This window comes from Pithys albifrons, chromosome 1 (assembly GCF_047495875.1).
Source record: "Pithys albifrons albifrons isolate INPA30051 chromosome 1, PitAlb_v1, whole genome shotgun sequence".
In the NCBI taxonomy this organism is placed as follows: domain Eukaryota; kingdom Metazoa; phylum Chordata; class Aves; order Passeriformes; family Thamnophilidae; genus Pithys; species Pithys albifrons.
In genome coordinates, this window is record NC_092458.1 from 7,792,033 (window position 1) to 7,936,211 (window position 144,179).

The 144,179-nt window shown below is 41.7% G+C and overlaps 2 protein-coding genes across 3 annotated transcripts; one reads left to right on the forward strand and one right to left on the reverse strand.

Moving 5' to 3' along the window:
* The first annotated feature begins 2,960 nt into the window (after positions 1 to 2,960).
* MAP3K15 (mitogen-activated protein kinase kinase kinase 15) lies at positions 2,961 to 91,282 on the forward strand. The gene is made up of 29 exons (XM_071574147.1): positions 2,961 to 3,234; positions 27,131 to 27,270; positions 36,849 to 36,872; positions 44,641 to 44,834; positions 47,374 to 47,542; positions 48,846 to 48,952; positions 58,034 to 58,204; positions 59,254 to 59,366; positions 60,658 to 60,817; positions 61,429 to 61,579; positions 61,986 to 62,093; positions 63,426 to 63,475; positions 66,450 to 66,545; positions 67,949 to 68,036; positions 71,763 to 71,896; positions 72,504 to 72,631; positions 74,358 to 74,488; positions 74,781 to 74,886; positions 77,428 to 77,585; positions 81,298 to 81,481; positions 83,783 to 83,960; positions 84,631 to 84,805; positions 86,513 to 86,698; positions 87,104 to 87,209; positions 88,371 to 88,581; positions 89,354 to 89,466; positions 89,620 to 89,717; positions 89,830 to 89,906; positions 90,773 to 91,282. Exons 1-29 carry the CDS (start codon positions 2,961 to 2,963, stop codon positions 90,888 to 90,890), a joined length of 3,948 nt encoding a protein of 1,315 aa, XP_071430248.1. The 3' UTR covers positions 90,891 to 91,282.
* Positions 91,283 to 91,416: 134 nt separating this feature from the next.
* Positions 91,417 to 107,378, reverse strand: PDHA1 (pyruvate dehydrogenase E1 subunit alpha 1). Of its 2 annotated transcripts, XM_071554851.1 has the most exons (12): positions 107,209 to 107,378; positions 105,697 to 105,711; positions 104,263 to 104,331; positions 101,468 to 101,641; positions 98,800 to 98,926; positions 96,675 to 96,766; positions 96,216 to 96,308; positions 94,424 to 94,579; positions 94,158 to 94,229; positions 93,327 to 93,394; positions 92,430 to 92,538; positions 91,417 to 91,872 (listed from the first exon to the last, which is right to left on the reverse strand). In XM_071554851.1, the coding sequence occupies exons 1-12, from the start codon at positions 107,272 to 107,274 to the stop codon at positions 91,708 to 91,710; spliced, it is 1,206 nt and encodes a 401-aa protein (XP_071410952.1). In that variant the 5' UTR covers positions 107,275 to 107,378; the 3' UTR covers positions 91,417 to 91,707. The 2 variants fall into 2 exon arrangements, with proteins under 2 accessions (XP_071410952.1, XP_071411042.1); XM_071554941.1 differs by lacking the exon at positions 105,697 to 105,711.
* Positions 107,379 to 144,179: the final 36,801 nt, after the last annotated feature.

The following is a 144,179-nucleotide window of genomic DNA, read 5'->3' on the forward strand; positions in this document are numbered from 1 at the left end:
ATCCCAAAGCATGAATCTCCTGTTTATTCTCACTCAGGTGACTTGCAAGATCTGAAGATACTGTTGCTTGGTGGAAGCGTCAGGCATACCAGATTGAACCACAGTTTCTGAAGACACAGTCACAGTCTATAAAATGAAGCTTCTTCATTTAAAAGTGCTCCTTGTTTCCAGCTTCAAAGAAAGTATACAAACTCTGAACAAGTTGCACCAAGTTAAACTACTAAAAATAAATGATAACTTGTTAGGGAAAATGCCCATATAGTGAGAATACTGTTTGGAAGAAGAGTGAATAGAATTAAGGAAAGGGGAAAATGTAATTTTCTTAATTATGATCATGTAAAATATCTAGCAAGAGACTATCACTGTTTCAAGATGAAGATACAGATCTCTCAGCAAGCAATTTAGAACAGTACCAAATTATAAAAACTGAAAAATGAAGCCTGAAGACATGTCTTAGATGTATAATAAACTAATTTTTTATAACTTCTAGAAGGCACAAAAGGCCTATTATGTCTCAATGGCATTGTGCTAAGCAATGCCAATCTACGTTTCTGAACCACTTAAACAATTTTCACAATTACAGAAAGCACCACACCATACATCTATTATTCTGAACACATTACATTGCAATGGGGGTTTTTACAAGTTTGTTGCTACAAGCCCAAGAATGTTCTTGAGAAAGATACACTTTTCTGTGCAAATAATCCCTTAGCTTCACCAGCACTGTACTTTTCATTTCAGTTTTTAATACCAGCTGTTCAACTGAACTTTCTTATAATTCACAAAATACAAAGTAGGATTTTCATTGGAGAGAATCATAAACTTAAATGCTATTGCATTTTGTTGGTTGAAGGCTCAATATGCACTCTGGGTACCTTCTAAATGCAGATTTTGGTTTTTCTACTGTTACATCAGCTAATTGGTGTATTACTGGATCAAGACTAATAGAGTTGACATATAAAAAGCCTTACTGCTGCCTAAAGAGGAGAGCTGTCAGAAAAAAGGAGGATCTCTGGTGGCCATATAATTCCTCCAAAAGTCTCATGTACTAGTTTTTTTGTCAAAAAAGCCCATACACACCTGCAACCTGTGGACGAAATCCAAAGGTTTATTTTCCCCCGGGCACTCCAAAATGAGAAAGAGGTTTGCCTGTGAAATTATTTATCCACATTCTCTCTAAAATCCTGCAAACATGAAGACTGCACAGCGCTGTGCTATCCTCACGCTGGAGAGATCTCAGGAAGACTGGCTACTACAATCCTTATTACAGTTACCAAACCCTGGTGTCACAGACCTTGGGTTCTGATTTAGAGTCAGGGTATCACAGCTGGGTGCTTCTGAGAGGGACCCTGAACAGAGAAATCCCCAGGTCTTTGAACCCCCATGGTCTGTGCACAAGATCTCCATGTGCCCCATGGGCGCCTCTTGGTCCAACAGCAATTTACGGTCTGGGGTCTGCCAACACCTCCCTGTCCCGTGGGCAGCCCATTGACTGCTCTTTATCTCCCAGCTTGGGGCAGCCTTGGGGGCGTCCAGGGTCTCAGCACTTCTCTGCAGGTATCCAGTCTGTCTCTGCTCCCCAGCTGAGCCAGTCATGCTGACAAAGGGAGCTCATATAAAGCTCACCTATGCCAAGCTTTGAGCAGGGCCCATTCGTGCTAAGCTGTAAGCAACTTACAACTAATTTTAAGCCTACTCAATTAATTTCTCATAGTCTGTAAGTAAATTTATTTTAGTCCCAAACAGCCAGACACCCAGAGAGAAAATATTGTGCTGTAAACCTTTGGTTTTTGCTTCTGTTATGTTACTTCTTTGAAAGGATGGTCAGGCACTGGGATAGGCTGCCCACAGGAGCGCTTGAATCACCATCCCTGGAGGTGTTCAAGTGTGGATGTGGCACTTGGGGGTATGGTTTAGTGGTGAGCACGGCAGTCCTGGGTTAACAGTTGGACTCCATGATTTTAGAGGTCTTCTCTAACTTGAAATTCTGTTTCTGTGATTACAGCACATGGTAAAATTACTATCTCAGATGACCACAGGGAGGAGAAGGTGAAGATGCTGTTTGTTTAAAACCTGTTCTGTCACTGCGAGTGAAAAATGAGATGGCAAAGCTTTCCAGACAGGTTTACTACTTCAAGTACAGATTTGCTGGAGGACTGCACTTCTCCACTGTTCCTTTGATCGCCAGTAGTCCGTGGTCTCCATGAGGTGTATCGGTGTCTTTTTGACGGCAGAGGCACGAAGCTATCCAGGCGCATCCTTCCCTTTCTCCCACCACGCGCATCCGTGCCTGGCCCAGCCGCACTGCCAAACCCCAGGCTGCTGCAGCTAATAAGAAAAATGTGTTGGGAAATTAGTACTCATTCTGGTCTTATAAATAAGCCAGGAGTTGCCACGGAGTTACTACGAGGCGATTTTTGTCAAGATCCTGGGAGATAATAAAGGGAAGGGATTTAAGGACGAACTATTACCGAAACTTCTGACATTGTCTGTGGCCGAAGTCGTGTAGACAACTGGGCAGGACAATCAGATAAACAAAGAGCGATCTGCGGTGGGTCGGGCTGGTGCCGGAGCGGGGCAGCGCTGCGGGCAGCGGAGGCAGCGGAGCCGCGGGCGGTGCGCGGGCGAGGGGCGGGGAGGGAAGCCAAGTCATAAGCGAGTGGCGATCGCCCCGACGGCGCTGCCGCCTCCAGAGCCACTGTGGCCGGGAGGGGAGCGGGGCGCTTGTCCCGGCAGCTGGGGCCAGGCCGGGCTGGGCAGGACTGGGCTGTCCTGTCCCGTCCCGGCCGGGGAGGGCAGCCCGCGGCCGCCTCGTCCCTGCTCGCCCCGTGCCCCGGGCCGGCAGGAGGAGGCACAGAGGGAGCCGCCGCGCCCGGAGTGTGCCCAGCTGCTGGCGATGGGACGCGGCCCATCCTGAGCACCTGCCGCAGACCCCGCCGCCCCCGGCCCTCGACGCCGCCATGGAGAGCCCCGCGGAGCCGGCGCCCTGCGCGGAGCCGCCGCCAGAGCCGGGCGAGGCGGAGGCCGAGGCGGCCCCGCGGCCGCGCTGTCTCCGCGCCGTGTATGTGCTGAACGAGCCGCCCAAGGCGGGCGCCGGGGCGCGCAGCCCCGAGGCCGGGGCGCGGCTCTGCCTCCTGCGAGCCTGCGAGGCCGAGGGCGCCCAGCTCAGCACTGTCAACTTCGGCGAGCTGGACTTCGGCGAGACGGCGGTGCTGGACGCCTTCTACGACGCGGGTGAGCGGGCTGGGCTGCGGCGGGAGTGGGGCCGCCTGCCCGGCGGTGGGCAGGGACACGGCCCGCCCGGCGGGGAGGGCTCGGTGCGGGTGGTGCAGGAGCCAGAGACGATGGGGAATGAGGCGAATATGAGACTGTGAGAGGGGCTCCTAGCAACGGGTGTGAAGACAGGGATATGTGTGCGAAGGGATCCTCGTGTAATGTGTCCAGCACATGGAGGAGGAGGAGGAGGTGTGAGGAATAAATTCAGGTGCTTAGGGCAGCTCTTGGAGTCCGCACGGTGCATAGCCCCAGCAGGACTGTGGATCCTGCAGCACCCACCGAGCCATAAGGAGTAGTAGAGCTCTTGCTGGTGTGGTTTGCCAAGGACCCTCTTCCAGCTCCCAGCCTGGCTGAGAGATTGGAGCAGGGCATCCCACGAAGACAGGCCAGACCCTGGGCTGGCTTGGCCAGAGGCTTCATTCATGGTCACCACCATCACTCCAGACCGGACGGTGAAATTGTCTGTGTGTGTCCAGGAGCAGAGTGATCCAGCATAGCTCTGAACAAGGGCCCTGAGGAAGGAAGACTTGTGGGTATTGTCCGTCTGGTTCAGGCTCCAGCTGGTGACTGAGGTCTGATGGTTCAGAAGAAAGCTGCTTTCACTTCTGCACTCCAAAAGCCACTTGGCTGGTTGGGCACTATGTCAGAGAACTGTGAGCTTTTTGAGCAATCAGAGGAAGCCTCTGAGTCAGTAGGTAGCATTAAAATTAATCAAGGTATGTGCACATGTTGCTGACATGCAGACTTACTTTTTCTCCTCCCTATATGAGCAGGCATTAGGAAATGGGGGAATTCACAGACTTAAAAGAGGGAAAGTACTGTAAAGTCCATGTTGATATCCATCTTTTGCAAGAACAACTTTGTTTTGCTCATGTGTTAAAGAATACTTCTTAAAACTTTGGTCTTATTTTAAACTCTCATGGGATTATGAGTCCATTTCATCCCAATAAGTCACCCAAATATTGAGCAACCTCATATGCTTTGTTGTCACTGTTTTTTAACTTCCCAGTCAAGGTGTTCTATATGGTAGCAAGGTTGACTAGTGTATTATGCATTCTTTGTGTGTCTTACTATGCAAACATGAACTATCAATTTCATTGTACATCTCCAATATTCTTGTAGCCCTTCTGAAGGTAAGCATACACTGTAGTGTACTCACCAATGCAGTGTTAGTTCACTGTTTCTACTAATAGTCCTATTAGTGTATTGTGCACACACCTGCTCTGCATCATACTGAGAGCTTGAGACAGTTCTTTAAAATGTTTTCTTGCTGCATTTTGGAGTGCCTGTTTTTTGGGGAATGTGGCCTAACTTTGCAGACTTTTGCTTTCAAGTCATCTTGTAGGACCAAGATCATGTTATCAGTCATTAATATCACTTTGTAATAGTGAAGTGCTTTGTTACTGGATACTCCTGCAACACATATCCAGGTTTGATCAGCAACTGCTTTATATAATTTTCAGTGTCCATTAAAAGCTAATTGAATAGTCCCAAGTCAGGAGTTGTTCCAAGGAAGACAATTCAAAGTAGTCTTTGTCTGGATTTCTTTCTAGTAGCAACTGATTTGGAGATCAGCCAGGGGTACAGCATTTTAATTTGTGTAATTTATGCTTTTATTTGTCAAACTCTTTGGTCAAAGCATCCTTTAATGATAAGTATTAAGAGAAATTGAAGTGTATTATCATGAGTCACCTTTATTAACCAGACCTTCAAGCTGTCAAAAGCAGAGAGATTTATTTGACTGTTCATACCTTTTTGAAAACCACGCTGGATATGTTAGTAGTATTTTAGCATTACTGAATTGTCAGGGGTCCCAATTACCTGCCATTAAGTGCAAGGTTGCCTTGAAAATGCAAGCATTCTTAATGTAAAGAAAATGCTGTTAAAGTATAAATTATCATTTTAATAGAATATTTATTTATTTTGTGGCCGTTGGCATCTATTCAGTTCTTAAAGAACAGCATTAAGAATGAGTTTTAATATGAGCACTCCTGTGGCTTATGATGAACTTTGTGTTAGGAAATTGCTGTGTGTTTACTTTAAAAATAAAAACCTAAGGAAGTTTTATTATTGCCTGTGCAAGATATGGAGCAGGTGTTTGCTATACTGAAGATATCTATTATAATGTATGTTTACTTTCTGTGCATTAGGGGCAGAACCTTGAGAAGCATTTCCTTGTGCTTTGTAAGGAGAGTGGGGTGTCTCTAAAAGATGCTTGCTGTAGCCATCTCTTAGTTTACTGGTGGAACCTTAACCATCTAATGCTTAAAGACTGAGCAACAAGGACTGTCTCATTGAGAGTTGTAAGGACAGGTCTTGGTTAAAAATGCTGTCCCTGACAGCCTTTATCCCTGACTCTGCCTGAAATTGTAGCCATTTACTTAGTCATAAGACAACACCCTCCAAAGCCAGATTATCTGCTTTATTTAGTATGATTCCATAACATAATCAGTCTTGGAACTGGAGATGACAAAATCAGCAAAGTTTAAGTGACAAAGATCAACACAAACTCTTTTCCTGTCTGTGGGCAGATTTTGTATTAGATGATTTTTCAGTAAAACACTGGGAAGAGTCCTGCAAAGCCACACGTATTCCATAAGAAGGGAATAAGTCTCTTTTCTCCTTGAGTGTACTCATTACTGACTTCCATCATGTGAAATCTTACCATGAATGCAAGTGTGACTTTTGCCATTAGTTGGTATTGCAGCTAATGCAGGATGACTCTGACCTTGAGAATTCACCCAGTATTCTCAGTTGCTTTGCTGAAGGGGAACTGCAGCACTTGCAAGAGCAAACTTACAACAAACTGGGAAATAAGAGCATGATAGCAGAAAGATGAGATTTCTTTGTTTAATATGTGCTAGATAGAAACAAGCTGTCAGCAAAATAGTTTGTGTTATGCAGAAATAGGTGCTGGTACCTGCCGAATAGAGGAGCAGCAAGAATGCTTGCACACATTGGCTGTACCTCTGGGATGAAAGAGTGGCAGTGTTTTTAGACTGAACACAGATACTGGGCATTAGTGTGAAGCTTTTTTGCACAAAAAAGAGGTATTCTCCTTAGGAACAGGGAGCCTAGGGGCTAACTGAGGATTTAAAAATTCTTCAGAATTGTCCCATGCAGAAAATCAAATTCAGGCCATATAGTGCATTCATAAAGAGCTTAAGAAACAGTGAAAAGGTGAGTCTGACTTGGTCAGTGATGTTGCCAGTAGAGTAATTCATACTTCGAGGGGTCTTCCTCTTCTGGATGTACTAAGACAGCAAACATGATGTCCAAGTCAAACGTCTGACCTGTACCTCTGCAAAGGTGATACTAGATGGAAAGAGGTGTGGCTTTTCCTTGTCTACCTGAAACTTTATCTAGGGTTACTGCCTGAAGTGCCTCAGGATTTGGCCACAGTGTTAAGTGATGGAGCATACGAAGTGGTTATACCAGTTTTGGATGTTCCCCTTTTGGATTGTGAAATCCTGTTTCTGTAGCTGATCATCTTTGTTCCTCATGAGGGATGTACAGCACTGTGTTTTGATGCTTGGAATGTTTCTTTGACCATTTGACCAGAGCATTTAGAGAAGACTGCAGTCACTAAAGTCTTCAGGATGAAAATCAGCTGAAAGGAAGACAAGCCAGAGAGCGTGGTGTACTGAGGAATAAAGCTAAATGTTCACCTGAGAAAAATAAGTGTTCCTCTGACAGTCCAGGAAACTATGTCAGTACTTTGTGAGTACAGTGGAATCTTTTGAAGTGGTTTTTTGTTGTTTTGCTATATATGAACTTTTCTAACCAATATCCTGCATAATAAGACAGCCTTAAAATTAATTGGTATCTGTCTCTGCAGCCCCATCCTCACTCGGAACCAATGTTAGATTTGGGAGGGAGCCCAAACAGAGAATGAAATGTGGGTCCTCCTTACTTCTGTACTGTCGTTGAACTACTCATAACTCTAATTTCTTGTCCCTGAAACTCTTTTTCTTCATGTTATATTGTGAAGTGGGAAGGAAGGAATGTATGTGCTGGATCCTAATTTTCACATTCTGGGCCAGTCATTGTTGCCTGTACCCAGCTGCCTGCCTTGAAGCTCTGCCCTCAGAAGGGCAGTGTCCCCACTTCAGAATTGGCAGGGACACTCATCTCCTTCAGCCTGAAGGCTTAGTGTGTTAGGGTGCAGTAAACACTTGTCACTAGTTCAGGGTAATATACAGCAGGGTAATATACAGCATGGTGACCAGTGTAGCTCAGCTGGAGGCAGGTGCTTCTCTCTCTGGCTGTGCCACAGGGATTGTAACCTCTGACAGGAAGATGAGAATGACAGCTGAGGGCAATAACTTCTTAAGCAAACTTCAACAGACCTTCCTGCTGCAATTTATCTTTGCCCCTGGGTGTGACAGTGAGCAGTGGGGAAGGGGTTAAGGGTTAGCTCTCTGTTGCTTACCTCAGCAGGCGGGGGGTTTTTGTTTTTCTGAGGAATACTTAAAATTTTTTCTTTCCTCTCTTTTCCCCTGCAACTGGCTCAGTGGGTAGGAGTGTATTTGCCTTAAATCTCAAGAGATGTGTGTACCACAAAATACAGAAATATGAAAAGAAGCAAACCAGCCACCTTCTGGTGGCTGAGAGTTTACAGCTGACTGGGTTGGATATTGTGCTGCTTTAGTACAACAGCAGAGCCATCGGGACCTGACCTTTATCTCTCTGTGGTGCTGCACATCTAGAGCGACTTACAGGTGTCTGCAGCAAAGCTCTGCACTGTGCCATCGAACCAAATGTTCTGATAACAAGACCTTGTAATATACCAGTATTGTAATCCTTTTATATCCAAGTGTGTGAGGCCAGTTTTATATGAGAGTAAAGAGCCTGGTGCAATCCATCAAATCTGAATGTTACTGTCATAGAAACATGGAATGGCTTGGATTGGAAGGGACTTTAAAGATCATCTCACAGAATCACAGAATAGCCAAGTTGGAAGAGGACCCACAAGGATCATCAAGTCTAGCTCCTGGACCTGCACAGGACATTGCCAAGAGTCACACACATGCCTGAGAGTACTGTCCAGACACTTCATGAACTCAGACTTGGTTCTGTGACCCCTTCCGTGGGGAACCTGTTGCAGTGCCCAACCACCCTCTGGGTGAAGAACCTTTTTCTAATATCCAACCTAAACTTTCCCTCACACAACTTCAGGCCATTCCCTCGGATTGTGTCACTGGTCACCACAGAGAAGAGATCAGTGCTTGCCCCTCTTTTCTCCTTGCAAAGAAGTTGTAACTGCAGTGAGGTCTTCCCTCAGTCTCCTCTTCTCCAGCTGAACACACCAAGTGCCCTCAGCTGCTCCTCATACGGTTCCCCTCAAGGCCCTTCACCATCCTCATTGATCTCCTTTGTACACTCTCCAATAGCTTAATATCTTTTTTACATTGTGGTGCCCCAAACTGCACACAACATTCAAGGTGAGGCTGTCTCAGTGCAGAGCAGAGCAGGACAATCTCCTCCCTTGACTGGTGATGCTGTGCCTGATGCCCCCAGGACACGGTTGTCCCTCCTGCCTGCCAGGGCACTGCTGACTCATATTCAGCTTGCCATTGACCAGGACCCTTGAGTCCCTTTCTGTGGCACTGCTTTCCAGCATCTCATTCCTGAGTCTGTATGTACAATGCAGGGTTGCCCCAGCCCAGATGCAGAATCCAGCACTTTCCTTTGTTGAACTTTGTTTCAACCCCTTTGCCATGGGCAGGGCCACCCTCCACTAGACCAGGTTGCCCAAAGGCCCACCCGGCCTAGCTTTGAATGCTTCCAGGGATGGGGCATCCACAGCTTCTCTGGGCAAACTGTTTCAGTGCCTCACCCCTCTTGCAGTAAAGAATTTCTTCCTTCTATCTAATCTAAACCTCCTTTCTCAGTTTAAAGCCATTCTTACTTGTCCTATCACTAGAGGCCCTTGTAAAATGTCTCTCTCCAGCTCTCCTGCAGTCCTCCTTTAGGTCCTGGAAGGCTGCTAGGAGGTCACCCTGCAGCCTTCTCTTCTCCAGGCTGAACAGCCCCACCTCTCTCAGCCTGTCTTCATGGGAGAGGCTCCAGCCTTCTCATCATCTTCATGGTTCCCCTCTTGATCTTTCTTATGTTGGGAGCCCCAGAGCTGAACACAGTACTCCTGATGGAGTCTTGTGAGAGTGGAGTAGGGGTGGACAATGCCCTCTTGACCTGCTGACCACCCTGCTTTTGATGTGGCCTAGGATATGGTCGGCTTTGTGGGCTGCAAGCACATGTTGCTTGGGTCATATCGGACTTCTCATCAAACAACACCCTGAAGTCCTCCTCCTTCCTCAGGGGTGTTCTCAATCCTTTCTCTGTCCAGTCTGTATTTGGGAAGAAGAAATACACATCTTGATTCTCTAACGGAGAGAGACTCTGTTGTGTTACTTCTGGTTTTGGAACGAACATCTCCTTTTACTTGTGGTAGACCATATGAAAAGATTTATCATCAATCCAAACCCAGTATGAGTCCTACCTTTTAATGAAGCTGTGAATGCAGTTGTTCACATCTCTAAAAAGCTGGTGCTAGCCATGCCAATTTGAACTTCTGTTTTTCCAAGCTGAGATTATGAACGTGTGCATGAATTGTTTATATGAAGTGACTGATTTCAGTGTCATGACTTTTGGGTAAAGGAAAAAGAATGCAGTTATTTTTTATTTTTTCTTTCCTGTGCATTTAACTTGCTTGCATGAAAAAACCCTCAATAAAAAAATAACTCAGCCTACAATTGTCTGCTTTCTCTGCTTGTCTTTCTCTTCTCCTGAGCTAAAATACTAAACCTGAGAAAACTTTCCAGAATCTGACTACGACATCTGTGTCACTGGGTTTTGTAGCTGGGAACATGTCAGGTGTTTTCTGGGTGTTGAATTGTCTAAGAAGGAATCTTCTCTCTGAAAACAATAGAAATTGCGTGTTTCTGTTTTAACTTACTCTGCAAGTAATATTTTTCTCTGTATGATTAAAAGTCTTACTGATTCTCACTAAATAGTTTTTACACCCATTACAGCCATTTAAAATTATTTCAAAAATTTGAACATTTAGGGTTATTCCGAAGAGTGGAACTGCCTTTGCTTTGAGGACCAATTATTGTCATAATTATGGCCTTTGAAAACACTGCAATTAAAGTGAGTTTGGGTTTTTTTAAAATATTGTTTAAATGTGTTTTGGGAAGTTAAACTTGCAGCATTTTCTGAATTCTTCATATCAGTAAATGTTCTGAAAATGTTCAGTCTTGCTGTGCTGTTTGTAGCATAATCTTCATACTTTTAAGAATTGTCTTAGACTTGAAGTCACAAAATTAGGTTAAAGAAAAGTAACTGTTTACTTGTGTGTGTTAATTACATTGCTTTAATTTCCATTCTCCCATAAAATAGACTAGTTCTGGTAGATGTGTGGCAGTTCATATTACATTTTGCAGTTACAGTCTGCTTTTATCAGTGTAATTATGCATTGATTTTTTTAATTGTCAGATTACTCTTGCATGTGCTCTCTAGTTAAAAAGTAACTAATGTTCATTGTTTGCCAAGGTAGGAGCTTGAGATAAAGCTCTACTCATGTTTCAGGACTTGGTGTAAACTTGGTTGAGAACTCAAGGCTTTTTGGCTTTCTCAAGATGGACTTGGGGCAGACTAGTTGAGAGAAGCCTCTTGGCCAGGTGGCAGCAGTAGGATACAGTGATCATGTGGATGACTATTACAAGCTTTGTTGCTAATTCAGTATTTGAATATTGCCAGTGCAGGGTGGTCCCGTGGTGTAAAGGAGAGCACTCTGGACTCTGAATCCCAAGGACCTGAGTTCGAGTCTCAGTGGGGACCGTCCCCGGGCAGTTCAAAGCCTCCCTGCCATCCCATCCCGTCAGATCTCGGATGCTCAGCAGGGTCAGCCCCGGTTAGTACCGGGTGCTGTGACAGTCCAAGGACTTCCCTGTCACTGTCCAAGCTCGCTCGGCCGTGGCAGATGGACCTCAGGACTTAAATGGTGGGGCCAGTTCTGTGCATGCTGTGCCTCACCTAAAAAATCCACTGCACAGGCTGGAAGGGCACGTGGGGAGAGCCCTTCCCAAATCTGTGTTCACCAAGTCTGGCCATACATACATACATTGCCAGTGCAGTTCCTGAGTAACTGCTCTCATCTATTCTAACAGATTCTGGTATAACCAGGTCAGGGTCCCTCTGGTTGAGTCATGAGCTTCAGTGAGACTGCCTTGCTTTCCATACTTTTCAGAGAATTCCAGGTGTGGCTAGGTGCCCTTAGTCTCAGATTTAGTCAAGAGTTTCTATCTAAAGACTTACAATAGAAGCAGGTTTGGCTAGAAAAGTACAGGTTTGCACAAGTCTTCGGCCTTGCTGAATTCACAATTTCAAAGCAACAAAGCACCTGTGTAGCTGTTTTTGGATTTTTATCTCCATTTGTGATGGAATCTTAGTGCTTTTTACTCACCTGTCACAAAATTCCTATCTTCAGGCTGGACCGGGAAGGGGCTCTGCCTGGAAGCTCCTTGCAGCATTGGATATTGGGGTCCCTTTATCCCGAGTAATGAGGCAGCGTGAATGACAGCCAGAAGAGCTCAGGCACAGCAGGCATCAGAAGGCTTTGATCAGAAGGCTTACAACTTAGAGAGTTTCCAAGAGAGTTTATTCAAGATAATTTCACAGTTTCCTCATCACACATAGATCATAGTAGTAGTTAGTAGTAGTAGTTCGTTGTAGTAGTTCTAGTAGTTGTAGTCATAGTAGTTCTATTCTCAGTAACATCCACACCTTTTATATCCTCTCACATTCACCTCACATTCACCAAAGCATCTCATTGGTCACAGGACACCCCCACACACAGAGTACAGGTAACTCTCTTCTCTTTAAGGGAGAACTCTAAACTGCTTTCCTTAAGGGGTGCACTCACTATCACCCCTACGATTGGGAGACCAGTTGGCTGTCTCCAACATTTTATACCCTTATGCAGGCCAGTGTGCACCAAAGTCAATCCCAAACATCTGCACTCCCCCATCTCTGCATCCAGACAGTTCTCCTGCAATACTCACATGGTGTTCTTATCCCAGGACAAATCTCATTGCCATCAGGGAGTGCAGAAAGAGAGAGGAGTGTGTTGGGCTGTGAGTGGAGGATGCATGTTTAGGTTATCCTTTGTCACCATCACAGGCCTCCGGTTTGAACTCGCTGGCTGCAAACCTGTGTTCATGTGGTACTCAGGCCGTGCTGCTGCTTCGAGGTATGTGGAGGAGCAGCTGCAGTGGTGGTTGTTTGGCCAAGCTGCTGCCTCATCTCAAGCTGCAGTGATGTTACGTGGCTGAAATTTAGCAGCTGAGGTAGGTGTAGGGTCTTTCTTAGAAGGACCTCAGTGTTTGGTGCTGGCAGGTGAAATCTGTGAACATGGCAGGCTCTGTTTGCCGTGCACTTCAGCAGGGATGTGAATTGCCTGAGCCTCAGGCTACCTTTGAACAGCGATGTGAGTGGCTGAGGCTGAGCCAAGAGAGGGAGTGCAGCTGTTGCTTTATCCTGCTCCCTGGCACGGGCTTGCTGTAAACAGCGTAGTTGGTCTGCTGATGTCAGTGTGATTCAGCTGGCAGCCGAGGGGGCAAACGTGTCTCACAGTCTGATTTCACCCAACCTGTCTTTATTTCAGGAGTGCTGCAAGTACCCTCACCTTTTCCTGGGAGGTTTGTCTGGCTGTAGAGGCATGCCAGGAGCAAAAGTTGCATCACTGGAGTCAAGGAGGAACTCAAAGCTGGAACAGGAATTCTGACACTTAAATAGATTGGATTCCTGTGTCATGATAAACCATGCTTGCTTTTTTTATCCTTCATAGTATTCAGTCCAAAAAGGTAAATGACTGCTGTGGTGTTCAAGGTGGTAGAACTGTAACTTTTCAGATATTATTTGGTAACACTTCGGAGCATTTAAGCTTCTGTCTAAGTCAGTAGTTCAACAACAGTTGCGCCTTGGAGCTCAAAGCCAAATGGAATTCACAACTTTAAAAAATGTACACCAGCTTTTATTACATTGAAAGTATGTGATCCCTGCCTTGATTAGCATAATCTTCCTTTGACTGGAGCAGACTCTGATGACAGACACAAATCCAAAACAGTAATGACACTGTTCAGACTATGTCCTTAGCTTTCTGCTGCTGATGTGGCTGAGTCCAGTAGTAAGGGAAGTACTCCAGTTTATCACAGCTGAACTTGTACACAAACAGTTGTGTCTACTGTAGTATGTACTGCTTTTATGCTTAAGTTACATTTAAAATATCTTCAATATCTCTTTAAGGTAAAACACAAAGAGAATAATTTTGAAGTGTTTTTTAAACCCTATTTCAGTATAATCTTTTTTGTTTCATTTTGTATCAATTTGTGGAAGGAAGTGTTCTCTGCCTTTTATGTGTTTTCTCCTGTTTGGGAAAACATGCCTTTGTGTAGAGAACTGTAGCTGAAGTACTGATGGTCATGGACCTCTGAACAGTTTGAAATGTGGTTGTTGACATGGTACGTAAAGCTTTTGAAGTCTATGCAAAAATGTGTTAGTTCTGGAAAACAAACAAACTCCCATGTAAATCAGCATGACAATGAACTTTCTCTAAAATTCTGCAGTTTACTACTGGTGCCAGCAGTGCTTTCCATGAATTGTGGTACTCAGATGCCTCCAGGTCTGTCGAAAACAGTGCTAGATTCTATGAAACTGATTGTGGGGAAAACAACAGGGAGTTACTTTGTAAACTTGGGATAGTGAATTATTTGCCACTTGATTGCTGTCCCCTCTCCTGACCCCCTTTAAATTTCCAACTATTTAGTAGCTAGCTCAGCCATAAGAAATTGTACTGAATTGAAGTATCTTGGCCTTAGCAGTCACAGAAAGGCTGTATGTTTTTTCTATTGCAGAAGAATATCTGCCCATAATAATTTCACTGAGGTGAGACTGTCTGCATTAACTCTCCTGTTGCTGTCTTTCACACAGCAGTTGAAAGAAGTTTGTTTTTTTTTTAATTGTGCCAATTTGTGTGTGTGTTGAGGGGAACCATTTATTTTTAGTTTTGCCATTGCACTGACAGTGACAAGATTAAACTGGAGTTGGGAACTGCTAAATGAAAACAGTGCAAGGCTGCATTCTGTCTGTGTGTTGCTTTCTGGCAGTGCTAGACCAGTCATCTCTGTTGCACTAATCTTAGTCAATAATAAAAATTTGCAGGAGAAAAGCTAATGTTTACAATGGCATTAGTGTTTGGCACTAGGCTGCCTTACTTAGCAGAGCTTGTGTGTGCTCAGTCCTGTTTCACACAGTAGCTGTCGGCTTTTATCAACATCAGCTCTGCCTTTTGTGCAGCTGAGATACTTATTTCAGATATTTTCTTTGTAAATGGATGCTTGACATGCTTTGGTCTTTTTAAACTCCATTGGGGAAGAGGACATGATTACCCTCCTCAAAGCCAGACTTTGTGTCTGTTCCTACTACTGGTGTTTGTGTTGCATTAGAGAACTGGCAAGTTGCCAGTTGCTGTCAGGTGGAGGAAGTATCCTAGTCTGAATGGAAGTCTGAAAATGGTTGAGATTGATTTTTGTTTTGTGGTAATTCAGAATCATAGAATCGATTGGGTTGGAAAAGACCTCCGAGATCATCAAGTCCAACCCTTGGTCCAACTCCAGTCCCTTTACCAGATCATGGCACTCAGCGCCACGTCCAATCTCAGTTTAAAAACCTCCAGGGATGGTGAATCCACCACCTCTCTGGGCAGCCCATTCCACTGCCTGATTACTCCCTCTGGAAAGAATGTTTTTCTGATCTCCAACTTCAATTTCCCCTGGCAGAGCTTGAGCCCATCGTGCCCCCTTGTCCTGTTGCTGAGTGCCTGGGAGAAGAGACCAACCCCCACCTGGCTAGAACTTCCCTTCAGGTAGTTCTAGACAGTGATGAGGTCACCTCTGAGCCTCCTCTTTACTGTGAGTGTAGTGAGATAGAGAAACAGGTTATCCAGAGAAGTTGTTGATGCCCCATCCCTGGAAGTGTTCAAAGCCAGGTTGGATGGGACTTGGAGCAATCTGGTCTAGTGTCAAGTGCCTGCCCAGGGCAGAGGGTTTGAAAGTAGTTGATCCTTAAGGTCCTTTCCAACCCAAACCATTCTATGGTTTTGTGGTGAAGCCTCCTACTAAATGCTGGAGACTCTGCTTGGAGGCTTGTTGTAAAATCAGGTATCATGTTTGGTGAATCACCATTTGGAAGTGCAGATACTCCTTTGACTCTGCAGAGATCCTGGGGAAATCTGATCAATCCTCTGTGATAACAGACAAGCTGTGTTCATGCTTAATGCTCTCTGTCTACATGCACATGAAAGTAATAATGTCAGCTGTATTTATAGGATAGTTTAAGTAGATAATAGTTATGGCTTGCTTTGGAAAGACCAGCTTCTACTAAAATTCTAGATTTTATTGATCTCTAGTAGGGCCTTGAAATAGATTTTTCTCATGTTTTAATTAAGGCTGCCCATTTCTTAAGAAATTACAGTCTTCAGTGGTACTTGTTGTGTTTTAGTCTGCAACTTAAAGCTTGTACTGTTTACAGTGCAGTTAAAAATAGCGGATTAAATCCATATCTGTCCAGCATCCAGAATAATTAATCAGGAACTCTGTATCTGTATGTGAGTGCAAGTTTCTTGGCTCACAGGGGATGCTGTGGATTTATGTAAACTTTGCTAATAGACATTTGCACTTCAATAATACTGCCTTTTGTCAATTAACATTTTCTCTGTGCATGACTTATTGTGCTTTTATTTGGGTCCTAAATGACAGTCTGGGTGTGTGTCAACATAAAGAGGAAATCTATAATCTAGTTATGAGTTGAGATGCCTCAGTTTGGTACATACACGTTCTGAGTGCTAATGATGAAGATGTCTCTTGATGTTTGTTTCTAAAAAAAAAACATGGGGAAAAAGTAACAGATTCATAGTAGGAAAGTCTCATTTATTTGCGTATGCTGTGTTTTTAATTCTTAAAGAAAGGAATAAAGGTCTGAGTTACTCAGACTTACAAGCTTTAGTGTTTTGAAATATTTTTCTTTCCATTTCAGTTCCTTTTATTTTGATTATTGTTATGTTTTACATTTCTTTGAGAAGAAGCATAATTGTATTTTTCCCAATTTTTTGTATATGTTGTTGACCCGTGTGTGACCTGTGGGAGATGGGCAGATTTGGCAGGTTTTTTTCTGTTCCTTAGCCAAGGTATTCAGCGTTAAATGATGGATGACTCTCAAGTGGTTTAGTTTGGACAAATGTCTAAAAATTTAAACCTTATCTAAATCTCCTTGGCCCAAAAATTGATTTGCATGCCATTGGGGAGGAAGGGACGACCTTTCTTGTTGAATTTCATACTCTTCCTAATTCCACTTAGGTTGAGTTATCGCATTATACAACCTTTTTTCTGTACTTCATTCCCTTTTGTTGCCTTTTATGACCCAGTGTAGGAAGTGCAGAGGTGCAGGAAAAGTTAAGTAAAGTTCATCTTTCTCATTCTCCCCCCCCACCAGTGTCAGAGAAGGTTCAAATTGGGTTCAGGCTTGGGTGATTTTCCTGTGTGCCCTCAGCTGGCTGTTCCCACTCTGCTGCATTCCATGGAACAGTCCTGTAGGAGGCTTGGCACACTGTGAGTGCAACAGGCAAGTGTGAGGTGCCTGTTCTTAATTTACTCTGCTGTTCCTTTTCTTCTCTGATACTAAATGGGGCAGAAAAGTGTCAGGTTCTGTAGAATTAGTAGGCTCTTTGACTTGCAGGAAAGTTTCAGGAAATAGTGTTATCTTTAATGACTTGGCATAGTGAACTGTATGTGTGTGAGACATCTACTCATTATGGCTGTCTGGCATCTCTGTAAAAATATTAAATATAACTAGAGGATATAAACAAGGAAAATTATTGAACAGGTGTTTTTCTTCTTTGATTGGCTGTGATGAGTAAGTTTTTTTGTAGTGTCCTGAATACATTGATGTTGGGAGCCTTTCAGTAATAATGAGTTTGGGAAACAGTGAGAAGTGAGTGACTTCTGGAATCTTCATTTGCCTAAGTCATGGAAGGCTTTTCCTCCAGTGATTTGTATTATAGCAATTGCTATAGCATACAACTCGAGTCATGGTTGCAACAATTTAAAGGTATATCCATTACCATCTCCACCCCTTCTCCCTTTGGACCACACCAAAAGGGTTAAAATTGCAATTTAAAAAAAAAAAAAGAACATGGAACTCTATTTCAGCCAAACTCAGCACAGCTGGTTTTAAAAAAGTTTATTGGAATGTTAAGATTCTTCAGGATATTTTAACAATTGTTAGGTAGTCAGTATCACTGTCTGTCTGTCTATCTGTCTGTCTGTCTGTCTGTCTGTCTGTCTATCTGTCTGTCTATCTGTCTGTCTGTCTATCTGTCTGTCTGTCTGTCTATCTATCTCTGTGATAGAGTATTTCACTCTAGGAAGGATTGTTTATCCTGAAACTTGCAGTGCTTGCTACTGCTTTTTACACTATATATAGCCAAATGATGAATGTCAACATGCAACAGCAAATTGCTTTAAATTGTCTTGTTTTTTTCTGTTTTAATTCTGTTGGGTACCTGCTTACAAGGTTTAAATAACAGTCATTGTAACTGCAAGTACTTTGTTTTGACACTCATGATTATAATACAGTGGGGGTGACTGTAAGAGGTGTTTGTGTGTGTGCTATGTCAGCCTAGAGTCCTTTTTTCCTACTTACAGAATTGGATTTTTTTAGTTACAGATGCAAAAATGTTTTGTTGTGTGATATGTAAAAAGTGAGTTTTCATGAAATGAAGTTTTTAGCCTTTATTTCTTTCAATTGTTGCAAAGTTTAACAGTTTCTTAAGGTACTTTTCCAAAAGGGTGATGTGGAGCTGGTAGCTGATACCTCTCACAGGACTGAGAAACTGCAGTGACAGAGCTTTTGTCTGCTGTTGTGCTATCTCTGAGTTAGGCAGAAATTGCCAAGTTAAATACTGGTTGAGGGATAAGAACAGAATCATGAGAGAAAGCACCAGAGACTGTGGGTCATGGGAAGGAGGTGAGAGTTACAGGCAGGCATGAGCATTCATAGCCTGAGCCATAGAATCACTGGAATGGCCAAGGTCCGAGTTCCTACCCCGGGAGCTTCAAGGGTGTCAATTTACAAAGAAATGGTATAACTACTGATCTCTTGTTCATGTCACAACTTTCATGGTTCATTGGCAATGTGTAGATACTGGCATGACCCATCTGATATGTCCATGCTTGGTAACTGAAGATCTGTGACTGTGGTCCCAGAGTGGGTAAATTTTTACAACCCTTGGCAAAGGGAGGCTGTGCAAAGGGGTGGGTGCTGGATGAGTTTGCAGTGACAGTGTGAGTGGATATTCTCCTTTTTACTGTGATCTCTCACACTACCATGAGTTAACTCCCTCAAGATTTGAGGTTGTGTTTTTCTGGGACCTCACAATCTATGATATGAATGGAAAAAACTAAAAACTAAAACCAAACCAAGCCAAAACATGTAAAGTGTGTTATTAGCTTTAGTATGAATGTCATTGACTTAGATGGAAATGTAATGCTTGTATTTGTCTTCAAAGTAATTTCACTGAGAATTTGTGTGTAAACTTCATCCATAGGGCAGGAGATTATAGTCAATGTTTTAATATCACTAAACAATTAGATTATGTAAGTTGGCAGAAAAGACTCTGGGCTGTAATAGTAGATGCAAAACCACCTCTTATTTAAGTTATCCCTGCAGCTATACAGTTACTGAGTGCCAAAATATTGTAAGTTGGAATTCACAAATCAACTTGCAATTCATGGAAATCTTGAGCAAGAGAGAGGTGTTTCAGAGACTTCTTTGGAGATCTTAGGTGAGGGTTTGAATTGTGACAGTCCTTCCTTTTCATTCTCACAGGCAGAGAGACTGAATAAAGTACAGATGAGAAAGCTCTGTAGTCCTTCTCCATTAGCCACCATTTGGTTAGTGGGAACATCTCCAGGGAAATACTTGCTGAGATTATATCCTTCTTGACTGAAATGCCTTAATGATTTATGACATGGTTCAAAGCAGAGCTGTGAGGCTCTGTACAAGGGGTGTCATAGCACTGAACACCTTCCCTGAGGGTGTCTGCAGGTGCCTGGACTGGTGGGAAGAAACAGGCACTTCTGGGCTGCAGTTCATCTCATCCTGAAGCAGGATCTGACAGGTCAGAGGGGTGGTGCTCTGAAGTGCTTTCCCTCTCTCTGCACTGACAGGGAAGGCACTGAGGATTGGCTCCTCCAGGACCAAACATCTCCCTGGTGACTGTGACCAACTCACTGCTGGTAGTTCTGCTTTGCAACGAGCAGCATTTCACGAGGCTACACGAGTACTTCCAAACAGCCTGACCTACCTGACAAATTTCTGGTTTGCTGCTTAGAAGCACTAAGGCTTCTTAATTTGGCATGAGAGGATGTTTAATATAGGCCAGAAGAATAAGTTCTCCGATATAGTCTCAAAATAACAGAGTTGGTTTCAATTAAATCTTGTACAAAGAAGAAAACAAAAACAATCTGAAGCAAAGACTGGCAAAGTTAAAAAGGAACTGAAAGCAGAGCTTTGTCAGGGAAAACATTAAGCAACTTCTAAGCTTAGGCATACACTGTTGACAGTGAATTGTGTATTTCCTAACTTCTGCAATTCAATTTTGCAGGAAGAGTTCTTTGAGAATTTGTTCTTTGTTTCATTCTTCCCCTGAACTGCCAGCAGAAAAAAATGAAAAAAGTTTTAATACTCTCTTCGAAATGACAGGTTACTTTCAGATGTTTTGCTATTCCAATCATACAGTATTTTTCTCCTTTACATGTGTGCAAAAGCACTAAAAAGATATTCTAATTTTGGATGACCTGTGTATTACATTGGCTGCATTACTCCTTTTCCCACACCAGTTCTTGTGAGTGCTGATTGTGTTCGGATTTGGCAGAGTCTGAGACTCGCTTTAAAGGTAAGTTAGAGAAACAATAAACACAGACATGCTCTTGACACAACTTTTGCTTTTCTGGATCAGTAAAATTTCCTTCTTATTTAAATGTAACATATTGCCTTGTTTGAAACTTAGTCTTGCTGTGAGTTTAACTGTATGTTAGAAATATCTAAAATGTAGAACTTCTGGTGTAGAAGGTTTTTGGAAGAACCCTTGCTTCCATTTAAACAAGTAGTTCCTAGTGTGCCAGTGCAGGGGAAAGAATTGAAAAGCTTCAGGTGGTGTATATAATGAGTAAGGAAACCCCAAAACATAAAAATAAATGAGAACTTGGATTACAGATCAACCCCTAGAACTGGAAGTGTTGCTCACCTGCTGTAATTTGTTCTGTTCCTTTTAACTAAAGCACAGTTGGGTGATCCAATTTTTGAACAGATATTTTGATATTGAGGAATATGTGTCAATTATAGATATGGCACAAATTCTTTGTCATGGTTTAGAAAAATGAGAAGTTTTAGTTACTGGTTTCTCCTAAGTTCCAATAAGTGCCACTGAAGCATGAAAAATATGTTCTAGTTCTATTCTTAGTGTGTTTCCATGTGCCAGAGGGCAGATGAAAGATGCCCTATCTGAGTACAGCTGTAAAGTAACACCACAGCACTAACATGAGTAATATCTGTAATGTTGTGGAGCTTTTTGTCTGAAATGGGTTTTGGTGCAAATTTATGAAAGCCAGAAAGGAGCATTGGCCCCTCAGTCTTGCCTGTCCTGTTGGTTTGGATGGTTGCCTGATTTTCACTGTATTGAGGGTTGATTTTGCTGGGTGGGGTTTGCCAGTGAATGTTATAATGTCATACCTTACTGAGAGAGCCTAAGACTAAAACTGCCCAGGCACTCAGCAACAGGACAAGGGGGCACGATGGGCTCAAGCTCTGCCAGGGGAAATTTAAGTTGGAGACCAGAAAAAAAATCATTTACAGAAGAGAGTAATCAGGCATTGGAATGGGCTGCCCAGAGAGGTGGTGGATTCACCATCCCTGGAGGTTTTTAAACTGAGATTGGACGTGGCACTGAGTGCCATGATCTGGTAAAGGGACTGGAGTTGGACCAAGGGTTGGACTTGATGATCTCAGAGGTCTTTTCCAACCCAACTGATTCTATGATTCTATGATTCCACAAGTTGCCAAAGCTAATATTTGAAATCAAAAGGACAAAAGGTTACAGGTGGGAACCAATCTCACAAACCAGAAGTTTCTTTCTGGTTGTGACTCAAGTAAATATTTAAAATAAATACATTTTTTTGTGTGCCTTATATAGCTTGAAATGCTGTCAGGCTCTGTGTACACCTTGCTGTGCTGGTTGCATTCATTATTGGTTTCACTCCAGCTGGTTGAGCCTCTAGTAAACTGGATTATTCTGTTGGCTGCTTCTTTGGCCTTGGTGTTTCCTCACTGCAGATTGGCTGTCCAGAAAGTGCTCCTTGCTGTGCCATTTCAGGCCACTGGGGTTTCTTCCAGTGGTTTGAATGGAAGCAGTTTGAAGTATTTTTGTGATCTATATGTGAAAGACAAGTATATCAGCCTTCTTACCTTCAGGCTACAACTTTGCTTGGTAAATTAACAACTTTGCTTGGTAGCTTAAAACCTGCTTTATTTCAGAGGATTGAGTGCGCCAGACTTTTTTGGTGCATAGGAAAGAGGAGCTGCCTCACTGGGCCACATGAAAGGACTTTCTAACATGCACTCAAATTCTATAGGTAGAAACAGGTTTGGGTGTCCCCTGTTCTCCTCCTCCTCTACATGGATATGTCTTCTCTCCACACAAAGGCCAGTTGGACCACTTTGCTTTGCTGTTCCCAGATTTGTCTCTGGAGGTGGGACACTGTCACTTTGAATGTGTCATGTGTTAAGTGGAGCAAAGCAGTCATTCAGATTGCTGCTGTTAATCCCTCTGGATGGTGAAAAGGCTCATCTGAAAAATTAGTTTTTCAGCTTGCTAGTAATAGCAGGGCCCTGGATTTGCCTGGTCCTTTCAAGGAAGTTATTTAACAGCCAACTTTCTTAGCCAAAAATGCTGCTTCTGCTCAGTTAATGCTGTGACAGAGAAGGATGTGAAACTGCTTCCCAGAGCAAGATTTGACACACAGGACGGAGGAAATGCAAAGGGAAGGTCTGACTTTCCCCCTTGTGTTCGCAGTTCTACGAATGTTGGCTTTTATCAGGCCCCAAGTTGTTAAGCACTTTTTTGTTTGCCATCCACTTTGCTGGATGAGAGAGGAGCAGAGTCAATACCTGTCAGTGTGTGGTGGCCTTTCCACCAAGAGATCATTTTGTAACACAAAACCTGTGGCAGAGAAAGGTGAGATTGATTAAAGCCACAACTCAGTAAAAGATAAATGACAAACTCAGTCTGAGGACACGAATGAGGAATTTTTGGTGAAACAGCACAAGTCTGAAATTACCACTTTGCAACAGTTCTTTTGTTTTCCTGAGCAAACAGACAAACCCTGGAAAAGCACATTTCAGAATTTTTGACATTTGATGCCCAGGTTTTCAGAATTCCTAAAGCACTTGACATTGGACATGTCAAAAGTGAGATATATCTAAGTTTAGATTTTTACTTCATTTTTATAGTCTGAGTGTGTGTGTATGGATAATATACTAGAGTTGGAATCAAATTCTCTCTGTTGTCTTCTTAAGATAATAAAAAATTTAAAATAGTGATTTAAAAATAATTTGGCCAGTATTAAAGTTGCCTTCTTTCTCCAGTTTGTGATTGATGTAATTAATAAAATCTGGAAATATAACCCTTTTTTTTCTTCAGTGCTTATTATATGTGAACAGAAAGAAATCTCTTTTCCCAGATTAATATGATGATTCGTACCTAATTTAATTCTTAAATTTCCTGTTGAGTCGCTTCCTTTGGCCTGTGAACTAAACACTCTTTCCAAAGGAAGTGCCCTCACTGCATCAAAAAGTCTCAGACACCCAGTTTGCAGCTTGTTTCCTTTTCTGAAGTAGGGAGTGGGCTGAAACCTGTAGTCAAACTCCAGCCACAGCTGAATTCTTCTGCAAAAGTTGATTACAGCTTGTAAGAACAACCTTCCTTCTTGGTGCTTTGTGAGCAATTTCTAAACTATAACAGTTAATTTTTGTATTTATGCAAAAGTGCAGTGCTTGGTTTTAATCTACAAGAAGTTAAACTTATTCTGAAATAGACAAAATGGTTTTCAAAATGCTGTTTGATGTGATTATAATGTACACAATCTGTATTGCAGGATAAATAATTCCTGCCTGCTTGGTTTTTATATTTCTGACCAATTCTGGCCCTGTAGCAAACCAGTGAAGTTGGCTGGCTTGTCTCCCACATATTTCTCACCTGTTCTTTCCCCTCCCACGGGACAAAGGAGAATATGAGACAGGGAGATAGGAAATTTTTTTCCTCTGTTTCTGGCGAGGGTTGGGGGCAGTGAGTTTTTTGGTGCTCTCGGTCCCTTATGAGAGCCACGCAGATTGGAGAAAAGGCGTGAGTGTAGGGATGTGAGAGAGGGGCTGGGGCTTTCTTCTCAGAGTGCTTGGTGGGATTGTGTTGTACTGGTTTACTTGGAGGGTGGGTGGGAATGTTTTGGTGTCAATTTTGTTTTGTCTCTTTGTTGCCCATTTCCCCCTTCCCTTTCCGGTTTCCTACTGTGGGTGCAGATTGTATACATATTTGTGGACATTTGGAGAATATACATCTATCTGTCTGTGTGTCTGTCTCTGTCTTTGTCTGTCTATCTATCTATCTATCTATCTATCTATCTATCTATCTATCTATCTATCTATCTATCTATCTCCTGACGTAACTCAGTCTCTTTCAAGTTTTTTTCCCCTTTTTTCCTTTTCCCTGCTTTGAGGAGCAGGGGGAGATGGGGGGGGCGGCTCAGGGCTGGGAGGCCAGAACAAAACCAAGACAGGTTTCAGTTGTATGTGGTTGTGGTACAGGGCCCCATGTCTGTGTTTAAAGAACTGTAAATGAAAAATTTTAGTATAAATCTTGAGAAAAATAAAAGACAATTGAAACAGAAATATTTGGGGTGTCACTTACTAGCTTTGTTCATTGAACTATTCACAAAACTGCCTTACACCAAGGAGAGAGATGTGCCCCTGAGAGCAGTGGGACTGGGGAGTGTGCTGAGACCCAGCAACCAGTGACCTTGAGCACTGTACTCTGGCACTCTGTGCACTGGATGCTTCTCAGGGTTCTGCTTCTTTAATAAGTGTTTCATGTTCATCAGCTCTTGTCCATCCAAATTTGCATTATTTTGGGGCCCACTGAACTCAAGCTGCACTTCATTAGCACATTAGTAAAGCTAGTTTTTAAGAGGTCTCTCCTCCCTGCTCCAAGCCTGCTGCTGTTACTGCTGGAGGAGGGCTTGGAGTGCAGCTTCTCATCTCTGCTCCAGCCCACAGCCACAAGCACTCCTGATGCTCTGCTTCTGTCTGCTGTCATCTCCTTCTGTGTCATCCCTTGGTTCCCATGATCAGAAGGAATACACTCAATTATCTTCCTGGGAGCTTTTTTCACTTGCATATTTTTGGGATACCATCTTCATCTCTGCTAGTCTTCAGTTTGTTTTATTTTTCTTGTTTTTTATCATATTCACATCTGTGTTTGTGAGGTGTGAATAAGCAAGAAAAATTTGTTCTCATACATCTTCTTTTATCAGTGTGAATTAATATATCCAAGTGATGAATAATCATCCTTTTTAATGCAGGTGCTCACTTCTGTTCTTATGTCTATTTGAGGTGGATTTGACACCACTTTGTTACGGAGCAGCAACCAACAGAAGACAAATTTCATTGTAGACCGGATGTGGCAGTGAACTGTGTACAGCCTTGTGTCAATGAACTCTGTTACAAACCATTGTACACATTGTATTGTAAAATGCAATGTCTGTACACTGGATGAACCTGTTGTCTGAATTCTCTTAGCAGGATGGTGATTTTGATTTCACAGCACTCTGGTTCCACAAGAGCAGTTCATACAAGCACTGCAAACCATCCAAGCTCTTAATTTTTTGCCCTAGGTGGAATTTGATTCTCTGACTGCTTGTTAGTTTCTCTTAAAACTTTTGTTTTCCAAATCGTTTATGTTTTCCAAATGATTTTGTAATATTGGGGTGATCTGGATTTGGTTGTTTATGGAGCTGAGGTTTTACTTCTTCAGGCTCACTCAGTTTGTGTGACCCTACAGTGTGCAAGACACTAAGAATTTTGTCCATGCTGTAGAGAGGTGGCTGAACAGAAACTAAAAAGATCAGTAGACGGTGCAGGATTTGAGGTTCTGTAAGAATGAGAGGATTTTTTCATGCCAGGACTTTGTGTTGGGATTTTGTTTCTTTGGTAGGGGTTTTTGTGTGTTTGGGGGTTTTTGTGTGTTTGGGTTCTTTTGTGTTTTTTGTGTTAATTTTTGGTTTGGTTTTTTTTTTAATTTTGTTTTGGGTTTGTTTGGTTTTTGGTTGGTTGGTTGGGTTTTTTTTGCTCTTGAATGGTGATATTTTGGTCTTAAAGCAGGTTTTGGACTCCAAATGTTCATTGTGCTCTAACAGGAGTCTCACAGGAACCAGAAGGACTGGCTGACCCCAGTCTGGTATGTTAGGGATGGAATTGTCCAGGAGTGTGCAGTCATTGCAGATTTTTCCAAGAACTTGCATACTAAGTATGGAGTATTGATTCTTGTGATGTGTAACCTTGGAGATGCCGAGGTCAGCTGCTGCTGCATTTGGGTCTGAGCCATCAGACCTGCTTTTAGATTTCTTGTTTACTTGCAACTCACCCTTCTCTGTCTTTCCCCATAGGTACAGGCAGTGTCTGTACCCTGTCAGAGATGCCCAACTGCACTGAGTCTCTGCAGTCTGTTTTGAACCTCGGACTACCCTGTGGTTTCAATGTCAAGGCTCTAGTCTTGTGAATATTTGGATTTAAATTCATCTGTCTGTCCCATAGTGGTGAAAGCAGACAGACCTACAGATACAGACCTTTACAAAGCTTTAAAGTTTTCTGAGGTAGCATATAGTATATAAGGGTCAAGGAATAAAAACTCTGCATTAGGTATCCTCCAGTTGCCCCTTCTCTCTCTATTGGCCTTTTCGTTTATAGGAGAACAAAATGATGAATTCAGAATCTTTTACCTGTATCTCAGCTGTTCTGCATAATATTGGGTATTTCTCTTTTACTCTTTATGTAGCTCACCTTCCACTGAGGTAAACTTTTTTACTTCCTTTTCTGACTAGAACACTAACCAAGAGCAGTAGAAGTCTTGCTCCGGATATTTGTGGATTAATTCCTTCTGTCCTGTACCCTCCATCTTCAACATCTTGCCTGTAGCTTTTAAGAGTCAACTTTCACAGTCTTTTTTTTTTTCCTACTGTTTAGGAGATTTCCCATTGTCCACACCTCAACCTCTCAAGATAAACTTGGTCTGACAGTTTTCCCTAATTTTCTGCTACATTATTAATATTCCTGGTGGTTCCTCCTGAACATTTGAAGCTTTCAGTCTTATTGGATGTTCAGACTGTCAGACCTCCTGAGCCATTCCTGATGCAGGAATTTGAAAACCTCAAGCAGGATTCATAAACTGTGCCTCCCAGTTACTATAACACTGTGATAATTTAATGAGTAGGTTCATGTCTTTTATAGGAATTGTAAAATTTACTTCTCTTGCGTTACCATGAGAAAATGATCCTTACTTGAATATTTTGATTTGGTCTTTCCAAATGTATGTGTAATTTCAGGATTTCTTTTTAATCTTGCATAAGAATAAAATTGGTTTTAAGATGATTATTGTTTAGCATGTTCTTTTCCACTTCTCTCATTTCAGATGTTGCAGTTGTGGACATGAGTGACATTTCCAAGCAGCCATCATTGTTCTACCACCTTGGCGTGCGTGAAAGTTTTGACATGGCTAATAATGTTATACTCTACCATGACACTGATGCTGACACTGCTCAGTCTCTCAAAGTAAGGTTTTCTCTTCAAAATCTGCTTCATTTCAGAAATATCTTTAAATAACCTGAATCTGCAAATGTTTGTGTTTTTCTGAACCTTCCATGGAATGTGATTTCCTGATGGCTACTTAACAAAATCATGCTGAGAAGAACCAGTTGCTTGCAAAAATAGTAATAATTAGAACAATATAAAAGCCTTTTTATAAAAAACGGTCCATAGTGTGACACTGGGCTTGGAAGTGAGAGTACAGGTCTGAATTTTTCCTTTTTTCCCCTATTTTAGTTAGAGTACTTGTATGGTCTGTAGAATAAGGGCTGTATTGCAACTCACTCTTACTGTTGAAGCGCTTCAGTCAGATGAGGTTTGTATTCCCTGGGTGAGGTTTGTATTCCCTGGGTGAGGTTTGTATTCCCTGGGTGAGGTTTGTATTCCCGAGGTGCTGAGCAGCTGAAACTACAGGAATCTGCTTTTTATTGCTTTCTGCAGATAAAAAAGCAAGTCATATATTGTGGATGTTTCTGCCATTCTCAATGCAGGTTCTCATTATTTTAAATCACATTTAGACTTTTATCCTCTGTATCACCTGTTGCTGCTTTTAATATCATCCATCATCTTGCTGCCTTCGCTGAGGGCGGCATTGTCATTGTTCATGCTTTGTTGTTTTTTTCCTTAATTTGAATTATTAACCCTTTATACTTGGCTTTTTTCACACCATGAATGTTCAAAAAATCGTTTTTGGAATTCTCCAACCTCTCTCAATCCTATAAGAATATTTTCACCTTAATTTCATATAAATCTCCTCCTTTTTCCCCCAGAAAAGCTCTGTTTTGTTATGGCTTCTCATTCATCTTTTCTGCTCTCAGTGTCATTGATTTTACTCTCATGTGTTTAGTATCCCATACTTGCTTTCTTCACGTTCACATCCCATGTGACCTGGAGTCACAAGAGCTTATAGTCAGAGCCTCTCACACTCCTTACTCCAAGAGGTGATCCATGTGGATATGTGCTCGGGTATCCTGTCATGTCCTCCTTTCCTCCCTGCTAATCCAGGTGGGTAGGCACACAGCTTTTCATCCTGTACTGGTCATAACCTGACTGCAATGAAATACTTCATTTTTCATCAACACATTTTTATCTTTCTTTTATGCTGTCACCCACATGTTCTGGTCAGCCTGGTTCTCCCAGGGATGTGCCAAAGTTTGGGAAGCACGGGGTAGTCATCTTCTATTTGTCACTGCCCAGTGAGGGCAGCTTTAATTTCTGCACTTTGTGCCAAGCACATACTGGAGCACCTGCTCCATGACTGGAGTGCTGAATGATCCCCAGGATTACATCCAGCCATAGCTGGATTTTCAGATTGATTGCTGTCAGAACTTGCAAGTCTTTGCACAGTCATTTGTAAGGCTTTTTTTTTCTAAGGATGTAAAGCCCAAGTCTGGTGTCCTGGGAACACTGGAACATGACTGGGCTGCTTAAGGCTGGAAAAGCTGTTGTGTGCCTTCATCTCTATTCCTCAAGGAACTCTGTCAGTGGCACTGACATCTTCCTCATCTCCCAGTTGTTTGCATGACCCCTTTGGCCCACATAGGGCCCTGGCATATTTTACTGTGGGATCATAAGGCTTGATTTAAGCTGCTGGAACCCAGTAGCAGAGATCCTCTGTATCAAGTGTTGGAGTAGTTTAAGCAGGGCACTGGCTCAGGGTTCAGTCCCACCCCATTGTCCCTGGTATCTCTTCTGCAACTGAGCCCCAGTTCAGCATCGGATGGCATTCAAATACACACCTTTCTTAGGAATACTTCAGAAGGTGGTGTCTCGGTTTGAGGGGAAAAACCAAAATGTTTTACCCACAAGCAGGGGAGGGGCCTCCTCCACAATAATCACACCACTCTTTATCAAATTTAAGAAAAGGAATTTTAATGCAAGAAGGATAACTGCTATATATATATATATATATATATGTAAACAGACTAGTGCAACCCACTTCCCCAACACCATAAGAGAAAAAAAAACAACAAAACCCAGCAGGTTTTCCTCCGGGAGAAAAGGTTATACTTAAGTGTCCTTGTCACAGCTCGGCTGGCTGCAGAGTGAGTTTCAGTCCCTCTCCAGCGAAACAGACGAGCAGTGGGCTTTCAGATGGACTCAGTCTCTTCCCCCTGTGTTCCCCGTCCAAGAAGCAGCAAATCCAAGGCAGGCAGCAGCACGGCAGGAAAAGGTGGTCCGAAGTAGGCAGCGGCAAGACAGCCAGGGAAAAACCCCAGCAATAACCAGCAGGGCAGCCTGCCTCCTTGGAGTCCCCACTCCCCCCTTCCGCCGAGCCAAGACTGAGCAGAATATCCAAAAAAAAAACCAAAAGAGACAAACCTGCCCCCACCCCAGCGATCGCAGTTAACTGCTTCTTTTGTTAACCGCTGGCCTGGGCAGTTAAGTGGCAGGGGAGAGAATTTACATAATAATCCCAAACTACAACATTATCCACCCCTAAATTCTCTTCCATGCCGATACTCTACATTAAACTTAAATTTTCTTTCAAATAATTAAGTGTTTACAAATACAGTAATATGAGTCGTTTACCCAGAGATAAGTTCCCCTTGAGGTATACATCGTGTCTCTCCATCTTCCTGCATCACCCACCAGGTGGAACCAGATCCTTGAGCAAAGACAACCCCACAAATGGGTTTGCCTTTGCCTGAGGCAGGGTTGATCCAGACTGTTTTCCCTAGCATACCTCTCAGGTGTATTACAGGGACTTTGTCTCCATCTACAGTGTGAAGGGGTTCTGATTGGGCAGGGCCGGCTCGATTGACAGAGCCTCTAGTGTTGACTAGCCATGTAGCCTTTGCTAAGTGTTGATCCCAGTGTTTGAAAGTCCCTCCACCCAACGCCTTCAAAGTGGTTTTCAACAGTCCATTACACCGCTCAACTTTCCCGGCAGCTGGTGCATGGTAGGGGATATGATACACCCACTCAATGCCATGTTCTCTCGCCCAGGTAGCAACTAAGCTGTTTTTGAAATGAGTTCCATTATCTGACTCAATTCGTTCTGGGGTGCCATGTCGCCACAGCACTTGTTTTTCCAGGCCTAGGATGGTGTTCCGAGCAGTGGCGTGAGGCACTGGGTGTGTCTCCAGCCACCCTGTGGTTGCTTCCACCATGGTGAGCACATAGCGCTTGCCTTGGCGGGTCTGTGGCAGTGTGATGTAGTCAACCTGCCAGGCCTCCCCGTACTTATACTTATCCCAGCGCCCACCATACCACAGGGGCTTCACTCTCTTAGCCTGCTTAATGGCAGCACATGTCTCGCAGTCGTGGATAACCTGAGAGATAATGTCCATGGTTAAATCCACCCCTCGGTCTCGTGCCCATTTATAAGTGGCATCTCTGCCCTGATGGCCCGAGGCATCATGGGCCCATCGAGCCAAGAACAGCTCTCCCTTGTGCTGCCAGTCCAGATCTGTCTGTGATACTTTCACTTGCGCAGCTCGGTCTGCCTGTTGGTTGTTGAGATGTTCCTCATTGGCCCGATTTTTGGGCACGTGTGCGTCTACGTGGCGGACTCTCACAATCAGCTTCTCTACTCGGGTGGCAATATCTTGCCATATATCGGCAGCCCAGATGGGTTTCCCTCTGCGTTTCCAATTGGTTTTCTTCCATCGGTCTAACCATCCCCAGAGAGCATTGGCCACCATCCATGAGTCGGTGTAGAGGTAAAGCTTTGGCCATTTCTCTCGTTCAGCAATGTCCAGGGCCAACTGCACGGCTTTAAGCTCTGCAAACTGACTCGACCCACCTTCTCCTTCAGTAGCTTCTGCAACTTGTCGTGTGGGACTCCATACAGCTGCTTTCCATTTGCGATTAGTCCCTACAATGCGACAGGAGCCATCGGTGAAGAGGGCGTAGCGTATTTCCTCTTTTGGCAATTGATTGTATGGTGGAGCTTCTTCCGCACGTGTCACCTGCTCTTCCTCTTCATCTGCTAGACCAAAATTTTCACCTTCAGGCCAGTTTGTGATGATTTCCAGGATCCCAGGGCGATTTGATTTTCCTATACGGGCGCGCTGCGTAATCAGGGCAATCCACTTGCTCCAGGTAGCATCAGTGGCGTGATGTGTAGAGGCAGCCTGTCCTGACAACATCCACTTCAGCACTGGTAGTCGAGGTGCCAGAAACAGCTGTGCTTCTGTGCCAATCACCTCTGAGGCGGCTTGAACTCCTTCATAGGCGGCTAGGATCTCTTTCTCTGTGGGGGTATAGTTGGCTTCAGATCCTCTGTAGCCTCGGCTCCAGAATCCAAGTGGTCGGCCTCGAGTCTCACCAGGCACCTTCTGCCAAAGGCTCCAAGACAGGCCATTATTCCCGGCGGCGGAGTAGAGCATGTTCTGTATGTCTGGTCCTGTCCTGACTGGTCCAAGGGCTACAGCCTGAGCAATCTCATGCTTAATCTGGTCAAAGGCTTGTTGCTGCTCAGGGCCCCAGTGGAAATCATTCTTCTTACGGGTTACCAAGTAGAGAGGGCTTACGATCTGACTGTATGCTGGGATATGCATCCTCCAGAACCCTATGGCACCCAGGAAGGCTTGTGTTTCCTTTTTGCTGGTGGGTGGAGACATTGCTGTGATCTTATTGATGACTTCTGTTGGAATCTGACGGCGTCCATCCTGCCACTTCACTCCCAGGAACTGGATCTCTTGGGCTGGTCCCTTAACCTTACTCCGTTTGATGGCAAAGCCAGCTCCCAAAAGGATCTGGATGATTTTCTCTCCTTTCTGAAAAACCTCTTCTGCTGTGTCCCCCCACACAATGATGTCATCAATGTATTGCAGGTGTTCTGGAGCCTCACCCTTCTCCAGTGCAGTCTGGATCAGTCCATGACAGATGGTGGGACTGTGTTTCCACCCCTGGGGTAGTCGGTTCCAGGTGTACTGCACGCCCCTCCAGGTAAAAGCAAACTGTGGCCTGCACTCTGGTGCCAGAGGAATGGAGAAGAACGCATTAGCAATGTCAATAGTGGCATACCACTTTGCTGCCCTGGACTCCAGTTCATACTGGAGCTCCAGCATGTCCGGCACAGCGGCACTCAGCGGTGGGGTAACTTCATTCAAGCCACGATAGTCCACAGTCAATCTCCATTCTCCATCAGACTTATGCACAGGCCAGATGGGGCTGTTGAAGGGTGAGTGGGTTTTGCTGACCACCCCTTGGCTCTCCAGTTCACGGATCATCTTATGGATGGGGATCACAGCATCACGGTTCGTTCGGTATTGCCGACGGTGCACTGTCGTGGTGGCAATTGGCACTTGCTGTTCCTCAACTTTCAACAGTCCAACAGCAGAAGGACTTTCTGAGAGACCTGGCAATGAGTTCAATTGTTCAATCCCTTCTGTCTGTACAGTGGCTATTCCAAAAGCCCATCTATGCCCCTTTGGGTCCTTAAAATATCCATTCCTGAGGTAGTCAATGCCCAGGATACATGGGGCGGCTGGACCAGTCACAATGGGGTGTTTCTGCCAATCTCTCCCTGTCAAGCTCACTTCAGCTTCTAGCACAGTCAACTCTTGAGATCCCCCTGTCACCCCAGAAATAGAAATAGTTTCTGAGCCCACATGTCCTGATGGCATTAATGTGCATTGAGCGCCAGTATCAACCAAAGCCTTATACTTTTGTGGGTCTGATGTACCAGGCCATCGAATCCACACAGTCCAATAGACACGGTTGTCCCGTGCCTCTACCTGGCTAGAGGCAGGGCCCCTCTAACACTGATCCTGGTCATAGCGGTCAGAACCTTTTCTCGATGAGTACACCTGGGAGGTGCCCTCCTGTGGGTCAGATTCTTGCCCGTGGGAAACTGGGACTGCACTTACTCTCACTGACCTTCTTCCATTCTCCTTCAGTTCTTGTACTCGGGCTGCAAGGGCACGGGTGGGTTTCCCATCCCACCGTCCCATGTCTTCTCCATGTTTGGCCAGGAAGTACCACATCTCAGTTCGTGAGGTCTGTCCACTTCCTCTGGCTGGGGGGCGTCTGGCTCTGACTTCAGAGGTTCTCATTCGCACTGGTGCCACTTGGAGACTTTCCCTAATTTCCTCTCTGATCGCTTTTACCTCTGCAGGCAGCGTCTTGAGACTCTCAACCAATGTCTCTACAGCAGAAATACGGGCCTGCATTGGGCTGTGGGTCATGCTTTCATATATCCGGAGCTTATTTGCTACTGCGCCCACTGTTTCATGGTTCTCTTCCCTATACATGGATGCCAGGAAATCGGTGTATTCAGCTGGCCCCGAGCGTGAAAGGTCCCACCACATATGTGGTGTGCATCTGACCTTGTCAGGGTCATTATTGGCTTGCCCACCTCTTCCAAAAAGCACGTCCATCATTGCCATCTCCCTCAGACGTAAAATTCCTTCTTCCATCGTCTTCCAAGTCTTCCTAATATGATGTTCCTGCAGGATTTCTCTATAAACAAACTTCTCTCTTACACTCGTTAGAAGTCGTGCCCAGAGTGAAAGGGGCTTTGATTCCCTCACGAACACCTGTTCAATAGCCACGTCCTGGGCCAGAGCCCCCAAAAACCTGGCTTCAGCACCATCCAGTTGTAAGGTTTCACCCATAAGGTCCCAAACTCGGATCAACCAAGTCAGGATGGGCTCACCCGGGTGTCGAGCAATGTCTTTCCGCAAACTACGGAGATTATCAAATGGCAATGACTCAGTGATGATCTCAGGCTCTGGGTCTGCTTGCTGTGGAGGTGCAGCAGCCCCCTCATCGTCTGCTGGATGGTCTAATTTGGTCTTATATTTCCTTTTCTGAATAGGGGCAACTTCCATAGGCTTGACCTGTCCTCCTGGTTTAGCCTCATCCTTTTCTCCCTTCACTGTGGCATCAGGGGTTTTATTCTCTCGCTTTTCCCCCTTCACTGGGCTAGGTTTCTGAATGCATTCTGGAAAAAACCCTGGCCCTACCTTCAAACATTCTGTAAGCTGCAGGGATACAACCCTGCAGAAAAACCATAAAGAGCAAGATATCTCTGGCATCCAGGGAGAATTTAAACATCTCAAAAGCTGTTGTAGCAGACTTGAATGGGGAATGGACAAAGGGTTGGGAGAAGAGATTCCCCTTTGTTCCTTCCCAAGGGTCCGTACTATTATCACTGAATCCCCAGAGGTAGCAGCTTAGGTTGCGGCAGGAAAACAGCCTGGAGAGCACCACCCACATGACATCCAAAGGCATCGAATTCATGGCACCATAAATCCAGAGTAAGAACTCAATAATAATTGCGGCTATTTGAGTTTTGCTCATTGATTTGTTGATAAGACTTAAACCTGCCGCTCCTTTTGGCATGAATTTGTACCAACAAAAAGCCAATATATTATACAGGATGGTCCTGATGAACCCTAAGCTCAAGACCCACATGGTGCCACAAAATAGCAGTTATCCTTCTTTGTTTACAAGCCCCACACGTTGGGCGCCAAGAAATGTCTCGGTTTGAGGGGAAAAACCAAAATGTTTTACCCACAAGCAGGGGAGGGGCCTCCTCCACAATAATCACACCACTCTTTATCAAATTTAAGAAAAGGAATTTTAATGCAAGAAGGATAACTGCTATATATATATATATATATATGTAAACAGACTAGTGCAACCCACTTCCCCAACACCATAAGAGAAAAAAAAACAACAAAACCCAGCAGGTTTTCCTCCGGGAGAAAAGGTTATACTTAAGTGTCCTTGTCACAGCTCGGCTGGCTGCAGAGTGAGTTTCAGTCCCTCTCCAGCGAAACAGACGAGCAGTGGGCTTTCAGATGGACTCAGTCTCTTCCCCCTGTGTTCCCCGTCCAAGAAGCAGCAAATCCAAGGCAGGCAGCAGCACGGCAGGAAAAGGTGGTCCGAAGTAGGCAGCGGCAAGACAGCCAGGGAGAAACCCCAGCAATAACCAGCAGGGCAGCCTGCCTCCTTGGAGTCCCCACTCCCCCCTTCCGCCGAGCCAAGACTGAGCAGAATATCCAAAAAAAAAACCAAAAGAGACAAACCTGCCCCCACCCCAGCGATCGCAGTTAACTGCTTCTTTTGTTAACCGCTGGCCTGGGCAGTTAAGTGGCAGGGGAGAGAATTTACATAATAATCCCAAACTACAACAGGTGGGCAGGGATTGTTCTTGAGGTATTTCAGCAAAGAACAACTGACACATGTCACAGCAAAGGTGCTGGATAACTTCAGGAGAGAGAATTTCTCCCTGCTGGGGAAGGTCTTTAACTACAGTAGGTAAAGCCCCATTGGAGATATTTGCTTAGCTAGCTAGACATTAATTTTCAGATATGTGATATTTCAGATGTCTAAGCCTTCTATCACTTTTCTTCTGAAGTATTTTATTGGATTTAAGGAGTTTAAGTTAATGAGTAATTTTGTATTTTTGCCCATCTGCTGATGTTTCTTTATTCTGAAGTTTATGGGTAATTTGATCAGGATTTTTTTGCTTCCCTTCAGGAGTGTATTACTTTACTTGGATCCAGATTGCTGTGCACACCTCTTAGGAGTGGCTAGCCTAAGTGTTATAAAGGTAGTGCTCATGTCTGCTGTTACTTCTGCTGGAGATCTGTGAAGTTCAGGCAGCTTGACTTACGTAGCTTATCTCTTACAACCCATCCTGAAATTGTCCCAGGAGTTCTCTCCAGTTTCACCAATGTTCTTTCCAAAACAACCTAGTTCTGAGGACATAAAAGAGTATGTAGTCTGGGTGTCAAGAAAGTTGTATTTGCAGGACTGAATCTCTTAGAGAGCCCCTGATATTTTGTGTGTTGTTGAGGAAAAGGATGCATGGACATGATGATCTCTGTGCAGTGGTTGTCCAAGGGAATTTCAGGCTTTCAGATGTGAAGTTGCTATGCAGAACCATCTTAGGTTTTCAGAACACATTCAATTAAATTGTATTGATAAGCTTGCTTAGAAACAAGTCTCTGTCTAATATTTGTAGCCTTACTTACCCGGTGATCTCTCTAGTTTGACCAAGCAGTGCTCACTGCACACGTAATCCAGCACTGAAAGGAAGCAAAGGGTACTTACCAGCAACTGGAAATCGTGAGGTCTCGTTTACAGGCCCATATGTTTATCATCTGCTTCACAGTTTCAATATCTCTCTTTAGATTTTAGGGTGAGAAGAATCAGAGTACAGGAGAAATATGTTGGTCTGTGCCCATCTGGGTAGGAAAGGGGCTTAGGTATCTGAAGGATGTGCTTTCACAGAGAAAAACTCTCCAGTTCCTAATGCTTTTGTCTCACAAATGCCCAGAGTGTGTCTGGGTGTGCCCAGTCTGGGAAACTGCAGTTACTGGCAAGTACAACTTTCTCTGTCTTCTGAGCACTTCTTTAAATAGGTTTCTTTGCTGTTTTTTTATTTTTTTCCCTAGCTTGAACTATTAAAACTTTTCTTGATGTTATTCTGTCCCTTTACTGGAAATTTGCTGTGGCAGGAAACCTGGATTATGCTGTGAAGAGCAAATCTGTGTGTATATATTTGTATAGTAGTGATTTTTAATGGAAATAATTCCCAGTTAAAAAAAAATCTATTATCTCTTTTTTTTTTTCCTCCACAGGATATGGTGTCTCAGAAAAACACAGTAAGTATTAAATCCACATTCATTTTAAAACACAAAATGAAGATACTACATTTGAAGCAACTCAACAAAGCTGCCAAATGTGTATGTGGTCTGCATGATTGAAGGAAGTTGTTTTACCTCTGTAAAGTTCAAACTATTGGAAATTTTGTTGACTTCCTTTCCCAAGTAAAGCTAGATTTAAAAATTCCTTTTCTTTACCAGTTTCTTTTTAAGTTCTAGAAAGGTGCGAGTAGATGTCTGTTTTATATTGTAGGTTGACAGATCAAAATACAAACTCAGAAATTCAAAGTATCTTTATTGCTGTACCACTTTCTTCCATTTGTGCAAATGTGTGTGTGATGTCTTAGTGGGGCTTACTCTTGTATCTCAAACCACTCTGACTACTGCATAGCCATCCACTTCCTTACAAATTCACAGATTTACTTAGAAATGCAAAAGCTTATTTCCCAAAGTAAAAATATTGTTACACCTGATGCAAGTAACCCCAAACAAGTAAGGCTGAAATAAGATAAAATGTAGGTGTTACTTCAGGCTTTTTCAAATATGTCATAATATCTTATACAGTTGTGTATTTTATCATACTTGACATGTCTGGGGTTATTTTCTTTAAATCATCTGCACTGTTTATTTTTGAGGACTGTTGAATTTGCAAAACTCTTTAACTTAATTTTATCCTTTCAATTTCCCTCCCTTCACCATATACTTTTATTTTCTTCTAATCAACATTGAGCAGGACTAAAATAATAAAGTGATCTTAGAGTTTGATAATAATTTAAAAGAGAACTAGAAGAAATAATGCATTAGTCACAGCAGTTTATTTTGAGCTGCTTGTTTATACTTGGCACTGGGTGTAGGCTAAAGATAGATCAGTTTAGCACATGTAAATGCAGGTCATCCTTCCTGGCTGTCTGGTGATCTTTGAACTAGTTTGACCTGTGTGGTGGGAACTGCATTTACTGGCCTTGTAGCTCTGTGAAGGGAGCTCAGAATGAGACAGATTTGCTTGTGAATGCTATTGTCCATCAGCTGTAGGCAACCAGAATTTCACAGGTATGTGTTTTCCCCTCCAGAGCAAGAGGGAGAACTGTGCCTGAGCCATGTGGGGGGTAATTCCAGAAAGGGAGTAAAGGCACAGGGGAACGGTGGCAAGTTCAGCCTAGTGCAGTCAGATTTGCAGCCTGCAGTCTTTTATTTTGGCAGATTATTTCTCCACAAAGGGAGGTATTTACCTTCACAGTGAAGAGAAGAAAATATAGACTCACAGAATATGCTGAGTTGGAAGGGACCCATAAGGATCATCGAGTCCAACTCCTGGTCCTCTGCAGGACATTCCCAAGAGTCACACCATGTGCCCAAGAGTGTTGTCCAAATACTTCTTGAACTCTGTCAGGGTTGGTGCTGTAACCACTTCCCTGGGGAGCCTGTTCAGTGCCCAAACACCCTCTGGGTGAAAAACTTTTTCCTGATATCCAACCTAAACTCCCCTTTCTCAGCTCTGTGCAGTTGGTTCTGGTGACATGGTTTCTACAGCAGGGCCCTGTATTGGACCTGTAAACACCATGTGGCTAGGAAAAGGGACAGGGAGACATCCCTAAAGTAGGATCCTGATCCCTCCTTTAAAAAGGAGGGATTGACTAACCTACTTTCTTCAAGTGCTTATATTAAGAAAACAACTCTGAGTAAAATACAATGAGGAAAAAAATGAATGACTTTTAATACCACATATGGATTCTTGACCCTTTTGTGTTATTTGAAGTTGCTTATATTCTCTTTTATTAAATTGTTTTATCAATTTTTTTAAATCCGAAATTAGAACAAACTCATTAGCAAGCTAAATAGTTAATAGGTTTAAACTATGTCTTTCTAAGCTGAAGTTGGCTTCAAATAAAAAATTGCTTTCCCCTCCATTCAGATCCACTGATTTGTCTTGAGAGGTTTGCAGTTTACCACTGACCCAATATGATGCCACTGCTTCATTGCTTGGTCAAATATTTTACAACTGTATGGGCAACATCTTGTTTGAAGTTAATTGCTAATGGGGGTTGCTGTGCTCATGAAGTAGGTACAGAATTGGCCTGCATTTATTGTGCCCAGTCAAGTATTTAGTTAGATAACCATTTCAGTTTAATTGCTGACTATTGGAGGTGATATTTAATACCCCTGTACTAGGGCTTTGTGTTTTCCTGTAATTTTTCCTGATTGAAAAGTGTGGCTATGCCTCTGCCATAATTAATGCACTGTTCACCAGGGACTGTTGGCATGCTGGAAAGAGCACAGATACTCAGCCTGCTAAGCTTTGCTTCAACCCGGTGGTAGCCACAGGAATGTAATTGCTAGAGAAGTCCTCTCTGTGTTTTACAAGCTGTGTCTGTGCATCTACATGGTTTGGAAGGAATGGGGAACAACCGATACTCTTATGATGCACAGCACATCTTTGTTCCAGCAGCAAGAGGAACAGTTTCTGTGCTGGCTTATGTAGCCTGGAGCTTTCTCTGAGGTTTGCCTGCCCTTACCTTTGCTATTTGTCCTGCAAATCTCAAGGCATTTACAAGGGTGCAAAAAATCCAGGCATAGAACAGATGTGGATCCGTGCTAAAGATGCAGAGAAGGTGAATGTCTAGTGTGTCATCTGGGCTGATTTGCTTTGGTGTATTACAAGTAAGCCTTGAAGAGAATGGATGCTTTCCATGTAAAGAAAACATTAATTCATCATTGAGGAGGCAAGAGCAAGGAAACTGTATGTAAGGCTGAAAACAATGCATAGAAAAAAATGTCAACAATTCATTTGAGATTTTGCCTGAGTACAGCTGACCTGACAGTGAAAATTATGCAGCAGCAGTGGTATGAGTCTGAGCTTACTGTCTGAAAAAAGTGTGACAGGAGGAGTGCCTGCCTATCCCTGCCTGCCTATCCCTGCCTGCCTATCCCTGCCTGCCTATCCCTGCCTGCCTATCCCTGCCTGCCTATCCCTGCCTGCCTATCCCTGCCTGCCTATCCCTGCCTGCCTATCCCTGCCTGCCTCCCTCCCTCCCTGCCTCCCTCCCTCCCTGCCTCAACCATCCAGGAATGAAGATTTCAAGGACAAGATAAGATGGGGAATATTACTCAGTTCTACTTGACTCCTCCGAGCAAGCAATTAAAATTTTGTACGGATAATTTATTGCATGCTTGGATGCAAAAGGAAAGAATTATTGACTATGGGAGTTCATTTCCCAAGAAAGAACTCCCTGGCATGAAATTCAAGGTCAAGATTCTGCAGTTAGATTTCCTTCTGTAGAGTTCATCTGAGCTTTGAGGAATGTTTTCTGTTAATTTTGCTAAGGATTACACAGCCTCCTATTTTCTGTCCACAGGAAAGATGTTCTATTTTGATGAAACATTTTGTTGCCATACTTGATATTTTACTTTCTTTTTTATAAAGAAAATTTCATCTCCTTCCACAGGATTTTTAGGAATGATGAATATAAAAAGTTCTAGAGGGTCTTTTAAAAAACTGCAGGAGTCGGGAAGCAAAACTTGCAATCCTTCTGGCAACATCCCTGGCATTGATTGCACATAGTTTGAGATGCATATTCTGATCCATTGTTTGTTTGACTGAGGCATTGAAAACACAAACTAGAACTTTCCACTCTGGAAAAATTATTATATCAAGCACAGAACATAAGAAGAAATACTTAATTTTTCTTTAGTTAATAGTATGCCTGAAGAAATTTGAATAATGCTCTTAATTTTGTTCAGGGAAGGTATTTAAAGGAAAGTAGGTTGGCTATTAAACCAAAAGGTTTATTATAATATACTTGGGCCTGTGGGCCTGATGAAGTATTTTCAGAGACTTGATGGTTATTTTTCATTAAATCCTGTAGCAGCTCTTACAACAAGCAGAGAATAATGTCTGGGTCGTGGAGGAGTCATTAGTAAAATCCTCCTTGATCTAAAGGGAACTGGATTGCAATTTATACTTGCCACAAGGAATTTTTGTGTTGAAAAACCACTTTTTATTGTAATTGGCAGAAAGTCTCTTCAGAGTTTCAGTAGCTGTATACATTAAACTGTATATACTGTTTCAAGGCAATGAACATTTAAGAAAACCAAATAGAAAAATTTTGGCACTTGGATTCATATTCTCCAGTTAAGTAGCCCCAGTGGATTGAAGTGAGAGCCAATAATCTGAAGTATTATTACATCATATGAATTTAATAATCCAAAGATGTATTATTGCCGAGTAGCTTTCTGTTTTTTATTTTCTGATTATTTTTACAATATGTAAAAGTTTATAAGATATGATCTTTTAATGATATATTTCTAAAATGGCCTGAGGCAGCAGAAGTGTTAAGAGATTGTAGAAGGTCACAGAATGAAAGATGAGGAACATTTTAAATATGATCATTTTACCTTTTTGAATGTAAAATAGTACAAAGGCAATGGGTAACCCAGTACACGTTAATGCTTCTAATCACATAATATCCCACTGTTACTTTTGATAATAAAACAAAGGCTTTTAAAAGTTATTTGTGAAAGTCAGATTTTATGGAAATATTACTATGTCAAGCAATCCGTAGTGGCTGGAATATAGTTAGTTAATCAGGTAATGAATCTGACAGCTTCATAAAGGTAATACTTGAAAGCATCTTAATGATGACACAAAGAGGTGTTTAGATATATCATGTTATATAGATAGGAGAAATCTTCTGGGTGGCAAAGTATTGGTTTGTTTTCTAGGCCTTGTAAATACAGTATTGCTGTAAGTATCTGTATTCATTTTCTATTGTTTCTTTCTTTAATCATTTCTTTATTCATGTGTCATGTCTGTCCTTTTGATTCTTACGGTGTTTTGTGGTGGTGTTTTCCTGTGTGTTGTTCTGTTTCAATTTGGAGTAGGTTGCCAACCTCAAAGCTTTTCTTCGGGTTCAAGTCCCTCCTGAGTACCACAGTGGTAATCTAATAGGCAAAGTATGTATCACTTTAAATCTGCTTTCTCTTCAATAGATATGCCATAGTTTTACTGTGTTACTTGTAGAAATGTATAAGGGTAATTCAGGGATAGTGCTTAACAGGATCTTTCCTTCCTTGGTCCTTGCAAGCCAAATCCCAGGCATTTAGAATGTTTTTCTTGAGAGAATCTCTCTTCACAGTCTTTACGTTAAAATAGCACATATATTCAACTTAGAAGAGGAAATACTTTTTATAAGTTTATATTAGTCACCTGTATTGCAAGACAGATAGGAATGTGATGTCCCAGAAAACAATGTTGAAAACCATAATACTTGAGACAGCATTGAATTAAACTCCCTGAACACGCAGGAGTTTGTGGCTTATTTGAGTGAGTGCAGTTCATTTTCTGTTACCCTGTGTTTTCTTTCTAACTATTTTGTAAGGTAGGGTAAGGCACTCATTCCTGATACTTGAGTGAGTGGCAAAATTAATAGCATGGCTCAAGTAAAATAATTGGTTCTATTAGCTATGCTCTGAGAATGCAGACATTTTACTCAACATAATTGTATTTGGAAAAAAACACCTTTAATTCTGGTGTAGCATCTCTGTCACAAAGTGACAGTTGCACTGAAATAACTGTAGCAGTACAATTAAAACAACTGTTTCTGCTATTAAGGTCAACACTTCTAACAGTATTAGCAAAGTGTTTAGAAGAGTAATTTAAAACAAAAAACACTCTGTATTTGGATTGTGTTGGCCAGAGTCTAAAAATGGCCTCTGTGTGCCCCACTCTTTCAGCCCTTCAGCAAAGGCATGGCTCTGCTTAATTGCTTTAACCATTTTTCCTGAAGAACAGGTCACTCTCTCAGCTTACTTGCTATTGTTTCCTGGGTTGTTTTTTTAATGTTCTTAAACTTCTGTCTCTCTTTGTAGTAGATTTTAGAATGTTGTGATTGAATGCAGAAGTTCCATTGCAAATGAACTGGGCATACATTATTTGCTGAAAGATGACCTTTGAGAGGTTTTTTTTATTTCATTCTGCTTGGCTGTAGTTTGTAACTTAAACATTTCTCAAAATCAGACAATGAAAATAGCTTAGCTACTAATCTTGAAATGAACCAATTTATAAGCTATAAAGTTATAATTGTTACAGTTAAATAATAATTTATAGGTTATATATATGTATTTGCAGCTAGAATTGCTATATATGTTACTTCATTTATATCTAAGCCACTTACTCATTATCTTAAAAAGCAATAGTTGGTGCATGACAAGACTATTTTTCAAAATTGTTAACTTTTGTCAGAGACCAGCATCCTGAGTAGCAGATCAGAAGAAGCAAGGGTGATATTTTCAGCCATCTCTAACTCTTCTTAGCCTAAGAAAAGGAGATAGACTGGGTTTTTTACATAAGGAAGATAAGAAAGACTCTTTTAGAAAGGCCACACAGCAGAATTTATACACAAGCAACTTTTGCATTGCACCAAACTTAGTGTTTATTTGAATAAACCTGAACCTAAATTGTTTTAACATACTGGTGGTTTGGTTTGCTGTTTTTCTGAATTTTTTAGTAGTAAGTAGATATAACAATCCACAGATAATTACATTGTCCTGTAGGGTTTGTAAAGGAGGAATATGATTTGATCTTTATCTGTTAGAAAAATTTAAAAATCTAAGACTTCACAAACTCAGATCAGGAACAGGATGTATTGATGGGGTTTTTTGCCTGTATTTTTAGAAACTATGTGGCCTTCATTTTTAAGTTCCTTTGAGCAATTTATTTATCTTGTCTAGTTTATTAGTACAAATTAAAATGTTCATCTTCACGTCATTCTTTTCATTACCTCAGCATTCTCCTGTTTTTCAAGGTAACTTTGAATGGCTGGGCTCTTCTGCAGGCTTAGATGAAATGAAAAAATGAAAGGTGTGATTTTCCTGTACATGTTCAATGCCTCGACATCTCCAACATCGTGGTCGAAGGGCATTTAGTGGTAGCTGATGTGGTAGATGTTTTATGCTGATCTGTGCTGCAGTACTTCTGTCCAGTTACTCTGAAATGTAAAGATCACCTTTCCTCTAAACAGCAGAGAGTTGTCATAACTCAAATGGGATACAGCTGCTTCTACTAGCTGTGGAAAATTCACAGATTTTGAGATATTACTCAGGAGGTGGAGACTTTGAACTTGTTCGTTTTGGGCTCTGAAGGACATTTCCTGTGCCCTCTCCCATTTCAACACCTTGATCATGTTCACATGTTTTATGTAGCATGTTAAGGGTTTTTTGGATTTACTTCTAGAATTTTGTGTTACAAGTCCTACATGTATTTCCAAACATTTCCAACTTTCGGGTTTTGGTTGGTTCGGTGTTTGATGTAGCATGTAGCAAATGTTTTGTGGGCTCTGCTGGATTAAACATCTCAATAAAGTTCTTCCAGTGCCTCTGTTTCTGTATTTGTCTCTTTATGGGGAGCTCTGCATCATATCTTTCCTAGCACAGTGAGCTTAGAGGATGCAAGTACCCCTCTGACCCCAAAGATCTGGGAACAGAAGGTCAACTGGTAACTGTCAGACCCCATTAGGGGCCATACATTAAAAAAAAGGAACAGTTTTGTTGTATTGTCTCAACAAACCTGGACCCTTATTCATCACCCTTGTAACTCTTCTACAGAAATTTTCTTGAATTTAATGCTTGCAAATCTGGTGTTAAACAGTACACTAAAACTCATAGTACATAGCAATACTCTAGTTTGTTTTTTCTGGCAGCAAAAGATTCTGTGTATACACAAGTGTACTTCCACTTCCATTTGTTTTCTAAACTCTGCCTGTTTTTATTTCAGGCTTCCAGTGGCAACTATTATTTTATCCCATACATTGTCACACCTTGTGCTGACTACTTTTGCTGTGAAAGTGATGCCCAACGAAGAGCTTCTGAGTACATGCAGCCCAGCTGGGACAACATCCTGGGGCCACTTTGTGTCCCACTGGTGGACAAGTTTCTCAGCCTTCTCAAGGATGTTCATGTTACATCATGGTAATGTTACAACACCTACGCTTCCAGAACCTTTGGTAGTCTCTCTTTAATGTTTTGGAAAAAAAGCATGCAGAATTTCTAGTAGCATTGATTTTTTATTTTTTCACTGCACTTAATACAGTGGTAAAAGAAGCTGCTAACTTTACTGCTTTCTGTATTCCTGTCCTGCAGCTGTTGCAGTTAACTTACCATGTTATGCTAGAATTTGATTTATGGTTACTTTCCAATAAGCACAGGCAGTCCATGGGTAAGATAAAGTGCTTAAGTTTAAATTACAGTGCATAAGGTTGTAATAGGAGATAAGATCATAGCTTCTTTATGGAGCTCAAAGCCAAACACTGTCCTTTTCTGTCACCAAATAAATATATATATGGCAGCAATGGGCAAGCAAATTAAGTTTCAGGGTTTGGTTTTATTTTTAAATAGTGACCTTTTGGTATCACCAAATAAACAGGATATTGTTTAGCTGCTTCTTCAGGGGACTTGGAGTTTTGAGAACTGGAGCTGAAGAAGGAGGTCTGTCTTTCTGAATGGCTCACCTTGTACTCTGCAGCTAGTCTTGTTGTGTATATATTTCTGGAAAACCAACTGGGGGAGACTGAGCTTCGAAGATTTTATTTTTCCTAGTGTCTGAAGCATGAGGTAGCACTGAGAGCCCTCAGATTTCTTTCTGTTTCCCCATTTCCATCTCATCCAAGTGAAAGGGTTGCCTAAAAACCTCCTTTTCTCATGTTGTCCCACCCTTGGGATCCCGTGGATGGTCCTGCTGTGATATCTCACCCTGAAAACGAGGGAAGCACCCAAGATTCCTAGATGCTTGTGGTTGAAAGGAATGACCAAAGTCAGAGGGTCTGCAAAAGCTTGTGAAATTCTATTAGTAAACTACACACTTGGCATGGTAATTGGTATGTTAGTCCCTGACCTCCCTAGTATAAGCACATGGGAGTGGGTTTTGGATAAAGGGGTGGGGTGAAAGGGAAGAGAGAAAGAACAGGAAAGAGAAGAAAAGAGAGATCACCTGTCCTGGCTCCAGCTGTCCAAAGCAGCTTTGTCTCTGACAGTTACCACCAGGGCTGTGGGTTATTTTGGTTTAATAATTGTGTTGTGAAGTCCTACAGTAAAATTTCTTTTCTCTCTCCCCTTTTCAGACTGAAGTGCCTGAAAGAGGCTTTTGCACACCTACACAATTAGACACTGTTGTGGTAGATGCCTATGAAGAGGCAGATGTAGTTAGATGATACCTCATTCCTGGCAAAAATGTGAATAAACTAGAAGAGGTTAAGTGTTTCATCATTCTTGAAAATGAGACTCTCATTCCTAAGTCATTTGGTTACTTTTGGAAAGCTTTAGCCAGTATCACCCTTCAGTTTGGTTAACACAAGAAGGGCTAATTATCATTAGCCTGGTAGACAGCAACGTTGGATAGAAACTTGAGGTTGGAAACCTCCACTGACAGTAAAGCAACTATTGAGGGCCTTCCAGTAGTGCTTATTGTGACCTCATCGCTCTGATTATAAACATATCTTTTATGTTGTATTGAGATACAACATGTATTAGGCAGAGAGCCTAATTTCCTTTGCTATGTGTAGGGCTTATGCTAAGCAAAGTTTAATGCTTTGCAAAACTTACTTGTAAACAAAGTGATTGTATGTGCTTGAGTACCTGCCATCTGCTAACTTCTGGACTATAGACTCCCCAGCCTGCTCCAGGTAAACCTCACAGAATCACTGAGTCAATTAGGTTGGAAAAGACATCTGAGATTGAGCCCAACCTATGACCAAACACCACCTTGTCAACCAGACCGTGACACTCAGGGCCACATCCAGTCTTTTCTTAAACACCTCCAGGGGCAGTGACTCCACCACCTCCCTGGGCAGCCCATTCCAAAGGCCAGTCACTCTTTCTGTGAAGAACTTACCGCTAAGTAGCTTATCCAGGCCATTTCTACCTGTTGCACTGGTAATATATATACAATTATTTATTTTACAGAAGCTGTGATGTTGCACTGCACATTGATGTTAGTGTAAATAAGATGCTCTTTTGTAGATCCCGCCCACATTATGTGTTATGTTCATCAAAGACATTGCAACTAAATCAGCTTTTGGTGGTTTGCTTTTGTTTTAGTTTCTTTGTTTGAAAGCCTCTTTCCTTCTTTCACAATAAAATAACACCTCCTCTTTATATCACACTGGTCTTTCCTCTCTGTGTCACTTTATTATCCCAATTGCTGCCTTCTTTATGATACCATTTCTGTCATGGTCAGTAATGGAGCAAAGAAATACCCCAGTTTTCCTGTGTTGAAAAGATCATCACACAATCCTGGTTATGAACATATTGATAGAGAGCCCCACAGTCTGAGGTGGGGCAAGCTGGAATATTTTTAATTAGTTAATGAAAAGTCTGAAAACATTTGATGTGCACCTTACTCTCAGGAAATGGTACATTTTATAAGAAATTATACTTTTTATTAGAAATATAGCCATGTTTGATAAGAAATACCTAACAGTCTTCTTCCCATATGTGTCTTTTATTTCTGTAGTACCTATTACAAAGAAACACTGCTAAATGACATCAGGAAAGCTAGAGAGAAGTACCAAGGAGATGAACTGGCAAAGGAGCTGGCCAGAATTAAGCTTCGTATGGATAATACTGAAGTGCTGACTTCTGACATTGTCATAAACCTGCTGCTTTCTTACAGGGATATTCAGGTCAGTGCCTAAACACTAAGGAAGATTATTTTACCATGGAATTTTGGCTTTTGTTTGTTCTTCTGTTCTTCAGTGTTTGTTAAACAGTGATTCAAAGCTGACACTCAGTTGGCACTATGCTTACATCGTTTACCAGTCGGACTTGTCTGTTGAGCAACTTAGGGGCTAGAGACTCTTACTGATTTTGCCTATGAACAAAAGACACAGATTAGGTGACTTCACAACTTCTCTTCCATTGTTTTCAGTAATCTCTAACCTCCTTAAAAAATAATGGAAAAGAAAAAATTCCCTACCAAAGCAAGATTCTTGCTTTGCCATTCCTTGCCTTTTCTCCCTCCCCACCAAAGTCAGATGTATTTAGAAATTAAGAAAATGCATTTTTTGTGACCATTATATTGGCCAGAGATTCCCAAATTGAGAATTATAACTAAAAAACCATTAATGTACTTTTAAAATAGAACTGCATCTTTGTTTTATCGTTTTTATTTTTTACATAAGTTCTGCTTTTGCTCAACCACAGTCTGTGTGCTGTCTTTCCAAACTTAGTTTGTATGTTTGACATAGCTTTTAAAATACAGTTTCAACCACTCTACAGAATTTTTTTCTCCATGACGAGCTAAGTTGGTTATTTCATAAGTATAAATGGGTTGTAAGAGCAGTGAGTGACCACATCATCTGACATTACCCAACTTTCTGTTCTGAGATGCATGTTTTCCTACAGCCCTTCATCCAACTTCATTTTGATGTCTCTGGTGATCATTTGCTCTCTTTTGAAAGGTCTGCCTTCAGAAATGTACTCATCTCAAATCGTGGTTTGAACAAACAGATGGAGTAATGTGAGGCCATTTGAGGTGTCAGTGAACTGGCCTCTTCAGCAGTGTGTGTGTGGGTTACCCCTGAAAAGCCAAAATGAGTGCACAAGTGGGTGATGTACTGCAGAATGAACTGTGCTTGAGTCTGCAGTGACCTGATGAAAAGTCATTCATCAGTAGTCCTTAATTAGGCCTGAAAGAGCCAGACTCATCACCTCTTCTTCCTGGTGCTGGCTGTGTAATCAATCAAACTGGCGAGAGGCATTCAGTAATTTGGGCACTGGCATTGTGGTGAGGAAGAGGCAAGCACTGACATGGACAGGCAAAATGCTTGTCCATCCCTATGCAGAATTTGTAGCTGTTTCACTGACTTTTTTAGGTACAGTCACCTGAGAAACTGTCTAGCAATTATGATATATTTTAGCCTAGTGATGCTTTCCTCTGCTTTCAGTGTCTTCTACTTTGATTGTTTTTATTTTATTTCATACTAGGACTATGATGCTATGGTGAAGCTGGTAGAAACGCTGGAGATGCTTCCTACCTGTGATCTGGCTGATCAACACAACATCAAATTTCATTATGCTTTTGCGTTGAATCGGTAAGGATGATTGATATAAAAATAAAGAACTATGTTTACATTTAATATTCCATTAATTTCAGCATACAGAACAGCATTAATTTGGCTCAGTACAACTGATTGAGCCTACCAGTAGCAAAACACATTATATGCAAAACAGAATTAGCAGCTGTCTCTGACCCTGCAGAATGTTAATGTGTGCTTAATTTCATTAAGAAGTATACCAGAACAGTGATCATAATCAACAGAGAAAGTAATTAGTTTATATCCTCTTGGACTCTCTAACTGAATTCTATTGGCAGTTAATCTCACTTAGCATTGTCAAGTCAGAGTTATTCCAGTGCTGCACAGAGGCAGCAGGTGAGGGGCACAGAATTGAGGCTTCTGGGTACCTCATGGCTCTGCTGGTACACCAGGTGGACACAAGCCCAGTCTGAGCCACAGCTGTGTGTGGGTCCGGGTTAATGAGTCATGCTGTGGTAAGGGACAGGGTTGTTTTACTTTAGACTCAGTCCCATTCCAGCCTAGCTGCATGTCATCTGGCTCAGAACCAGCCTAGGCTTGGATCATGAGGAAAGCAAGCCTGGCCCTGCCTGCCGAGTGCAGTGCAGAAATGTACTAAAGCACTTACTGTTATCATATGTGGGGAATGCAGACATTTCATGCTGATTTCTGATTCCCTGATTCACATGGCGGGTTTTTAAGCCCAGCCCTTCTTCCTCTTTGGTTTCCTTTTCAGAGCAGACCATTGAGAATGTCATTTATCATCTCTCACGTCTAATATCAGAGGCTAATAATGGATGTTTGCAATGACAGGCTTGTGCTTGCTTCCACATTTGGACTATGTAACTCATCACCCTCCTGGATGCTTGTTTAGAAGTCCTAAGGAACAAAAGGCCATTCCTTTTTCCAGTATCTTAAGCTAATTAATTTGGATGTGACACACAAACAAAGCAGAGTGTGCTCTCCCCTGTACAGACTTGGACTGGTTTAAGGCATTGTTCCTTGTTACCTCCTAGCTGAGATTTAAGTCTGATTATATCTTAACTTAGGCATAGAATGGGACACATCTTTAGGTATAAGAATATGCCTCATGAATGTTTTCTATATTTGTATTCACAGCTTTGGTATGAAGTAAGATGCTGTGTAATCAGTTGAGGGCTGGGCTGGGTGTTTCAGGTGTTGGTGGCTGTTTGTTGCAGTCTGTGGGTACACCTTGCCTGGGAGGAAGGCACTGTGTAAGGACTATTTTCTAATTGGCCTCATTTGCCTTGACTGCAGCTGCCAAGTTCTGGAAGCTTGCAAAGAAACCAGAGGGTATGCCAATTGTGTTCAAAACAGTAGATTTTAAACCCAAACCCAGCCCTGGTGTGAGGCCAGAGCTGTGAAGACTTCAGTGTCTTTTCAAGGCAGTTCTGTCTTCCCTCATATTAAAGATGAGGACAGCTACAATCACTATCATTTAACTCAGCATGCTGTGTTTTAACAAGCAAAATACAGTAATATAAAAAGGCAATTAGCAAGGGAAGGACATAACAGGGTGCAAGTAGAAAATCACTAGTAATTGTGAATAATAGCAGCCATAGGAAATTATTCCCACTGATAAACACTGGGGTATTTAAAATGTTCTGTTCTGTGATTACTCAGATTTGGTAAAAAACACATTGTGGGGCTTCTCATTTTATATGACTGGCTTGCATGAAGCACATGAAGTGTGTATGAGGAGGAGGAAAAAAGCAAAAAAACTGATTGTTTTTTGTTATATTTATCTGGAGGCTTGCAAATTTAGTTCTTGCCTCAAAGCCCAATTTAGGGTCTTGTTTTCCTCATTCAGTATTTCTGATATTGAAGGTTCTACAATCAAATTGCACCCTCAGTGAAAAATGTGTCTTCACTCAAAAATTACTTTGTGGTTTTAAATGAGAATGCAAGTGCAAAAACTAATTAAAATTAGTTTATTATTAATTACATCTCATTAATGGAAACAAAGGTATTGTGCATGATGATAATTGAACACAGTAACATATATGAAACCCAGTCACTTTATGAAAGGTGATATTTAAACTGAGTTGTCTCCCTGACGCTTCTACAATGTGACTGTGAGATAGGGGTTTTTTTAATTATTGATAGCCACTTCAAGGCTAAAATCAGAAGATAAACATGATTCATATAGAAATAGAGTGGTTACACCTTTTCAGTATTTGTATGGGAAACATTTTCAGAATTGCTTGTTATGGTTTGATTCATCCCCCCGTGCATTTCTCTCCAAGAAATCTGATTGCTTATAGAGGACTTAAAAATAATCAAAGGAATAAGCCAACATGAAATATAAAGGAAACAAAGGTGGCTTCCCTTCACTGAGTACTTTTCATTGATATAAGAGTTTTCTATAGAATATAGTCTTCTCAAGATAAATGATGGAAACAAACCATACAGAGGAACATGTGAACAAAAAGCTGAAGAATTTATACCAGCAGTTACCTACAGAGTGAGCTAATTCTTGTTCTAGTGAAATCCATGGTGTTTCCACTAACTTTGTTAGACAGAGGCTTGGTTCACTGAGCGTAATTCTGTCTCTGTAGCCATGCCAATCCTTTAAAGCTGGTAAAAACAGCCTGTGAAGCAGGAAGAGTTTTTGTTTTAGGGATATTTAAAACTAGGCCTCCTTATAATGACTGAATGGAGAGAAGGATTCAGAGGAGAAAATGGACTTGAGAGGGAAGAAAGAAGCCATGAAATCAAGAAGAAAGGGAAGAAAAAGAGAGACTTTTGTTTTTACTGTGTGTTCCAGGGGCTATTCCAGATGAGAGACTGTAATAGGCTATGATTTCTCAATGATGTTTGAGAGCTGGGAGAGGGAGACAGCGTAAGGATGGCCATACTGGCTCAAGTCATAGTTCCTTCTAGCCTAGATTCTTATCTCGTGAGAGTGGTCAATAGCACATAACAGGGGAACAGCATGAAGACAGGAAAATGCATAGTGGCAAATCTCTCTTAGTATTCCCACTGCTTTCACACAGTGGCTCAGCAACTTTCAGAGACAGGAGTGGTAAGTTTTGTGCTTGTCAAGAAAATTTGGAAAGGGAAGAACAAGATAGATTTGTAAAGAGATTCTGATTTCTGCAAATGGTGTTTGGTTGCTGGTTTTGTAACCTCTCTTCATTCGTTAAAATAATTCAACACACTGAAGCAAAATCAGCTGTGGGAGTAGAGGATGGAGACAGGACTAACCTGTGGAGGGAGTGTTCCTGGTGCCATTAGGAATTTCACTTTGGCAGAATCACAGCTGCCTTAAATCTCAGTGTCTATAGAGGATACTGTGCGTGTAACACAAGGAAAGAGCATGAGCACATCCTTTAGGACTTGGTGCTTTGTGGTGCAGTTGTTCTCCATGGAAACAAGGAAACATCTCGGCAGCAGAGGGTACCTCTGGACTTCAAAGTCCAATATACGGTTCTGGTGACTGAAGTCATCAAGTTGGAACAGCAGCTTGTTTTCGGAGGGAGAGCAGAGCATGGAGAAGCAGGGATGGGGCAGGAGCAGGAAGACATGGAAAACATCCTGTAATGACTGAGGTAGAAAGTTATTTAATGTATTGTGTTTTTTGGAAGAATCAATATTGCTCATTTTACAGCTTGTCCCTTGGCTTCAGAGCAAAGTGTTAGAGCTGAATACCCCTCACTGTAAGAACGTTTGACTCCAACCTTAGGCTAGGACAGGATATGACAATGGGATGGAATGGTGTCGCAGGTTTGGCCTGGCTGTTGCCAATCCTGGACTGGCCCCCCTTTCCCCTCCCAGAACTTTCCCAGCAAAGGAAGGAAAAAAAACTACTGAAAAGAAACGCACTCTAAAGAAACTGAACTGAATAAAAAGAATAAATTATATTTTCTAACATTCACAAACCACACTGTATACACAATACATAGGATCCCACCCCCAGGGGAGAGGGGAAGGGAGAAAAGGGGATTGATTAGCCGGAAAATAGGGAAGACACCAACCCAACCTAAAGAAACCGAATGAATCAAAACAAACACAATTAAAAACCTCAAGGAAGGGGAACAAATATGAAACAATCTCACCCAGGACAGGAGAACCACGAACAACCCGAGGGACCAGGCTCCAACCACCTCCCACCAGCACCTCAGCCAAGGAAGGGAAGTACAAAAAAAACCACTCCCCCACTGCTACCTGCAAGACACATGTGGAATACTTGTAACTTCCTTAGATACAATGGATACTGAGGAAGCCATGGGTCAAACCATTACAAATGGAGAGCAGCAAATTAGAACATTGTGTTACAAAACTGAAGTTGCACAGTAACTTGATCATACCTCAGTTCTGCTTGTTTGGTATATGTATTTATATGCACATGCTTAAAAATTTATATTTATTCTGTGCTGAGCTGTTTTCATCAGGTTTGTAGCCCTACAAAGTGATTCAGAGAGGTAGAGGAGGAGTGGATAGTTGGGCAGGTCAGGGAGACAGATGAAAGAGGCTTCTGTGGATCAGGGAAGGGAGAAGACTGCTGTGATGGAAGGCACATGGTAGAGTGAACAAACAGATAAATCGTGTGGCACCACTTCAGTGAGCAAACTAGCAAATGGACAAGGGAATCAGTGAGCAGTTTCTGGAGGATATGAGCTGTCAGGCAAAACTAACCTGGCAGCAGAACACAGACTAATTTAGAGGCTACAAAGATGCCCAGTGGCACAACTGGTTTTTTTAAGGGAAAAAATCTCTACATAGTCATTTTTGTCTGAAAAACCTTTGTTTATTGAAGTTTTCTTCGTATGAAAACTGTTCCATATCATTGATCGCTCCCTCCATGGAAATTGTTTTCCCTAACCCTAACAGTTCAGTTCCTTTAAAAAAAACCTTAAAACTGTACACAGTACTGAAGATCAGTGTGCTGAGTATTTGCAAAAGACATCATGATGGTTTTAATTTTGACTCTGTTAATTTCCTTTTAATTCCCAGCATTTTCCCTGGGGGAATGTTGGCAAAATTTTATTGAGCACTGGGATATTTTCATAATTGCCCTAGATTTTAGAAGTGACTTGCAGATCTCTTTTTTCACTGCCAGTAGCTTTTGCAGTTATCATGTTTAGATAATTTGGACTGATTTTCTGTTTGGTTTCTGTGCAAGTTTTCACAAGGCAAGGTTTGTAGAGAGAGAACTGAAAACACGCTAACAAATCAGTGAGGAAAAAAATAGTACTACAAGCAGTTCTCCCAGGGCATGTGCTTTGTTTTAAAACAGTTTCTAAATAAATTGTGGTTGTGATCTTTTTTTTCCCCTCCAGCTCTTTGACCCTTAAATTATATTTTTAAAGGTAAAACCATATTTTGAAAGAATTTTCAGATTGTGATTAGTGATTTTAAAAACTGCTCCCCCAAACCCAAATAACCTGTGAAGTGTAGCTGATACCTTGGCTGGGTGTGTATGCAGCAGACTTTTTAAGGTAGGATGCATCTTATCCCAGATGTGGAGGGGCCAACAGATTGTATGTTGAAGAGCACCATTGAAAAATGCCTATTTGAGAATTATATTTCATTTCTCAAGTGAATTGTTTGTGTCTTACCATGAGGGACATCTGTATTTCAGTGCAAGCTGCCGGTAACCAAGGAGCAGTAAAATGAACTGGTGAGGCCCTTTCTGTCGTAGTTTGCTGGGATTCTCCTCTGGCTCATAAAATCTCTCATTCAGGGGATTTTCTTTGCAGAATCAGTCGTGCCTGATGCCCCAATTCACTCCATAAAGAGGATATTTTCTGCCTGCTTTCTCATGCCTGTTCATCATAATATGCAGTAATTCAGCAGTGCCTGTTCAGAGGGGTTGTGGCATCTCCATCCTTGGAGGTTTAATTGATTCAGCTTTTCAGACAAAGCCAAGGCTGCCATGGTCTAGTTCTGGGAGATGGATTTGCTCTGATAAGGACATTCTGTGAGAGGACCTCCAGAAGTCCCCTCTGACATGCATTTTGTGATTTTCTCTACTGTGGCTTTAAATGGGGACTGGGGAAACCGGGAAAGTTAATATAGTTGAGATTAGGTGAAAAAAACAGAAGTCAGTGCTACAGCCTGAAGGGTTTAAGGTAATCTCTTCTACTCTACTGATAATACCACAGACCTATTTCAAGTCACCTTGAAACAAATTATAAGCTGTCAGCCATAAAGTATGGAGTCTGAAATAAGAAATGAAAATCTGTCTTGGTCCAGCGTAACATGTTCTGCATATAATCCAAAAGTGTGTTTTCATAGTGACTTAGAGAATTTGCTGATTGTATAAATTGTGTGGTGGTCTTTTTTTTTTCCTTGGTTCAGCCTCTCTTTTTAGGACTTAGGAGGTGATACCTGATCCTAAATTTTTAAACTGTTGTAATTGGTGTGTTGAGGTTTTCTTGGAATTTTGATGCTGTGAAAAGCAGATACCTAAAACTGATTAAGATACCTTAACTGATTTTTGTTTAATAATATCCTGTTAGAGAAGTGTGTACTTGCCATATGCTCAATTTTGGGGAGTTACTTATTTTTGATGATAATTTTTCCTTATCTTATATGAGAGATAGAAGTCTTTAATTTTGAGTCCCCTAGTACACTGTTTATTTAGGGCTTGTTTTTTCTTTGAAATGCTCCTGCTGTGGTATTTGGTGTGTACTGGTTCATCCTTTGATGACCAGAGATGCTAATCTGTATGGTGTTCTGTTTTAAGCAGTCTTGCTTTGTGCATTGTATTATTTTCTTTAAATTTATGCTTTTCTCAATCAGTACAGAGCACCTCTTTGCGTTAACAATAAACCTGTTTTCATACAAGACAGAGTTGAATCACAGTTTGTCTTGAGCATGAAGCAGTGATTTTTAGATTTTCCATACTGAAGTGCTCTAATTTAGTTATTAGGTATGCATTGCTTTTATTTTCAGCAAAACCTCTTAACCCATGCCAACTTCTGTGACTACGTTACACATGACCAAGGAGATGCTGGACTTTCATTGAAGGGTCTAATTTTGTTTGAAGCTCTGTTTACTCAACTTCTTCTGTCTTCATATTAACAGCGGTGAAACTCATGTACTCGTGGTGAAAGAACCTGCTTTGTTCAGAGCAGGTGTGGTTAGAGCCCGGTGACCTGTGCTGTGGATTTACCCCCATGCTTTTAAACTTAGAATCACAGAATCATTGAATCGATTGGGTTGGAAAAGACCTCAGAGATCATCAAGTCCAACCCTCGGTCCAACTCCAGTCCCTTTACCAGATCATGGCACTCAGTGCTGTGTCCAATCTCAATTTAAAAACCTCCAGGGATGGTGAATCCACCCCCTCTCTGGGCAGCCCATTCCAATGCCTGATTACTCTCTCTGGAAAGAATTTTTTTCTGCTCTCCAACGTCAATTTCCCCTGGCAGAGCTTTAGCCCATCATGCCCCCTTGTCCTGTTGCTGAGTGCCTGGGAGGAGACCAACTCCCACCTGGCTAGAACTTCCCTTCAGGGAATTCTAGACAGTGCTGAAGTCACCTCTGAGCCTCCTCTTTTCCAGGCTGAACACCCCCAGCTCCCTCAGCCTCTCCCCATATAGGACTTTTGCTCCAGTCCCTTCACCAGCCTTGTTGCCCTTATCTGGACCTGCTCCAGCACCTCAGTATCTTTCCTGAGCGGAGGGGCCCAGAACTGAACACAATACTCAAGGTGTGGCCTCACCAACACAGAGTACAGGGGAAGGATCACTTCTGTTTATTTGTTGTAAAACTCAAAAATTATACTAACTTTTGTGTGCTCATTAGAGAAGACTGATATTAATTTCAGAACAGTTAATCTGAAAGAAAAATACTTTAAAAAATATTTGAGTACTTGCTGTGAAAGTTTATGCTCTGCCAGTGACATCAAAGGCAGGATAAAGCCTGCACAAGTAGCTACAAATCTGTTTAATCTTATTAGATGTTCTCCATCACATAACATACACAGAAGCCTGAATTTTGCCACAGATGTTGTTACTGGTCTTACTGCATCAGCTGGTTACCTAAAGAACTGAGCCACTTTACTATAAATATTATTCCTTTTGGAGCATGCAAGTAATGAATTTAGCAGAAACCATTTTCTGCTACTGGTATTGCTGTCAAAGTAGTCATAGTTCTTGTAAGCCTGTTCATGGATACCTAGGTAGGAATTGGAAAATTGTGAACAGTTCTGAAAAGGGGTTGGTAAATATTATAAATCTCTCTAGTGATTAAAAGAAGTTTTGAAGAGGCTATTAAACTCTTAAGCTGTGTTTGCATTACTCTTGCAAATAGACATTTTTATTTGTTCTAAGTGACTTTTTGCAGTAAATATTGAATTCTAACTTAGAAAAACAGCAAAGTGAATGGAGGTGAAAATTCTGATTATTTAATAATAATAAGGAATGGAAATGTTATTTAATCACTGTTTTCTTACTGATAAAGTTGTTAAATATTTTCCCAAAGAAGCTGTATTACAGTGGTTTGTTTGCCAAATCTTTTTCTACTCTGAATAATTATGATAAAGAAAGAAATACAGTTCAGTTTTGCCCTTTTATTCTTGTAGTTCCAAGGCTCAATATTGAGCTGCGTTCTTTTGGCTAAAATTGAATTGATGAGGCTTCTCCTGCACTTAATTGGTATTTCCTGATATTCTTTCTGGATCAGTATTACAAATCTTGGACATAGGTGAATGATCTGTCTGGTTGAATGCTTAAAATGGCCCTTTTTGTTAAGTATATTGTCAGGAATGAACACTAAACCAGCTCTTGTTTCTCTTTGCAGGATGTGCAGGGTCTGTCTGCTTATGTGGGAAGGAATCAAGTTAGATGGCAGATTTTTCTCATAGAGGAGTTCTGGGCTTAAATCAGTTCTTACATAAGCTGGAAGTAAAGCCCCATGATAGGAGAATACATTTCATTTTTAGAAGTCAACCAGGGGAATACATTTCATTTTTAGCAACCGGCAGTCACACATCAGTCTAAATAAACTCAAGTCTGTATATAGTAATGAAGGGTGGGTTGTGGGATAGATGAGGGATAATGTTATTCCCCAATCTTGCAGTTACTGTTTGAGACCTGAACTCATTTTATTCTCTGTATTTGATTTCAGGAGAAATAATGCAGGTGACAGAGAAAAGGCACTACAAGTTATGCTTCAAGTCCTGCAGACGTGTGATCACCCTGCTCCAGACATGTTTTGCTTATGTGGAAGAATCTACAAGGATAAGTTTCTTGATTCTGACTGCAAAGATACCAATAGTCGAGATCATGCCATTGAATGGTAACAGAAAAAAATCCTACAAAAAATCTATTTAAAAATGTTTTCAGACTTTTAGTTCTGGTTTTGAAAAGCAGGGCTGTAATAATTTGATCAGTTGTCCTACTTATCAGGGTCCTATTTGAGTAATTGGTTTACTGAGCACTAGATCTTTGGATATGTATTTCCTTGCTTCTGTTTATAAACTATCATGGGTATAAAATGGTGCACTTAATTTATTGGGGTGATGATGATTCACCTGTGCCTTCATAGAGAATATATACAATTAGTCTGCTTCAAGGCCAAAATGAAGTAGGAGTGAGATCATGGAATTTATATTGGTCCTCTGTGCAAGGGTGGTTTCCATGCTGGATCCCCAGGAAATGCAGTGTCTTACTGTATAAGGAAAAGTATTGATAAACTGTAATATGAATTTTCTTAAGACAGTAAGGCATTCATGTGCACACAGACTCTCACTGACACAGTGTTCACTTAGGTATGTTTGTGTCCTCATATAATCTGTTGCTGAGTACAATAATGTTAGCAGTGTGGGGTTGTACTGTAACTGTGAAATATTCCCCTTTCTCTCTCTTTTCCCCTCCATGCAACACAAATGGATAGTAGTGAACTTAAAGCTTCAGGTGGATTTCTTCATCCTGCACCAGCTGATGCCGTGCATTCAGCCTTGGTCAGCTGTATCTCAGTCACTTTTAATGAATGTGAAGCTTTAAAACAAAGGCTGTGGAATCCTTTTTTTAAAAGTTGCGCTGAAGACTAATGTTTCTGATATAAATAATATAATAAAATTGGGTTCTATTGAATTTAAGTGTTTTGTAGTAACCCATTCATTTTGCTTACACAAGCTGACAGGACATAAAGCTAAGGAGATGTTTTTCTTTCTTGCCCTAAGATGAAAAGCTGCTTTCTTTGAAGTGTGCTTTACAGAATGCCATTGATGCCATCTAGCCATATAAGCCTTACACTAAATTAATAGCTTAAAATACCCACCAAAGCTGTGCAGTATTTCAGTTCTTCTGAACAGTGAGGTGTGAGTTCTCAACTCTTCTCTGCAGGTATCGCAAAGGATTTGAACTCCAGTCAACTCTATATTCTGGAATTAACCTTGCAGTTTTGCTGCTTGTTGCAGGACAACAGTTTGAAAGCTCAATGGAACTGAGAAAAATAGGTAAATATCCACATTTGTCCACAGACAAGTTTTCTGCCTCTCTCCCTATGAAGAAAACATATTTATATCGATGGGTTGCATAGAGGGAAAGGTGGTTCAGGCTTTTTAGTGGTGGGTCCTGGGTGGCAGTCCAAAACACAAGGACCTTCAAGGACCATTTTACTTTTTGTTGCCTTGGAACAGCAACATGGCCCATCTAAATGGTCCCTAAGATGGGAGAAGAACAGAGAAGGACCAAATTCAGCACCATCCATGAACTGCTTTTACTGCACCACCAAGGTTATCCCATTGCATAGCCAGGTGGGGGCTGGTCTCTTCTCCCAGGCACTCAGCAACAGGACAAGGGGGCACGGGCTCAAGCTCTGCCAGGGGAAATTGAAGTTGGAGATCAGAAAAAAATTCTTTCCAGAGAGAGTAATCAGGCATTGGAATGGGCTGCCCAGAGAGGTGGTGGATTCACCATCCCTGGAGGTTTTTAAACTGAGATTGGACGTGGCACTGGGTGCCATGATCTGGTAAAGGGACTGGAGTTGGACCAGGGGTTGGACTTGATGATCTCGGAGGTCTTTTCCAACCCAATCGATTCTGCGATTCTAAGAGACAGTATGGCCCAGGACTCCTCAGGGATGCCAAGGAAGGCTCCACAGGGTTTCTTTTGTCACTAAATCAAGAGATCCATAGGAAGTATCACCTGGAAGAATCCACCAGGACAGTTACTCGTTGTCTGCCTGTAGTCACATCTTCCATGTATATGCTGACTGAAGCACAGCACTGTACATCTACAAAGAAATCACGTGACAGAAACAGATACACAGTTCTTCTGAGGAAGATGATATTTGAACATTTTATTTGGAATCAGATCCTGTCTGAAATGCATATTTCAACCGTAGAGATTAAGAATACAAAGGTGGCTTTAAATCATTTCCCTGACCTTACTCTGGGATGAACTTGTGTAAACCTCTAGCCATGGGTCTCTTGCAGTAGGTGCAGCTCTTGAGGGCACAGATTTGTGCACCTTACACTGAGAATCAGGAGGCAGATAGCACATGAGGTTTTTTAACACTGTGTGTGGGAGGAGTTCTGACTGTCTGAACTGTACTGGGGTTGTTATTTTCAGATCCATCCTCTGTGTTGGCCAATCTTGTTTTCTGGGGAAAACTCGCTCCACTTTATTTTCATCAGTACTGCTTAATCAAGTCTTAAATTATTCTTTGATTGATAGACATCAGTAAAAACCACTATTTAGTGTCTTACTGATAGAAAAACATGGTTTTTAATTGAAATTTTACAGGTGTACGTTTAAACAGTTTATTGGGAAGAAAAGGAAGCCTAGAAAAAATGAACAATTACTGGGATGTGGGACAGTTCTTCAGTGTGAGCATGCTGGCTAATGATGTTGGTAAAGCAGTACAAGCAGCAGAGAAACTTTTTAAGCTGAAACCTCCAGTGTGGTATGTGGTAGAAGGCTGTAGCTCAAGTACACAGCTCTGGGGAAATACACAAATTTGAAAAGCATTGCAGTCATACATATAACTGGATTTTTCCATCATAGATTGTTTGTAACTCTGACTTTGTACTCTGTTCATTTATTATGGGAAGGAAGGGGAAAGGTAAGAATTTAAGTTAACCTCAAGGGGTTTATATCCCATTGAGGCACATCTTTTATAAGAAAGAGTTTGGAAAGTAGTAATGATTCCTGTGAAACAATAGTGTAAAGATTTTGAAACCATTGTTTTCAGAGTTTAGCTACCTGCTGCTTCCCCTTCCCACCATCTTCTAGCTTACCATATTCTGTCTAATCACCATGTAACTACTCACATAACTATTGCAAAAAGCTGTTGCTCATGAACATCCATGTGAGATTATAACTTAAGGTTTTGTCTAACTTGCTGTTCTTTCTAGAACTTTGTAAAAATCAAAACTATCATTTTCATTATGATAGCTTTTTAAAGTACATTTAATTTTGCAGTTAATTTTTGGATGTCTAACTCAGTTAAGTGGCTTTAGAATCTGGTCAGATTTTGTTTTCTCTCTGTTAACTCACTAATTCAATGCATTCTAGGTACTTGAAATCATTAGTTCAGAATCTGATGTTAATTCAGCGTTTCAAGAAGCTCACCATAGAACATTCTCCTAGACAAGAAAGATTGACTTTCTGGCTAGATATAATTTTTGAGGCAACGAAAGAAACAACTAATGGACTGAGATTTCCAGTAAGATGTTATGTCTAAACAAGTTTTGTATGTTTTATGTTTCTGGATAGGATATTACAAGAACTGGAAGACTGTAAATGCAATACTTACAGCCTTAACTGCCTGTTATTTCATTGCATGAACCAAAACCCAATATCCTGCTAATCTTCATGCTATAAAAATATTTAACCCAACACCCTAAGAACATTCTAAGGAATACTTTTAAGTTTCCTATAACAAATTGTGATAATGCTATTCTGTTGTACATAAGAGCACAGACTTTTTCTGCCTTGTCTTGCCCTTCTTTTTCCCTTGACAATTTTTTAGGCCTGACTTCAAGATTACCCATTGCTTAAATCAGAGTATCTGAAGCTGCTGTAGTGTATTACCTGCTGCTTTATTAAGGAAAAATGCTCTCTCTCTTCAGGTTTTGGTGATAGAACCAACTAAAGTCTACCAGCCTGCATATGTTTCAATCAACAATGAAGCAGATGAGAGGTCTCTGTCTTTGTGGCATGTCTCACCCCCAGAAATGGTAAAACTGCCAGCAGATGTGTTAAATGTGCTCTCATTCATTGTGCTTGAAGTTAATTTTTACATGTAGATTTTGGAGCATTTTGCAGCGATTAAACTTTTCAGCATTTCTATGAAACACAAGCCTCAGTATATCTTTTGTGCAGATGTGAAAGTTGACGTTTTACAGAGAAATTAAAAGGAAGGAATATGATTAGAACTCAAGTGATTTTGACCTCTAGTTCTGATTTAACTTATCTTGACTATGTCTCTTAGAACTGCTTGGGTTATTTAATCTGCTCAGAATATTTCTTACTACAATTGTATGGTTTTTCTTAAGGTGCAGCTCAAAGTTAGATAAAAAGTAAAGATAAAGCCCAGTATAGTGTTGAATATTTTAGACATTTTAAACTTTCACAGTTCTAATATTAGAAACTAGAAAAAATGTCAGCCTTTGACAAATAAGTGTCAAGAAATAAAATATTCGGTGTCTTGGATTATTGGGTAAGGCACAGGGGATTAGGAAAGGAGGAGGCACAATTATTAACAGTGCAAGCTCCTAAAAATGAGAAATAATTTCAGTTTCAGTTGAAAAACTTGAAATCTGCAGTGTATTTTGCCCTCCTTTCTTAATATCAGAGCAACATATGTGAAGAATAGACTGAAAACATGGAGAGGCAAAGTGTGGAAAAGGAGCATGTTGGAGCAAGGCAAGAGCACGTAATTACCTGGATCTGTGAACAGTTTCTCCAGTACACTGTTCTACTTTGCTGTTTCCAGTCAAGGAAGAAATTTGTGGTACATACCTGGCAGTGCAAAATAAAGTGCAACTATAAGCTATAGATTTATATGTGTGTGTGTATGTGGAGGGCTACAGTCCTAGAGCAGGCTGTCCTTCCTCTGGTTTGCCCTCTCATGTGCTCCCTGGGCCAAAGCTGTTGGCTCAAGGCATCTTAGGGAGATGTATGAAATATGCCTTTCCCATTGAGCCTAGATAAAAGTAGGGCATAGTCTGCTCCATGTTTTGTATGAAATATTGATGTATTGAGTCAAAACATAATGTTTGATAAATTGAACTTCATGATTTATTCTTCGAATTTAATATTACATGAGGAAATGCAGCCTTTATTTCCACCCTGTGCTGTTTATATTCATTTTTTTCCAGGGGAATAAAACAGCAATGCATGTATAATTTCTTTACCCATATATCAGTCTTATTTCAAAATGGGGGGAGAAGAAATCAAGAAAAAGGGAGATGTTAAAAGAACTTTCTTTTGCTTACCATGCTATGACTTGTTTTCAGTAGTAAGCCAAGGCTGAACTGTGGTTGATTATAGCCCTTTGTTCTTTGCAGAAACAGATTCATGAATGGAATTTTACAGCTTCTTCCATTAGGGGAATAAGGTTGGTATTTCAGAAAACAGTTACATGTCCTTTTTGTATATGTTTTTTATTTTCCTTAAGTGGAAAATCTGGATTCCACCTTAAATCTGTGCTTTGCGTTGCTTCTTGTAAAAGCTTGTTCTGTCCAACCTTCTTTGAAATGTCAACACAGAAGAGTTTGCCTTTCCATGCATGGGCAGAGCTGTACATTTTTTCAGGAATACTCATCTAAGAGGAGCATGTGGACATGTGTATTCTTAGGCAGACTACCTCTTTTCAGTCACAGAACTGGTTTTTTTGTCTATTTTTCTAAACTTTTCAATGAAATTACTGCCATTTCTGCACTTAAAATTACGAAAGACAGAAGGAAGGAAGAGCTCTTAGCTCTTCTTGTTTCCTTCCAGTAAGTGAAAGAAGGGTTTGTCTGTTTTCCTTTAAGAAAAGAACCCACGTTACCTGTTTCCTATTTGGAATTCAGAAATGCTTCTGATATGGCTTTATCTAAAACCCTTCCAGCTAAAACTTGGATTGTTAGAGAAATATTAAATGAGGCATGGATGCACTTTGTGCTAAGGACAGAAAAGAATTCTTGAGCTGGAAGGAGGCTACTAGTGGAGTTTCTGAAGAACTAACCTTTAAATAGTTAAAATAGTTCCATTTTTGTGATGCCTAGATAAATGGAAACACTAGGCACAAGTAAATGGGTCAAAATGTTAGTGCCAAAAAAGATTAGGTACATCAGGATATTGCATAGAAAAACAGGATTGTTCTGAGAGGATAAAAAAGACTCACATTTGTTACTAACAGTTCTAAAATACATGACTACATGACTACACTTAGAAGCTGGCTTATGTATCTTAAATTGGCACCTTTGTTGCCAGAAAGGTGAGAGACATAACAGCAGGAGAGAAAAGAAAATGAAGCCTATCTGCTGCTCTCTGAATTATGCAGGTGCAGCTGAGAACCAGAGGAACTGTGTAACTACAGGAAACACCAGGTGGGCTTTTGCCTTCTCTCTGAGTTCCTGAGTCACTACATTGGCAGATCTGGGCTTTCCAGGGACATGAATAGCTCTTGTCTGGGACCATTTGTGTGAGTGCAGAAGCCTAAGTGCTTGAAAAGCTTTCTGATTTGAGTACAAGCATAAATTCAGATACTTAGTGGGTTCTGTAATTCTGACAGTGAAGGGCTTCTAGGCTGTAATCTTCACCTAAAGTGCCTAGGTTTTAGGTCCCAGATTTGTCTTCCCTGACCTTATATTCTTTGCCCAAGCAAATAAGCTCAGTTAAGAAGTGTTTTTCTGACTAATGTGAGTGGTGGTTGCCATGAAAGCCTACAGTTGTGGATTTGGGCATAGAGTCTACCATAACTCCAGTATTTTTTTTCTAAAAAGAAGCAGGTTTTGGTTAAAGTGAATTCTATGTGATATTTTATTCTACTACTTCAATGCAAGTGGATGGGAAGTTGTCATTTCTGAAGTCTGTGGAGCTGATTGAGCATAACTCAGCATGAAGTTTCTGTACCATGTTAATTACCTTCAGTCAACACAATGCACAGAAATTAATCTTTGAGAAAGATAACTAATCAAATGGAAGCAAGCAATTCATTTCATTTGCTTTGATTTTTGATCACTTCTGGGGATTAAAAAGCTCAAAGAGGCAGCCTTTTTTAAACTTAGTGGAATTAGATGTTTGCTTTGTATGTGATTACTTAAAACTCCTATACTTTTGAAATTGCATTAGTTTTAGAAAAAAAAGTGGTCTCAGTTAACATACACTCTATCAAACCCCTTAAATTGTATTTATACTAACCAGCTCATCTAACATACCACACACATGGCACTGTTTATAATGCAGTTTTGTTACTTAGATGCTGTCTTGCCTATCCTGTATTTGCCCTTGGAAGAGTCGTCTTGCTTTGTCACTTAGTTCTCGTGTCAGGTGTGTCTCGTTAGAATAGAAATCGCTATAGAAGGATGAAACCACAGAATGGCATGGTGTGTTTTCACATACTTCTAAACGAATCTTTTCTGGTAAAATTTGAATTTTTTGGAACTTTTTCAATGTAGCCGTTAATGATGCTTCAACAAGTTGGTCATGTAACATGCAGCAACCTTAGTGTGGTCTTCTGTCACTTTAACTAATTGCCTCAACAGAGGATAAACAAAGAGTTTGACTAAACAGATCCGTCAAGAATCCAAAATATGTTTTTAATTTAATGCCTGAAAATACCTGTACCAAGAGTAATAGTTTGGGATTATGTAGCATAATACTAAAGTGCAAGTGGTTGGAATAAGAGATTAATTCATAGATTTACTTTCAAATTGATACTGTGGTTTATGGCACTTCACTTTTCAGTGCATTTAGATGGGATATATGTGACACTGATAAGGCAGGGTATGCCATAAATAAACCCTTTGCCAGAATTACTGCTGCAGTTTGGAGTAAATGTTGGTCATCCTGACACTTGTTTATGAATATGAAGGCCATAAAAGGTATACACTGAGAAGGATCTGCTACACTGTAGGTATTTCCCAGTTCGGTTTTATTGGAGGAGCAATGGAATTACAAAATCATGAAGTACTTTTCAAGCTGGAAAAAAAAGGCTTTTGGGATAGCTACATTAGTGTCAAAGCAATTCACTTTCGATTGAGGTGTCAGCAAACACCAAGAAATCTGGCAGAACTGTGGCAAAATGGAAGTGGAGGGGAACAACAAACTGACCTCAATCCACTTCAGATAAACTAATATTTTACCAAAGGAAACAGTGGCTTATTATTTATTGAATTGGAGGTAGGATTATAGAATATAGAAACAAACTCAAAACTTCTAGGTATAAAGCAGATATATATAATTGTATTCTGCCTCTCTGAGGTAATTAACTGAGAGAAAGATGTTTCTTTAGTGTTTGTAATTCAAAAGTATTAACTCCTCCTTGCTCTATTTCTTCCGATAGTTACATCCAGAATAATACTTTCTTAATTTGAATTTTACAGCATTTCCAAGTTTGATGAACGATGTTGTTTTCTGTATGTCCATGACAACTCTGATGACTTTCAGATCTACTTTTCTACAGAAAACCAGTGTAGTAGGTGAGTTCAGTTTGTATGGGAGTTGCATGCCTGACTTACGTCCTAAAGAGAATTCATTTAGTAAAGCTTGAAAGCTGACATTTTTGCTTGACAAAATAATTGTTTCTTTGGTTATTTTTTTCTTGATGAAGAAGCAGTGAGCTAAACTCATTGATGTTTTAAGGTTGTTACATTTTTAATAACACATTTGTTGTCTGATTCTCAGTAGTTTATCTACAAGTCATTAGGTCTGAGAAGAGGCTTACCTGCCTTATTCTAATTTATAACTATTGTATTGTTTTTCTGTATATTGGCTGTCTGATGTAAGGTTCTATGTTGTTTGAGGTTACCTTATGTGTCCGTTCAGTTTGATTTAAGTAAGAGCAACTAAATGTGATAAAAATGTCTAACTTACTTTGTGTCACAGATCTGTCTTATTGTTGCACCTGTAGTCAAGTATTCTCTGATCCTCTGTTGTCTCTAAACAGTGACCAGGCTAACTGAATTTCAGGCCTAAATCATTACAGACCAAATTTTCCTTATGGCTTATATTTGCATATAAACCTTCTGAATGATGTAGGAGTTGTTAATACACATATTTGGAGTTGAATGGTAGATTCACTTTTCTTGCAGTAATCACTGTATATGTATTATGTGGAACAAACTCGGGTTAAAGAAAATTATTGGCTTTGTGTAGAGTGTGTTGCATAAGGGGTAGGAAACACTAAAATTACTGCTACCTCCACAGCCTTAATTTGTCATTGCAATTTGTGACACATGGTTACATTTTTGTGCCTTATTCAGTGCACTACAGGAGTCTGTTTGAGAGATGCATTTCTGTTAGTCAATAAAAGAGATGAGAGTGTTAGATAATAATTTTCAATAATTGTACCATTTGTTACAGAATTTGGAAAAAAGCTAGTGGCACAGGCAGGAACTACAGGAAAAATATTGATGTACTTAAGGATCTCCACCCCAGAGAACTAGGAATTAGAAAAAAACCTCTGTTCTTCTAAACATGTTAGTACTTTTATACTTTTGGCCTTCTGAATGTCTCAGAAGAAACCACAACATCTGATTTTCAGAAATACTGAGTAACCACACTTGCAACCAAAAGTATACAGGAAAACAGTATTTGAGTTGGATCTACCAAGATTTTACTGTGCAGTTACAATAGCAGGCAACTGTTGGGTTCTGCTACAGCAAATAAAGCAATTTGATAAATAGTGAGGCTTCTCAGTGTATGTTTGATGTTCTTCATAATTGAAAATGGGATAAATATGGAGAAAGTCAGTAATGAAAGAAACGTGTGAACATGCTGGTCAGTTTATTGGCGTGAGAGCAAAGGCCACCTTGTGAAGAATCTGTTTAATCTTCCAAAAGGATATTCTACTTTGATCCTGTACTATTTATTGCTCTTTTAGATTCTGTGGTTTGGTGAAAGAAATTTTGTCTGATGCAGTTGGCAGTACTTTGGAACTAGAAGGAGAAATAGATGGAGACACATTGGAGGTATGTCAAAGGTAGAAGATCTAGGAACTCTGGAACTTGTTCTCAGTCTTCCCTGATTTTCATATCAATATACTAGATAAGTAATAAATAGCATTTAAACTCCTTAATTGTATATGAAATTTAAACTCCTACAAAGTTATTTGTACATGAGATTTGCATTCATCTGAAAAGACCCACATTTTTTAATGAAGTGGTCCTGTTACTACTGTGAAATGTGTAACTCCCTAATGAAGCATGTTACTGAGTGTGTATTTTGTTGCAAACAATCTGTAGATGAGAATTGACTGGTATCAGCTGGCTTAAATGGATAAAAAGATAAAATACCAAATAAATTCTAGAAAAAAAACATTTGCAAAGGTACTTGTTTTTCTAGCTGTTGCCTGATACCTTTACTACTCCATGTGATTTCATTTAACAGGCTGCAGTCCCAGAGATTTGCAGATATTTAGGATTAGTTTAATACACTGTGCTTCTTTCTTATCACTGTAACTTCATGTTAGGAGCCCAGTAGCTGTAGGCTCTCTTTATCATAAGTATGGAGGGGGGAAAACCACAGCCAGCTTGGGAAGTGTTACTGACCTTTTATGTGGGCTCAGGTTAGGGTGGGTGAATCCATGTCTTCATAAGAGAGTGCCTTAGAGCAGATGTCCAGATTTGTAACACTAAGTACATACATGCATGTAGCACTAAGTACTTCTTTCTTGTTTTGAAATCTGAAAAGCCACCATAAGAAGTAGCTTGAAAATGTTACTTGTGGTCAAGCAAATTGAGTCAATCTGATTAATGATCATGAAAACCCTACTGTGGTTTGTTTGAGCTGGGTGTCTTTCTGATTGTGTCTCGTTCCAGCAACTCTCTTAGGCTCTTCTGGTAGGGAACCTTTTGTAGTATTTGAGGTTTCAAAAGAGGATTAAGAAAGTAGAAAACCCTCTCCTGTACTGTTGAATGTAATTGCACATGGTGGGGAAGATGACATTGTGCACTGGAGTTTGTACATAGTGGCCACAGAATTTGTCCTGAAGTGAAAAGGGCAAATGTGCACATCATTTAAGCCCAACTTAATATGCACATCTGTGGTGTCACATAAGGTCAGGGCTCTGCCTTGGTGCAGGCAGGGTATTATCTATAGCTGCAGATTTTACATTGCACACTTATGTATGTAGCTAATAGCAGGATGATCTCCAAACAACACAGTCTGTTCAGCTGTGTAATAGTTTCTCAGACAAAGTGAGTTCAGCGTGGCTTGAGCCTTTTAGAAACTGAACTGAAAAAATAGCTTGACAACACACAGCAGGAAACAATCTCACGTGGATGAATGACACATAGAGATATGACTACAGAAACTAATTTTAAATATTTAAACATTCTACATATCTTGACATATTCACAATTGTCACCTTGTAATTACTGTCTTAGGTTAGGACATGAAAACAGAAATCAAGATATAGAAGGGAAGAATTAATTAGTTTAGTGTATAAATGAGCTAAGACACTTCATGTCTTCTGCAGCCTGAGATCTTACATTTTAGAAGCGACAACATGGAAAATGGAGCTTTGTATGGTCTTGATGGGCTTAACCAGTGCAGAGAAAGTGGAAGTTCCTACTGGTGTAATACAACTGTTTCTATGTGGGGCAGAGGAAGAAGTAACCTCCAGCACAGTCTGGGGGAAGAAGATCTAATTTCAGTCAGAATCCTTCTGAGAATGTTGTTGCAAGGGGTTGTATGTCTTGTGTATGAAGTACAGTCTAGTCCTACAGCTAACAAGTATTTTGAAGAATGGACGTGTCAGTCTTGTCTACCTTAGACTATTCACTTCTGTATATTGATACTGAAGAAGTCCCTATCACTTTAAGAGTACCTGCTGTACCCCAGATAGGATATCCTGGAGGCCACTCTGCCCTTCCACATTTGTACTGAAGGTCAGCTGTGAAGACTTGTTTACTTATACCTAATGGTTGGATTGCACATCCAGTGGATCACATATTCAGACTTTTGGCAACCAGCAGTGATTTATTCAATCTTTGTAGCTGTTGCAACAAGAGGAGGCAAATGTGAAATGGCATCTAGTATATGTAAGCCTATTGAACTGTCTACTAACTAGCATTGAACTATAAATCCCAACGATTTCATGTATTGTGGGTCTCAGACTGGAGAATATTGGTTTCTCTGCAGTAATTACAGCATTGGCTTAGGACCAGTCTGTTGCAGATGGGGTTGCTGTCAATCTTCAATTCTGCAATGTGACTGCTGTCTTTTTTCTGCACAGTTTTATGTCATATGATAGCTGTGAAAGCTGGAGATGCTCCTGCCAAAGAACCTGACAAGTTTTGCATGTGTCATTTGGGGTCAGTTATGCCTATCGTATAACAAGATTATGTTATGAGCCGTGAAGTGCTGAAATATGGTAAATGAAACTGTAATAAAGCTGTGCTAGCTGGAGTTTGGTTCCACTGAGCAGAATATGCTGTTAGGATAAACGACAGATGGGTTTTCTTTAGCACATTCCACACAGCAGCATGAAACTTGACATCTTTGCTGAGGTGAAGAGGGGGGGGGAATGTCAGTGACACATGGACATTGCAGTGGCAGAGCTGCAGTATGGACTGGGAAGACACTTCAAGGGAATAGATCCCAAGGCTGTATTCTGTGTCAGGGAGTCTTACTGGAAAAAGCAGGAAAAGTGGTCTTTGACAGAAATACCAATAGTTATGGCCATTGTAGAAAACGTTTGCTGTTTTGGTTTTTTTACTAAGAATTCGTGTGAAGCCACAGAGAATACTTGCAGTTTTCCCATATGGGACATCTGCTTGGATTTGGGAAGACATTAGGGGAGGTCTGTGTACTCCTGATAATATGTGAGGCTATAAAACTGTCCAATTCCTTTCTTAACTCTGCAAAACTATTGTTTTCAATATCCTTTATCAGTTGCCTGATTTGAATCACAGGTAGGCTGCTAAGCCCAGCTTCCATAAGAAATTTGGTTTTATGTAGTGTCTGGGATGTACTCTTAGTAAGCATCATTCACTGACCTTTGTAGCAGGAGAGCTCTGTGACAAGGTCACTACATGGGACGAGACCATGAGGTGGTGTAAATTAGTGTCACTTCACTGTAGTCAGTGAATCAGGATTGACTTACTCAGCTGGAAATACGACCCAGCATGTTTCAGCAGCACTGGAAATCACCACTTTCCATGTTTAATCATTTTTGAGAAGCTGAACTTTTTTTTTTGCCTTTTGGAGCAACTCATCAGGAGGGGGGAGTATGTCAAAAATGAATCTTGCTGTGGCTAAGCTCAAATGAGAGTCTAGGGTCTTAAAATAATACCCACCCAGTAATGAGAATAGCTCTTTTATCTCTGTATTAAACCATTGGTTTCAAAATTATGGTTGTGTTCCATCTATTATGTATTCTGCAGGCTCTGTCAGCAGTTCTTAGAGATGATACTTTTTGATAGCACTGTTTCATGGCATTTGGTTTGGTGTTGTGTTCCTTGTTTGGATGAATATATCTCGAATTTGGTTAGGAAGATGGAAACTTCACAAGGTGTATAATGCACGGGGCCGGGAGAGAAGGCTGGGAGAGAACCTGCTGTCCTGCAGCTGTACTGCAGTAACCCCTCTGTGCTGTACTAGCTCAGTACAAAACTGCCCTTAGGGCTCTCTATAATGTCAGGTGTTCATAGTAACAACTTCTGTGCTTATTTGTTTATCTTTTCTGCTTGCAGTATGAATATGATTATGATGAGAATGGTGACAGGGTAGTCCTAGGGAAAGGTACTTACGGAATAGTTTATGCTGGAAGAGACCTTAGCAACCAAGTCCGAATAGCCATCAAAGAAATACCTGAAAGAGACAGCAGGTAACACCTAATCTATTTCTATGTACACAGCTGCTAATAAAGCTGCAGTTGTTTGAAAACTTGCTCTTCTTAGTATGTGTTTCTTTGTCATTAGTTTGTAAAATCCAACTATACTAAAATTTGATTATTATTTCCTCGTGATAGTCAACTGTACTCTTGAAAAAAACACTTGGATTTTTTTAAAGAGAGATGATATATATCATAAATATTACAGTTTGATGATATGCATAACATAAATTCTAGAATAAGATATACATTGGGGGTTAAGTTGCAGCTGTATCTCATTAGTATTCTTTTTGGGAAGGGGGGAAAAGCATAAAAGGAGCTTTGGTGGTAAAGACAGTATTGTATATTGATACAGAAGACACACACATATAAATTCCTTGAGGGTTTGTCCATCAGGGTTCCTCTGAAACCTGTCTATACTTTTTCTGAATAGGCAGTGAATTCACTGCAGTTTGAAGGCCATGGACAAGATGTTTACTGAGAATTGGATTGATATCCCTAAAATCCATTCTATTGGTAAACTACCATCTAAATGTAGTCTAGAACCTTTTCCTGCCTGATGAAATTCTCAATGGTTTGTTTTGGTTTGTTTTTTAATTAGATATTCTCAACCTCTTCATGAAGAGATAGCACTGCATAAATATTTAAAGCATCGGAACATTGTCCAGTATCTTGGATCTGTTTCAGAAAATGGATACATTAAGATTTTTATGGAGCAGGTGCCAGGAGGTTTGTATCATTCTGAGCTTAGTCTCTCAAAGGAATCCAAAGCAGTTGAGACTTTCTGAAAGTCAGTAGATGTGCACTGTACACAGCTCTTCTGTTGGGCCATCAACTACAGATGTAATTCTTCTCATATGAAGAGTAGATTTGAAGATCCCAGTAACCTCTCCCCGTTTTGTATTAATTCTAAATAACCATATGGAAAAGTCACTGAAAGTCAGTTGGTTTTGAATACTCATTTGTTATAAAACAGTGGAGTTGGAGCTGTATAGTTCATTTTCCTTGAGCATCTGAATGATGACTGGAGCTTGCAGAGTAAATTTCTGCTGAGCAGTAACACTGAGAGAGCAATTAAGTACTGCTCTGTAACTCCTATATACAAAGCACTGCTATTTCCTAGGTAGATTGGAGATAAAAGTGGTATGTACCCCTTGCTCATAATTTCGTTTCACTTCTCCAGTCTTTTTTCATTTTAAGATGTGAAGTCCCTCTACATCCTCTCTAGTTTGTGTTTCCATCTCCCATTTACTATTTTCTCTTCAATGTCAAGGATGTGTAAGAATGAGTGTTAAATTATTTTAATGAACATAATTTGCATAATAAAAACAGAAATAAAGTTTTTCCAACCAGGAAAAAATGGTCAGGTTTTCTAAGAAAGATTCAGACACAAACATTCAAAGTGTAATTAAATAGATCTCTGGGGCATTTAGTGTGGGGAAGTTGTTTAATTTTTGAATTCTTGTGACCTTCTCACTTGAAAGCTGAGACCCTTTGAGACCTGCATGATGGATGCAGATGTGATGAGTTTATACCAACACTTCCACTTGTTTTCCCACACTTGTTAACTGTATCAGCTGGTGATATTTCCACTTCATGTATGCACAGTAAATTGGGCTTTGATTAGCTTCTAATGTCAAGATATTATTGAACCAATTCAGATACTTTAAACTCTGTAGCCAGTCTTAAAAAAAGAACCAGCTGTTCAGAATATTCAAGATTCTTTGAGGAAACTTCACTTGAGAAAGCTGTTGGTGTGGCCTGAAAATTCCTTTAGCTGGTTTTGTCTGGCATTAGGTAAACCCAGTGCACTTAGATTATTTTATGCATAATAAGCAAAACTGTTGTCTTTTTTTTTCCTTCGTGGTTAAGATATTTGTATTATTTAAAGATTAGTTTTATTAGAAGTAGAGGAAGCGTGGATGACCTGTCTCCTGGTCTGAAGGGAGGTTCAGAGGGGTTTTTTAGGAGCTTTCTTTCCTGTCTCTGAATATTGCCAGAAGTTAATCCCATATTTGCAAGGAAAAGGCTGTTTTTTTCTTCTTCCTTCACCTCCTCAAGAAAAATCAGCTCCTCTTTCCAATGCATGTGGTTCATGAAGTATAGTTTATAACATGATATAGTGTTCCTTTAGTCTTTATTTCATTAAGGGTTAAATGGGTGCTAGTCTTAGTCTCAAGAGGTTTTAGAATTAAGTGAGGGAGATGGATTTGGCCCTGTCGAAACATTTATTCTTGTCACGGAGGTGGAACCTGAGCTGGCAAAAAAGAAATAACCAGTCAAGAGCAGAAGCAAAATATTTGCCTTGAGGGACCTGGAAAGAATTTGGCTGAATTATAGGTACTGCTTTTCTCTTTATTAGGGTAGTGAGCAAAGGCTTCATCCAGACCTAAATATTTCATGTTAATTTGGGGATTTTGTTATCTTGGTACACTCTCTTCTTAATCTCTTGTAGGCAGCCTCTCGGCTCTTTTAAGATCTAAGTGGGGCCCAATGAAAGAACCTACAATTAAATTTTATACCAAGCAGATTCTGGAAGGCCTTAAGTATCTCCATGAGAACCAGATTGTACACAGAGATATAAAGGTAAATTTTCCTCTCATGTGTCTTGTTTGATTTGCTTTTTAGCTTACTTACTTCACTTAGTTTTACTGTAACTTGAAGTAGAAATTTTAATAGGATTTCATGGAAGCTTAAAACAAAAGGAAAGCGTAACCCAACCCCTTCTCCCCAGTGCTCCTGGAAGATTCCTTTGTAGAAAAGTACATTACAAAGGTAACTGCAAACTTGAAGGAGTTTTTATGGAGATGTCGCATTTGTATTCATCTCTCTCCCCTCCCTCCCCCCTTTCCTTCTCTCTGTCATGTGCAAACCACAGGGGGATAATGTTTTGGTGAACACCTACAGTGGCGTGGTTAAGATCTCTGATTTTGGTACTTCCAAACGCCTGGCAGGAATCAATCCCTGCACTGAAACCTTTACAGGTAAGATGAATTTAGCAGAGTTTATAAGGGCTTTCATGACAGATTTTGCATTAGAACCAAGAGGCTCTTTGGATTTGTGATGAGAACACTATTAGGTGTCTGTTTTCATGGAAGAGTAAACGGAAGTGTGATCACCATAAAAACACACAATATATATTTTTTTCAAATATAATTTTCTTCCATTTTATTTTTTCCCAGCTTTTTAGGTGTGATGGACTAATAGTTCTAAGTGCATTTCATTGAGTAATGATTGGTTTGTTGTAATTACATATGGAAACAATTGAATACAGCAAGTTTTTCATTTAGTAATCTTGGTATTAGTAACTCATACACACACACTTTCTGGATGTATGTTTAAAAGTGCAGAAAATCAACCTCAAACTTAAAAAATGCTTTCAGTTTTGAGGCATTAATTATAAAACCCAACCAGCTGGCTAACTTGGTGTCAGTGCAACAGCAGTAAAATCAGTTTATATGAAAATGTTAGACTGATGTGTTACAGAAAAGCTTTCAATACAACAAGGTTGTAAAGACTTGTAATACTTGGAGAAGACAAAAAAATGATGAGTACCAGGTGAAACTCTACATTGAAAAATGAATATATGGTCACATAATTGCTCCATTCTGTGATCAGGGAAGATATATGTAGCATGGTGGTTTTACTTGTTATATGGCCTTATGCAAAGGCTGATATCACAAACCTCTTACTGGCCTGCAGTTTAAATAAATGGTACACAGACAAAGCCATCAGTCATGTGTGAAAGACAGAAGACAACAACATCCATTTAAATGATAATCAAGACTTCCCATTACCTTTCTGGTGGTGAGTCTGCAGTTCCTCCACGTTTGATAAAGGAAGACATTAAAATGAAATTATTAAGGTTCTGAAGTGGCTTGCCTTTCTAAGCTCTTTTTGCTCATTATTAGCAAAGCTCATGAATTGGGAAGTAGGCCTATATTGCATCATGTTCTGAACACAGCATATGATGTCTGCATCAGTATCTCGTGAGATCAACTTCTCATTACGTGCAAGCATTTTAAACAAATCTATTCCCTTCAAAGCTGTAGAGATTGTAGCTAGAATCAAGTTACAAGTTCTTTAAAGAGAAATAAAAAATTGTTTGTCCTGTTGGTAATCAAAAATGCAACCTTCACATACTCCTTAGTGACTTTTTAGCAACTGATTGTTACTAGAGATGATACATGGGGAAATGGTATCTCAAGAATAGTCACCCATGCTGTAATAAAAAAAGGTAAGTCTTTCTTTGTGTCCTTCTTTGTTCTCTTGCATGTTTGCAGCCCTGTTTGTGCCTCTGAGATGTAATTTGCCATGAGAATAAATATTTTACTTAAATTATCATTTAAAATCAGTAAGCAGGTAGCTATAGCCCTGAGGGTCTTAAAAGGCCTCTTGCAATTTGTTTTCTTCTGTAACTCAGTACATAAACCCTGGATTTTAGGCGTTATGTAGTAAAATCACTTGATGTGAAGAATCAGGTTTCCAGTGGTTTAAATGTTACACCTCTCCATTCAAGACACACAGCCTGAGGGCAAAGCTGTGGCTTCAACTTTCATTCTGCAGCAGTCACATTCAATGAACATAGTGATACCCTTTTACCTTCACCAGATGGACTTTACTTAGTGGTTCACAGCCTTACCACAGTGTAGTTTTATTGCATTCTTAAGAAGAAAATTAATCTAAAGATGTCATAACAGAGCTGGTAGAAATTCAGGCAGAGAAAATACTGTAGTGTTCGAAACACTCAGAACATCCAGAGGTTTTTGCTGGTGGTGTGGACTCTTCCTGGAGAGACCTCATGAGCTGTGTTAGTATACAGTAGTTCAATATCAGTGATTGCAAACTGATCATCTTTTATTTATTTTTTCTGTACTTATTATTTATCATTATTATAACTAGTATAACAGATTATCTACAGGCAGGATCTTATTTTGTCATCATATATAACTTTAGAAATCCCAACAGGTTAGGGTTTGGGTTTTTTTTTGCTAACCTTAGATGTCAGAAATCCAAGTGTATCCAAGACTTCCTGGAATTCCAGACAAGTTATGATGGGTTCCCTTATTGTTTATATTTACAAAAAAAATCTTCTTTTCAAACTCCCTGTTTGAAGTTCTCTGACAACTACTGTTCTCATTATTGGGGTAAAGATATGAAAAATTATTCTGATGAGCAACTATCTGTCACTTTGCAGTTTTTCATTATCTCTTACATGCGTAATCTTTAAAATTTGGTGTCTGCAAAAGTCATTGAAATAATTTTGTGTTCTGATGAAGCTTTTGCGATATGGGTTTGAAAACAGTTTTGAAGTTTGAAACCTTGTGTTAAAAAGGAGGAGCAAAAAGGTAGTTTATTAAAAGATGTTAAAACATAAGTTTATGTCAAGTTTTCAGTGCTGATAAAATAGAGTATTTTTGCTATACAGGTGGCATTTGACAATTTTTGGCTTGCTGAGAAGAGTGTTAATCCTCTCTAATGTGAATGAAGACCATACACTTGACTATTCTTTTTGTCCTGACTAGGAACCCTGCAGTACATGGCTCCAGAAATCATCGATAAAGGACCTCGAGGATATGGGGCACCAGCTGATATCTGGTCACTGGGCTGCACCATCATTGAAATGGCAACAGGCAAACCTCCATTTCATGAATTAGGGGAGCCTCAAGCTGCAATGTTTAAAGTAAATGCTTTAAAGCATATGAATTTTCAAATACAAACTTATTTTTGTAACATTAATTGGTAGTAATGCTTTGTTACAGAGGTTGTTTTGCACCAAGGCACAGTCTGACCTGTGTTTGTAACTCTCACTGAATGATTCCTCTCTGCTCTAAGCTGTGTTGCTCTCGGGGTGATCAGTTATTTTTGTGCTGGAACTAGGTCATGACTCAGAGCAGCAATCTGAAAAATGAGTGAAGACCAATATTCTCTACCATCTTACTGTCATCTCCTGCTCTTGCTTTAGGATTTCTTTCTTATAAGCAGTCTCTCCAACAATGGCAAACAAGTTACTTCTTTAAGTCGTTTTTTTGTAAGCTTCCCTCCCAGAGTATCTGCTCGCCTTGTCTTTCAAAGGCCAAGTCTCTGCAGCAGGTAGGAGGATATGATGGAAGGGGGCAGGGGCGTAGCTTTTTGGGATTTCCAGTATGTACTAAAGGAGTAGAGTACTCTGTATTTTTCATTCTTAAGTCCTTCAGATCACATCTTCCTTTTCAGTAAGCCATTGTCCTTAGTACTTCATTTCTTTTAGTGTATCTGTTTCCAAATGCACAAATTAACACTTGAGAATTCTTCAGATAGTTTTGGTAATAAATGTTTGAAAAAAAGTTATTTTTTCTAACTCTAACAGTAGTGTAAAAGCTATGATGTGATTCTAGTCCAAAATGCAGGCTGAACATTTTTGGTTCTTCCACTGGCTTGAAGTAGACCTTTACCAAAATACTTAAGTTTTCACTTTTGCTTCAGAATCCTCATTCATACAATGGGGAAAATATGTCATCCATAACCCATCAAACTGCTTTAAATTATCAATGTTGTAATTCTTTTGTGTATGTTGTTGAAAATCCCTGTGACCATTAATATAGTCATTAATGGAACCATGGTGGCAAAATCAGATCTTTATCAATAGGTACAGTAATCTGGGCTGCAGTTCAGCATGGCACGTAATGCCATCCATCAGAATAGGCCTGTGAGTTGTCCCCATGTACCACAGCTGAAAGGGATGATTGTGGGGTTTGATGTAGTTATTTCAGTGGCATAATATGTCACCTTGGTGCTGTCAGCTTATGACATACCTCAAAAGAAGCTGCCTGGGTGAACGTGGTTTGGATCAGTAAAGCTTTCCTGAGGGAGCCATGGAAAGAGCCTTTTTTCCACATCGCTGTAAATGTCAGGTACAATTCTGTTGGCTGATGCCTTTTCATCTTCTGTACCTGGCACCCAGTTGTTGAACTGCTAAGGGAGTCTTATTTTTCAGCACAGTTTATTGAACTGTCAGGACGTGCTGGTTCAGTTCTGAGGGCTTGATGAGCAATGTGCAGGTTCATGAGGTGAGCACTGGCAGGATCGTGCCTGTCCCTACTTACTGCTGATAAGCACTTCCAGGCTACAGAGCTGTGTTCTAAAATCTCAGAAGCGGCATTTTAAAAATACATTTCTTGCCTTTTTTTCTTCAAGGATGTGGCAAACCTTTTAGGATTCTTATTGCAGATATAATGTGTTAATGTGCTACAGTCAGGCATTTGTTTTCGTTTTCCATTTCCTGTCTCTGCTGGGACCTGTTTGGAACTGGGTCTGGCCAGGCACTGTAAATTACAAACTGTGTTTTCTCTTTCTGTGCAGTAAAAATAAGCAAGCTGGAAGTCAGGAATGAAGCAGGCTGGTTGGGCAAGCATCTATAAGTAACCAAAGTCTGGAAAACTTGGGGTACCAAACCTGTGAGATTCCCACCTCCACATGTGCATGCTCTGTAGTGCATGGGGCAGGTGAGGACAGGAAAGGTCTAAGTTGGGCTGTACAGTCACAGAAGAAATTGCAAACCACCAGAGTTGGACAAAGTAGAGAAAAAGGGGCTGGAGTAAGCCAAGGCTGGGAATAGTTCCTGGCTGGGTGTGAGTTGTGTGATATTTAATCTATGAGCATTGAAGGTGTGCATCTGTGGTGAAAGGAGCACAAACAAATCGGGTTCAGTGGAGACAAACTAATGTTACCACAGAATGTCTGGATGCTTGTGTCAAAAGCCTCCCCTTGGGCCACAGAGGTTAAGCTCAGAGGCAAGCTTTCAGACTTCCTGGTCCTGGTTTGGACTTTCCTGCATTTTTGTTTAGCGCATAGGGGTATAACCAGAGTGGTGCCAGTGTGTGACTGCCCCAGCTGAAGTGTGAGCCTGTCCCAGAGTGCCCACAGAGGAGTGGCGTGGCCATGAGAGACAGACTGGTCAAAAGCAGTTGTCAGAGCACAGCAAGCTGGTGGATGTCTCCTCTCTCTTCTCCAAAGCCAAAATGTTGTATGGGCTGGGTTTTTTTTAAGTGGTGAAACTGTATCTACCCCATTTATAAAACACTGTCCAAATTGCAGATGTCTTTTACAAATCAGATAAAGATGCTCCATGATAAAAAATAGAATGCATAGATGTGATATCCTGCCAACAGGGTGCAACATCTTTTTATTTATTTATTCAGTTTCTTTATTCAGTAAATCAGTTTAATTGTAGAGATTATTGAGTTGTGTATATTAAAAATGTTACATGCAGGAAATACTGAGTGTTGAATGTGCTTAGAGTCGTGGTTGGGAAGTCTTAATACACTATTAGCATTTTATTTCTGCACTGGCTTTCAAACAGAGGCACAACTACTCAGCATTTTTTGCTTCAGCTTGCATTGAAGCTGAACCACTATTGTGAGTGCCTAATGGTGCCACAGTGTGTTAATGCAGCTGTATAATGAGATTATTTGAAAGCAGCTGGCTCTTGTTTAACCGCTGGCCTGCTGTCTCCCTTGTGGCCACTGTCTTTGTGCTTGTTCTCCAGAATGTGTTTTGTGTGAAGACACTGAGACTACAAGCCATAATCTCACCAGACACGTGCCATACGGTGCACATGGGCCTTACAACTCTTGCTTCAAAACAATTACACCAGATTGATATTAGAGAATAAGAAAGCAAAGAGGGAGCTGGAAAAATCACTAGGGAGCAACCTGTGGAAGCACATTTTTCATTACTTAAAGAGTCTTAAAAGACACTCTTTTAAGTAATGACTTTAAAGAGTCACTACTTAAGGAAGGTTTAACAAGGGGCTTGGTAAACCTTTGGGTATCATGTGATTTTCAGTTAAACAACACTGAAAGTCTCGGGAAGACATCAGTCTGAGTGTGGGGGTGGTGACAAGGTCTGGCAAGGTCACTGTGCGTATTTGTACAAGGAAATTTGGCGGCAGCGGGAGCAGAACAGGTGCAGCCCCAGGCAGACAGTGCTGGAGGAGGAAATCATTGCTGTTCTAGGCATGAATGTGCTGGAGGAGGCAGCAAACTGAGACAGTCCTGGGCAGGGTGATGGGAGCCTATGCAGTAGCTGGAGGGATTTGTGGCTGGTAAGAGAAGCAGCATTTGAAACACTTGCTGTGGATAAAGCCCAGATCCTGAGACTGCTTGAAAGCAGATGATTTGATACATCCATACCTTGACATTTGTGTAATTGCACATGGATATTCACACCATGTTTGCAATGAAGTAAAACGAGATTAGAACCTTGTTGTCACTTCACTGCTCTGTGTGGATACCTGGATTGCTGCTTTTCCACAAGAGCCAGGAAGAGTGTGAGAATTCATATTATAAGAAAGCTTTGGCCTATGGTCTTGCAGTTTTGTAGGGAAATAATTAGTACTTCTGCTTTGCTTGCAGGTTGGGATGTTTAAGATTCATCCTGAAATCCCAGAATCAGTGTCAGCTGAAACAAGGGCCTTTATTTTGCTCTGTTTTGAACCTGATCCTGGTAAACGTGTTACAGCATCCGATTTGCTCAGAGATTCCTTCCTGAAGCAAGTGAACAAGGGCAAGAAAGGCAGAATTGCTTTCAAACCTTCAGGTAAGGAATTGTCAGCCAAATCCAAGTCAACATCATCATTAAGTGTTATATAAAAGACTGTACTCATTAGGCACTGTTTTACAAAGGACATTGCTTGAGCCAGGAAAGCAGCAGGAACTCAGCTGTTGAAAGTGCCTGTGATTTCTAATTACCCATATTTAAATGTAATAATGCCAAGAAGATATGGTATCTTGCTTATTTTGTGTTTTGCTTGCTGAAACCTCTCAAGGTCATTTTTCCTCTCCCCAGAAGTAAATGCCTCTTTTGTGGTAAATTACAATTGGAGAAGTGACATTTGGTGAAGACTTGCTAAAGCAATTCTACATTTCAGATTCACAATTATATACACTTCGGAGGTCTAAGTTTTATAGAGTAAGTGTTTGGCACCTGAAAAAGTGGGTCTATTAGGTGTTTGGGTCAGCATTTTCAAAGTTGATGCATACCATGGAAATCAGGCACAAAGGTGCTGAAGTAGTTGCTGGCAGGTGTTTTTGTTTTATCTTCATTGCATGTTTCTTCTCCCCTCTCACCCCAAATAAAGCAGCCACTTTCTCAGGGATAAGATAATGAACCTTAATATAGACCTGCCAAATAAATCATTAGCATTTGAAGGAACTGGCTGTTTAAAAACAGGCAAAGTCATTGATCTTTGTGCTTTTTTCACCTGTCTGCACATACACATGCACACTTCCAATGCAAATTGAATTGCTTCTCTTTTTGACCTTTTTCCCCCTCAACAAGGAACTAAAGGGAAAAACTAGCAAGGAATTTATAACATCTAGCTGAATTTGTTTCAGCAAGGAAAGAGGCATCATCTCTTGTCCTGGGGGGCACTGAGAACTGCAGTCCCTGCAGTGGCCATGGGAGAGCTCCCATTGCTCAGCCAGGGCAGTGGCACTCGGGAGCTGTTGGCAGGCTTCTTCCTTCTGCCCCACTGCAGGCATTCTTCTTGTGGCCTTTCAGATCTTACTTGAGGATGTCTTCCTGGAAAAACTGCATTAGAAAGGGTGGAGCTTGCCTTGTTTGCTGCCCCGGGCTCTTTGTCAAATACCAGGGGAGGTGCAGATTTGCTCTCTCCATGGACATGAGCAGAGTGGGCAAATGCTTTGAAAACTGTTTGCTGGATGAGGAGAGGGAAAGGCAACTGCAGAAGAGTGTGTGCTTTGCTGTGCAGGAGCTGGGGAGAGCTGTGCTGGCTGCTGCAGCAATCTCCATGGCAGGTTTGGTGGCCTAAGGCAGGTCCTGGCCCAGCAGTTACCACAGTCTCAGCTACAGCAGTTCTGTCTTCTCCCTCTACTGTTTCCCTCACTGCCAATTTCCTCAGTTTTGTCCCCATCTTTCCATCCTGTCCCTATTCCTTTTTCTTTACAGTAATTAAGGTAGCCCAGAGCAAATCTCAGCCCTTACTCTTGGGACAGCAACTCTCAATTTTCTGTACTACTGAGGTGCCTTGGAGGAGGTCTCACTGAGTGACATATATTGTTTCATTTCTCTGACTGTTTAACCCCAGCCATTTGAACATCATTCGAGTCTGTCAGAGCTTCCTGAACAACTTCCATCTCTCTTCCTCCCCCACCTCCACATAATTTGTAGTGACAAGCATCAAAAACTTGAGTGAGGTTTTAGCTCCACAGATGTGAGCATCCTGAGTCAATTGAACTTCTTACCTTTCCTACCACACAATTACAAACTGGCAATTGGGATTACAGGAAGTTCTCAATGTCTGGTTTTTTTTTTATTTCCTCTTAACTTTCAAGATGAATTGGAAAGGGATGAGAGATTTCCTTCTGGCTAATGCAGAGAGAGAAGGAAACATGCCAGTGAGGCAGGTATTTTGGGTGTGGAGAGGGAATTACATGGCCATTAGCACAGTCAGGCAGAGGTGAGGAGGGCTGGTAGTAGAGTGCTCTCTGGTTGCAGAGATGGCTTGTGGTGGAGCAGCCAATGAACCTGTTGGTTTGATCCAGACTCTTTCAACGGCTCTATATCCAGTTGTACCACTTTGTGGGACCAGCACCAAGGGGGACTGTGTGTCTGTGTGTGTGAGAGAGAGGGTAACAAAATGGAATTTCATATGATTATCTGAGCTGTCTTTGGGTTCAGCAGTTTGCTTGTCCACACCTTTTATTGCTTATGCCTATAATGATTGAGTTGTGTTGCTACTTTTTATCAAAAGGTTACCTCTCCCTCAGCCATTTTGCTAAATGAAGTCTTGATATAATGAAGATGATCCCAGCTGTTTTAAGCATGTTGCCCTTTTTGGCCTAATTCTGTTACATGTTTCACACTCTCTCTTCACAGACTATAATCGTAATGCATCGCTCCCACTGCCCGTCCATGGAGAGCAGGCTGGCAGCAGCAGCAGTGAGCATGGCTCTGTTTCACCAGACTCTGATGTACAGCACGACGTGTTCTTCGAAAGGACAAAGAGATCCATTTCAGAGATTCAGACAAAGCATCCCATTTCCCATTTACTAAGGTAAAGCATTTGCTTGTTGCTTGACACCCTTGAGGGATTATGTGGATTTAATTCACATTCTATTTTCTCCAAGGTGAATTTTTTCACATAATGGCTACATGAGTAGGTATGGTAAATTGCAAGTGAGTCGCACAGGCAGGTTGCCAGTTATTGTAAATGTTGTAAATATTGTCTGTATTTAGTCATGAACAGTGATTCTTTTCCTTTAAGGTTCCCATGTACTTAAATACTTCACTCCCTCCAGTGAATAAATGTCAGTTGTCTTAGTGACCAAGTGGATGTGGATTCAGGAGTTAGAAGAGTTGACTTTTCCATGTGCTCATGGAAAAACTGTGGGAAAGGGGAAGCAGAAATACAGTTACACAGCGCACAAAGCAGTAACTTTAAATTAGTATATTACAATATGGGTCCAGAAAAAAATTAGTAATTTCAGCTTTGCTGCCCAAAACTGAACTGGTGCTTTGTAGCTGGGTGACATCAGCCATGTGCTTTTGGCCTTCGTGGGTTTGAGTCATCTTCTCTCAGAATTAGTGCTTAACAGTCTGAACCATCTGCTGCTGTAGTTTAATTCCCTTTTGAACCTCAGAAGTACCTACCCCTGCTCGCTTCTGGCAGTGCTGCACTGCTAATGCTGAGGTCTCTCTTGTGCCTGTGGCCTGGTGACTGACAGTGTGCCTGACGAGGGCTCAGCCCCAGAGGACAGGAGTGCCTCTCCCTCAGTGGAGGACAAGGATTCGGGACTGTTCCTGCTGCGGAAGGACAGCGAACGCCGAGCCATCCTTTATAAAATCCTTAAGGAAGAACAGGATAAAGTTGCCTCCAATTTGCAGGAGTGTATTGCCCAGGTAATTTCACTCAGGTCTCCTTTTTCCATGTCAAAGGAAAATAATAGGTAGTATTATTCCTTTTCTGGAAACTAATACATGAGGGTGCTTGGATTGTTTCTTCTGAATATCTTAAATCTCTGAGATTTGTAACTGTGTGAGCCATTTGGTGTTGCCTGAAGGGATAGCAAACACACACTGGCTACTGCTGGGCTCTTGGGGGGTTTTTTGTGAGGGAGAGGTTGGGGCATTTGATACAGGGTTGGGAGGGCTGAGGTTGGTGGGTTGGGTAGTTTTGATGTTGCGTTTTCTTTCAGCTTTTAAGGCAATGGAAATAGAACATCACATAGTAATATGTATGTTTTGCTTTAAAGATGGAGAACTGATTAATAATTTTTAATGTAAAGCATATGTAAACTAGGTGCCAAGATGACAGTACATGAATATTAAAAAAGCTAAAGTAGATTTTCTCTAGAGGGAAAGGTTGAGTGGGAATGCTCAGTGACTGTAAAACAGAGCAAGAAAAATTATATGTTTGGTTAACCATAGCCAAGCATTGCCACACACCTCTAACAGAGCTCCTGGTTTGGCCTTTTCTTCTTAATGTCTCCTTCTGATGTGCCTCTGACATAATTTATTCTTACCAAAGCTGTGCTTTTCACGTGGGCTGCACTCAGATAAAGAGGAGTGTGCTGACTGTTGCTGTGGTGTCCCCAGCCAGCTGTTGGTCTTGGTGCAGGCACGGGTGGCACTGCTGGGGCCCTGCTGCTCCAAGGCTGCCCCAGGTGAGATGAGCCCTGCGTGGGCAGCCACCTCCACAGCTCAGGGATTGGCATCTCCCCCAGGACTGCTTCCCCTGCAAGCTGCCTCGTGGGACACATGGGCCTGCCCCAGGCCTGGGGGCTCCTCTGGGGCTTTATAGGCCACCAACTCAGGCTGGGGAAGCAATTGGGGGAGATTTGGTAGATTTCTGCTGTGAGCTTAAACTGCCAAATAGCTGACAGCCTTACAGAGGAATAATATTTGTATGTGAGATCTTAAATCAGAAGTAACCAGGGCTCTAAATTTTTTCCTCAATAAAGGATTATTTAGTAACAGCCAGTCCTGTTAAAGTCTCCAGCTGTTTCGTGGCACTGCTGTAATCATCTGTTTTCCATAATTTATGTAATACCTCTCCCTTTGCCTTTTAATTATGCAGGTTGTTCTTACAGACACTTGGATGGCTTTAACTGTGGGGGTTATGGACTGCAAATTGTAGGATGAATGCTTATGAATCACTGTGTCATTTTGGACCTTTTTCTAACTTTGGATAAATGTATATATATACATACTTTTTTGCCTAAGGAACTCAAATGTCTGCATAAATTAGATGTAAGTCAGATTCATCTTTTTGAAAGGATAGCATTTAAAAAAATTGGATGTCTTAGTGACTCACCCTGCTGTTTTTATGGAGGAGAGCTGCCCTCTGCAGTACATTGCAGAAACATGTAGATATAATCTGGAACCTCTTCCCTTTGTGACAGCCACAGTAGCAGTAGGCTTAATTTCTTTTTCAGAAAATAAAACTTGGTATTTAAAATTTTTCTTGTTAGGAAAACGTAAAAACTAGACTTTGCAGAAACAGAAGTTCTGTGGTGTCTGTGCATCAATGTGCACTATTAATGCTGCTAATTCAATGCTTAATGGCTCTGGGATTTACTTGATATACATTCATTATCTTTTCTCCAGAGCTCTGAAGAACTGCAACTTTCAGTGGTCCACATCAAGCAGATTATTGGCATTTTAAGGGACTTCATACACTCTCCTGAGCAGAGAGTGATGGCTTCTACCATATCCAAGTTGAAAATGGATTTGGACTTTGACAGCACTTCCATCAATCAGATTCATCTGGTGCTGTTTGGATTCCAGGATGCAGTGAGTTCCTTTCCTAGTGCAGGGGGAGAGGAGTTCTTCATAGACAGTCAGAATGGTTTAGGTTGGAAGAGACCTAAAGATCATCTGTTCCACTGCCATGCCATGTGGAGGGACACCTGCCACTACATCAGGGTGCTCCTGGACAGAGCTCACCCCAGGGGTTGGTTTGCAGCTTCCCCACAGTTCCTCACTTCTCTTCCTGCTTGTACTGTAGATGGGTTGAATGTCACAGTCTGGTTTGAAAGCTGTAACCTGAAACTGTCAAATGTGTTGCTTAGATTTTGAAAGGTGGGAGGGTTTTAGTGCTATATGCAGTTATCTCACAAAGCTTACTTACTATGACTATTGAAAAACAACATTCTCTTTCTCAAGGTGTGAGAAAATGGTGTTTGTTTACATTTACAGGTGAACAAAGTATTGAGAAATCACTTAATAAGACCCCACTGGATGTTTGCAATGGATAACATAATCCGCCGTGCAGTCCAAGCAGCAGTCACTATTCTTATTCCAGGTAAATCAAAGCACCTGAAAATAATCCTTTTTTAAAGAAAAGAAAAGGTTTTTTACATATCAAAGAGTTGTAGCAAATGGAACAGTTTGGATGTTTAATCTGTCAGCATGCCATTAAGTAACTGCATCTCATGTGCTGCTCATCAAAGGCGAGGGGTCAGAGTGTTGCAGAGAAAGATGTGTTGATCTGGAGGATTAATGCTGCACGTGTATTATAAAAGCACATAATGAGGACATAACCAGTGGTTCTGCACCCCCAGTGTGATCCAACCATGACCAAAATGGGCACATTAATTTCAATCCAAGTTGGAGATTTTCTAGTAAGAAAGAAAATTACTATCTACCACATGTCAGTCACATCCAGGGTGGGCAGTGCTGCACAGGTCAGGTTGTGTGTTCTGAAAAATTATATGAGGTGTGGAACAGATGTGTAGAAGGGAGTGCATTAATAGGAGGAGGAGGAGGATGATTCTGGCCCACAGATGGACAGTAGGAAAAATCACCAGACCAAGAACTGTCTCGGAATAAGTTATCAGAAATTCGCAAGTAGTTTCGTAACTCCCTGAAGTGCTGAGCGCCACTTCCACTATAAGAATGTTCTGAGAGCACTTCGTGAGGTGAGCCCTTTCAGTCTAAAGTTGCTGGGGCTTTTAAAGACAAATTGGCCCAATTTTTTAGGACTTCAGAGAAATGGCAGCTATTCTTTGGTAAGAAGGGTGGCCACCTGCACCAAGTTTTGAGAATGGGTTAGAAGTGTTACATGGAGGGAGAGGAGGGCTCTGTAAACTCTTTGGTCCAGGGTTTTAGGTGAAAACAACTTTTTTTACTATTTAGAAAAAAAGCAAGCTTTCCAGAATTTCTCTCTGGCATATTTTATTACCCATCTATTTTTCATCTCATGATATTTGTCCCCTCTGTGATCTGCAGCTGCCTACCTGTGCTGGTGCCCTGCAGCACCACTCATTTCAGAGCTGATGCCAGAGAGTCTGTGGTCCAGCTCATGAGGCTTTGCTACCTCCCTGCTCAGTGAAGAACGTTGTGCAAACAGCCACTGCCTCAAACGAAGCTCCCCCCACCCGCTGCGAATACAGAACAAACTGCAGTACCTCTGGAAAACACGTGTCCAAAACAATCTTACCCTTGCCCTCTCTCCTTTTCCCAGAGCTTCGCGCTCACTTCGAGCCGGCATCAGAAACCGAAGGTGGGGACAAGGATGGTGAGGAAGGGGAGGAGAGTTTCCAGCCCTGTGAACAAAACGGGGCTGAGGATCCTGCCGTCACATCGGGAGTCAGCACCCTGAGTTCTGTGGTGTCACAGGAGGCTCAGCAGCAGCTCAGCCAGGAGCTGGGCAGACTCAAACACGAGACCTTAAGGTAACCCTCCTATAAAGACTGTGCATGTATTTTCAGGCAGTCTTTGAAAAGCTCTTAGACTTTGCTTTCTACATTGGCATGTACATACTTACAAGTACTGCTCTCCTGATAAAACAGAACTTCCAGGAACACAAATGGGTTTGGAATATGCTGGCAGTACCAGTATGACAGCACCCTGCAGTACAACTTCTGTTTCTGTGTAATTAATGTTTTAATTGTACAATGTTATATTGGATTTCTACTGTAAGGTAATTAGGTGTGTGCAGCTGTGCCAGTTTCCTTCCTCCTTCCCTGGCTGCCACCTGACTCAGTGTCAGCGCCTCAAGGCTGTTCCTGCAAGGAAAGGCCAGAGCCAGGACACGCTGCCCACTAATGAGCACCAGCAGAGCTCAGCAGAGCCCCTGCCCTGCTGCGTTAACAGCTCAAGGTCCCATTTTCTTTATGATGTGATGTGAATCTGTGATCAGAAAGTGTTACATTGTTCAGTGCTAAATTGCTGTATAAAGGCACCAATTTATACAGCCAGGGAGGCTGCAGAACAGTAGGAACAGAATTTACAAGCTATTTACTAAATTCTGCAGGTGAAAGCCTTCAAGTGCCACCCCTGAGTGAGTTCTCAGACAACGGAAATGAAATCTGTAAGCCATGAGATGTTCCTTAGGACAGTATTTCTCAGGTGTCTGTCCCATGGTAGTCATTTAAAATGACAACTATTTTTTTCAGCTATTCTTACTCTCAGTGTGGTTGTGTTTGCTCTCTCATGTGCTACCAGGCTTTTGGAACACCTCGTTCAGAAGGAGAAAGAGTATCAGACCCTCTTAAGACAATCTCTGGAGCAGAAGACTCAGGAATTACACTTGCTTCAATTAAAACTGAAACCCAAAGGTATGAGGAGATCCTGCACACTTGAAGTTTCACACAGATATATGGGATCATGTGTTTGTCAAAAAGATGAAAAACTGTATAGTTCAAGCTTCACTAAACTGCTGATTTTGCCCTAGTTTGAGGTTTAGCCTTTATGTTTGTTTTCTTTTTAAGACTCACGATGGTCTGCAGCAACTTTTAGAGAGAATGCAGACCCTGAGCTCATGAACTGGCTGAAACAACAAGGAGCAGACTTGGATGCCATTAAGAGGGTAAAAAAAATAAAATAAAAAAATCACCTTTTAAAAAAGGCCATTGTAATCACTATTAGCAATTTGGTTTCAAAGAAGGAATGATTAATTTATGAATAAATTTGCCTTTTAGTTTGCTGAAGAAGAGTACACACTAAGTGCTGTCCTTAATGATATCACCAAAGACGATCTGCAGTATCTTCAACTGCGGTAAGAAAGGACTTGTTAGTTCATTGTTAAGAGCTTAATTAACACATTTTGTAAAAAACCTTTTTGAAGTTGTTATTCAAACAGGCCAGTGACAATTCAGAGGCAGCTTTTCTCTATTTAATCTTGGATTGTCTCCTAAAGTTTTTCACATCTTAACTGACAAAATTGCACAGAGGGTGCTTCAAGACATCTGAGTTTTGGTATTTATCAAGTTTGGGACCTATTTCTGCACCCTTCAGGACAATGTAATCATATGGAAAATAGGCATAGAGAAGTTATTTTTCCTACCACTTCATTGGAGTACTTTTATCACCATTCTTTTAACCCCTGGCAGGCCTGAAAGTTTTAGCTATAACCATAAAACAAGCATAGTGTTGGCTATGTACTTTCACAACTGGTCTGTCCTGGGGATTTCCAAGTTTTACTTCTTGCTCACTTTAAAGCAGTGTAGACAAAGGAGTTTGGAGAAGAGGAGGCTCAGAGGTGACCTCATCACTGTCTAAAACTACCTAAAGGGAAGTTATAGCCAGGTGGGGGTTGGTCTCTTCTCCCGGGCACTCAGCAATAGGACAAGGGGGCACGATGGGCTCAAGCTCTGCCAGGGGAGGTTTAGGTTGGATATCAGAAAAACATTCTTTCCAGAGAGAGTGCTCAGGCATTGGAATGGGCTGCCCAGAGAGGGGGTGGATTCCCCATCCCTGGAGGTTTTTAAACTGAGCTTGGCCGTGGGACTGAGTGCCATGAAATGGTAAAGGGACTGGAGTGGACCACGGGTTGGACTTGATGATCTCAGAGGCCTTTTCCAACCCAAATGACTCTCTGATTCTATAATTCCCTAACTGTTCTCTCCATTTCCCTTTCTGCAGGGGTGGTCTTCGCTGCAGAATCTGGAACGCAATATTAAACCACCGACAAGCATCCAGTAAGACCTCAGTGCAGAAGGCTGATGCTTTGGAAGAACACAAAATGGGAATGAACAAATGAAATACATTCCCAACACCTAAATTATTAGATGTATATATTTCTATGTACAGTGGCCTTGCAGGTTTTGCACAAGTGTGGAGCTTGTTTGACCATCAGTGTAATACACAGTGAATAGTAACAGCTTTGAAGCCAGTGGCAATGCACTTAAATTATTTATGACAGAGTAATGCACACAATGCCTATCAATGTAACAAAGCAGTAGCTGAGAAGAAACCCAACCTTTTCTGCAGACCAGGTACCACACACCTGAATTGGCTTCAGCATTGTGAAAACTGTGAAGTGTGTTACAGTTCTGCCAGCTGATGGTTTGAGCAGGGAGGGGATGTGCTAGAGCATGTCACCTCTTTGCAGGTGAATTTACAGCCTTTTGTATTAAAGCTGCTCTCACTGAACTACTGAACAAAGCCTGGTGTGGTATTTTCAATTAGTGACTTTTCTGCAGCAAAACCACAGCATCTAAATGGCACTTTGGGTGGGTTTTCTGGGAAAGCAGTTCATGAAGAAACAAAGCAAACAGACCATTATATAAAGGTTGTTTAAGTTTAATTATTTTTTACACTGTACATAACACATACAGCAATTCCAAGAAAGTCAGTAAAGCAAAGATATAGCACTTTAAATAAACCACTGCTTTCTCTTAACTTAGCTTCTTCTGAAACAACATTCAGCATGTTTAAGACAATCCATACTCAGATTTCCTTACAGTTTGTCTTTTGGAAGAACTTTTAAATAAGTGTAAGGATTGTTTCTGAGTCATTATAGTTCCTGTAAAAGCATTCACTTATTCTTACGAATAAGTTACACCAACAAAAGGCCTTTAGCCAACAGACTTGTACTTTATCCACTGGTTTGGGCCACGCACCTCAAAGGGTGGCTCATTGAAGTAGATGTGGTGTCCCAGCTCTTCCAGTGGTGGCTCTGGGTCAGTGGTGGCAAACTGAGCAGCTTCCTCGATCTCCTTCCTTACTGCCACATCAATCTCCTAAACCAAAAGTGGGTGCTCATTAGAAGACAGCTCAGAAAAAAAAGTATCCTAATTTTGAATTTAAATGCTATGATTAAGTATTGGCCAGAATTAGTTAACACTGTCTAGAAACATAAAATTAAAACCCTATAAAAACTCCCTACCTACTAAACTTCCACCATTTTGGATAGTACTGGTAATTTACTGCCAAAGGATCGTGACTCCACCAAGTGTCTCCATTTTCTATTCTGATTCTGACATACTATGTCAGTGCCATTATTTTTTATAGTGGACTAAAGTAGTTACAACAGTTGCCTAGAGGCTTCCTGACTCCTTAAATAACATTCTTCACTACTGCTAATTTCCAAGACTTACCCCCTTTCCTAGGGAGTCAAGAAAACCTGGGTAATTTTGATTTCTGTCTGTTAGTACACGACACTCTTACAAAAGTGATACTAAAACAAGCTTTAAAGAACTTCAGAGAACGAGTGATGGACACTGCCCATGATGTGCTTTTCAGAGATCATGAGTATGTAACTGCCTGAGAGCTTTTATACAGCAAATAAAAGCCATACCTTTAGTTCTTCAACACTAGCAAGGTTGTTGTTGATCATTCTGTCCTTCAGCAAAGTAATGGGATCACTTTTGCTTCTGACTTCTTGGATTTCGTCTCTGGTACGATAGCTAAGAGCAAGACAGGCAAAGACATGAACTTCTGCAGGAGCACCCCTGAGCAGAGGGCAGCTCACTTCCAGAAAAAGGTGTGTCCAAAGAGTTGTTAGAGATGAAATGAAAATACAGAACATTCATCACTCAAAGAATAGCACAGCAAACATCTGGAACTGCCAACTGAGCTGAAATGGCTGCAGACTCAAGGCAAAGGGGAGCAATCCCAGCCTGACAGTTACCATGAGGGGCCAAACTTCCTCCTTCCCACCACCCCTAAGGATGGGGCTGGATCATTTGCAGCATGATTCCAATTCACTGCAAGTCTCCAGTGAAATGCTGGGATATGGCTCCACTTCATGCAGACAAATTCAGATTTGTCAGTTGGAGCAGTGCCAATGTATGTTTGTATTTTTAAGAAGTGTTCTACCTGACTGGACAGTCCAAACTGTTCCCGTAATTGTACCTTACAGGATTTTAAATACTCTAAAAACCCTAGAATAGCGTGGTGCTTTTCAGTCAAAGCTTAATTAGGACACACCATAATGCATAAATAGAAAGCACAAAACTTTATCTGACTCTCTGCTTGTTCTAAAACCAAATCTCTTAATTCTAAATAAATATGTTACATGGCCACAGATACCAAAAGAGCAATGAGTGATCAGTCTGGTCATGGCAACTTCACCATAATATCTAAATGCACCTGACAGCTGATTTAACACTGAATTTAGGAGTTTCATCTCTAAGAAAGTGACCATCAATACCTACTTGTTTTCAGTGAGTGCCAAGAAAGAATGTGACAGTACCTTATTCCAGGGTCACTCATGCTGTGGCCATGGTAACGATATGTCTGTAACTCCATCACAAGAGGACCCTTAGAATGAAAACACAGAGTGTTACCACAATGAGTAACCAACGTGTTATAGCAGCAAGGATTTGCTATAGGTGAATTGCATCAGTGATCAATTATTTTAATTTAATGTTTTTTTCTCAATTTATGTAACACATAGATTCATTCAGTAAAATGAAATCTCATTCTTTTCAAATGAAAGCATATATTGATATCATAAGCATTATTCTCAAGTTCTTATTGAACACTATTAAATTTCCTCCCTTCCAAAGTCACTCCATTAATCAGAGTATTTCAAGTTACCTGTTGTTTCACTGTAAGCTTAGAACTCACAGAACCTTCATTACTTCACCAAGTATTAAAAATCTTCAAAACCAGAGTTACCATATTTGAGTGACAGACACCAACACTGACTCTCAAAACATCTACATTACTTTCTTTGATGTTTCCCCTAACTGATCACTTCACAAGGAACACAACTGCCTGACAGTCACAACACCTTTCACAACAGAATTTAACTGAGGCTGAAATGGGGAAAAAGATGACAGTGTAAGTAATACATATATTAAGTGCCTGGTTAATACCAACTGCATGTTAATAAATTCTGACAAAAATCAGAGAACCACTCAATTGGTATGAGTTCAGTACTGTGGAGAAAAAAGGAAATAAAGGTCAAATGAAGTTCAACACCAACTAGAGAAAACAGGCTAGATAAGGAACTTCTTAGGCAGCAATAACTTGGCTAAGAGTTTCACCTATGCAGAAGGAGTGACAATTACAGACTTACTTTTCCAGATCTGCAGTACTCAGCTGCAAATTTTGCTGCCTCTCGAACACAGAGAACATCCATGCCATCCACCTGATACAGAGAAACTACACGTTATGGCAAAAAAACATCAGCCGCCGAACTTCCAATGTCAGTACTTCCACAAGTGCAACTGGAATTCAGCATCAACTAAATGTATGTAGAAATAAATACATATGTATGTACTGTGCAGGTGTGTCCACACACATCCCACATCCCCCCTCAGAAAGAGCCGTGACTGTACTCACCCTGAGCCCTGGAATGAAGTACCCTCTTTTGTAGTAGTCAGTACTGGCTGCAGCTCTTTCAACTGATGTTCCCATTCCATACCGGTTGTTCTCACAGATGAAAATACAAGGCAACTTCCACAAGGCAGCCATATTGTACGTCTCAAATATCTGGCCCTGAAAGAGTAAGTCACATGTAGTGAGGGAGCTCAGCCTTCAGGCATTGGGCTCACCTGAAAATCTTAGAATTGTAGAATCAGTTGGGCTGGAAGAGACCTCCAAGATCATGAAGTCCAACCCTTAATCCAACCCCACGTTGATTACTAGATCATGGCACCAAGTGCCACGTCCAGTCTCACCTTAAAAACCTCCAGGGTCAGAGAATCCACCCCCTCCCTGGGCAGGCCATTCCAATGCCTGACCACTCTCTCTGTAAAGAACATCTTCCTGATATCCTGATATCCAACCTAAACCTCGTCTGGCAGAGCTTAAACCCATGCCCTGTTGTTCATTCAGTTGCAGAGGAGAAACTAATAGTACAAGTGATCTGAAACCCGCCACCTGCTGCAGCTCAGAAGGAATAAAAGAGAAGCTACACTATACAAGGTAACTTTCCTCTCAACTAGTAGTTTATAGAACTAATTTTTAAACTTACTTCAGTATCTGTGTTAGGGTAGCACAAAACCTTCCACTTTAACTAAGGTATTTCAGCAACAGTCATAAAAAACTTGACAACAGATTGACCTGGCAGGATGCTGCCACAGAAAAGTCAAGTCTGATCACAGTGACTGCATCAGCCTTATTACTCTAAATCAAAGACAAGGAAAACCAAGAACTGACACCTTCACCTGTGCTTTGAAAGTGGGAAACTGTATCAATGGCACACTCTAAACCACAAACTAATCTGGCTTAACGTCTCAGTTGATAACATGAAGGGACTGGCTGGAATGTCAACTATGCGGCTGTGTGAGAATGCTCTGTCCTCTTCTCTGTCTTCAGAAACCTAATTTATGTGTTCCTCCCTATTCAGCAGCACTGCCATCTTCACTGCCATCACTGAGAGCTCTCCTTACAGCACCAGTACTGCAGGGGGTCACACTCAGGGCAGCCATGCACAGCTGGACACAGGGTTAGAAGAGTAACTGCAAACCCTCCTACCATGACTTGGGACATGTCCATGTAATTAACCATTAGCATCACTCATCCCCTGAGTATCTACAGCATTCCCTCCACTCCAGTGACAAAGGCCAAGTGCACACCGGGGATGAGGAAGGACAGGTGTTTACACAGGTCCAAAATAAGATAAAAAACTGTAAGCACATGCCACATTCCTGATAGGTAAACAGCACCTAGCAATAAACAACTGTTCACCTGAATCACCCCTCTGAGGACTGAACAGTTGTTGAAACATCCCTACTTAAATTCCTAAGACAAGTAAGAGGTGACAGTGCCAAAATCTGCAAGTTGCCCAGCCATCTACATGAAGCTCATCTCATTGAACAGCACTTCACAACAAAAGCCCTCAGAAAAACTGCAGTGAACTGTAGGACTGAGGGTGTACACTGTGCACTTTCTCTCCAGGATCTGCCTTTTCAGTGTCAGTGGACTCTATAAAGTGTTCGTGCAGCAAAAAGCCCACACAACAATCCTGGCCCAAGATCTGAGATATTTTCTGGGTTGCAGGTAGGACAGGGGCAGGGCAGAAGGTGCTCTCCCACTCCTCAGAGGAAAGGCAGAGCTCACAGTTCACAAAAGGAAACTGTATTCCCCAGGCACACTCCTCACAGAGCCAGACCAGGCAGCAGTGCTTTACCTGATTGGCAGCGCCATCCCCATACAACGCCAGACAGATTTCGTTCTTGCCGAAGTATTTGCAGGCCAGCGCAATCCCGGCTCCGAGGGGAACCTGTCACAGAGGGCAGAGCCAACCACAACCTTAGAACAACGTTTAAAGGAGCTGAAGACAGGCAGGTTGTGAGCTCTAAGGAGACATTTATGCTGTTACAGACCTGCCCAATAAACGAGTTGCATCCACCCACTTCCATTTGTTCCAATTGATATTAAAGCCAAAATACAAACATGAACTGTATTATCAATTTGATTCACTTTGGATACAGTTTACAAAATGGTGAGCAAACCAGGGTAAGAGAGAGCCACAGAGCAGTGGTATCTGCATACAAGCTCCTCGCACCACAAAAACTGAGAGGAAACACTGGCAACAGGACATGAGCCAAATTCACCTTGTACTTTGAAACAGAAATCATGTCTATACCTGAGCACCAACAATACCATTGCCACCATAGAAGTTTTTGGTGTACATATGCATTGATCCTCCTTTTCCCTTGGCACATCCTCCTCTGCGACCTGAAACGTGAGGAACAAGTGATTCATTTTTCAGAGGAAAAATACCATGCAAATGGGAACATCAAATGCAATTCCTAAAGGTGGTAACACTAAGGCCATGTCAGTGTCATAAGAGCTGTGTGGAGTTAAGACATGACGGCCTCTCTCTTTCAAGAGTTCATGGTTAAACATCTCACAAAACAAATAAGGGCTGAGAAAAGAGAACAATAATGAAAACATAATTCTGAAAATACAGAATGAGATTAAGAAGAAATTTTAAAACCAACCAAGAAGTTTCAGTGTCCTGCTACACAGAAGCACTGCCTGATAAATATGGAGTGTTTCTAAATAGACAACAAGGTCTGTATTTCTCATATACATAATCTGCAAGAAAGATACAGTCCTTATTACTTTTGGCTTCTGCAAGAAAGATATGAATAGTGTTCCAAATTAGTTGCAATAATTTAGATTTGTTTTCCCTTTGAGAGTAACTACAAGTAAAAATTACAAATAGGACATTGAAAAAAACTCCAGCAATGAACAGCTCCCCATTCCACCCCAGTATTAACATAAGAAGTCACCCAGTCTGGCTTTACTAAAGCTGTGACTTGAAAATAACTAGTGCTCCATGAGGCCTTAGAACAAACTCTATTTAAATGAGCCAATCTAAGGAGACAGAATTTCTCATCAGTCCATTCAATTTCTTATTCTCATCTGTCTTGTTACCAGCTGCAGAAGATTATATTTTACTTCTAGTAAGCACAGCTTGACTGGGTTTTTACTTTGGGGGGGGAGGGAGGGGTGTTTGGGGTTGTTTATATCTTTTTTCCTTTAGCCTTAGTGTTTATTTTAGAAGTGTATCCCTTTCTGGAGTTTGTACTTCTCTTTCCTCCTTAGTAGTGGATAATTTTTATTATTGGTCTTTCTCATATCTTTCATATGTTTTATGTGAACTGTTATGGATTCTAGGGCCAAAGGAAAGAAAATGCTAATTTTAAGAAAAATAGTTTTCTGATTAAGTGTAATTTAACTCTGTTTGTGCAATCCTCTCTTGTGTTTTAGAATGTATTGTCACTTTTTGCTACACTTCCTATTTTTCTTAGAACACAAACCCATTTCTCATGTAATTGTCAATTCTCCTGAAAAGTCCTTTTCTGTAACTTGTTTCCTGTAAGGTCTTATCTACCAGTCTTATTTTCAGTTACTCTGCTTCCTTCTCCTTCAAAAACTTTAATCCTGTCATTTCTTGGTCCTTGGAACTCAAGTTGTCTTTCAGTTTGGCATTTGTAGTCAAGATCTTTGTTTTCAGGAAAGGGCTCCAGCAGCACTCCTTTCTAGGAACTCTCTCCAAGTGTAATTTCTTGGAACAACAGTCTCTGTCTGTACTGCAGCTGCTCTCTCCCAATTACAAGAGTCCTACTGAGGTCAAGCATAATGCAATAGAAAATTATGTGTGTCATGAAATGAAACACAGGGGAAAAAACCCCCACCAAATTATTGTGTTCAGTTCTGGGCCCCTCAGTTCAGGAAAGATATTGAGGTGCTGGAGTGGGTCCAGATAAGAGCAACAAGGCTGGTGAAGAGACTGGAGCACAAGTCCTATGAGGCTGCTGGGGGTGTTTAGCCTGGAGAAGAGGAGGCTCAGAGGTGACCTCATCACTGTCTAGAACTACCTGAAGGGAAGTTCTAGCCAGGTGGGGGTTGGTCTCTTCTCCCAGGCACTCAGCAACAGGACAAGGGGGCACGGGCTCAAGCTCTGCCAGGGGAAATTTAAGTTGGATATCAGAAAAAAATTCTTTCCAGAGAGAGTAATCAGGCATTGGAATGGGCTGCCCAGAGAGGGGGTGGATTCACCATCCCTGGAGGTTTTTAAACTGAGATTAGACGTGGCACTGAGTGCCATGATCTGGTAAAGGGACTGGAGTTGGACCAAGGGCTGGACTTGATGATCTCAGAGGTCTTTTCCAACCCAATTGATTCTGTGATTCTATGATTTTATAAAAAATTCTGGTAAGTACAGGAGCACGTGACTCCTGATTTCACTGAGCACAAACCTGTAAGTTCAGCGAGGATTTCTCGGACAGGCACTCCTCGGGTGTAGGTGAAGCCGTGAGCTCTGTACGCTGTTATCACATGGTCTGTTGGCTTGATGGCAGCTTCAAGCCCTACACAGCAGGCCTCCTGTTATAGAGGGAAAATAAGCTTAGCAATGAAGGAAAACAAACAGCTTCCTCAGTCAGCACTGTGGCAAGGGCTGGCTCTGATACAGCAAGTATCAGCAGGTAACAGAGAGAGCACAGATACAGGAGCCTGGATTAAATCCCAAGGGTCGCTGGCAGGCCTGGAGCTACAACAGCCTGAGGCTCTGAATTCCAACCTGTGACTGGCAAAGGCACATGAGAAGGAAACCAGAAGCTGTGAAAATCTGAAGGCTTTTTCTCCCAAATGAAGCATCTCAATGACTGCAATTCCAAAATGTCAGGGGATAACAGACAGACAGCAAAATTTCAGTAAGTTCACCAAGTTCCTTCTCCTGGCTGTTGCTTTTTAGTGGGCACATGTCCCATGAGACATGGAAACAAAAACCATCAGTGAAGCTTGAGGAGAAAGATGCAGGCCTTTAATACTCTGCAGTTGCTCATTTCTCACATTTAGTTGATCTTCAGCTGCACTGTGCCTTCTCTCTCTCTCCCCCTCCCTACTGCTGTCCCTGATTGCAGGGATTCATTTTTGTGCTAACACATTTTTTGTTAAAAGGTCATTAACTAAATGATAGTTCCAGCTACAACCTCAGACATTGTATACAGATATTCAGTTCTACATTTATTCTCTGCTCTATTAATATCCCTACATTCACAGAATCAACTAGGTTGGAAAAGACCTCTGAGACCATCGAGTCCAACCTATGACCCAACACTACAATGTCAACTCTTCCCCATCCAATCTTTTCTTAAACACCTCCAGGGACAGTGACTCCACCACCTCCCTGGACAGCCCACTCAAATGGCCAATCACTCTTTCTGTGAAGAACTTCTTCCTCCTAATGTCAAACCAAAACCTGCACTGGCAGCTTAAAACTGTGTCCTCTTGTCCTACTGCTTGTTGCCTGGGAGAAGTGACTGATATCCATGTGGCTACAACCTCCTTTCAGGCAGCTGTAGAGTGGTAAGGTGTCCCCTCAGTCTCCTCTTCTCCAGGCTAAACAACCACAGCTCCCTCCGTCACTCCTCACAGGACTTGGGCTCCAGACCCTTCATCAGCATCTTTGTCCATCTGTAGACATGCTCCAGCACCTCAGCATCCTTCCTGAATTGAGGGGTCCAAAACTGGACACAGCAGCCTCACTAGTGCTGAGTACAGGGGAAGGATTGCTTCCCTCATCCTGCTGGCCCCACTATTCCTGATACAGGCCAGGATGCCACTGGCCTCTTCTTGGCCACCTGGGCACACTATTGTCACTCAGAACTCCCAGGCCCCTTCTGCCTGGCTACTCTAATACCACAGACTTGTGAGCATCCAAGCGGCTCAGCAGGTCACTAACTGCTTCCTCCTGGATTACAGGCGAGCTACTCGCTCCCTGTCTACCAGCTCAGGAGGTCAGTTGTCCTTAGGACAACCTGTCTCATTGCTGAAAACTGAGAGGAAAAGGGTGTTAAGTACCACAGCCTTTTCCTCATCTTTGGTGACTATATCCCACCTGTGTCCAATAAAGAATGGAGGTTTTCTTTGCCCCTCCTTTTACTATTAATGTATTTATAAAACACTTCTTATTATCCTTTATAGACGTGGCCAAATTAAATTCAAATTGTGCTTTCGCCTCTCTAATTTTCCTTCTGCATGACCTGACGACATCCTTAAACCACTCCTCAGTTGCCTGTCCCTTTTTCCTAAAGATGGTAAACACCTTTTTTTACCCAAGTTCTCCTGCAAAAGCTCCCTGTCCAGCCAGGCCAGCTGTCTTCCCTGCCAGCTCACCTTTCAGCACACAGAGAACACACCACCTGCTCCTGCACCTTCGGGATTTCTTTCTGGAAGTATGTCCATCCTTCCAGACCCCTTTGGTTTAAGGGGATGTTTCCCAAGGTACTCTTCAAATCAGCCTCCTGAATAGGCCAAATTCTGCCCTCCAGAAGTCCAGGGTAGAGGTTTGGTTGATGGCCCTCCTTTGTTTCATCAAGTATTGAAAAGTCTTAATCATACCATGGTCACTGTACCCCAGACAATCTCTGACCACCAGATCTTCCACACGCCCTTGTTTGCAAACAGCAAGTCTAGCAGGGCCCTGCCCCAGCAGGCTGGCTCACCAGCTGAGACAGCAAGTGATCCTCCATACACTCCAAGAACCTCCTAGACTGCCTCTTCCCCGCTCTGTTGTGTTTCCAGCAGACAGAAGGTTGAAGTCTCCCACAAGAACAAGGGCTGGTGATATTGAAGCATCTGCCAGCTGCTTATAAAGTAATCATCCACCTCTTCCTCCTGGCTGAGTGGTCTATAACAGACTCCCACCAGGATGTCAGTCCTGCTGGCCTCCCCCCCGATTCTCACCCACAGACACTCAACCATGTTGTCACTAACCTCAAGTTCTACAGGGTCAAGAGACTTTCTAATATACAGATCCACCCCTCCACCTCTTCTACCTTGCCTGTCTCTTCTGAAGAACTTGCAGCTCTTACATTAAGTAAGGTAAGACAATATAAAATCTCCTGAAAAAACCTTTCTTACCTGACCATCATATAAGTGGCAGAAGCCACGAATAATCTTCTGCTTGTAGAGCTGGTCAGACTTGAGCTCCATGCGCCGAATGATCTGCATTGTCTTGTAGTACTGGAGCCCCTCCTCTCGAGTCATCACTGCCGTGGTACCAGGGCCTTCTTCCAGGTGATGGAGGTCACATTTCTGCAAAGTTGAACAAGCACTTATTTCCTGAAAATAATTAATCCCATTTATGAGTATCACTTAATTATTTTTTATGATGTGCCATTTTCAAATTCAGAGTGTAATATACCTTTTAAAAAAGAAAGCCAGCAAAACCTACATTCAGAGGTCAAAATACCTGTAAGGTTTGTGCACTGTCCCAAAATTCAGGGCAATAAAGGCCTTACTTGTAATAAAGGCAGGTTTGCACCCACAAAATAAAGCCTTGTTGTACCTACAAGCAGGAAACAAACTACAGTCCACAGAAAATACGGAAAAACGCACAATTGCAGGGTGTTACAGGCCAAATACTTGGTAAGAACTACACAGGATTTTTGGAGAGGTAAGAGAGATTGAATGTTGCCTTTGTGGAACAGTTTCTAAGATCCGGCCCTAAGACTGGACATGGCCCTCTGCTACCACAAGCAGTAACAAACCTCTGCTGCCTCAGCCACACTGCCAGTCAAACCACACCACATGTGCAGTAAAATTTCCCCCCCAAACCATGGACTCTACTGAGGGAGGGCTGATTTTAGGCACCCATACAAAAGAAATAATTAAAAATTTAAAAACAATTAAGTTCAGTGGAAGAGACCAAACAAATTACTCTGCCTGTGCAGATTAAATGGCCAAAATACTTCCATACAGGTTAAAGACAGTTTGTGTCACAACAAAAGTCTCTCCAGAGCAAATCCACTGATACCCAGATGAACTGGGTATAACACATGGGCACACTCAGACAACTCTGCTTCCAAGTTCTCCTAACAATAGAAACTTTGGAGTTTTTTCATCAACACAGGACCAAACATTAAACTCATATCTAGTCAAAAAAGAATTTTCATATAAATATATCATAGAATCATAGAACAGACAGCGTTGGAAAAGACCTCCGAGATCATCAAGTCCAGCCCTCGGTCCAACTCCAGTCCATTTACCAGATCATGGCACTCAGTGCCACGTCCAATCTCAGTTTAAAAACCTCCAGGGATGGGGAATCCACCACCTCTGGGCAGCCCATTCCAATGCCTGAGCACTCTCTCTGTAAAGAAGTTTTTTCTGATCTCCAACTTAAATTTCCCCTGGCAGAGCTTGAGCCCATCGTGCCCCCTTGTCCTATTGCTGAGTGCCTGGGAGAAGAGACCAACCCCCACCTGGCCAGAACTTCCCTTCAGGTAGTTCCAGACAGTGCTGAGGTCACCTCTGAGCCTCCTCTTCTCCAGGCTAAACACCCCCAGCTCCCTCAGCCTCTCCCCACAGCACTTGTGCTGCAGTCCCTTCACCAGCCTCGTTGCTCTTCTCTGGCCCCGCTCCAGTCCCTCAATCTCTTTCCTGAACTAAGGGGCCCAGAACTGAACACAACACTCAAGGTGTGGCCTCACCAACAGATATTCCTTCCCTTCCACTTGTGAAACAATTTTAATACTTTACAGGCACAGACAAACAGGGAGAGGGTGGAACAAAACCCAAATGATTGCTTTCAGATTTTCTTTCATCAGTTCCTGAATGAAATGCCAGCACAAAAGCTACTGCCAATGGAAGCACCACTTTTTCCTAAGATCCGGGCACAGTGGAAAGCTGACAGAATATAACACGTTTTTTGAGCAACACAAAGTAAAGCATTAAAAGGATGCTGCATTTTTTCCTCAAAAAACCATACGGACATCAATCAGCTGCACACTTGGGATAGGCTGCAAATAAGGAACCATTAATACTCTTCTCTCAGAACAAAAAGGTTCTTTAGCTTCTTCCTGACTCTGTTCTCACAGCTACACTGCAATATCACAGCTGCAAAGAGTCACAACTTCACATTCTTAAGAAACAAGTAGGGCTCCTACACACTGCCAAGCACAGGGCTTCCAGCTGCTCTAAGCAATCCAGTCAGATACTGAGGGGTGTGATTCTGTAGATTCAAACTGTTGTTTTCTAACTGAAAAAGATATGGGGGCAAGTCCATCATGTTGAGATGTGCAACAAATGCTTACACAGAATGCCAGTATTAAGTGTTCTTTACTGATGCCAAAGGGGTTTTTGTTCTGATTTTCACATTTTGTAGATTTTAGGAACACAGTAGTTGTGGATTTTTAGAGGGTTAATATTTCTAACAGTTTAAGTTTAATGCCTTTCTATCACTACCCCTGTCCCAGAACAGGGAGCTCAAATTCCTTTAGTTAATCAATCTTGTTTAGACTCCTTTCCAAGGTAAAGAGCTGAAGGATATCAGAAGGCCCACAGAATGAAACATAAGCACAGGTCAGAGTGACCCAAAAGCCAGAACTGGATGAACTCCAAGAGACCAAGAGACCTTTGTGTGCCCGAGGAAGAAGAGCTGATGAAGACAGAGGGTCTTGACGACCCCAGACCCAATTCCAGGGGTTGGACCAGGGGTGGGACTGGGGCTGGACTGAGAAATGTGTAAAGCAATGATTGGAGGGATCTTATTATACAAGCCATGGAAACAAGAACTGGGACACATGCATGTCATCATGTATTCCTGTGGGCTGTAGGCCCTGTGTTATTAAAGGACCTTTACTTTTTATCTTACCCTACACTAATGTGGCTCCAAGTCCTGTTTTGGGGGGAGGGGTCACTCATGGCATCATTACCTTAATCTCAAACGAAGCTTCACTTGCAAAGTCTGCGTAGTTACGTGATGCCACCATCACTCGAGAGGCCTTAGGAAAAATACAAAACCAAAACATGAGCAACACTTAAATATCAAGTAGGTGAATTTTCAAGTAATTTCTCAGAGTACTCCCAAACGGAAATGATTTATGAATTAAACTCACCAGTGCCATGTTCCTGTAAGGCTACAGAACTTTTGCTCTGTATGCACATGTTAAAGTCCTTTAAAAGCCAGTATTTAAAATTAAGATTAGAAAAAAGAATTTGAATATTTAATACCTTTGGTTATCTAAAATAAACCCAGTAAGTTTCAAAAGACTGTGAAGAGCATTGAAAACAGATAAAATAATTGGTTTTCCCTCCATGCCAGATACAAGGAGAGAGTCAATGGCTCTCTGTGCTAACTGGGATTTTGCCTTGATGGAATAAAAGAAAACATGAACAAAAACCCCAAACCAAACAAACGAAAAAGAAAACAAAACAACAACAAAAATCCCCACAAACCCCCCAAACAAACAAAAAGAAGCCAGCAGATTTCTGCTTACAAATGACCTGCACTCTCTCTTTTCAATAGGAAGAGAAGTTGGGGGGATTCAATGCAGTAACAATGAAGGAGAATATCATTTCAGTGAGTAACAGCATGGCCACTACTTCAACATGGTATGGAAACACAGAAGGTACCTGGGGATATGTGAGACACAGAACAGAAAGGGTGGCGTGGCAGGGGAGAGATGAGGATGTTTAAAAACACATTACTGTCCTAAAGAAGGAACACGGGCTGCTGACCAGTGATCTCTGGTGTTCAGGGCAGCCTCTGAGAGCTGGGCCTGTGTCCATGCAGGAACTGTGGCCACAGCAAACACACCGCATCTGCAGTGGCAGATTTACTGCTCAGTTAATTTACACAAAAATTTCACTCAGCCAGGAAATTCATATACATTTAGCTGAAAGTTAATGATTTCAAAATGTTGACAATATCCAGGTCACTGTTTCCAAAAAAAGGTGTAATTAACAGGTATGAACTTCGAAAAAAGTCAGGAGAAATTTCTCAATCCATCTTAAGTTACCTACTCTGTTACATATTTGATTTTGCAGTAACAATTCCCCCCTTTCCCTATTATCAGATTAAATACCTAAAAGTTTCAATTTAAACCAAGTTTCTACATTGTTTACCACAATGCATCAGTATCATTGGTGAAGAAAAGCTGATTTACTTCTAGAGCTGGAAGTAAATCAACAGTTTGGGATTGGGAGAATCACAGAATGGCCAGAGTTGGAAGGGAGGCCTTTAGACCATCTGGTTAAACCCCTGCCCTGAACATGGGGCATGAAAGCAACACTGAAGAGTCTGTACAAAGTTCTGATATGTGGCCAGTACATGTATCAAAGACATCCTGACAAGACTGAGACCTTACCTCACTAATGGCTCCCTAGGTTAGCAGCATTTGGAAGGGGGAAAAAAAGAAGAAAAAAAGAGTAAGTAGCTGTACCAAACAATTAGGGGAGGAGAAGTCAGCAAATTATTAGCCAACTACAACAGAACACTGCAAGTGGTAGTTTCCTTATGTGGAAATACAACTGCATAGTCTGGAATATGCTCAAACACTGCTCTATGCATTAAGTTTACTTCTATTTGTTTAGTAATTTATGCCTTCACTATAGATGTATATGAACAATTCAAGACAAACATTGATATAACTGGTAAGCCCTGGGATCCAAAAATCAATTATATTAAGATATCCAAACCAGATGTAGTTTGGCATCCCAGAAAAATGCAGTTATCTCAGGAGCAGGCCCAGAACTTGTCATAAGGGACTAATTTCAGGCACCAATATTTGCAAAATTTAATTTGCAAAATTCCAGATATTTTACTTGCCAATTAGGAAATACTTTTAGGTATGAGGCCCAAACATATATATAAAGATCTTTCAGTAAAAGTGCTGCCTGGTGTGATTCTCCCAAATCCAGTCACCCACAAGTCACCCACAAGCAGTGAAGGTTTGGGTGAGAGAGCTGCCTCAGAACACAGGGCAGCAGCAGATCTGCTCTCCATGGCAAAAAGGCAGCTGACTTCCAGTTGCCAAAAAAGCACCTCTTCACTCTGACCTTGCCAACAACTCTTCCTCAGCAGGGTTAATCTTTCCCATGGCCACAGTCATTGCAGTGGAATAAGGAGAACGAAGAGGTAAAAGCATGATTTTTTTTTCACATGAAAGAGATGACACCAAAATAACAAGCTCTGAAAGAAAACTCATGCAGAGACTGAAAGGGGCTGTTGGCTGAGCGGAGGGAGGTGGTGAAGCTCGGTCAGTCACACGTTGAACCCCAAGGGGGCCGAGCAGTGCGTGTTTATGACCCCTGTGAGGGACCCTGTGCTGTCAAAATACACGTGGGCAACACAACCCAAAGACACCAGGCCTTTGCAGGGCGAGCTGCTGCGAGCCGCGACCATTCCACTGTCACTGCGGGGCTTCATGCAGAGCGGGGGGAAAAAACCCCAAACAAAACCAAAACCAAACCAAAGACAACAACAACCCAACTTTTGGGGGGGTTCCATTATTTTTCTTTTTGCCCCGCCGGCACCAACTTCCCGGCCGGTTCCCGCTGTCCCTCCGGGCCCGTTCCCGCTGTCTCCCCCGGCCCACTCCTGGTGTCCCTCCGGGCCCCTTCCCACAGCGCTCCGGACCCGTTCCCGCAGCACCCCCGGCCCGTCCCTTCTGCCTCCCTGGTCCGTTCCTGGTGTCTCTCAGGCCCCCTTCCCGCTGTCTCTCCAGGCCTCTTCCCACAGCGCTCCGGGCCCGTTCCCGCAGCACCCCCGGTCCGTTCCCGCTGCGTCCCCGGCCGCCCTCGCCCCCCCCTCCCCCCCTCCGCCCCGCGGGCCGCCTTCCCGGCCGCGCTCCAGCCGGGCCGGCACCGGCCGCACTCACCGTCCTGCCGGCGGCCGCCGGGCCCTGGAGCAAGCGGGAAAGCGCGGCCAGCAGCATCTTGCGCATGAGGCGGCGCGGGGGGCAGCGCCCGGCACAGGCCCCGTCCCTCCCCGACCTTCGCAGCCGCCGCCTGCCGGTCCGTGCCCGCGCCCGGTGCGCATGCGCAGTGCCGGCCGCGCCGCAGCGCCCTCTGCCGGGCGCCCGGGGCCGCTAAAGGGCGTTAAAGGTCATTCCATGCGGGGAAGGGTCGGTTTGACCCCAAAACCTGGGAGAGCGCACCGTGATTCCCGCAGAGCTGCTCCAGCCTGGACAGCAGGAAGCACTTTGGGCGTTAGGGAGGATTTGTTCACGGAGGGGGTGGTTAGACAGTGGGGTGGGCTGCCCGGGGGGATTAGCTGGAGGTGTTTGGGACAGCCCGGACCGCACCGAGGGCCGCGGCCCGCCCGACACGGCGCTGCTCGGGCACAGGGTGGACTCGCTCAGCCCAGAGGGCATTTCCAGCCCGCCTGACGCTGTGGCTGTGACGCGACAGGCGGGGCTCGGGCATGGCCTCATCTCCTGGGGTCGGGGCTGGGCCTGGGACGGGGGGTTACGGTGCTACCCGAGGGCTGCTCCCTGTGAGCGCATTCCTGGTGTTTGGAGGCATAAAGGAACTGCTGAAAGGGGTCCTTTTGAAAGTCACAGGCATCCGTCCCCTGGGAAATACACCGCAAAGTTAAGATTTAACTTGGTGTTGCAGAGGCCTCTCATCACACCTGCTGGTCCCTCCCTCCTCCCCGCTCCTGCCACCGGCTCCGGGCGCACGCTGGGCTTGGATAGCACCGGGCTGCTGTGGGATGCCTAGCCGGCCTAGGATAGCACCAGGCTGCTGTGGGATGCCCAGCAGGCCTTGGATAGCACCGGGCTGCTGTGGGATGCCCAGCCAGCCTTGGATAGCACCAGGCTGCTGTGGGATGCCCAGCCGGCCTTGGATAGCACCGGGCTGCTGTGGGATGCCCAGCAGGCCTTGGATAGCACCGGGCTGCTGTGGCATGCCCAGCCGGCCTTGGATAGCACCAGGCTGCTGTGGGATGCCCAGCAGGCCTTGGATAGCACCGGGCTGCTGTGGGATGCCCAGCCGGCCTTGGATAGCACCGGGCTGCTGTGGCATGCCCAGCCGGCCTTGGATAGCACCGGGCTGCTGTGGGATGCCCAGTCAGGTTTGCTCTGGCACTGCTGTCCTGGCTCCACCCCGGCCGTCGGCTCTGCTCTGCACCGCACGGCCCTGCAGCTGAACACTGAGCACACACAGCCCGATGGGCAGTGCCCTCTCCCCTGCCCCACCTCACCCCCCCAAACCCCTCGAAAATAATGAACAAATATGGCCAGGCTTTGCAAACAAAGATTTGGGAAGGGCTCTCCCCACGTGGGTGTGCCCTTCCAGCCTGCGCAGAACTGGCCCCACCGTTTAAGTCCTGAGGTCCATCTGCCACGGCCGAGCGAGCTTGGACAGTGACAGTGAAGTCCTTGGGACTGTCACAGCACCGGTTACTAACCGGGGCTGACTCTGCTGAACATCCAAGATCTGACGGGATGGGATGGCAGAGAGGCATTGAACTGCCAGGGGACGGTCCCCACTGAGACTTCAACTCAGATCTTTGGGATTCAGAGTTCAGAGTGCTCTCCTTTACACCACGGGACTGCCCCTCCCTCGAAAATAATGAAACAAACAAGCAAAACCAACAGAACAACAGAAAGTAAATTCTGTTCACCTGTTGGCATCACAAATGCTCGTGTCTGCTGAGTCCTGAGGGTTGCACTGAGCTCAGCACATTTGCAGCACAAGTGCTAAATGTTTAAGGCGTAATTGGCACTGAAAATGTGTTCCTCAGACTACACCCTCAGCCGGTGTCAAAGAGGACAGAAGGTGACGCCTGTTTCAAAAATACATCCTCCTCTGGATCCCGACTGTACTGTTCAACTCCTTCCTTGTCTCCCCACCTATTCCATTAATGAGGACCCTAGTGGCTAATGTGATTTTTCCTCACCTCTAATGCAGAGTGGGAAGGCACGAAGCCATCTCAGCTTGCTGGCGACCTGAAAATGACCAGACTCTTCAGCTTTAACTAGTGGTGAGAGTGCAGAGCTCTGGCAGTGCTCAGCGTCCTACCTTTGTGCTGCAGCCCTGCAGGCTCCCTAAAGGCACATATGGTGTGTCCTTACATAGACTGGGAAATATAAAAGAAGCACTTTTCATATCCAAGAACAAAATCTAAAGAGTATCGCTCTTGCAATCATGAAATGCACCTGTGAGTAGCCAGATAGTGCTGTTCTCAATTGTCCCTAGGGGTAAAGCAGTTCCTGCTAACTCATTGGTAAAGGCAAGTCTATACAGGAGCTTCTTGTGGAGTCATTTTTGGCATACAACTTGTTGGAAGTTTGAATTTTGTAAGTCAGCTGTGCACTCCTGAGCTAATTTAGACAATGTTCATGGAGCAACAAGAGCAACAACAGCAGCTGGCTTCCAAGAGAAGAAAAAGCAAAGTGAAAAGGTAGATCAGGTGCTTCAGAAGGCATTTTTCCTATGTTATCTTTAGTCAGTAGGACTTCACCACTTGGAAAGCAAGCATGGACTTGCTGGCAATGTTGTTCTGCAGGCAGAGAGGGGCTCTGCTACTGGAGAAAACATTATCCCAAAGGTCTAACTGAGATCTTCCCTAGGGCTTCCAGGGTGCTGCAACAGCCCCAGAGGTCCATGGCCATTTCTGAATAGTGTAGCCATCTCTGTCTGGAAGTTTGCAAGCTGCATTTTTATCAGTCAACACAATCCTGGAGAGGTTACTGATGGATTCATGTGCACTGATGGTGTTCATGCACGCACCAGTTACCTCAGTGAGACTCATGGAGCACAAATAGGAGTGTCCTCCTGCCCTACTCAGGTTTATAGCAAAGCCAAGTGGCACCTGGACTGGGATGACTTGCTCTGGGGAGGGTGGTGAGGCTGTCAGAATGTCCTGCAATACGTGGCAGAACAAAGATTCATCACTTTTTATAGTTTTCACATTCTAGAAATGAGGTTCATCAAGAGAGTGAAGTGTCCTGGTGTCTGTATGTGAGCCAGAAAGCTGCTGGCAAAGTCATGTGCCAACTTCATTGAGCAACACTGTGAAGTAAAGGTTTCAAGAGTTCTGTGAACAGATGTTCACTGTGGACATGAGCTTGCTCGAAGGAAGAATTATAATTACAAAAGAATGCAATTAAGCTTATTTCATGTTCATTGTTGTTACCTGTTTCTTCTCCTAATGAAAGAAAAAAAGAAATTTTTCTGTTTACACGATTATAGACTAATATGTTATTAACACTTCTAATTGTCATAGGGAATAGTTATTTTTGATGGGAAAGGATCCATTTTTATCCTGCCTGGAAATACAGTAAAGCATTAATTCATATTCTGCCAATTTTTTTTACTTTTCATGGTATTTCATTAATATACATATTCCATGTTAAAAACTCTTAAAACATCATGAGATTATCATATTGTTCTACAGAAATCAGATGCAGAAAACTAATTAATGAGGTAAACAGTGAAAAGGAAAACATAATAAAATCATAAGCAGAGAATGACACTGGAAAATACTTCAATGAAAGATGATTATGCAATATTTCATAATGGAGTACCTTGCCATGTGTGACTCCACTATTACATCAAGGGTGTGTTGTGTGTCAGTTGGCCCAAATTCATTGTTTTCTATTGTTCTGGGTGTGACCCTAAAATGTTATCATTTTTCGGATTGCAGCTGCTGTTGCAGATGTCTGCTGTTGGGTTAAAGGCAGAGTGGAGCATCCAGCATTCAGGACCTGCCCCAGCTTGCTATGTGTCTGCATCCAGGTGAAAGCAATTCCCTCCACTTCTCAGGATCCTGAATCCTGCTGCCTGAATCTAACTGCTCCTGTGCCAGTGTAGCTCTCGCTCACAGCAGACAGACAGGATGGCTGCACAGAACAGCTCGTGCCTCAGTTCCTCTGCGGGAGAATCCGTGCTGGGAGATGCTTGCCCAGATCTCCTGAGTGGCATCATATGGTGGCCCCTTAAATTGTAATACCTGTTTTTCATGTTCACTTAATTCAAACCTCTTGAAGCAGCACAAGGCCGTGCACCAGCCCTTGTGAGTGGCATTTGAATGGCACTGCACAGTGGGCCTGGGCTGTGTGTGGTGTGAGGGTCTGTGAGCAGCACGGGGAGCTGGCTCTGGTGGGACTGGGCCGTGTATGGTGTGAGGGTCTGTGAGCAGCACGGGGAGCTGGCTCTGCTTTGGAGACTGGGAAGGAAGGTGCCACTCACTCTCAATAACTACCTGAAGGGAAGTTCTAGCCAGGTGGGGATTGGTCTCTTCTCCCAGGCACTCAGCAATAGGACAAGGGGGCACGATGGGCTCAAGCTCTGCCAGGGGAAATTTAAGTTGGAGATCAGAAAAAAATTCTTTCCAGAGAGAGTAATCAGGCATTGGAATGGGCTGCCCAGAGAGGTGGTGGCTTCACCATCCCTGAAGGTTTTTAAACTGAGATTGGACGTGGCACTGAGTGCCATGATCTGGTAAAGGGACTGGAGTTGGACCAAGGGTTGGACTTGATGATCTCTGAGGTCTTTTCCAACCCAATCGATTCTATGATTCTATGGTCTTACCTACGCTAGTCACACAGCAGCCTCCAGGACCCTGCCCTGGCTTCTTCCTGGTGGGAAGCAATCAGTTAACTCTGAGTCAGACCACGCAAGTGGAAGAACATGCCAAGATGCGAGTGAGAGGGAACCAGGTCCAGGGACTGAACTGAAGATTTAAGTAATCAAATAGAACAAATGTAGTCTTAATTCCTTTTCCATGTTTAAAATTTGTATCACCAGCTTCACTCCAGATGCATCTTCTGATTCTAAATATACTACACTCTGTTTGAAACTGCTCAGCAGGAACAATCTTTTTTCCCTCATTACTCATTTTGAGTTTCCATTTGTTTTATCTCCTCCCATTTTTCTTCCTGTTCTCCCCACTCTCATTTGATTTTCTTGCCTAAACATTTATCAGTATTGCTCTCTTTCTTTTCTCAGGTCCATGTTGCTCTTCTACCTGTATCACAGAAAATATCTCTAATTTGCTCTTTTGTCTCCCATCCCTTCTGACTAATTCCCATTTGTTCTGTTTCCTAGTAGTTTCTGCTTTAGACAGCAGCATAGATGGGGGAATTAGGACAATCAATTATAATGTCTAAATCCTTTGGATGATTTGTTTCCTTTGGAGTCATTTGAGTTTGGAAGAGAAGCAGTTTTCTAGGATCTTCCAGATGTTTTGCTTCTAGTAGTGATAGGAAAATGGATTAAGAAAGTATAATTTTTTTCATCATTCTGATTGCTTTTCTGCATTATTATTTGGAAAACACCAATATCTTGAAGGAGCAAGATGCCAATAAATTTATAATGTCATTTTTCATGCTTGAATTATTTATCCTTTTATGTTTCTGTGCTTCCCATCATGTTAACTTTTTTTTTTTTAGTCCCAGGAGCAATTAATATTACAACATACAGAGAAGCACTACTGTAGAAAAGGTTCTATCCATTTACACAGTAAAGTCCCATGGGAAACGAGATGTTGCTTTACTCTTCTGGGTAACCCCAGCTATGGTAGGGTTGGTTGAATGTAACATTGGTCACCTTGAAAACTGCGAGGAAAAGAAAACAGATGTATTTTCTGTTGTTGCTGAATCTCACTGAAAAGTTATGGCTGGGACTCAGTTAAGTCCTTCTACATTTTGATGTATCATTAATGTTTTTCGGGTATATACAAAGGTATAGTTTTATTCAAAATCAACATCTTAGACTTTGTGTCTGCAAAGCTTGGGCAAATGCTTTAAACAAACATTTTATGAAACCTGAATTCATGGAATGCTTTGTAAAGGAACAATTTGTACTTTATGATTTTTACAGAGGCATCCTTCCTCTGCTGTGTTCTGTTTCCCAGCTCCCTACAGATAACATTCCTAGTGATAAAACTCTGTGTGACATCTGCGTTTTTCACAGTGGCAGAATATTTTTGAACAACACTCAGTTGTGAACTGCAAATGTACATTCTGACTTTCAGACCACTCTCCCATTTTTGCAGATAACTCTGAGTTCTGATCCTTTGCCCCTCTCTGATTTATGTTTCTCCAAAGCTAAATGGGAGATTCTGTTCTTCCTTATCCCTGCTGATAACGCAATTGAATAGTACAGGCATAAGGAATGACTACGTGAGGATCGTGTTACCAGCAGAATCATAGACAACTATTCTTTGCTTATGGACTGATTGGAGTTTTAGAGCGCAAAAACGAGAGCTGTGTGGCAGAAGTGCCGTGAGGCGGCAGTGTAGGCCAGGGATGGAAGCGCATCCACTCTTTCTCCTGGGATGGAAGCGCCTCGGCACTCTCCCTTGCGGGCGGTAGTGAACTGTTTCGGCAGTGGGACACTGGAGGTTGCCTAGTTACTTGTGAAAGTCATGTTAGGATAACATTAAGGGAACAAACTGAAAATAAACTGGTTACACTAGAAAGGGTGTGACCACCTAGTATTGCTTCCCCAAATGTGCCTGTAATGTTTATTTCCTTTTCCTGAGAACAAGAAGGGGATGTTTCAGTACCCATTCTGTTGCCATTGCCCCCAGACCCCCCCAGCTCCCTCAGGGTGAGGAGTGCCTAGTCTGGATTTGTCCTTCAATAAGTTTGATATTTATCTGGTTTGAATGAAGCTCATACATGTGAGTGGAGTTGAATTTATACAGCCTCTTCCCCCCATCAAAGAAACACAATTGCACTGGTTGCAAAGGTTTTTGAACCTCTGCAAAATCCAAGCCAGTCCTATGGTGTACAGAAAGGGTCATGTATCACGAAAATCAACCCTGAGCGATGTGTTGTGACCATTCAATACCAAACTCTTCTGATATGAAGCCCTTTTGCACTAAACCACATTGTTTCTGACAACCCTTAGCGGACTCTGATTCATCCCTTCCTTACTCTGATTTTGGATTTTATGATGCTGCTTCCTTTAGCATTTGTGCATCTGGATCCATGTGCAGAAATCCTGCAAGTAATTATAGGACAGAACACTTAGAAAGCAGATCAATCAAATTACACAATTAAGGATGTTCTTTAATTTGGCTTCCTGAGGTTTGATATTAAAGTACAATCTTACGCCTTTATGGAGGACTCTGGAATAAAACTCGTCTCTCTAATCTCACATTTTCAGAAATTCCTTTCTTCCACCATGATTAAGGGCATTAAAAATTGTCTTCAATTATGCCACTAAGACTGCTTTAAGTGCATTCAAATAGAATGGGGAATGGGGAGTGAATTAAGAAAGAAAACAGACTTCAGAGGGGCTAAGAGTAGTCTCCTCAACCTAATAGCCTTCCATTCAGGTTTTTTCTTTACTTGAGAATGACTGAAAGGCATTTAAATGCAAGAATTTGTTACAAGAACTTGGCTAACTTTCACCAAACTGCAGCATCTCTTCTGGTAATCTGCATGTGACTTCCTGCATGAGTGGAAAGAACCCTGTATTTATTACTTTGTTTCTAGGTTTTAAGATTAAGTACAGCTTTGTAGGAGCTCCATTCAGTGTCACCTGCTCCTGAGCATTACAAGGCAATGGCTACAGTTTTTTCTAGATGTTATTGGTAACATTAAATAGGATCATTCATACGATTTTGTCCTAAAAACTCACAATGCTTTGACCATATTATTGCTTTACATTTGGATATTAGTTTTTTCTTGCTTTGCTGTCTGTGAGGCAAGTCCTGAAAAAGCGGCCAAAGACAGCACTACCCCAAGACTGCTCAGCAGTGTTGGGGATGCTGAGCTGGCTAAGCAAAATTTTGAGCTGCATCCTGGGCCAGGAGCAGAAAGGAGTGGGGTAAGCTATAAAACTGTAAGGAGAGATGTGTGGAACTGGGTTTGTGACTCCTGAGGCCTCAGTGGAGATGGGGAACACACACACTGTGCTGCACCATGGATTTCTCTGCCAACAGCAGCAACCAGCACGAGTTTCCAGGGCCCTGGCACAAGCAAATAACCAGTAATGCCATCACAATTTTCTTGTCTCTGTCAGTCAGCTGCTCTAGGTAAATCCCAGCTTTGTCCGTGGTTTTAGTTGCCCCTGAACAGAGATGACTTTTTATTCCAGCTCTGCATCTCCTCGATGTATTTCCCTTGCCTGCAAAACCTGAATGTCTTTGCCTGAAGGGCCAATGAGCTGCAAACAGACTTGCTTGCAAAAGTATCTGCTGAAGAGTGATTCACTGTAAGGCCACAGGAAAGGGAGGAAGAGGGGACTGTCTCTTCAGAAGGCAGCTGGTGGAGGCTAGGAAGGGTTGTCTGTGTGTCTACCACATTGATAAGAACAAGATTTATCATACTGGTTTTCAGATTGTGGGTCTTCTCCAGACTCAGTGAAAATCTATGAGAAGCTTCCTATTGATTTCTGTATGTTTTAAGTCAACTCCACTGTGTGTTAGCTTTCAAATACATCAATATGTGTATATTTGCTGTCAGACATATAAGCCTACAATACTTTGAAAGAAAACAGACAAATCATTAAAAGATTTGAAGATTTTGTGTCCTCTGTTCAGAGCTTGGAAGCTCATGGTTGACTTCAGCTCCACTTAAACAACGTGCAAACATGAGTAAGAGTTCATGTTTGAAACTAAATTTGGAAGTGTTTGTTTTACAGTCCCTGCCAAATAAGGCACAATGTGTTTATTTTTGTCTGACTAACTTCAACTGCTTTAAAGTCACATAAACTTCATATAACAATTATGCCTTGGATCTTTTGCTGTGTGGTGCTGCATCCCTTTCCTCTACATTTTCTTCAAGCATCTGTCTCCTATTTCATATGACAAGTGGTGTTCTCCCAGATCCTTCACCAGCCTGACTCCAGTATTCTCTTGCTGATGCCATGTAATGGAGCTGACAGCAAATTGTTGTTGCTGTTAGAAGCTTCAATAATCAGTCATTTGTTTTAGATTACATTTGTTGGAACACTTCCCTTTTTTTTTTTTTGCAGGTGGCTATTTTTTTTCCTCAAACCAAACTGATGCTTCAAGTAAGTGAAGTATTTTGAATTACATATTAACCAAATGAAACAAACTTGTAAAATTCTGCTAGCCCAGTTACCTAAAGCAAGTACATTTTGGTGAGGAAGGAAAGTGTGTGAGTTAGATGGAGTGGGTACAAAGAAAATTCATATGTTATATTTTATACAGCAGCCCAACAGTAATTTTCAGCAAGATTTATGGCAATTTGTTTCAGTCTCATGTGAAATTAGTTCTCTTTTTTTGGCATTAATTTTTCATCAATTTTTCAGTGGGAGTAGACAAGCAGACTGAGTATCTGGTTCCACAAAGACTGGAAGAGATGTTTTTTTAAAATTACAGGGTGGCTGGATGGATGCATCTTGCTTTTTTTTAAATACACTTTATAAGGGTTTTTTTCCTTCAGAATTTAATTTGTGAAAATATTTAAAGCCATTTCAGTTGCAACATATAGTCAGTTATTTATATATTCATCTTGATCAATGCTTTAAAGAATCTGAAGATCTGTATTGGCAAAAAGAATTGGGTAAGCTCTTTTCAGAACCACCATGACTGCACATCAATTTCCAGTATTAATGTTTGTCCAGAGAGAGTTCTAATAAGCAGAACTCACTGATGGTAGTCATGTCTGTCTGTAAGGGATTGGCAGCAATGAAACCAAGAGATGCACAGTATTAGAACATTATTTTTACCTTTTTATTTCACTTGGACAGGAGAAGACAAGACTACTGAACAAATTTGGTATATGAGGCTGTGATGGCATGACAACCAACCACTTAAAAATCTGGTAAGGAAACATGGACAAACAGAACTTGTGAGAGAACATTTCTCAACAGCTGGAAAAGTGTTTGAGGCGAGTGACCCAGCTGGCTGACCCCAAGGTGGTATGAATGTTGTGGATTTCCAATGTGGATTTTTTTATAGCTCTTCTAGGAGAAGTTTAGCTGAAAGAGCTCATCAGAAAACAGAAGCAAAGGAAATCTGAGCCAGGGGGAGTTTTCCGGTTATTTTTCCAAACTTTTGAAATGCGTACATCCAGTCAGCTAAGGAGCTCCCTCATTGGTCCTGCATACTTCTTTCCACTTGTACAGCAGAAGAAAGGCCAGAGTTTGAAATATAAAATGGTGGTGCTTCGGGGTGCTGCATTCAACTAATGTTTTTTCTGATTTACCTTAATATGGTGCTGATTTTAGTAGTTATATTCTGTACTTGGCCTACCCATAACTGAAATATTTATAAAGACTTATGTAGTCTGAAGCTTCTTGTTAGCTATATGTTAAAGAATGTTCAAGGGCATAAATTATTCCAGGAAGGGAATGGAATAAAATACTTAACAAATTGCTTCTGGATTGACTTTTCCTGGACAGTAGATAGGAATAACTTCATTTCTCCCAGCACATGTAGTTTTGATTCAGCCATGCCTCTGTTGCAGGTTGCCCATGGCAGCAAAAGACATATCATTAGGTAGACCAAAACGTGTTGCAGGGAACAGTATGGGTTGGATCAGATGAAATGTTTGACACTAAAGGTGCTGTCCTGCCCTCATAAGTATAATTAATTTTCCTATTAATATATTAGAATTAATGTAAATCCCACAACACTGAAATGAGCACTTGAGCTTTTACTGTAGCATTTTATATTAAAGACCTGATTTTATTTTTCAAAAAATATCAACCCCATGAAAAGCAGAGTGGGACACTATCACCCTCTGAGACTCATTACTGCTTAGTTTAGTGGGACAGATGCCAGTTTGGGCACATCTGCTATCCATTTGTCCTGCTTTCTGAACTCACCTAGACATAATTATTGCTTATCAAAGAAAGGGCTGTGAGGCGTTTGCAACCAGAGTAGAAGCCTGAACTGTCAGAGGCTGAGTAAAATCACTCCACAAGCCGCCAGCTGCTTTCTCTGATCTGGATTGTTACTCTCTGGTATTATTTCTTACCAGACCTCGTTTTTGCAAGGATGTTATTCCTTCCATAGCTGGAAAATTGCTGTAACTGAGCATATGAGGAGAGATTTCTGTTAATGGGATGATCATTCAGCTTTAGGAAAGTTGCAGTTGATTGTAACTCTTTGTAATACCACATCACCAGTCATAGAATATAATGAGTCTCAAGGACATCAGAATGAGAGTTTCTGTCAATACATATTTTCAAGCCATTGTTAGAACATTAATTCTGAAAACAAAGCTTGCATCCTCTTTTCTCTACTACAAAGCTACAGTGGGATGTTTATATGCAAGAAAAGCTGTGGATGTCTGCCTGCCCAGAAGGCTTCTTGAATAACCTCTAGGCTGCCAGTTGATTAGATTCTTAATGAATTTGAACATTTGATGTTGTCAAGCTGAAATTTGACATTAAAAAGAGATATAAAAGTGGCCAAGCATGTTTCAGAAACCTGTAATTGCATAGTAATCTGGGTGCAAAACAGCCCCATTTCAATTAAGATCATACTGTTACTAATTGGACTAGTCCTGGAAGAAATGAGCACCTGTGTAAGTAAAAGCAACTTACTTGAATCTGTGTATTTCAGAGAGTGGGGAGAAACTCAGATCTTAATGAAAATTGATTTTGAGATTATTGCCTCTGGTTTTAGTGTTCTTTCTCTTAGCAGTTTCACATCTGTCAAATATTACTCATGTCAGAAAAATGCTTTTGGACTTTTGCTAGTGGGAAAAAGTCTTATGAAATTGTATTCGGGCAATGGTGGCATGTCTTGATTTATACTGTTCCCTCAAACAGAGATCCATTAAGAATAATGTAGAAAAATCCGTATTTTGAATAGATTTTTTTCAAAGATCTCCTGTCATGGAAAAGCAGCATCATGTAGAGATACTGAGCTGGAGTTATATCAAGTGATCTGTGCTGGAAGTAATTCAGGTGTGATAAAATGGTTCCCTGACTTGCCAGTTTGAGCTAGCTCGAGCATTTTTGCACAGCAGCTGTGCTTTATTCGTGTGTGCATACACGAAGTGATGTACAAACAGTGTAGATCTCCCTGTGAGAAATGAAGTTTGAAGGTGTCATTATGTTATTAATTAAATAATGAGGGCTTTCCTCCTTCTGTAGGCCAACTTGCTCAAATAAGAATCCAATGCAGACAAAAAACAGAAAAAGGAGGCAAGAACAGGGCACCATCCACAGAGCATAAAGTCAGAGCAAAGTCACAGTAAAGCCAAGCATGTGTCTAGTGATTGCACAGTTATGGGGAAGGCGAGAGGCAGGATGAGAGAAAATCCTAAATTGGTTCAATCCTCTTCACTGTGTAATTTATAAATTGGCTTGGAGGGAGCTTTTCATGTGTTATATGGTCTAATTTGCAACAGGACGAATTTCATCAACACCTGCAAGTAGTCTTATTTCCTCTACATATGTGAATTGGCACAAGATAACCTTGTATAAGGAACTCCTGACATTTGGTGTTCTTATCTGAAAAAAAAAAAGTGATGTGCAACTGGAGAGCTCACATCTAGTTATGATTTCCTGTTCTCTTTCAGGACACAGCTGATATACAGAAGAGCCATCTGTCATTTTGAACATGGAACATCCTGCCTTTTGTAAGAGAAAATGAAGAAATTGGTACAGAATGGACTTGAGCACCATCTTGGGTTACTTTGAGCAGACCTATTGGAATATCCAGTATTTCATAGTTCATCAAAAAGTTTGTGTCCAGATTTTGTAACCACTTCCTAGAAGCGAAGAAATGTGCAAAACTGATGTGAAGCTTCAGAATTATTGTGTGCTGGTTTAAAGGCGAACCAGCAGGGGAAATGAACTCACCACGAGAGAGAGATTATAAGTCAGACCTAAAATTTAATAATAATATTACAATAAAAACACTGACACAAAAGGGAAATTGCTTTCAACTCACAAAAACCCAGTAGTATAACCCAGTGTCCTGGGGCACAAACCCAAGGGGGTTTGTTTGCCCTTGTGCTGAGACCCCTGTGGCTCCCCCAAGTCCAGAGCAAAAGGAAAAGGAAAAACCTGTTGGTGCAGGCGAGGGCTGTGGTCTGGGTGAGAGCGGTGATCTCCTCCTGTCAAGGTCCTGCTGCTGCTCTGGATCCAACGAGAGGTTCCCAAGGTCTTCTTACCCACCACTTATGTACCCTCAGGGAGCACCCAGTCCCTCCCCCTGGGCGGGGACTCACACAATGGGTGATTAACTCTGGGAGCCAGGGGGTATTGAACTGTTGATGGCCCATTAGCAGCTCCGCCCCCTCAGGCTGGGTGTGAAGGTGATAATGGCTCCCTGGGCAGCTGCTGCTAATGGCCCATTGACCTTGGGGAATGAATAGAGGGGGTAGAATACACAGCTTTGATCACCCCCACACAGGGTTAGCTGGTCCCTCCTGCTCAGCTGGGACAATTGTTAATGTAGTGTGAGAAATTTGTTACTCTTGCGAATTTTGCACTTTGGGACAGTGACCTTGAAGACTTGAGAAAGATTTAATTCATTACTGTGGAAATACAGTATGAAGAAATACTTACAATAATCCATGCTTGTATAAAGTGGGAAGTAGTGTGAAGAATCAGGAGAATGATTTTATCTTTGTTTACATTGATACTGAATACTGTGTAATGTTCTGAAACCCTTTTGTAGAAAGAGAAAAGTGAAAAACAAGTATCTCAAAATGGTTTTAATGCTTTAAGTAATGAATTTAAAGAGTACATCCTGTTCATATACACAAAATAAGCTTTTCATACATAAAAGTATCACCCTTGATACTTTCACCACAGGCAAACTTATAGAGAAAAACGTAACAAGAACCAATGGCCAGAAAGTTTGAGCTACTGGCAAAAAATCAGCAGTGTTTAATGGTGGTGATAATGACACCCAAATAAATTGCCAAGGGAAGTGTGGAGCTCTCCATCTTCAAACTGAAATTGTCTGAAATGATTTCCAGAGCTGAGCACAAGTTGTTAGACTCAATACATGAGTCGCTGGCTGCCATTCCTCACTATGCAGGAAATCACTCTGATGGTGTAATAATTTTACTAATCTGTGGATGTACAAGATTTTATTGGCCAAACTCTGCTATTCCAGTGGACTTTCTTTCAGATTTCAAAACTGCTATTAATCATTATCAAAGTGACAAAAATAAATTACAAATTATTTTCTACTCTTTATAAATACAGTGTTGTCTGCTGTAAGGAAGAAGGCAAAGTCATTGCTGCATGTCTTTTTCTCAGCAAGTGTTCTACCTGAGAGTGTTGGTGAATCACAGTTTGTTAAGGTGCCCCCTACAAGTCTGCTAGAAAATATTAATTACCGTGGTTGCAACTGTGCCATTAGTGGTAGGCTAAAAATAAGCTTCACAGCTGTTAAGATTTATAGTCATGTGTGAAAACATAATTCGGAGGGGGTCAGAAAATGAGATCAAGCAGTTACTTTAAACTGAGACCAAAAATAATATATTTTCTGACCAATTTATTTCTAACTCTGATGTCTCTCATAAGCCTTTAAGAAGTTTGACTGTTAAACGAGCAAATGTATTTTGTCATCTGGATTTATTTTAAGGAAATTATGGCTGAATTTTTAGACATTTATAAAAATGTCCTTAAGGAAAGGTTTAGTGAAAGTAGCATGAAATCATATTGCAAACAGGAATTCCAAGACAGAAAAAATTTATTAAAATTCTGATTATTAAGGTGTTGTGTTTTTTAAGATAAATGTGACAGGTTACAGTTAGGGTTACCAGCCTGTGGCTGGAGTTGTAGATACACTTTTTGTAGAGGATGACACAATACCTACAATGCAAAGGGAGCTCTCATTCTTTTCTCAGAAAGAAAAAATGCCGAAAGCAGCTTTGATTGCACAGAGAATACACTGGTGCAAAAATAATCTAATGTTCCCTGTGGTTGCTCATTTATGAACCTAGACAATGCAATGTTGCTTTAAAATAGATATCTAAAATTCATGCAACTTCTTTCACAGACTGGTAACCTCTAATGCATCTTATTAAATGCACTGTGTTAATACTTTGCTTAAATTTAATCATTACTGTGATTTGCTGCTTGAGATATAATTTGATTTCATTTCTCATCAAATCTGTCTACTTAAATAATTATTTAAAACTTAATCATGGATCCCCCTGAAAATCACATGACAAAGTATATTTGATTCTTACTAATCAATGTCTAATGTTTTTCATACAACATGAACTGAAGCAGTTTGTGCAGTGAAAAGCTTTGGCCTTCCACATCTGCACCAGTGTAATTCCCAGCACAGTCAGAGTACCTCCAGACTGATGCTGGCTTTATAAAGGCAGAATGAAACTCACTTTACACAATAGGTATTATTCCATTATGCTTATCCATGAACTTCAACTTTTTATGAGATGTTGACCTTTCATAATTTTCCAAGGGACATACAGATACCAGGATATTGAATTTAAATTTTAATGCCAGTATTCTTGGCTTTTACAGTCCCACTGTGAAGACCTTTCAGAAGCAGTCAGCAAATCCCCAGGGGTCTGTGGGTGTGAAAATCAGGCACCAAAGGCAGTGTTTGCCAGCCTACCCTGTGACTGATTGAGATCTCTCTCTGATCTGCAGGGCACAAAGCAACCTCAGCTTCATTGCTGTGGTCACACTGGAAGACTGGGATTCCCAGTCCACCACAAAGCATAAATAAAGTCCTTTTAATTAAAAATGCATGGAAGAGGGAGAAGTCTGATTTCAGACAATTTCTTATTTCCAATCTGACCAGAACACACAATTTTAGAAGCTCTTTCCAAAACAGTGTGCCTTCTCTTCTGTGCAGGCTTTGACTCATGCTAAGGAATGTATTCCATTACAGCCCTGCTGGCTTGCACTGTACCTCCATGTAGAACTAGTTAGTTGCTGTGGTGACAGCACCCAACAAACAGAAAAATTATGAATTCTTTCAGAACTGGTTAGAGCAGTTTAATGACAGTATCCACACTTAAAACTGTAGGGCTTTGTTGTTTAACTCTCTTTTAGAAGGAGACTCAAGGTGTAATATCATCCTAAGGTCATTTATATCTCCTCCAGAGATATTATTTCACCTATCTTGTAAATCTTTGAAGCCATAGAGACTGTAATTTATAGCCATTATTTAAAGCAAATCTGGAGTTCATCTCCCTAATAACAAACTGAATCACAGTTAAATATTGGTGAAACCCCACTATCTTTTGGAGAGATACTTGAAGACAGAATCTGAGCTTGTTGGTGTGGATAATGTTCCCCCAGTGCTGAAATCTGTGCAATACCTTTACAACTCGAAACCTTCAATGGGAGAGTTTGAAAAATAAGGTGGGGTATATATATAAAATTGCATTATTTTAAGAAAGAGGTACAAACTCCCTGAAAATTCACAAAAACCAAAAGTCATAACTATCTTCATTATTGCTTTAATATTTGATCTTATTAACAATTTCAAGAAAGGCATATTCTGGAATCCAGTCTATGAAAAGGTAGAGGTTTCTCATTTTAAAGAGGAAAAATGTTTTACAAGTCCATTATTCAGTTTAATAATGTCAGAGTCTGCAGATGCAAGCCAGTGACAATGAGATGAGCGTGAAGTGTGGTTCAGGTTACTGCAAGGATGCTGAAGTTGTTATCTGCTTTGTGCCAAAGGAGATGGATCTTGCTGGAAAAAGGTAATCAGGGTTCCTATGGAAAGATTTGTCTATCAGGAGGTTTTTGTGTTCTCTTCCCTCAGATTATTTTGTTCACTTTGATCAATAAAGAAAAAAGGAAAGATCTCACTACAGGCCTTATTGTTCAATCCTTCCACCAACTGCAGTGACTGCTAAAATCTGTGATTACAGCTGTGTGAGAACTGAGTTTCTCTTCTTCTCTTAAAGAATTTTTGTTTTAGAAGAGTGTCATAAAGTTGTTCATAAAAAACTCTTTCTGGCTCTGAAATTCCCAAACTTTTTGAAAGTGTCAGGAGAATTCCAGTAGATTTCCCATCAAGTTACAGAACCACAGCACAGACCAGGCTGGAAAGGATCTCAAAAGATCATCTGGCCCAATCTGTCATGGGAGAAGCAGCCAAGATGAGATTATCTAGCACCCTGTCCAATTGCATGCTAAAAACATCCATTGATGGGTACTTCACCACGTCCCTGGGAAGCTGTTCCAATGATTGATTGTTCTCACTGTAAAAAATTTCTGAATTGAAGATGGAACTTCTGCTGGAACAACTTGGGTGTCCCAACCCATCCCTCCACCCCCATCTTCTCCATGGAGCTTCCTGTGAAGTGAGAGCCTCTGTCCCCTCCTTTCTAACAGACAAAAGTTCAGTCTACAGTGATGCAATTCCCTCATTGCATCCACCCAGCATGGAGGGATTCCAGGAGACTCTTTGATTGCTGCCTGCTTGCAGGAGCACCTATGGAGCCCCCAGAGCTGCCAGCACCCTGTGGGCACAAAGTGCTCAGGGGCTCATCAGAATGTCCTGCCCTGTCATTGGCAGCCCTGCAGAGATGTCAGAGACATCTCTTCCTGTGTGGGCTCAGCATCTGCAGGGACAGAATCTGAGATGAGTGAGCCACCTGAGCTCTGACAGAGGTTGGACAACACGCAAAAACACGACCATGGGGCACCACCACGCAGGTACCCACTGGGAGTCAGAGGGTGCCTGGGATCACTCACATGTGGCAGTGTGTGCAGGCACTTTTATGGGTATGCATAGATTTGGCACTCCACATCCATGTTGTTATTCTCATACACAGACATTTTAATGGCCAGATCCATCTGCCATGAAAAACTGTGCATGTAAAAGCCAACATGGAAAAATCAGGCTTGCTGTGTATGATACAAGTTGCACAATTTGGTTCAGAAGTAATACATCTGCATACATGTGCCTGGAAGGACATATATTTGTATGCATTGGTGTGTCTGTGTATTTCATTAATATATGTTGCATTATTGCTGTAGATAGAAAATTCTCAGCTCATTACTTTTATTGCTAAATTTTTTAATTTACAATGTATCCTCAAGAGACTATATTAACATTGGCAGGATAGGCCTAAGGGCTGTTGTGATGTCTAGACAAAAGGAATTAAAAACATAGCAGAAATACTTACTCAATATTTCCCTCCTGTGGGAAGTTTCTGTCTCACCCTTACAAGCCTTTTAATGTAACTTTATTAACGGTTTAATGTAATAACAAATGTGTGCTGTAATGGAATAACTGTAAGCATTTCACTTGTATTTACAGTTGGCTGGGCAGACTCTCCCTGCCTAACATCAAGGCCAATGTAACATTGTGGGTTTGAAATTAAACTAGGAATGTCAAGTCTCTAGGACTGTTATTGCAAATGAAAAAAAAGAAGAAATCACATCAGTTAGACTGATACTATGGAAATCCTGCACTGTTTTGAAAAGAAAAGGAAACCCACTCTTTAAATGGCAGCAGACAGAAGAAGGACAAAGCAAAAACTTGGGGCATATCTGTGTGAGTAACATAACCCAGGGAAGATCCAGGGATGCACAGATTCTTGCTCAGAGAGGACCATTATAGCAAAAATCTTGTTTGAGTTCCTACCAAACCACCAGACAAAACATCCTGCTGCGTCCTCCAATTATAATTGCTGCAACAAGAGAATTGATGGGAGGAGTGCCAACAGCTCTCTTTTCAAACTTGTGTCTTGATTTTTCTTCCCTAATGTCTTCCAAGTTATTTACATTAAGGTGTATTCAATGAAGAAGATCTTAGATTTAGAATGAGGGCTGGATAAGTCATATCATCATGAGAAAAAGTCAGGAAAAAAGAGGAATGGAAGATTAAAGGGTATGATAGAGTGAAGAAGTCCAGAAGAGATGGAAAAGGGATATGTCAGTAGATAAAGAGGTTTTGAAAATTTTCCATACTTATGGAGATTGAGCTGAGTGGAACTGCTCTGAGTCACCAGCAAATAACTTTGTCAAAATATTCTCAGTTGGTTCAGACAAACTAGTCTGTTCTCTCTGGGGCAGTGCAGGAGGTGTTTCGGTAGAACAGCTTGATTAAAACTAAATACAAACCCAAGACAAGCCCCACAAATTTCCAGCAAGATCTGTTCCCTGCTATTCCCATCCCTTCCCTTCTTTCTGGAGTAAAGGCACCTGCTTCATCTCTTTCCTTTCCCTGCCCATCCCAGTTTGGAAGATCTCAAATGGCATTGTGGGAGGCTCCAATCTCTGCAGTGTCACAGCCTGGCTCAGTGCCTGCATTCTGACAGGTTTTATGGTATCATCTGTTGTTTCCACTCCAAGGCTGCCTCTACTACCACATGGGCAGGCGGGCCTTGCCTGCTGTTTCAACTGCTGCACCTTCCTCCACGATTGATTAGGTATCTTAAAATGTGAGGATAATGAAGGAAAAATAGATGTTACTTGATTTTGGAGACCTGCTCATCTTTATCTTTTCCAGCAGAGGAAAAACTGTACACAAAACCAGAAAGAGGAGGCATTTGGAAGACTAAATACCAAAGTTTTCTTGCCTAGATCTTTTTGTAACAGAAATTAAAGCATAAACTAACAGAATGATAACTAATGAAAAGAAACACAGAAGAAAATAATGAAACAGAAGTGGAGAGCATGGAGAAAGATATATGGATTATACATGTTGTATTCTTAAAAGGTTTAAAGATGCATTTTGTTTTGGAAGCTAGGAATACTTTTCCCAAAAACATAAACCTCTGTCATGACCCAGATTATGGGAAGACTTTTCCCTGGCTTTACTAGAAAGGAGAGTCCGTAATGGTTTGGAGCCTGTTGGACAGCCTGGAGCATGGGGCTCAAAATGATTTATTTGTTCTGGAGTTGATTCTGAAGTTGGAGAATACACTGTCAGTCAGCAAACCACAGAGCACGTGCAATCCAAAACAAAGCTACTAACCAGTTTACAAATGCAACTGGATACAGGATTTCTCACAGTGCCTGTGCTTACTGGGGTAAACTGTGTCCAGAGGCTATCAAAGACACTAAACTCTCCAGGATTCCAATACAAATTCTCAAAACATATGCACATGTTGATTTGTGATTGTTACACACACATTTTTAAATGCATTGAAAAAGGAAAATATTACAAAAGTAAATAGAGGTCCCTGAATGGTTTTGTGGCCAAATAATTTAAATTTAATTATTACATTTTCTGCCCGATTCTTGTACCAATATTGTAAACTGATGTAATGAAAATGGTGTGAGGCTGAGATAGTAGCACAGATAAAAGCTTCTACTAACTGTTTCTCATGTGGTCATCATATTTTCACAGGCACATTTTTTCAGAGGAATTGTTTCAAGATGTCTACAAACTCCAGAAGGCAAAATTTAATCTAGCTGATTGGAGGTATTATGTTCATGATGACAAACAGTAGCTTCGTCTGTCTTTGTAACAGTGTCTGAGTGGGTCCTTACAAGCTCAGTTACCTCCCTGGAACCTCAACTGTGAAAATGAAGAGCCTTGGGGGAACTAGAAAGAAAAATTTTGATGCCTAGAACCAATTTTGAATAAGTATTTCTATTCTTGACTGATGAGGTAGTAGGTCCCTCCCTCTACTGTATGGAAAGGTCATATTCAGCAAATAATACATGTCTGTAATACCTTACATCAGTCATAACTGGAACAAGTTCACTGTGTTCTTATTCAGTATTTTGCTCTTGTGAATGCTTTAGAAAAGTAGTATGGCCTCTGCATCATTCTTGGATGGTGACCAAATGAAAAAAAAGGAGTAAACCTGAAAACTGAAGATAGCCAGGACAATCTTCAAAGACTGGCCAGAGGCAGCTGTGTATAGCTGTCATTTGCCCTGCTCTCTGAGGAAATCCATCCAGCCTTCCCTAGCAACTGAACACTTCAGGTTTGCCTGTTAACAAACTTCTGCTTTACAGATTGTTTTTCTTCTTGGCTTTTGTAGCTGAAATGAATTCTGTTTTTTCTGGGCTGCTTCAATGCAGTTAAGGAACAAGTTAGTGTTAAATACATAGTGAAGTCAGCTGAAACTTCTCTAATGTTTCCTACAGGCCTTAAGTAACACTTAAGAATCTCTACTTTTAAACTGAAGTTTCCAAGGCAACTCCCTGCTACAATACCACAGGTATCCAAGAGATGATTCCTCCAACAGTCTAGTTTACTTCTTCTTCACAAGAAACAAGCTCAATATCAATTTCCAGGGATATTCTGGGAAATCAGAAGTGTGTGTAGAATTGAAATAAATATTTCTGTTTAGATTCAGCACAAAGCACTCTAATACCTGAAACTTCAAGTTTCTAAAAAACACTGTTTTTCACTGACTGATTCAGTTTCTTGGTAGAGGTGGGGATAGGTGACATCCTCTCTCTGCTTCTCAGGAAAGCTGAATGCAAAGACCCTCTCCAACCTGTTGTTTACACGTAACTCTACCTGGCAAAGGTTTTTCTTCACTCAGATCTGAGCAGAAACTGATGACCACTGTTACCAGCACTGTTTCACACAACAGTTGCCTCTCAAGAAAACTCCTTTAGCCACTTCTTCCTGTTCCAAGCCAGCAATAATAAAATTAATTATCTATGTTTATTTAAGCAAAATTTTGAATTGTGATAGACAATTTACTTTTAATTAGTCTTGATTTGAATCAGTGCTTTTAACTAGGATTCCAGCTAGCATTGACTGTTCCTTCTCCATCTGACAGGGGTCTGTGAGGACACTGTGCCAGCTTCTTGTTCTGCCAGGGTGCTGCCTTACTTCCTACCCTGTCTCATCCTCAGCAGGAGCTCTGGCACTCACAGCCTACATTTTCCCAGGCAAGGTTTAATTTTCATTGCTGACTTTTCAGGAGTGATTTCCAGGTGTCATGTAGTCAAGCTCCAAAATGTGCTTAGTTTGGTGTATCAATGCCTGAAAGGTCTATAAACTCCAGTTTTCTAACGCCAATGCTGTACTCAGTTTACAGGCATTCCTAATTGAAAAAAATAATCTCTCACTACGGGATACAGAGACTGTTTATTTGTTGAGTGAGAAAGGTACATGAGGTTGAGGTGTTCAACTCTGTGGCATGCATTTTATGTGTGTGACACTCACTAGCTGCCCCTAAGTAATATATAAAGCATTTTATATACATGAATCATATTTCAAGTGGTTTGTTCTTGTATAAACCACTGAAATTCATTATTACAATTTCTCTCATATCATCTATCAACTTCAGGGAGGCCCTCAGTGTCTCAAACACACTTATGTTGTGTGTATCCTTTATTTAGTAGTCATTGCACACTAGTACTTCCAAGCTGCTTGTTCAGGTAGTTTAGCTAGGCAAATATTTCCTTGTAAACAGAAAATTCCATTACAAAAGATCATCTAATTTTCTTCTCCCCAAACTGGTTTCTGATTTTATTTTAAATTAATAATTTAAAAAATAGTTCAAATAGAAGGATACCAAGTGCTGGGGATTTCAGATATTAAATAATTGTGACAGTTTGCAACACTGTGGAATAAGAAGTTTGCAATACATCATGTTTCTGTATTGCCTAACCTGTGATTCAGATGTTTCTGTTTTAATCTTTACCAAATCCTTAATTCTGTAGGGAAGTGAAATATCCCTGACAAATTTTGTTTTTCTGAAAGCAAACTGTTGCTATAGCAAAATACGATGTTTCAAATTTGACTACAATGGAGGCTAAAGAAGAGCAAGATATTTTAGAACATAAATCACCCCTGCAAAATCATGCTGTTTAATAAACAAAAGAGGGTGGAATTATATTTAATTGGAAAGTTTCCTATTACTGAAAATTCTCTTTTTTTAGTGGACTCTACCAGCTCATTCCATTTCAAAATATTCACATCTCTCTTCCAGGTTCAAAGTATGTATATATTTTTTAACTGTGTTCTTACACAGGTTTAACTTAGCAGGTGAGCTTGGCCTTGGAGTACTCAAGGAAACCACTGCTTTGAGTTTGTCTTCTTCTGGATACTCTGGAACAGCTGCCCCAGAGTGGAGGACTGATGGAAGGAAAAGAAATGTGTTAAAGTGAAGGTGATGCTCAGTCCCCAGCTGGTGGCTGGGCTGTCCTCTCAGACAGCATTTCCACTGTCCCACAGCTCTGAGAGGAATCCCCTGACATCAGTGCAATGCTGGGTTGGACAGAGTGATTGACCAACATATGTGAGTTGTTTTACTTTCCATAAAGATATTTGACCAGGTGAAAATAAATCAACTTGCAGAAAAAAAGAAATAGTTTCTTTTGTGCCTGGACATACCATTGCAAATATACACCTTCATGTGGTCTCCCAGCCTACAGCTGCCCTGGCCTGATGGGATCCTCCCACACCGTCACCCAGCCCACTGGCTGAGTCACACCAGCACTGCATTTAAATATTCTCCACATCTGGAAACATCCACACACAGGTCCATATAAACGAGGTAATGCAGCATGGCTGCTGGACATCCTCAGGCCAGTGGCAACCCAGTTGGCTTTAGGACACAGGACAATATTGTGTCAGTGTGGGCTCAGCTTAGGTTAGTTAGCTGTGCTAACAAGTGGATTAATTTAGCTCAGGGGCAGTGTTGCAAGGTACAGAGCTTTATGGAGCATATGAGGCCACACCCCTTTATTAGCAGTGCTGGGACCTAGTTTGGAGGGGTTTGCTCCATACCAATGGCACAGCATGGACATCCCCCTTCAGTCCCAAAGAGTGTGTAGCGATGCTCAGTGACACCATGAACTAATAGGCCAAGTCATTTGTACACCTTCACCTCTCTCAGTCTCAGAGCTGGATTTTGTAAAGATTACATGAAATGCAGCTCCATAAAAAAGAACTGTCTCTGTCAGGAGCAAGGTGTTACTCAGCATAGTGACAGACTCTATTCAAGAGTAAAAAGTTGTTTTCCTCTCTTTTTGTTTCCATCAAAGACGTCAAGGAAAGTGCAAATATCTTCCAAATTGTATTTTCAGTTTTCATTAATGTAATAAATGACAACAATTAAGACAGTTTTCTTCAACTGTTAGCCTAATTTAAGTACAGACCACCACCAAAAATCAGTGACTGCTTCCCACGTAGGAGGTAACTGAAGCTGCTGTAAAGGTGCCTCAGAGAGTCATGTTAGTGTTTTAATAAAACTCACCACTGTGATTAATGTGCTCAAGCACAAAATTTTAAAAATTAATGAGTTCCTTGGAAATATATGTGGTTTCTTACAAACTGGAAACTTGTAAAACATACCAATACTTTGAAGATATCTGTCAAAATACTTAATGTATCTTTATATTTTATGCTATGAATTAATTTTTAGTTAATTAATTACTAATAGATGCCATTTTTTTTCACTTCTAAAACTATTCTAAGGAGTACAATCAGACACTAGCAACAGCACAACACAATTTGAATGATCTTCATGAAACACTGAAAGTGATTCAAAATTAATAAAAACCTTGAGTTTCAAGGTGAGTGTGCCCAGACTCTGAGGCAGCCATAACTGTTGTGCAAAGGGACAAGGAATTCTTTCTGAAGGTGGAGTCCAAGTATTATATCTGTATGGTGATGCTGAGGTCTTACTCCCTGGCCTTGGTTAGTCCCTTACCAGCACCTTGGAGCTGGTGTTGGGCATCTCAGCAGTGCCACCAAGTTGGGGTGAGGCCACCCCAAGGACACAGCGCTGGAGACAGGATACAGCAATATGAGGGCAGTGTGAACGAATCGCTCATTGTCCTGCTCCCCAGGAGGCACGGGGGGTGGAGGTTGGGGTGTCTCTGCAACTGGGACTGTTCCAGCTTGTCCCCAGCAGGAGCTGTGAGCAAGGCAGGACCTGGCCTGGCAGGAGGACAGAGCAGGCTGACAGTCACGATAGGTGGTGCCTCACTGGGTTTGTGCCTCAGCACTGACTGAGAAACTGCCTTCTCTCTTTGCAGTGCCATCTGCATGCTCAGGAGCAAGACACTGTACTGCTCCACCAGGTATGGGGTGATGATCCCTTCTTCTTTTCAGAGGATTGGAAAAGGAGACCTGGATAAAGGAGCTGCTGCTGCTGTTGGCTGCCACTGAGCCTCAAAGTTTTCTGTCTGATTGCTCAAAGGGGACCTTATTTTCTTTTGTGGTTGCAGGGAGAGCAGCAGTCTGCTGTGACTTGTGTCCTCCTTGCTGCAAGGCATTGTTTAGTTTACCCTTTAATGTGTTTCCTAGTACTCAGTGTTTTCAGCTATTTTATGCTAAGCTTACCTTCCCCTCCATTCCCATGTGGAGGTGGCTTCCCAGGGAATTACTTTGCAGTTGCTGCTTATCCCAAAAGTCAACATTTGTACCTGCTTAGAGGAAGGGCAGATTACTTTTCCTGTGTCCTTCTGCATTGCCTCAACCTCGCTCACAAGAGGTAGGTGCTGCCAGGGGCATGGCTGCAGGATGGTTGCCATGCTGGCTGAATGCCTGACACCTGCACCCTGTGCCATGTCCCCATCTCTGGCAGTGGTTCCCACCTGTGGGGTGGCAGAAGTGTCACCCTTCACTGTCCCAGTGAAAAATTAACTACTGTCTCTGTGTGCTTAGGGCCCTCTTCAGAGCCCTCTGAAATTGGTGAGGATTTTTCTGCCCACTTCAAAGGGCCCTGACTCATGAGCATGCAGCACAGGGTGCACCAGTTAATTTTTAAACTCCCATTACCTGAAAACTTCTTGTGAAGTGTACTGGAGCATAAGGACGGGGACAAGCTTGCTGAAACACTTGGCAAGGCACAGCTGAACAACTGGGATTAAGAATTTCTTTCTTTACTGCTTATCTTTTTATGCCACGCACATGCCTTTTAATCATTCCTTGTAATCATTTACCTGTGCTTTCTTCTGTCCTGCACATTCAGTGCTTGGTCCTTCCCTTTGCAGCACCTCTCCCAGCATGTGCAGGACCTGGCAAGGCTGTGAAGGGCTTTCCTGAGCTGATCTCACATTTCTGAGTAGAACAAAAGTTTAGAACCCCCTGACAGGCTTGAGTCAAAACCATACCACAGGGGGAGCCCTGCAGGAAGCTGCCACCGCTGTGGGCAATCCATGGGCAGTGTGCCCACCTGTCAGGGTGCTGGGCACCCATCCCTGCCTGCCTCCTTGTCTCTGCAGGGCATGGCCCCCAAACTATTTCCCCTTCTGCTGCTTGGGATGCTTACTGTCACAGGATGGTTACTGGCAGGAGGACAAGTTACTCAATGGTGTGTAAAGGCTGCTATTTTATTTGGCTCTGGTTTGTGAGGTCTATAAAGATATGATGTGAGATTAAAAATAAAAAGAAAAAAAAAAAGAAACAACAACAAAGCCAACAGCAAACCCACCAAAACCAAAGAAAGACATTCCCCTTACTTACTTTTGCAGGAGAACTTCATATCTTTGTTTCATCCACAGTCCTTTCCATCCCCCATTTTGCATTTCAGCTCTAATAGCAATAAAATAAAGTTAAAAAAAAGTTGAAAAGAAGTTAAAGAAGTTTTTGAAGTAGTGAAGGTAGACAAAGAACAATAGAGCAAGGAATAAACAAACACACCTCTGAATTTAATTGTAGAGTAGTCTCCCAAAGGAAATAGTGGAAATCAAATTGCTTGAATAATTTAAAACTTGACTGAACAAAGCACTTAATAATAAATGGCAGAAAAGCAGTCTGCCTTGGCAGGAGACAAAGTGAATGACTTAATCAGTCTTTTCCCTCTCTAGCCTGTATTATTTTATGATTTGTTACTGTAGATGACTCAATGTTAACAATACTTGGTTTATTTTCTTACATCTGCCCACAGCAGGACAGTGTATGCCCATGTCATTGTACCTTATTAATTATCACCAGTTACCAGAAAGACACTGGAGGTGCAGAGCAGTGTGTAGGCATGAAATGTTGTGTGAATGTCTCTGGTTTAGGGCTGCATATGTAGGAAGAATGGCAAAGACATCCATCACCTCCATAGATCATCCTATAAAAGCACCATCACATATCACATATCACATGTCACATATCACTATCTTGCTTTTTCCATCATCACAAGTTACAGCAAGGTTTTCTAAGGTGTCTTCAAAAGCATTGAAAATGGGTTTGTACCACTAAAGGTAAAACTCAATTTTCTTTAACACAGTGTAGTATTGCAGAGCTCTGTGTTCTAAAGCACTGGAGTATTTTGCTTGGATAGTATGAAAAACTTCAACAGATGTCAGGAAAATACCTATTTAGAATGATTTAGGTCTATTTGATATTATTCTGTGCTGATTTCTTCATCATCCTTTTATTCCTGCTGTTTATGAATTTATGAATCAAAGGAGAAGGCATGTGTGGAAAGAAAAATCCTGGGAGGATAATGACAACAGGGCTGATGAGATTGGTGTGGCAAAGACTTACATGCATTTATTTGTAATGTTACCTCATTTTTACATTTTTCATGCTACTATAAAAGACAGAAATTGGCATTTTGGAAGCCTTACGAATTTTTTTCAGTTGTCATGTTTGGCATTGTAATCCAGAGCACTGATAAGACATGAGTGCCTGAAAGGTGCATTTACAGAGGTACTGAGAAGTCTGTGGTAGTCCTAACCTGAGGATCCAGGTGCTCCCAAGCTGTGTAATTTGATTTCCATGGAGGGGTTACAGATAGGGCTGTGCTTAGCAGAGGGAGGAGGATGCCACGAAAGAAGAGGTGTTGTTACCTCGCCAGTTCTGTGTCTGTTCAAAACACTGTCACAATATTTCACAAGCTTTCTTCTTTGCAGCACCAGCTAAAGGTTTTGTCAGAGTTTTTTGACCACACTAATGCATATTGGCCTTTGGCAGAGGGCACATTCCACATACAAACAAACTGAACCATTTTACTATCTGGATTACCACGGAGAAAAGTCCTCAGCTTTTTGGTTATTTCTGTCCATAAAGCTTCAATACAGCTCTAGGCTATCAGGGTTTCACATTTACAAATGCCTGAAACATGCTGAAAACAATCAGTACCAGATATGTTGTGGATCTCTATCTCAGTCATCCATATTTTTCGAAGATCCAAATGAAAAGGTGATGCCACCTATGATGGAGGAGCAAAATACAAGCTTTATCTACAGGTGATATAGTTGATGTTAGCTGACTTTGCCATTACTAAAAGCTGTTTGCAGTTTCTTTTTAAAGTTTATATCCCATTTTGATAATAATCAACATAAAGAGGTATCTGCTGGGATGAGAATATGAGCTTTTTTACTCCTTCTTTATGCACTGAAAAATTTGTGGATTTTTTTTTCCTCACATGGGATTTATGTCTTCCCTTGTTTTATTCCTCTCCTTTCAGTTCTCTGTGTTTTCTCACTGGAAGTCACAGAATAAATAACTGAATATAAGCTATTCCCTCACCAGAGCTGCCACCCTTTAGCAAGACTAACGAACATAACTACCATAGGGATGAACCCATAAAGCAAAGCAGAAAACACCTCCCAGAACACCATCCATTCTCCACTATGCCAGCAGGCTCTGGTTCACTGTTCCCCACAGTTCTGGTATTTTTTCAACAGCTGATTTTACCAACCAAGGCTGAGATGTTTGGAGAGTTCCTTGGGAAAAAAAAAACAACAACCAAACCAAACCAAAAACAGTGGCACAAACAACTTGGAAAAGTGTCACTCCTGTTTTCCAGATCTCTTATTTCCCCCCTGTACTCACTAAAGCAATTGCAATACTAACTTCTCCTTAAAGCTGCACTTCATAAAATTATTTGGCATTTGATGTTCCAGTCCCATGGGGTTCAAAGCAGCAAATTTAACTGGGGGGTTCTCAAGTCACATCTTCACACTCACCCTTCTAGTTTATTTTATATTTTTTTCTTTTTTCTTTCATCTCCAGAGATGATCAGAGTGCCCCTCTGGTCATGCAGAAAAAAGTAGGTGATGGATGAGGTGAAATTCATCAGAAGCAACTGACCCTTCTTAGTTGTGTGTCAGAAATCCTCACATGAGAACTCTGTGTACCACAGACACTCGAGGGCAGAGGAGGCTTTGATGGTGAGTCACAAGCAGAAGTTGCCTGTGGCTCCTGGGAGCGGCAGGGGCAGTGTGGGCAGTGCTGAGGGCAGCGTGCCAAGGGGCAGGAAACCTCCCCACAGCCACTGTCATATGGATTTCTCCTGGGAGTGGGAATTTAGATAATTCAGTGCTGACACAGTAAGGTGATGCACACCTAACCTGTGGTCTGCTTGCAGCAGGTTGGTGACATCTGATTTATATTGTCACTTGGCTCTGATGTCCTCTTCTAGATCAAAAGTAATCTAAATTCCTCTGTGCCCTACTTTTTCATTTACAATTTTGAACAGGTCACTTTGGTTGTTCTGGTTTTGATGAAAGTGAGGAACGCCCACATACAGCCTCTTAAATCCAAACCAAACCAAAACATGGCAAAAAACCTAATCCATTCTTCCAAACAAATAAATCAGAAGAGAGATAAGGCAGAATCTGGATGATTCTTAAATTTGGCAGAATCATGCTACTGACTGAAAAGGGTGTGCATCACTTGACTTCAGGGTGAAACACATTTCAGTAATATTTGAAGTACAGCTTATAAGAGGTTGAAAAACTATTTCCAGGCTTGCTGCAGAGCATGTGCTAAGGTTTCCAGCAGAGGCCAAGGTAACCACACCCCTCATTATCACACATGGTGTGGTCTGGAAGAAACTTGGGGAGATGCTATTGCAGTTATTGGCCTTTTGCTGAAGCAGTTAGTAATTGTCTGATTGGAAGCAACAACTAAAGTTTTTAGAAAGCCAAAAAACTCAAGAAACAGAACAGTCCCCAGACCTCTCTGAAATCTGAAGGGAGAAGAGGTGAACACTAAAGAGATAAAACAAGAACAAAGGATTGATACAGACAGGGAGATTTAAAAAGTACCTTAAGATTTCAGACCTAAGAATTTAAATTCAAACCTTTGCCTGACAGTAGAAGTTTTAAACTCAGGAGGCATAGTTGTTTTACAATTATAATTCTGCTCAGTTCTACTTCAGTTAAACTTCCCATATGTGACATGCACAAAGTACTTGCCTCCAAATGTGGCAATGACCACCTCTGTGTGCTGGCTCAGGAATATTTCGCAGTGGTTTGTTCTGAAGGTTTCCCAGATCCACATAAAAACTCTGTGCTGCTGTGAGCTCTGGCATTACACCTGGGCCTCACTCCTGAGGCACCTTGAAGTCCACACAGGGAAATTCCAGTCTGTACATTAGAGGTGAGTAATTGTGCTGTGTATTCTCCAGGATGGATAAGCTGAGTGATTCAGGTGTAATGTTGTTACTAAGGAGCAGATCATCCCCCCCCTTTTTTTTTTTTTGGCTAACTTTTCCCTCCAGCTGCATAGGTACCAGCTACCTTCTTAAACAAGTTAAGCTTGTACAACACCTTGGAGGTACTTGCTCTTTCAGGATGGAAGAAAAGCTGGTATTGACAAACGCATGGATTTTCTCTATTCATGTATCTCTCTTAGTCTCACAGAAAATATAATTTCTCCCTCAAAAAGTTGCCTGAAAACATTTCTGTTTTCATCAGCAAGTCAAGGGCACATTTTCATTGAGCTTTCAGCTGTCTCAATGCAAAGTGTTGCCACATACTGGTCACACAGAAATGCAAATATATTCAATAAGACAGTGAGATCAAGAGCAAAAAAATCCAATGGTTTCATTTGTAAAAATTGAGATCCCAGAACTTTGAAATGTTGTAAATCCAGTATTATATTAATTCTTTTAACCCTGTCTTCCCTTCCAGTTAGGCTAAGTTTTTAATTTTGTCTGTACTATCCTTCCTTTAATATGACTACAAGGTACCTACTTCCCATCCCTTCTGCCTCACACAAAGTCTGGCCACGGACCTGGACGTCTGTACAGGGAGCATTTATACATGAGCCTAACTCTGTGCTCCAATCACAATTCAGCCCCAGACTTCTTGCTGTGTAAGAAATGCTGCATAATGCCATTTTCTAAAGAGGTATGACAAGTACAGGTAATATTCCTTTGGAAACTTTTAAATTACTCTCTTCGGTCATGAAACTGTATGTCTGCCTTGTATATAGAGATGTGTGTGAAAGACAGGCACCAAAAATCCCCTGATTATAATAAAGTATTTCTCCAAACGTTATACAGTGATAAAACTTGTCAGGAGTATTGGATGGATTTATCTTCAGTTTACATTGTTACCACATACCTGCAGCTTATCAAAGATGCTGCATGAATACTGGAAATAAGAATTGTTACCAACTTTTTATTTCCCATATAGAAAATGTTTTATCACAATTAATTTTGGAGTACAAGTCCATTTATTTCTTGTTAACCAGAAGGCTCCAGCTCTGACATTTGATCAAATACAATATATTAATTCAGATAAAACATTTTACTCAGGTTTAAATGATTTAATTAATTAATTAACTAAAATATGGAGTTTGTTCCAGGTAAACTAATGCTAATACTTCTAGGCCCAACTCAGTGCTGCAGCACTGGCTGCTGTGGTACCTTACTGTGGTGTCTGTGGGCCCACTTCAGGCTTGATTTTGTGAACAGTGCAATGTTCATCCACAGGCTGCAAAAACAATTGCCTGCTCTACAGCAGGAAACTTATTTTACTCAAAATTAGAGCATGAATTTTTAAGCTACAGTCAGAACCTGTCCCAAGCATGATAAATATAGTTTGACTAAAGAGTCTTTCTATATCAGTAAGGGCTACTGTGGTAACATATTTGCAGATTAAAAGGGCAAAAATAATCTCAGTGATCTCTTGGCTGGAGAAATGATATTGTGGAAGTAAAAGATATGAGAGGATTGCACAGAAATAAGTGAAATAAACAGCATGGGGCTGAAGACATGTCAAGTCTAACTCTCCACAGTCCTCTGCTCTGCAACCTGCTGACAGATACAGTGGTCTCCCATCTCTTTCCAGTTATATAAACAGTGTTTTACTCTTGTCAGCCCATTTGTGTTCTGGAAATAGAGGTCTCTGCTGCAGATCAGAAGGTACGAACCTTATCAGTGATGGAGTTTGGTGGCCTACATGGCTCTATATGATAATAACACTTCCAATTCTTCATATTGTTTTCCTCTTTCCCTCCCCTACATTTATACTGCCACATTTAAAACATTGTTAAACCAACTTGAACATTTCAGTCAAGTATTCCTGATGCTACCAGACATCACCTTACTCTTCAGAAAAATTGCTCTAATGGGAGACAACTCTCTAATTGCTCTGGTGAAGATTTCGTACAAAACTTAAAATGAACAAGTGCTTTGTGCTAAAATAATCATTGGTGCTACCTGGAGACAGGCAATCATGTTTCATGGTGAGGTCTCAAAATGTGAGTTGGTTTTGTGTGTCTGTGTGTTCACTAAATAAAATTAAAACCTCTCAAAACGGCAGCATCAAAATACCTGGCATACCCATTGGCATATCTATTTTGAAATCATAGAATCATACAATCATTTAGGTTGGAAAAGACCTCTAAGGTTATTGAGCACTCAGCACTGCCATGTCCACCACTAAACTACGTCCCTAAGTGCCACATCTGCACATCTTTTAAATACCTCCAGGGATGGTGACTCAACCACTTCCCTGTGCAGCCTGGTCCAATTCTTGGCAACCCTTTCCATGAAGAAATTTTTCCCAATATCCCATATAAAACTCCAGTGGTACAACTTGGCACCATTTTCTCCTGTCCTACTGCATGTTACCTGGGAAAAGAGACTGACTGCCACTTCACTAGTCCTTTCAGGCAGTTGTGGAGAGTGATAAGGTCTCCCCTCAGCCTCCTTCTCTCCAGGCTGAACAATCCCAGCTCCCTCAGCTTCTTCTGATCAGACTTTTGCCTGTTTTCAGACTTTCATTCTTTTCAGTCGTCTTCAGACTCGCTCATCGACTTTCAGCAGTTTCGTTGCCCTTCTCTCCAGCACCCCAATGTCTTTCTTGAAAGACAAAAAACTGCACACAGGATTTGTGGTGTGGCCTCACCAGTGCTGAGTACAGGGGGACAATCACTGCCCTGGTCCTGCTGGCCACACTATTTCTGATGCAGGCCAGGGTGACATTGACCTTCTTGGCCACCTGGGCACAATGCTGTCTCATGTTCAGCTGCTGTTCATCAACACCCTCAGGTCCTTTCTGCTGGGCAGCTCTCCAGCCACTCTAGCTCAAGCCTGTAGTGCTGCCCGGAGTTATTGTGACCCAAATATAGGACCTGGCATTTGGCCTTGTTGAACCTCATACAAGTGGACTCAGCCCATCGATCCAGTCTGTCCAGATTCCTCTGCAGTCTCTCTACCTTTTTGCAGATCAACACACATGACCAGCTTGGTGTCGTCTCCAAACTGACTGATGGTGCTCTTGATCCCTTCATCCAGATCATTGATAAAGACATTAAACAGGACCAGCCCCAGTGCTGAGCCCTGGGGAACATTACTTGTGAGTGGCCACCAGGTGGATGTAACTCATCCCCTTCACTCTCTGGGCCCAGCCACCCAGCCAGTTTTTCACCAAGTAAAGAGTACAACCATCCAAGTCACGAGCAGCCAATTTCTTCAGGAGAATGCTTTGGGAGATGGTGTCAAAGGCTTTTCTAAAATCCAGGTAGACAATGTTCACAGCCTCTCCCCTCTCCACAAAGTGGGTCCCCTTGTAATAGGAGATCAGCTTACTCAGGCAGAACCATGGTCCAGACATTTTCAGTGAATAAACACTAAAAACTTTAACAATGGTCTCCCTCTTTAGCAAACATTTGCGAATGGATTTCACAATAACAATTCATGTTTTCAGGATAAAATCACATGCAAACTAAACATGTTATACTCCGAGTGGGAACACCAACGGTTTTCCATCTTCATTAAGGATGGGTTGGACCCAAACATTTTTTGCGGTACTTATTAAATCATATTACAAGTTTCTGTGTTGACAGGTCTGGACTTCTTCCAGAGTGCTATTGATACAGAAGGCTGCGTAATTTCTGACACCAGCTAATTTTTGGACAATGGTGTTTATCTGTTTTTCAGAGACACAGCTGTGTGACTGATGGCTTTATTTTATGAATAGGATGTATTAATTTTACCAGTTTGCATGTGCAACATTGCAAGGTACCAAAATGAGTGTCCGAATAACCATTACAAACATGAAAACTGAGTTGTTTGATCATTCTGAACTCTGGGAATGGTTTAAAAAATGTTTCTCCTGACTTGTCCCTCTCTGATTCCATTTATTGCCTTCTTTCCTTTTGTATGGAAGCAACAGTTTTCCAGACAGGAGTTATAACATGGCCCAAAAGTCTTTTTAGTTAATTAACCACTCTCCATACCCTACATGCAGCCAAATGACCTCTTGAGAGTGAATGAGGAGTTTTAGTTCTAGCTCTTTGAATACTCTTGCCATTTAAAATACTAACAATTTTACACCACCTCTTTTTCTAAGTCCTTTTGTGCAAAAGAGCTTCCAGCTAGGTCCACTCCTTAAATTTTAATTTTGCAAGAAAGTTCTGGTGAATCCCATGCTTGAAGCAAGACTCATTACAATGGTGCTCATTGTTAGGTTTGATTAATGTTCCCACTCAATTGCTGACTCACTTTCTTTCCAGCATGCACAAATATTTAGTTTTTTTTTCTCTGGAGTGTCTCCTGTAGAGCCCACTGCTGTAGTATCCAAGCAAAATTTCAACATCAACAAAAATATTACCAATACAGCAGAGCTTTTGTGACATTCTTCTTTCAAGGGTCTCAGACTGCTCAACTTAACCAACTCAGCATTCACACTAAACAGTTAAGTGCTATTCTGTTGTTTTTCACACAGAAGAGAACAGTGGGATATAGCACTGAGAAATCTCTTATTGCAGGTCGTGGCTTTGAGGTAAGTCAAGAGATTTAAACCATCCAGGCATACTGAAGGCAGAGTTTATGTCTGCAATCCTTACAAAGACAGCTTCACAAAACCTGTTTACAGTCAAATATTTGATGCTAACAAAAGGGAATCAGTTGGAGTGGGTTTTTTAATGTCTGTGGTTAATCTAATGCGGTTTTTCCAACAGTTCAACCCTATCCATGAATAAGTCAGTCTTCCTTTCCTTGCAAGACTTTTTTTTATTTTAAATAAAGCTGTATTAGGCTGACTGTAATCTGAAGCTCTTTCTTGATGAGCATGTTGGAAGTGGAACTGTAATGGTTTTGATCCATGGCTTCCTCAGTAACTAGGTGTAACTAAGGAAGCAGACATCACAAGTGGGAGAAGCCTTCCACACCCAGCTCCCCGGAAGAAGGAAAACTAAACTCCTCCTCTGTTACGTGGAAAACACGTGTGGAATACTTGTGATGTCTGCTTCCTTAGTTACACCTAGTTACTGAGGAAGCCATGGATCAAAACCATTACATTCTCCACCCCTTATTCCACACTGGTCTTTCCACGCAATCCTTGTATTCTCGCATTCGCTTATATCCCACGCATATATACATATATATATATAGTCCATATGCCGTCCTTCGAGGCAGATGTCTTGTCATCAAGGAATGTGCATTCACCAGACGCCTATGGCTCTCGGAAAAGCTTGAGTCTCTTTCTTGTTAGTCAGTGGAGCCATTGCTACAATCTTATTGATGACGTTGGTTGGAATCTGGCGATGTCCATCTTGCCATTTTACCCCTAGGAACTGAATCTCTCTGGCAGGTCCTTTGACCTTGCTCTTCCGTGGAACATCTCTTTCCTCCTTTCTGGCCCTCTCACGTGATGGTGGGGACTGTTCACGCCCTGAGAACGAGCTTCTATGCTGTTCACTCCGGGGGAGTGGGCTTCTAAGTTATCCACGCCACAGAGAGGGCCTCCTACCTCGTTCAAGCCATGGGGAGAGACTCCTGGCTCGTTCACGCCATGGAGGGAGCATATAGTCTTTAAGATGCTGGGACAAGGGCCTTCCCCAATCATCTATTCCCACAAATGTGGGTCTGGTGTGGAGAGACGGACTCATACCTCCAAGGGAGGGTTGCATCTGGAGAGGTAGAGATGGTTCTTCCTCAGGCTGACAGATACGTGTTGACCTCCTCGTTTCCTCTTCTGGGAACTTGCGTCTGTATCCAGAGTACAACTCCTCAAGTGCCGCCTCTCTGCTCTCTTTTAGACACTCCACCAGTCTCATTGGGTGTGCCCCATCTCCTGTGACCACTTCTTTCTCTCTGGCGGCTGCTCCTTCCTCTCTCGCAGCTGCTTCTTCTTCTTCTTCTTCCTCTTCTTCTTCTTTACGTTCCATTTGCGGGGGTGGCTCTGTAAGTTTAATGGTCTCCTTCGTCCACGCCTTTTTCTTCTTTACTTGGGCAACAGTGATCCTTGGTGTTGTGGCTTGAGTTTGAGTTTCCACAGAGCGAACAAGAGCTGTGTTGGTTTCAGGTTGTGTCTGAGTCTCAGTAACAACAGTGGCCTCATGCTGCCTTTGGACTCTGTCTCCAGTGGATGGGACGGGAACATCACTAGTTGTAGTAAGGACAGCATTGTCTTCCTGGTTTGTAGTTTGAGTCCCAGTTTTAGAGGCAGCATTATCTTCCTGCTGTGTTTGGACTCTGTCTCCAGTGGATGGGACAGGGGCATCATGGGTCCTGGATGGTATATTTTCACTTTCAGTTTTGGCCTCAACCCTTTGGGAGTGGCCCATGGCCAATCGATAAGCACTAGCCAGGCCCCAACACAAACCAGTGACTCGTATATACGGGTCCTCATAGGCAAAACACCCTTCTAATAAATGGCGGGCCAGCTCACCAGGATCACACACTTGTTCTGGCTTGAGCTTCCAATTAATGGGAAGTGCCAAGCGCCTCAGCGCTATACCAAAATCCAGCCAGGCCCCATCCTACCCAGGGACTGGCCTGTCCGAAGCCCCTTCCAAAGTTCCAGCAAGTCCCCTCAAGACATGGCCTTTCTTAGATCTCAAACAGGAAAAGCAACAAGACACCAACATTCCTCCGGTTCTAAACAACAGTTTCAC

Coding starts and splice junctions, on each gene's coding strand:
- MAP3K15 (XM_071574147.1), top strand. CDS start 2,961: ATGGAGAGCCCCGCGGAGCCGGCGCCCTGCGCGGAGCCGCCGCCAGAG. Junction 68,037..71,762: donor TAGATGGAGACACATTGGAG/GTATGTCAAAGG, acceptor TTCTGCTTGCAG/TATGAATATGATTATGATGA. Junction 89,718..89,829: donor ACTTGGATGCCATTAAGAGG/GTAAAAAAAATA, acceptor TTTGCCTTTTAG/TTTGCTGAAGAAGAGTACAC.
- PDHA1 (XM_071554851.1), bottom strand. CDS start 107,274: ATGCGCAAGATGCTGCTGGCCGCGCTTTCCCGCTTGCTCCAGGGCCCG. Junction 94,230..94,423: donor ACTTCATTCCAGGGCTCAGG/GTGAGTACAGTC, acceptor TCTCTGTATCAG/GTGGATGGCATGGATGTTCT. Junction 92,539..93,326: donor ATGAGTGACCCTGGAATAAG/GTACTGTCACAT, acceptor TCTTGCTCTTAG/CTATCGTACCAGAGACGAAA.